This window comes from Numida meleagris, chromosome 5 (assembly GCF_002078875.1).
Source record: "Numida meleagris isolate 19003 breed g44 Domestic line chromosome 5, NumMel1.0, whole genome shotgun sequence".
In the NCBI taxonomy this organism is placed as follows: domain Eukaryota; kingdom Metazoa; phylum Chordata; class Aves; order Galliformes; family Numididae; genus Numida; species Numida meleagris.
This window is the reverse complement of record NC_034413.1, coordinates 57,931,802-58,075,980: the sequence shown is the minus strand read 5'-3', so window position 1 is coordinate 58,075,980 and position 144,179 is coordinate 57,931,802. Positions and strand designations below refer to the sequence as shown.

Here is a 144,179-nt window from a genome sequence, read left to right as displayed (position 1 = left end):
CTTGAAGCAGCCAGAAGGCAGGTGATTTTCAGAGCATTTCACCTCTACAAATCTGGTCTTCTAGTATCTCCACCAGGACACCAGGAGTCTGATATTGAAGCTGTGCCCCCTTAAACACCACACCAGGTGGGGGCTGATGTGAAGAATAGATGTTAATTTTCCATAATATAATGGGTTGATTTTTATTTTGACAAATTACTTCCTTGATGAAAGAGGAGAACTGTTTTTTTTTGTTTTGTTTTGTTTCAGCTTTCTTTTCCTTTTTTTTTTTTTAGTGGAAAGATGAGAATTTTAGCTTTCTATTGACATTTCAAAAATGCCAGGAACATCAGCATTTGTTTAGATCAAAGATGCCACCATTCATCAATCTAATTCAGAAGAGGGATTTTCCAGAGCTAAAGGCATTCAATAAAACCTTTGTTTTCCCCACAGATTAAAATACCCATTTCAAAAAGTTCTGCCAATCCTTCGTTGAAGTGATTGCAGCAGCACAGCCCTTGGGATGGGGCTGTACAGATACGCACCTATAGTACACACAGGTACTACTGAAATGCAATGTCAACGGTTTACGGGCGTTAGGCCCGATTCCGTGACAAAGGGGACGGGGGACCCAAGGGCCCACGTCCCGGGAAAAGGGGAAAGGGGAAAAGGGTAGGGAGATGGCCCTGAGAGCAAAGAACAGCGGCAACAATCTGAGGAGAAACAAACTAATTTACTAAATAAAATATCGGAATGCAAAACAACACACTATAATACAATATAATTACAATTTAAGCTGATAAATTCAATACAGAGAGAGAGAATGTCCCAAAATCAAGGTAGGCCTTACTCTACTACCGACGATAAGGCGGCTGGAGAGCGAGGTGCTGCCAAGACGAGAGACGGCGGAAAAAGGGACGAGGTCTCGTGATCTGCAAGTTTTTATACTGCGAGCTTTTATCTTTTCCCTCCGGCTGGAAAATGGTAACAGAGGAGCAAAGTGCCGTGGGGACTGTAGTAGTCCTTCTCTTCTGAGAACCAGGTACATTCACTACATGATGTTATGATGTGGAATACCAATAACCGAAAATCATAAAACCATGACATGCAAGGATCCAGAATGATTAGGAGATTATGTTCTGGAGGGCTAAGCACTACCAGCCTTGCCTGCTGTCTAACCCCAGCATGCCATCACCTCTGTTCTCTTCTTCTTCACTGAGGTGGGTGCTGCTACTTACTACCCTGTCTCATGAATCAATGAGTTTGACTTCACGATCATTATGGGTCCGTTCAACTCAAGATATTCTATGATTCTATGAAAGAAGGCCACCTTCCTGTCAGTGTTCATCACCCTCCGCAAAAAAACACGTGTGACAGCAGAGTAGCGCCACTACACACCAGTCTGAAGAGCCCTGTGGTGGAGGAGGATGGCGTCTGGCATAGAGCTGTCCAGTACCACTGGGAAACTGAAGGAAGAATAAGAAAACACTTCTCACTGTTAAACTGAGCAAGAAGAGCTGAAAATTCATCTGCTCTTCCCTCTCAGACAGCAGTTTCTTTAGAGTGCGAGTCCTTGCAAACTCATTTGCCTGTCCCATCTCTCCCTTCTCCAGGTGGCGGCACTAAGAACAAGGCGCGCGATTTCCCTGAGGCCCATTCACATTATGAGGCTGAAAGCTCCTCCAGAATTGGCAGCGCAGCTAAAATCTAATCAGGTGCTTGTGCGCAACAGACCCAGAAGCAATTGCAATCAAGCCAATTGCTGCATCTGATTACACATGAAAACCCTCGTGCCACTAAGTGTTTTGCAGTCCTTAATAAAATGTGCCTGTCTTAGCTCAAATTGCATCAGGCAGAGTTTTTATGTGTGTTTTTTTTTTTTTTCCTAATAATATTAAGAACTACCCGAAGGAAAAGATGGAACAGGATGGAATAAGAAAAAAATCAACCAGTGAAAGCAAGGTAAATAAAGGCCTAAAATACACCCATGTAGTCAAATGGGATCTTTAGGATGAACTTCATGGTAATCCCACTTTTACTGAGAAGTAGAAGAGAATATGGCCAGATGTCCGCAGTCCTCCTTCACTTTATATAGAAGAAGATTGCAGAAGTTAATCACAGTCAGTGATAACAGTAGAGTTTCGGTTTAACATGCATTGAGTTTTGTGGCTGATCGTCATTGCACACACAGCAACCACAGTGCATGCACACAGAAATACAGGCACACATCTCCATACAAATACAGAACGCAATCAAAAATAAGCACAAAAAAAAGGAGTATTTGTTTTCCTAAATTAATAGAAATCTGCACAAAGATAAAATGAGAAATCCTAACTCTTACATTTCCATGTTGATCCACCATTGAAAAGGTGTGGATTTTCCTATTGTTACATCAAGACAGCTCATACTAAATACCCTAAAGTTACTTTAAATTTAAGGTGGGACAACTGGGAGAAAGAGACTGCATGCCTGTGATAACACAGGAGAAGCCTCACCCTGTCGAGCATAGCCTAAATCAAAACCTGCTATTTCACAGACCCCACAAGCCACACATCTGTTCTCCAGCCAGTCTCACCTCATCCCCATCTCCCATGTATGCAGTGCAGCATCCACCAGACACACAGTCTCTGAAAACAGTACTTTCCGGAAAGTGCCAGTGCCAGGGAATCTCCAAAAAGCCAGTCTTAGCAAAGAGGAGAAACAAAGAGAGATTGAAAAGAGGGACTAACGTGCATAATGCCAACCACATGCATTTTCTTTTATAACAGTAATGCCCCAATGTAGGATAAAATCTAGCCATGGCAGATGAATTTATACTGCTGTCATAACCAGTGAAAGCCTGGAGCAGCCACGTATCCTGGAGCAAGAGGACACAGCCCTGCAAATTTTCAGCCATGGAACACAAAACTCTGTAACATAGAGATTCTCCCTTCCCTTGGGCAGAAGGATCCCCTGTGTCATGGTACTCCCACTACAAACCAAAACTGCTGAATAAGATGAGCAGCAGTAAGGAAGACTGGCCCAAGAAAGCTGCAGGGCCAGCTGTAACCAAGAGCACATCGCCTTTCTTCCTGGGTCTATCCCCTAAGTCTGGGGGCAGGGCACTGGGTCCCAGCAGGGGCAGAAAGGGAGCAGGGATTTGCAATGAGAGAAGGGAGTTGCTCAACCACTAGTCCTGTGCGTGCCCAACCTCAGACAACCACAGCAGAGGACCTGAATCTATCTCCTGGATTTCGACAAGGGAGGACAACTGTAGCTGATGAGTTAATGACACCTAGAAAGCAAATCTCTTCTTTGTAGCAGCTAGTCACAGCTTGGCAGCACAGCTGCAGAAATCCCGTGTCTTAAAGGGGAAAGTAGCAGCCAGAACCTGTGACTCACAGAGACCAGAGTACAAGATGGACTAGATGAATGACAAGGGTTCCTTCCAACTCAATTCTATGATTCTATGTCTTTCTTCAACTGTGAGAGTCCATTGAGGATAGGCTGAGCTCAGCAATTAAATTCCAGGGCAGCCAGTTGTGCCCCAATACAATTAAAGAAATTAAAGTCATAAAGCATTTCATGATAAAATAAAGAGTACTGAGAATAGGGAATCATTAAATTCATTATTATTTTGACTTCAGGGCGAGACAACTAGTGGCCAACAGTGCTGCTTCCCTCTTGAAATGACTCAGCCTCCTGGAACGTGGGGAAATTTGGATGCTGTCACTTTTCTGTGCAGTTCCTCAGGTCCATAATATCCAAATGGTCACTTTGATTTCCTCACAAAGGCCCCTGGGCCCTCTTCCAAAGTCCGCTGAGATACTTAAGAGCTCTTTAGTGGTTTTGGAGCTAATGCTTAAGTCTTCTCACAACACCAAAGCAAAGGCACTGGATGGGTTAACACATCCTGAGTGCAGGAAAAAGCACCACTTAAAACATTCAGCAGATGGATGAGTCTATGCATGCCTGTTCAGAGACTCACATCAGGAATTAAGCCTGCAGTGCTCATTAATAATAATGGGAGCTAAATGCTGTATTGCATGTGTCACGATGGGAACGGACTCCTTCTGCTACAGCATGGGGCTGTCCTAAACAGCTGATTTAATTAGTACATTACAAGTATTGATTCTGGGAATAAATATGAATTCAGCAAATGTCTCTAATGAGCTTCTTAACCCAGCAGTATGTCCTCCACACAAACCAGAAGCACTTTCTAATTTAATATATGCCACATCCCAATACTGACAGGAAATCTTAAAACCGCTGTTCATGACAGGAGCAAAAATAATGGTTTCCTTCCTTGAATCTCTGCTTAAAGTTAACTTTTAGAACTCATCTTTCCATATACTCATTTTAATAGACAGGTTTCTCTGTTAGAAGATTTTTTTTTTTCATTAACAAGCAGAATGTAGTTGCAAATGATGCGAACAGGCTTCCTGAGAGGGATCCAGGAGGAGGTCTCTGCTAGTCCTTGCCCTAAAATCCAAGATCTACACAACTAACACTCACTCACTGTCTCTGGGCACAGGACTTCCCCCTTCAGCAGAGATGCCTGTGAACATGCAGACACTTCTCTCAGACACCAGGACACACTCATGCCCGGCATTAAAATATTGTGCTTGGATCAGTCCTGTACATATTGTGGTTCATGTGTGCAGCTCCATTACTTGCCGTGTTCTCATTCTGCAGCTCATGTTCTCATTCTCTTCTCATTCTGCACCTCATTTAAACTCATTCAGGGGCTAAACCCTACTCACTAGTCACTCTTGTAAGAACACAAGAGCACAGCAATAAAGATTTCAGCAGGTTTTAGCCATAGATCTTTCTCTGGTCTGATAATGCATCTAAGTGTCCATTGGGTCTCCTGGTTTTTCTGCAGAATATGAGTACTACCAGATCTAACAGTGAATCTTCCTCTGCTTTCCATCAGCAAAACAGACATTTCCCATATAATTTTATAGGTAGGTAGTCCCATGCAGAGCCAGAAGCTGCAATCAGTGATTCATGTGGGTCCCGTCTAACTCCAGATACTCTGTGACGCATCTCTTGATTCAAATTTCTTCTTCCCAATAACCCATTGCACCACTAGACTTTGCCTCCATCTTGCCTCATATGTTTAAATACATCCAAATTGTGAAGGAGGGATATCTTTTTCCTGCAGTAATGAAGTGACAATAGGGAGTTATCGGGGGGTTTTGCAAGGATTCTACCCAATAAATGTGACCTTCACTTAACAGTTGCTCATAAATACATATATGAACAAAACCAAATCAGAGGTGTCTGCTTTTTTGCAAAGGAGAGATCCCCAAGCTTCCGCATGCAGTCATTAGCCAGTGCTTTCCCATTTGCTCTTTGTAGGGAATACAAAAGCTTGTAGATAGTATGAGATGTGGTATTTAAAGGAAACATCTCATATTGTTGTGCATTAATGCAGCTTTTCTCTGCTCTAGCAAATTTGACTTATCATTAAACAACCCAGAAATGCCAGCTTTAAAAATCATTTCTACTTTGATGTTATTTTCCACCTCTGAGAAACTGCCACTCTCTTTTTGAGATTTGATTTTTATTAGAAATTTTTTTAAAGGCCAGAAAATTGGAAATATATATATACACACATATATACATATATTTTTTTTTTTTCAGGAACAGAGCCAACGTGACAAAACTCTCTCACATTTTGGCCTTTTTTTTTTTTTAACATATTATCTTCCAATCTCTTATTCTCCGCTAGATATCTATAAATATATATATTTACATATATATATTTATATCTATAAATAGATTTTCTAGGCAAAGTAAGTTAACTAGCTTCATGTTATATAAGAAACTAGGAATAGTCAGTCTGGTTTTAAGCAAATGTCTAGACCAGTGTTGTTCCTCTCCACATAAGCAATACCCACTGGAGGTCAAGATGGCATATGCGATACTTCAGCCCAAGTCCTCCTTTGATCCACACAGTCATCAGCATTTTCTTTGAGTTTACTTCTACTGAGCACAATAATTAAACACATGTAGTCCATGCAGCTCAAATTTAGTCTTAACTTTGGTTAAGCAGCTGGTGCGAATCCATACAGACAGTGAAAGAGCCAAGTCCTTTCTTTCTTTTTTTCCCCATTTATCTAAATGCCTATCTACATACATCTAGACAAAGATGTCAAGAGGTTGTTTCTTAGTTTCCAGTCTCTCTTAGAAGAGCTTCCACTGCCAGGGTTCTCAATCTTGTGTGCCAATTAGTTTATCCCGTCTGGTCATGTCTCCAGACTGATCAGCTCACTATCAACCTAATGGATCTGCAGCCGAGATTTAGTCATTAATAACTAGGGAGGCAGGGTCAGTTATCAGGACCTATAACATGGCAGACAGAAAAAGATCACTGAGGGAGAAATTAAATTGTTTTATTACACTTAGGTGCCCTTTTGATCTTGCTAGAAAGGAAACTGTGGGAATAGAAAGGAAGAGAGGGCTGAAAAATGTTGGTTTGATTTTTTGTTTAACCAGGAAATATATATACACATTGCTAAGTTCCTATTCCCTCTGGGAAATCCTGTGTGGCCTTTAAACTCTGCTAACACAGTAAAAATCCAGCAGCACCAATTCCCAGAGGGGCAGTTAGAGCAAGAATCTCCTCCCAGCCTGGGTTTGTTAATGGCCAGGAACACCACTGAGCCTATGTTTGGGTCCCAGAGCAGCAGCCAATTTGCCTCCTAATAGCCAGTTCATTACAGGATTGCTTCTGCTCTTCTTTCCAGAGCACTGACTTAAGTCATTGCACTCTGCTGGATGCTGGTCAGAGCAACCCGCTGAGAAAAGGCAAAAGATGTAGAATCTGGCCTTGCATGTGTATTATGCCTACCCACAGGCCAGAACAAACTTTTCTATTGATTCACGTTTTTTAATGCAAGGACTTCAGGGCCTGATTGTTCTTTGCAAACCTTTCCTATAGACTTAAATAAAGAACTGAACTACATAAAAATCATATCATGGAGGCTCTGCGGAGACCAATCTTGGATCATTTCTACAAAAACTTAATGATCCTTGAATTCACAAGAAGGAGAGAGGGCATCGCTTCTCCCATGAGTACATTTCCACGGTGTAGAATCAGGCCCAAATAAAAAGATGGTAATTTTCTTTCAGGGAAATTCCTGCAGATTTGATTCTACAAAGAAAACATTGAGATGAAAGGTAATTGAAATTAGCTGTTTGGTTGGTTTTGGTTTTGGCTGGATTTTCTGATGTCTAATAGTGTGTGAATTCTGAAGCTTTTTCCTACACATCAACTGTAAAAATGGCACACTCTTGTGTAGATTTTCTGCTCCCTACTACAAGCTCTTTATCGTGTACTGAGAATGCAGATAAAGCCTACTTGACCTCTTTCATACTGCTTTGTGAAAAACTCCCTTGAATTATTTACTTGGAAAATCCTTCCTATTCCAGCAGAGTACTGAGATGCATGAGTGATGGCATGACAGACACAATCTCATGGAAACTGAGCCTGCTAAAAGCTAAGCCTCTTTGACTCTTCTTACAGTGTCAGAATCTGCAGTCAGAACTGTGGTAGGCAAACATTACTTGAACACTGGGAGTCAAGGAAGGCATAATCAAGTAATTCCTAAGAGTAGCCTTCCCACATCAGCCTGGTGGCCTAAGAATAACATGTATACAAGAAGATTACGAGATCCAAGATCTTTCCTCCAGTGCACATTGATGCCACCTGCTTTAGGAAGCATATCAGAACAAGACAAGCATTCAGTGATATCTCTCCATGTATTTCTCCAGCCTCCAGGAAATACTGTTTAAACTCATTCCAAACCAAAGGGGATGCCATTGTACTTTGTTCCCAACATTTTTTCTGTGAATTTGTCCGCTAATATTTTGCATCCACATAAAATTCTAGCATCTATAGTGTCTTGCAGCAAAGAAGTCTACAGGTTAATGGCATGTTTTGTGAAGATGATTTCTTTTTTATTTGCTCTAAGGCTTCACTTTGATATCTTCATGCCCCCAGGTTTAAAAAAAGTATGGGGCACTATCAGGTTAAAACAAACAAACAAAAAAAACACCACTTTGAAGTAATCTGCAGCATCACTGTCCATAGAAGAAAGCATCTGACCTCTAAAATACTCCAGAGACCAGTGCTGAAGCCTTAGTAGGGCACGTCAGATGTTCAAATACCCACAAATCTGAGAAGCACTTGACATTGGTTTACCCATCCACCATGTCAAGAGCTCTCAAAAGCCTCTGAGACCCAAAAGAGTAAGAGAATAAAAGTTCTCAATCTGAATACTCATTCTTTCTATCATCTATGCAGCACATTCTGAAACATCAGATATTTCATTCTGGCTTTGGAAACTTTTATAAACTATATGAGTAGCAGGGCCATGTTCTCTGTGTCTGCTATATTAAATATCATCCATTGCCTACTGGAAGTAATGAAAGCCCTCCAGTTCAGCTTGAAATAGTTAATCAGCACCCTAAAGCAGATCTTTATTAATCTGCTTTGAAAACCTAAAAATCCAGATTTTTTTTCTTTCAAGGGTTCTCAATGTCTTGAAGAACTACTCATTCTGGCCCTCAGAGGAGATTATTTATTAATCCGCTCTGAAAGCCTAAAATAGAGAAAAAAATTAAGATTATCAACGTCTTGAAGATTGATGAAGGTGATTTTCACTGACTCTCTGTGGAGAGAAACTTTGAGCAGCTAATAATGAATCTAGATCAATAAATCATTCTAGTAAGAGTGACCTAATTAACACTCAAGCCCTGATTTGAATGCATGAAGCTCATTATTTGGACACAAGGCTCAGTCTCATCGGAAAAAAAAAAAAAGACAAAAAACTGGCTGAAAAGTTTTTGGAAGCCAAGTTTCTGTACATGATGGGGAGTAGTTCTCTTCTGAGGTACAGAAGAGTCATCATTAAAACACGCATAATTATACTGCAGTACCAGAGACCTGCTAGTACTATTCTGGACAGTATGTAACCTTCATTGGTTTGGCACTCACTGGTGATGTCTCCTTTGTAAATGCAACCACTGTCCGCTTGAAAGGATCTCCAGAGCACAAGCAACATCAGAACACAGAGAGTACCCAGATAACATCTCTGCAGCAACCTATGACCATGGAATGCACAAGTGCAGAACCGACAGGCAGCCCTACAGACATTAGGAAGTTTTTTCTGGGGGAAAATCAAATCCATTGCTCTGCCCACTCAGTGAGACTGAGGGCCAAAGTTGATTGTAAGATTACCAAGGTAACTAAAGGCAAAAATTGTTCCCAAAAATACTGTAATGGCCTCAGACTAAACCTGCATAGTTTCCTCTTTCCCATCTCCAGTCATCTGAAATAAGAAGAAAAAAATTTCTCCCTGCTTTTATTCCATAAGATGAACAATGCACAAGGGAATATACTGTGACAGATAAGAGTGTTGTATTTTTCTGAGTATCATATATAAATTGGAAAATATTCAGTCTATAAATGACAAGAGCCTGCTCTTTGCTAGACATGATACCAATACCTACCATTGCCTCCTCAGTTATCGCACATGAGGAAGATACCCCAACAACAGGTACTGAGCAAGACAGTTTAGATATACTTAATCTGGAGACTAAGAAATGATTTCCAGTAAATGAAGAAGAGGATTCATAGAACAAGAAAAGTAGAGAACATGGTTTTGAAATGGAAGTTCGATTATACAGCAGAGATTGTATACAACATAAAGGCAGAAATGTCTGTGGTGGACGCAGAGCTCCTTTAAAACCTCTAAGTCTTACCTTCAAAAAACACATAGGTTGCTCTGAAAGTAATATCTCCTATTATTATTATTTCTGTGGAAACTACAACAGATACAAAGAGCACAATAACACTATTTGATAGAGCAAATTCTCAGCTACAAAAAGCTATTCTTCCAACAGAGTCACTGTCATCAGCTATGCACTTTCACCAGCAATGAACAAGAGCCTGCATGCCGCACATGGCCATCTGGAACATAGCTTGTTTTTCACATCAGCATCACCACTGCTGAAACACCACCATCACCTCACTGTGCTCACATCCACTGTTTGGTCTCCATAAACATTCAGCAAGCACTGATGAATGTCAGTGGGGGCCATTTATTCCACGTGGAGGAATTCAATTACACAACTTTTCTTCACGCACACTTCCATGTCAGGTGCTATTTTGTCAGAGACTGCTCATCTGCTTCCATCTGTCACACAGCAACAACATGTAACAGGATATAGGTGGGACGGTTCAACCTCTACTGCCATACCACAAACATCTGCCACTGACATTGTGAGCCAACATAATAGAATAAGAGGTATTATTTTCAGAGCAGCCCATGTAAATCTGTGAGGCTACAAACAAATATAAACCCACGTACGCTCTTCTTTTACAGCCTTTTAGGCAGGAGTATGAAATTGGGAAATTGAATCCATTTATCTCATTAAATAACAAAAACAAAAAAGTGGAATATTGTTCCATACAGCTCACTTAATTAACTCATTTCTGAATCAGCACTTGATTGGAAAGTCTGCTACTCTAGACCAGCAGCCATAGCCAGCAATTGTGCTTTTTCTATTAGAGTAATTGAGGAGAGCACCATGTGATTAGCCCGTGGCTTTACTGATTAATTTCTCATTTCTTTGTTTGCATTTGATTTTGATTGATTTTCTGTGCTCTTTGTAAATGAGGAGGTTGCCATGAATACAAAGGCATTCCACACATAACAACAATCAGAGCTCATCTGCCTTTTGTTTTCCTGATATCTTCTTCACTACTACTGCATCCCTTTACTGACCACCAGTTTTCACTCACAACAGCTTCTGGCTGAACTAATGAGTATGCAAAGATCCCAGTTTGTGCAGAATAACATCCCTGGTTGTCAACCATGGTTCTGTGTCAGAGTGGAGGCTGGTCACCACTGGTCAGTCCTGGGACCAGTGCTCTTCAACACCTTCATCAATGACATAGATGATGGCATCGAGGGCACCCTCAGCCAGTCTGCAGATGACACCAAGCTGAGCGGTGCAGTCGATACATTGGAGGGAAGGGAAGCCATCCAGAGGGACCTGGACAGGCAGGAGAAGCGGGCCCACGAGAACCTAATGAGGTTCAACAAGGCCAAATGCAAGGTGCTGCACTTAGGGTGGGGCAATCCCAGATATTTATACAGACTAGGGGAAGATCTCCTTGAGAGTAGCCCTGCGGAGAAGAACTTGGGGGTCCTGGTGGATGAGAAGCTGGACATGAGCCAGCAGTGTGCACTGGCAGCTCAAAAGGCCAACTATGTTCTGGGCTGCATTAAAAGAGGAGTGGCTGGCAAGGAGAGGGAGGTGATTGTCCCCCTCCATTCAGCTCTTGTGAGGCCCCATCTGGAGTACTGTGTCCAGGCCTGGGGCCCCCAGTACAAGAAAGATGCAGAGCTCTTGGAACAAGTTCAGAGGAGGGCCACCAAGATGATCAGAGGTCTGGAGCACCTCTCCTATGAAGAAAGGTTGAGGGAATTGGGCTTGTTTAGCTTGGAGAAGAGAAGGCTCCGGAGAGACCTCATTGCAGCCTTCCAGTACTTGAAGGGAGTGCATAAACAGGAGGGGTGTGACTGTTTACATGGGTGGATAGTGATAGGACAAGGGGGAATGGTTTTAAACTAAGATAGAGGAGGTTTAGATTAGATGTTAGGAGGAAGTTTTTCACTCAGAGGGTGGTGACGCGCTGGAACAGGTTGCCCAACGAGGTTGTGGATGCCCCATCCCCGGAGGCATTCAAGGCCAGGCTGGATGTAGCTCTGGGCAGCCTGGTCTAGTTGTTGGCAGCCCTGCACACAGCAAGGGGGGCTGAAACCAGATGATCATTATGGTCCTTTTCAACCCAGGCCATTCTATGATTCTTACCAGAGACGGAGCAGGACAGAACAACACAGAGTTGTTCTGTCAGACAACAGAACAACACAGAGTCTTCATTGGTGTGAAATTGAATTCTATCCAGACACAACTCACAATGCAGCATGACACCAGATTTCAGACATACGACATTTCTAGATGTGTACTGAAGGTCTAATACACATGAGGTTTATAATAATATATATGAAAATGCACATTAAAACACATTAAAAATTAATCTATGTTAACAACATTTTTATACTTTTAAGTATCGGTAAGTTCATTACACTTTTTAAAAGCTTTTCCCAAACCTTTTATGTCTATATGGTTTCTTCACATCTTGTCAAAACACTGCCTGACTGATCATGCATCCTCACAATCTTGTTATGAAGATTTTCCCACCTGATACAGAAGCAACCTTTGCTATTCTTCAAACACATTCCATTTGAACAAATTTTTAAAAAATACAGCAACGTAACTCCTTTGACGTGAAAGAAATTGTCTTCATTTGTTAAAGAAAAGTAATTGCCTAAAAGTAACTGATTCCTAATTCCATAACACCAAACACAAGGATTTCCGAACTAAGGGAGAATCTGTAGAAGGTGAGGTTTCTTCCTGCTTACTGTTACCAAATGATATTATCCCAAAATTGTAGACAGCAATACAAGATGGATACACTAACAGAAAGATGAACGATCTGTTGAATCCATATATAACATCTATGATTACTGATAGGAATTTGGACTTATGATTAAATTCACTTGTTAAGAAACCTAGGTTTGATGCGTGAGTCTTCATTACGTGTCATTAGGAAGTCAGTTAATAGTTCTGTGTATCAGTTCATCATCAGCAAAAAAATAGATATTATTATTCTCACCACCTGAGGAAAGTTGTCTTGGAGATAAATACCTTAAAGCTATTAAGTGTTCAGATACTGCACGGACCAATTGTCTAGCAGTTTATGCAAATATCAGTACTTTGTGCTCAGTTTCCTGAACCAGCAAGTGGTGTTTAATTACCATTCTGTCCACAGCATTGCAAGAAATTAAATCCCAAGTGAGAATAGTTATTCTTTTATTATCTCATGCTGCACTGTTGGAAAGATTGGAGGGGCTGTGCTAGTGGAAATGAAACCGACTGTTAAAAAGAAATGAACTTGAACTGTGAAGACCAATTAGGAAACAAGAAAAAAAAAGTATTCAAGGATACGGGAGAAAAAAATGCAGAAACAACCACTGCGCTTTCAACTACATGGCACAAGTATGGCTTCCACTGTGCTTTCAATTACATGGCCACCTTTATAGTAGCACCATTAGGAATAGAGACTGGGTATTAATATTTTGTGTTTATTTGCCTTTGTGTATGTACTTATATATTTGCATTTATTCACACTTGAACACTAGTACCTCTTCAGCTGACAGTAGGGAGTTCTCCATCCATCTCTCAGGCAGTGGAACTGAATGTGCCATAGTCTCTTACCACTAATAGTTTAAAAAATATGGAGCAGCCAGCTTGGAGCGGTCACCATTGTTGGAAAGCAAAACAAAGACAAGATTCAGGGTAGAGAGAAAGAAGGCATAAATGTGGAAATACTCAGTCTTAATCTTTACATTTAGTCCAACAGAAGTTGCATTTGACATGGATTGAATCTTAAAGGATTACAACAAATTTTTTTCAGCGTGCCATAACACTATGCTAATGTCACTTGATACAAACCTAAGAGTAATCAAGATAGAGATAGAAAGAGGTGCACCCTACATCCTCAGGGCATTAGAATCTCACCCATTAAGTTCATGAGATAACAATTAAAAGCCTTTGGAGTATGAAAAAAAGCACAAAAGCTATTGAGACTTTCCGTATCTAGATACAGTCTTCAAACATTTGTTGCTTGATAGGATGCTGATATACCAAAGATTATTCTTAGAAGCCAGGTAAGTAAACCTATATATTTTTTTCTTTTTTTCTCCCCAAAAAGAGCCTATATAGCACTGAAAGAAGCCAAACTAATTTTCATTAAATCTACAGTTGCTGGGGAAATAGTGGAAGTGGAATACTCTCCTATTCACCTCATGAAAGGAACTATAATGATTACAGTCCTGCGACATCCATCCCTGCTTCTTGGTGTTAGAGGAGCTTCACGAAGTAAAGAACTAAATACCATGCTTTCTACATTAGGACATCTTTTTAAAAGGTTTTAGAGTCTTTGTCAGGCTAATTCTGTGATCTTAGGAAAGTAAAGCACTGAACAATACTCCTGAACACAAAAAGGCACAGGTGGGGCCTAATCAACCATTTCTGCCCGAGGACAAAAATAGCCTGTTGCTTCCAATTTTAGGTCTGATACACCACAGAAAATGTCCAAAGGTCAACAAACCTAATTATCTCCAAACCACAGACAAGCAGATCTTCACTTCAGCCCTCATCTCCAAATAGCAGCCAGTTGGCAGAGAGGAGCTCAGCAGGTTAGCCACGTCCTCTCTGCCCACTTGGTAGAACAAATGGTGCTATTTCAGTCTGCTGTGGCTGCAGGCAAGAGATTAACTCTCAGGCTGATGAATTGAGAGCAGAACTAAATGCAGCAACCCAATTTTTCCATTGGGCTCTCTAATTGCAATTCACCACCTAGTAGGGAGAACACAATCTTAGATTTTTCCAGCATTTCTGCTGGGTAACATAATTATGCTGCAAAGCCTATATAAGGTTATTATAATAGTGCATACCTTTATGGAACCTCTGACAGTTTAGTGGCACTGGAAGAGTAAGCTTAGCACACATTACACCTAGAATATCTTCAACCCCTGAGTTAAGAAGATAGCCAGTTAACACAGTCTGCAAAACCTCTCTGCACTGAAGCAGTATGGGAGAGGTAAACTCAGGGTGTGATTAAAACAAAATTAGTGCATGAGAGAAATCCTCAAATTGGAAAGAAGTAAAGAGAAGTCATTATCTGAGAGGATGAGAAAGCAATATAAGATATGAGGGGGATCAGGACATGGGGAAACTGAGGGATAATTTCAAACAGGCTGAAAACTGAAGCTAGAGAAGAACAGAAATTTAGAGATAGGAGGGGAGCCGGCAGGCATTCAATTCTCGAAATGACAAGAATGGTTGCAATGGAGTGAGAGTCTCAGCGGAGGAGGCCTGAGAAATCAAATAGGGGGAAAAAAGAGAAGCATGGTTGAGAAATTTGAGTTGAAATGAGACAGAGAAAGGAAATCTCAGGAGAAAGGCAGAGAAAGGCTGAAAGAAACGAAGTGTGTGCAAAGAAAAAGAAATGAATTAAGATTGAGAAGGTGTGATCCATTGGGAAAGCCATGAGATTGACACCTGCTGAGGTACTTAAAACCCAGTTCAGTGTAAGTTCTGGTTTCTGACAGAAGGTTCCTCTTTTACCTCACCATGATCCTCAATATAAAACAGTTGTTAAAGCTGCAACGTATTTTCCCCAGTTACTTTATCTGGGACAGAACAGCAGGAACTTTGTTCCCTGGGAGAAGCTGGTGGCAACCTCTGACTTGGATAGGTACTTTCTCCATCCAAAAAGGACAAACTCCACAGCTCTGACAGCTCTACAAGGGATGTATACAGCTGGCAACTAAAACCACTACTCAGATGTTCTCAATTTGCCTTCTCTGTGATTATGTCACTTCACTTGGCTCAGAGCAACCGGCAGGAACAAACCTGATGGATGTGTTCAGATCACTTGTCTTTCACCTCCACACCAATGGCAACCTCTCACACTCATCCATTAGCACTTCCTGGCCTGGAGAGAGGGCAGAGAGACTGCCTCTGGCTTGCTGCTTTGCTACTAATAATAGGCAGTGGATGGGAAGCCTGCAGACTCCCTGGTGCTAAAAGGAAAGTTAGTTCCCTCCAGCTTGTCTGACCTCCTTTCTGCAGGCTGGTTTTCAATCGACTTTTCTTCCACCCTGGACCCCGGCGTTAAGGAGGTGGACAAGCCTGTTCTTGCATGTTAGCCTTTCATCTGTTATCTAGGCAAGGCGGAAATAAAAGACTGGGCCACAGCATACAACTGAAGTTTCTGATGGGATTGGCTTCCCATTCCCCACGGGTAGCCTGCGATCAGACCAGGGAAGAATAATTGCCACAAGTTTGTTATGATCAAGTAAAGGCATTTCCTTTGCTGATTCACATTCTGCAGGCTCTGCAGTATGTGGAGACTGAGACTAGAGCCAAACTTTCAGAACTACCAACTAACATTTTAAAGTACCTGAAACTTAAGGCTTCTGGATTACACAGCAGGAAACCTCTGGATTTTTGACATCACCATTTAAATTTCCTACAGGAGCTGTTACAGAAAGAGGCCTGGTTTAATCCCTCCCAGGAAGACAGTAGTCCCCAAGCATCCACACATCAGTGATTCCTTGGAGGGCACCTCTCTCTTTCTCCCCTAAGGGAGTCCAAACAGGCAGTTCTGATGTAGGTGTCTGCTTTGCATTGCAGATGGCAAAACAGGAAAAAAAAAATGGTAACGAGGACTTCATTACCATTATAGTTCTGACTCCACTGGTCTTCATAGCAAGGCTTTATAACAAAGAAATTTGAAGAGGGGAGGGAGTAAAATGGATAATTTTTCTTGTTGCTTTAATTGCCTTACCCAGGTGATGAAAAAGGACAAACTATTTAAGTTTCCCTATTTGAGATGAAACAACGCGATATCAAAGAGAAGGAGTGTCTAGATGCAGAGGGATCTCCTGTTTTGAGTTAAAAAACTCTTTCCATTTTTTTTTTTTAGTCTCTCCAGATATCTTATCTACAGCAATGAACTGGAAATCAGATCTTCAGAGTGACTTGGTATACAATCTTTTCATTGGCCCTAATAAAAGATATAATCTTGTAACAGTTTGCAAAATACTCAATGTAAAATCTCTGAGCACTTGTAGAAGTTGTTTTGCAAACCTGGATCGTTTCAGCTGCTTATGGAACCAACTGAACCATCAGTGAACTGGAGCAGTCTGGCAAAAAAAAAAAAAAATCCAACAAACAAATTCACAAGTGCTGCTGAGGCTGTTTATCACAGTTTTCTTCTGAATGTTTTAAGCTCAGTGCACCATTAGTATGAAAATTGGACTTGCTCACATCTGCTCCAAAGCAAGCTGGGGCCAACTTAGGCATTCTGTGCCTAACACCTCTGCTTGGAAACCACAGAGTATCTCTATTGGAAAATATTTTGTGGAAATCCCATTTGCAAAAGACAGGAACTATAAAAACAAAAATTCCCTGTGGTGTTTAGTGCAGAGTCCCTGCACAGCTCCTGCCAGTTACACACACAGGAAACCATTCAAATACTGAAGAACATGTTTATACCTTCTCCGACGAAACGTCTGAAACATGCAAGAAAATGTTACGCTCAGTTCCTATTTGCTTTCCCTGCCTACACCTTTATTATGTTGCTACCATTTTAAAATGAGGAGAAAGTGGAAATGCAACCAAGCATTTCTTCTCTGTCAGAGCAGAGATCTGAGACCACTGTCAAACTCTGCTTACATATTCAATAAATCCCTTAATCTTCGGTAGGATTATTTAGGTGCTGCATGTAGAAATAAATCAGCACACTTGAGACACTGGGGCCTGTTCTTGAGTATAACCGGTCTAACACAGTTTGCCATATGACCAGGCAGCAGTCTTCCTGTACACAGTCTTGGTATGGCTACTTAGATAACCTTTCCTCTGTACTTATTCTTCCTCATGTCCTATTAAGAAGACAATACAACACACAAATGTTAATCTGATACCCAGTACATGGGTGTCTCCAACGCCTCTGAGATGGCCACGGCCCCTGGGAAAGATGGGAAAAGGACCTGAGGGACAGAAAGCAGAGATGCATTCTTCCATTTTAAAGGTGCAGCCCCAAGTCCTTGCACACAGCATGCTCAGATCCTCTGGGGTGGGCTGTAATGCTGTCAGGGTTGAGATGAAGGCTGCATATTTGCGGGAAGGTTTTGAAGTATATGAGAGCAAAGCCTTGCTGCATTACCAGCGTCCAGCAGAGCTTTTTCCCCAGTGCACAAGTAACAATATCACACCACACTGAAAGTCAATTAACACTTCGAAGCTCTAAATTCATGAGGACAAACAAATTCTTGCAGTTTTTGCCTTTTTTGAGCTAGCATTTGTGGCAGGCACCTGAAAAGAAATGCTAACTAGACAGAGAGTAAATACAAACAATTACTGTGTTTTACCCATGTGTTATCCCAGCGGTACTTGTCATTTTAAGAGTTTAAAGTTTAATTACATTTTTGCTTTTGGTACATTGGATAGCCATTCACCTATGAAGAAAAGCATCTGAGAGGGTTTCGAGTTCATTTAAAACGCTCAGAAGCAAAGACTGCTGAAGCGTGCAAGGCTGGCTTTGTGTTCTGATGTGCTATAGAATAATGTATGGAATTATTTATATATTCACTAAGTAGTGCATTTTCATCGTGCTTTCAGCTGACTTGCAGATTCCATTGGCCCCATCTCAGGAAACCTTTCTTTACACACACTCACTAATTCTTCCAGTAACATGCTGAATTTTTCCTTGCCCCATCACACCTTTGTGTCAAATGAGATATTTCAAAGTCTGCCCAGACTGTGAGTGTTACAAGAAATGGGGGAAGAGGTGATGAAGAACATTTCAGTCACGCCATCGCTCACAGAATTGCTTATTTATTCAGATTTTCCACTCCCATCTTGCATTGATCACTTTCTTTCTGATGTCTTTGCTGCCACTCCTTTGTGAGACAGGAGCTGGGGACCCTTCAGATCAAATATCTCTGAATTACTTTATTTGTGAGGGACTGTCCTTAAAACATTAGGATCCAGAGGTCAAGTCTGCAAGGTCATAACAAGCTTCCACAAGGCAGGGTATGTTAGCGGGGGCTGAAATGGCCATGTAGGAGGCAGATCTCGATCCTCACCAGGGGCTGAGGAGGGTAAGCAAGGGCACAGAGCCAGGAGTCCTACCAGCAACAGCTGGAAAAACTGAGCAAGAAGTATGGCAATGGACTTGAGCTGGAATCCCTAACACAGCTGGCTGAGCAGAACATTTACAACTGTCCTGTTGCCTGAGAGGAAGTCAGGACTAAAACACCATCAGGTGTGAAGACCTCCCTTCATCAGGGAACCCACTCCACTCAGGGCTTGGAAACTCCCTGCATGCTGCTGGCATGGACCTGATGGTTTCAGGTCCAGCGGAAGGGCTGTTATGGTGAATCACTGCAATGGTTCCAGTGCACCTGGTTACATCCTGAGCCCTGCTGACCACAGGCAGTTTGGTTTCTCCAGCCTTCGCTGGCTGTCCTGATGTTTGTTCGCTGCTGCAGGCATGGAATCCCTGCTGGCTCAGCCTCCACCAGCCTGTGCTTCGAGGTGGGTGAATTGATTTCACTAACACACATCTACAAACGCTAGTTTTCTGCAGTGGTAAATCAACACAGCTCCACAGGATCAGACCAATAAAACACGAAGCAAGCTGGGGGTCTATTTCCTCTGCCTGAAGGGTGCTCCATCACTCCAAGCTATGATTACCGCAGACCCACACTAGCAATCTCTTCCATTTCTCAGGCCCAGTCTCAGTAGCAGGATGTGGGAGCACATAGTTGCTTGTTTTAATCTAACCACCATTTATTTTCAATTATCCAGGGAAAAGAGAAAAATCTATCTCATACACAAAGCCCTGTATTTCTTTTCCTCTGGCTACAAGTGGGCTGGCTGCAGAAATATAGGTCCTGGCCACACAGATTTTGATTTGGGAAAAAGATGGAAATTGTGTCAGTGGGCAAGAAAAATATGAAAGAGCATAAAGAAGGTGAAGGAAAGATAAGTTCAAAGAGAAACTGCTAAAATCATACCAATTTATTTTTAATACATGCGTACACCTATATGTATGCAAAGTCACTGTGTACCTATACACAAAGTGATATATGTCTATGTATAAAACATTCCCATTACCACCTGTAGGATTCATTAGGAATGTCATTATTTTCACTCTAATCTGAGAAGAAAATACTCAAACGGGCGTGATTTCTCAAAGAGAGCATTTGAAGATGTTAACCCCTGTATTGCTTTCTCCTGCTTTCAGAGAGGCTTTGTTCCTCACTCAAAATTGCTCAGAGGATTCCCACATACAGACCTACATGTATACTCATGCTTATCTCTTCTCTCAGATGCCTAAAAGGCTGTCCTGGCCAGCAGCTGCTCCCTAAGACACAGGGAAAACTTGCTATTTAGAAGCATACTTTGTGAGAGCCCACCGTACTTCCTCACTGGTCTTTTGGGTTTTATTACTTAGTTTTATAAATTTTTAGCAACCTCCACCAGCCTCAAAGCCTCTCACTGCTGCATGGGAAAGGCTGCAAGAGCTGAAGACATTTCCTCTGTTTCTCTCTGCAATAGCTCAGCCCCAAATCCCAGCCTACTGTTAGAAACATCAATACAAGCAATTGGTATGAACAAGGAAGTAGTTTCCCTTTTTGGCAGTCCTGTTCCACAATATCCTCACTAAAATCTGTCCAGCTGGTTAGGGGACACAACAGCACCAGACTCACTGTCCTTGTAGGGATGTTCCTTACTGGTTTGCAGCAGAAATGAGGTTGTTTGCAAGGCCAAACCCTGTGCAGGACACTGGACCTTGGGCAGGAGTGGATTTGACTGTAGCACTGGAGCAGGCTGCAGAACCCAAAAACGTGCACAGAACCAGGTATGTGTTTACATGGGGCCACCAGATTGATGAGCAATCTGTCCTGCTGATATCTGGCTTTATTTTTTTGAGGGCACACTTCTTATCGCTACCGGGACTCGGCTTGCACCAAGAAGCTGAAGTTTTCACTAGTTCTGGATTTGTCAATTAAAATCTTTGTGTTCCAGTTCTAATAGGGATGCTGTTGACATCAAGAAAAGGGATAAGGGGTGTTACTGGATCAACCCTTTCTAAGTCAAGGGACGGATGGGTGGAATTTTAAGGCAGCGGAAAGTTATACCAAAAACGGTTTATAATGGTAACTGTTACAGAGCAGCTCCAATTTAAAAAAAATAAAATAAAATAAAAAAAAAGAGGTCTGCCGTGACAGAAATAAACATAACTACAAAATAACCTTTCTGAGGCACTAGCATTCCCATGTAACAGCCTGAAACCAAATCTAGACTGCAAAGAAACAGCTTTCTGAAAAACCATGCCACAGTCCATTGGCTGGGTCGCACGCACGAACTGAGCTGTGACTCTGGATCTAATGGCATCAGTCACTCCTGTCAGAGCAGCATTAGTTGTTGTGAAGCTGGAAGCAGAGTCAGATCCCTGCAAGGGGATTCAGACAAGTTTGGTCAATATATTATTTGCTGTGTGCACACTGACAGCTGGATTGGCCTCAAAGCCCCTGTCCAACCTCTGCATTCACTAGAGGCTTTTAGAAACTGCATCTCTGCTTTAGCACAGTGGTCCACCAGAAGTGCCGAGCCCTGCTGAGATCCCAAAATAAAGGTCGGAATAGGTCAGGGCAGCAGTAGCCATGGGGAGAAGATAGCAGGTTTCTGTCAATGTCCAGTTAGGGAGATTAGCGTTGTTCTGGAGGATTCTTTTCCTGAAATAGGAAGAGCGATGGTGTCATGCCTCCGAGGCTGACTGAGCTTCTATCTAAGGATACTGCCAATTACAATTGTAAGTAAACAAAGGAGAAGGGTTTTAGCTAAGATTGTTTCCTCTAGGCTGGCAGTGGATATTCACCTTATCCTCTCAAAGAAACACATACGCCACATTTCCAAAAGACCAACCTTGTGTTCTACCGCAGTGTTCCTACAGAGACTATCTAGGTTCATTATATTGAGCTCAGGCTCAACATCAGATTGGAGCAGAACATCAAGATGCTGATTAGTGCATTACTACAGAACAGCTGTGCTATGGTAACTGTCCACATGCTCCTCTTTAGCCCGCAGTAGAATCCCAGAGAATAAAACATGGATTATCCCCAGGGAGAAATAAAGCTACATCATACTGCACCATTCACAGACAAAAAACACGTGAGCACAGGGGCAGTCCCTAGTGCCCAGCTGCCTCCCAGCAACAGACTGAGCTGCTTTAATTTGGAAAATTGTCTAAGCTCCATTTTTCACAGTATCTTTTTTAATATGCATGCTGGAGGCTGTTTCTCATTTTAGGCTGTGTAGCTTAGGGCTTTTTTGTGGTCTCTTGTGGAGTGCAGTTTATGAAGTTTCCTGAGAGCACCCTTTGCAGGTACAGGGGAGGACTGCACACATTACCCTCTGGGCCAGGAGGGCACGAACCACTCCTTTCAGGCCAAATTCCCAGCCCCTCCAATTGCACAGAAGCTATTCCTGTGCAGTTTTATCCATTTCAAAGTCCCATTAAGAATGACACTTACGCAGATGATACATCTTATCTTTATTAAAAGGAACATTTAAGATCCTAAAAGAAAAATATGTACGTGCTATAAGCACCCGGGAACCTGTCACACACCTTCTGCATGCTGAGATAAATGGGTCATTTTCACCAAATGCTTGCCTTCATGAGAGTATGGGCAGCCTGTGACACTGACTGACTTGTTCTGTACCTGCACCCAGTAAGGACACACAGACACCTTGTCTTTAATCTTCATTAGTACGGAGCCCTGCATCCAAAGGGAAAGCTAAACACTAGGAAAGGACAGGGGAAGCCTGACAAAATGAGCACAGAGCCATCTTCCCACTCCTTTCTTAACATAGGAGGAAACTGATAAAAACTGTAAAAGGAGCCTACCTGTTGCAAGAAGAGAGGCGGAGATGAGCCATTCTTTCCTATGTTCCATCTCCCACCAATGCCAATAAACGATAGTAATAGAGCTAAGCTACCATCCTTTTTCTGGAGTGACTTCCAACTACTTTGGCTACATGGACAGTTGTGGTCACTTCCTGTTTTGTTATGTGATCTCAAAACCTCTTACAAAGGTGAATCATAGCACTGACCTTGTCGCAGAGAGGAGAAACTGATGCACATCATGGTGAAGAACCTTCTTATAATCTCAGGAATAGGTGGAGCTGGTTTTACAACCACAGAACATTCAGGCCGTATCATCCATGTTGGTGCTGGGTTACTGTTGGCTTTTGTTTCTGCAAGGAAAGAATTCATAAATCAAGGGCTTTCTCATGCACATGTGTCTTGCATGCACACATGGAATTAATTATAACTGCTTCCAATCTAAGCCATATGAAATCATTAAAATTCCTTCCAATTAAAGGCAATGAGCTGAAAACAAGCCCAACACCTGCAAGCCACAGAAGAATCAGTGGTTACAATAGTTTATATATGCCACCATACCTTGGAAAGTCTGTGGGAGCTTTAATGTGCAGGTTGTGCACTGAAAACATGGATTTCTCTGCCCAGAGAGATCTTCCCACCTAAGAGGCAGCAAGATTAGAGAATGCAATGCCCTGCAGGCCTCACTGCAGCACACGCATGGGATGGTCCTGAAGCACCTGACTGGAAAGCCATCTCTCATCCTACTGCTGGAGTAATTGAAGCACAGAAGGAAAGGCTTATCTGCACAAAAATTGGTTGTTTCTGAGTCCCCCCTTGAGAGAGGGTGTGAACATGGTTATTTCCCAGATCAGAGTTGGAGCAAGCAGACAGTCTGCCGTTCTGCTACCCTACATTGCTTCAGCAGAAAGCTAGGAGTTGAGCGAAACCAGGCTGCTGACAGCAGACATGAGAATGGGTGGTAAGAACAGCCCAACAAGATGCTGAGGTCCAGTTGCAGCTGCCAAGCTCTACTTGAGGCCTCTATTTATCAACTATAGTCTCCTTGGTAGGGAAGAGACAGCACGAGAGTACACAGGTTATTTGCAACAACCCATAACAGCAGCCTCTCCCAGTGCTGCACCAGCCTTCAAACTAAGGGGGATAGAGCTGAATACCCTCCATGCAACCATTTCCCTTCCCAGGGTGCTCCCCAGCCAGATCTGGCAATGTTGACTCCTGGGGACTTCATATCAGTCTCACCCACCACGAATACACAAACTGCAATAAAATCACCACTGCTTTGTGTCACTCCATCATCCATAATTTGAACTGATGGAGCTTTTGGGGAAGGAGGCAGGAAATAAAGAAGAGAGAAAAACTTCTGAAATTCATGTGAACTACTTTCTGTGCTTTTGTAACACAGCAGCACTTCAGAGACAGAGTGCACATTGTGTTTGCTCCCTCTCCTATCTGCAGCACTGATATTTGCTTTAATGATCTTTTTTCATTTCTTCTCTGGGCGTTCAGTGGGAATCATCTGCATCTCTGTTTCCCTACCAGGAATGAATGAACCACAAGTGCATTTTGCATTCAACTTAACAGGCTGATTGACTTTAGACTAAGTTTCACTATTTCCCATCTGACTTTCATTACCTAGAATAAGATGGTAAGTCAACCTGAACTGAAAGTAATTAAGGGAGCTTTGGAGGAGGAAAAAAAAAGTAAGAAAAGAAAAGAAGAAAAAAGCATTTTCTCTTCAAACACATAATTGTACAAAAAATAACACTAAATGCAAATGACTTATAGATGTGCCAATCTGGTTCTTTTATTGTCACACTGAAGGCAAGAACTACAAAGGGCTAATATTTGTAATTTGCAGACACAGTAGTACTGCTAAAGTATGTTATTTAACACCTTCCAAAACATCTCCGGGGTTTGTCTAACAGTATCTGAAGGAAGGTAAAAACCTCTTCCCATTTAAACCCCAAAACAATGGATCAAGCAAAGTGTGGAACAGCCTATACAGATTAAAACCCCACTTTGTATTTCACACAAAGTAACATAGAAGCTCCTTGCCAGCATGACTGGCTGCAAGGTCAAAGGCTTTAAGGTCACATGGCTTTAAGGGTTGTGTCCAAAACCAAAATATTTTAATGTACTTTCTTCAAACTTATGGAGTTTTTATGGGCCGGTATATATCAGCAAGATGTTAACAAGTGCTGCAGTAATGGGTGGGTGGATGGATGTCTTCTGTTTTACCTATTGTTTCATTTTTTTACTCTTAATGATGGGTATGCTCTGCCTCCAGCCCAATATAAATGGAGCTCCTTCAAAAAAATCACCTAATGGTGATTTTAACCTAGACACTATGTTGCTTAAACCACAAGGTCTTTAGGAAGAGATAACAGGCTTTGTATATAGCCCATCATTTACGTTAACAGGTGAGAGATTAGGCAGAAAAGACAAGGAGTAATGACAGCAAATCCCTGGGAACCAGGCAAGGACTCGCAGTACAGAAGGAGATGTACACAGTACCAGCTTGTTTGAATCTTAGCTCAAACACCTGATAAATTCCCACCATTGAGTCAGATTTGGATCACTCATCTGAATAACACTTTCCATAAAGGAGGGTTCTGTAGACAGGAAGAACTGGCATTAAGGCCTTCCTCTACTTCAGCAGCAGAACAGACTTAAGATAAAACTTGTGTCAGAGCTTTACATCAGGGTAGGACAAAAACACAAAGCACAGAGGTTGTCTTCCACCTCAAAACGTGCAGAGCGAACAACAGGCCTGCTGCAAGCCATTGTAACTTGTCCACAAAATCAATTGATTTCTGGCCACAGCATTTTGCTTATGATGCATCAGCTGGAACCATATATTGAATGTGCATCCATAGCCTTTAGGGGTTTGTTTTTGGATAGCTTAACATAGAACAACATTTTCTGTCTTGTTTCCAGGCAAGTCTGTGCTGCTGGAGATTTATCCTCTAAGCAAGCTCCTCTATCACATTAAAAGTAGTCAAACCTTTTATATCTTATTACAAAGAAGAATGCATCATTAGATTGTGTGTTTAAGCATCCAAAGAAAGAGGGTAATTTATACATCAAGTAATAAGCTGCCACTTCACTCTGTGATGTTGAATGGTGTGAAATTCATCTTTTGTGATACCTCCCAGCAGGAACTGTAGGGAATATGGATGTAAGAAGAGTGCTCTGGGTAGCAGAAGTCTGCAAAGCAGCATCATCCAGCAGCTTTCTGTCAGGTTGTGAGGCTCCAGCACCTCCTTTAGAGATATACAAGCAAGAATTCCCATATATGTTACAGGCAGAGGATGCATGTGTAGGTTTGTCTTCACATCTTGTTTGTTTTCAGGTTCTCAGTCTGCTTGTTGCTGGTACATAAGTGCCTTCCTGCCAGGTAGAAGTAATATGATGAACCTCTCTCATACTGAGTCTTTCAGCTGTGCTTAAGAAGGGAACACATTCAATGTCTTACTTGGTCAGGAATGTGTTTGCTTCTGTTTTATCAGGAGACCAAGATCTGGTTTACCAAAGCTGCTGCCAGACACCATAACCATAAGAATACATTCTCCTTGTAGGACATTTGGCCTCCAGAGATATCAGAGACTCTTCTGGAAATCAAGTGTCTCTCCATGATGTGGAGGATCTTGTTAGCCTAATTTTGTGGAAGAATCAGATGCACAGAACTTAAAGTGATTTTCTGCAGTACAGAAAATCTCTGGCAGCATTGAGAACAGGAATGGGATCTGTTAACTCTTCATTGTCATCCTAAAACCACCACTCTTCAAGTTGAATGCACAAATGTAACAAAGCAAATAGTAACAACGCATCCTAAACCCTATTCGTTGATATGTTTGTGTTCCTCTACTGTCCACCATGAAATGTCCTCCTGTCCTCGACATTTTTCTGTGTCACATCTTTAGCTCCACATTATGTGGACCGAAACAATCTCTGGACAGCACACCTTTGATATAACACTGCTTTGCTTGTCCTACATGGCATGACAATGCCCAAGCAGCCCTTTCCCATTCTTTGCTAATTTCTAGTGATGCCAGGTCCAGCTGAGCAAAAAATGATATCACCTATTCAGAGTTCTGGGAGCAGCAGAGGGCATTGATTGCCCTCTCCTCCTACCCTTACTGTAGTCCTGTGACCCAAAGGAAAAGCTTAAAAGATAATTTTTTTTCCACAGTTTGTTTTTGAACTCACTCAGTTTCCTGACCCTTCCGACAGTACATTTGCACAAGCAGGGGTGGCTGTGCAGCAAAGATAAGACCAGGAAAAAACAGCAAAGGGAAGGGAGGGGATTGAATACCTGATGCAGTATCATCATGAAAACTTGTCTTGGGAAATCAAACCTGAATGTTCCCACCTGCTTCTGAGATTCTAACAATGCTTTCCTCTCTAATTGTTTAACTGATTCATGTAATTAAATCAAAGTAGGACAATTGTCCCTTATGTTTATTTGCCTCAAAGTTTGGTGCTTCTGTTTCAGACCTAAAGAAAGGCTGTTACGCCCACAAGCTCCTTTGACTTTTTTTTATTTTTGGCTAGGTATAGCTCTTGATTTATTAATTAAAAAAAAATATTATCCTTGTCTGCCAATTTTTTCCTGGAGTATTTATGATGATTATGCTACTAGGTGCTATAGAGTTATTTATGTATCAATATCTGCTCGCTAATTTATTTGTTCATAATATTTTTTTTTTAATATACCTGTAAGGCTGTTTTTTCCCTCCCTTCATTATTTCTGCTAAGCAATAGATCTTCCTTTATGACAATGATCCCAAGCACCAGAACGAAAGAAGACTCACCCTATGAGAGCCCTAGGTTTTGAGAGCCTTTATGAGGTGAGACTAGAAGAGGAGGGGCAATACTTCTTTTGCCTGTACAAGTACAGTAGTTCTAGTGCCTTTGTGCCCTGCTTTCCTTTATGTCCTGTGGTGTTCGTTCGCTGTTGCACTCATCCATGTCTCTTGTTGAGCATGGGGAAATTTGCGTTCCACCAGGTAGGTATAGCTCATATGGCATGACAGACTGAGGACGGTTTTGGTGACTCTGCCCATGAGGGGCAGAACCTCCCAGAAGTGTCTGGGAGCCACTTCTGATGCACAAGGTTCAGTACAAGGAATCAGTGAAAAATTCACTGGAGGCATTGCAAACAAAATGGTACAGATACCACTGGATTCCATTCCAGCTGGCTGTGATTTCAACTTACCACCCTTAGCTGATTACACAACTGAAAGTCGAGCCAGGTTTGGTGTAGAAGCAAAGATTCCTCTTGGCTCATGTTCTCCCTGAATTGTGTAAGTACAACCACATAACAGCTACAGAACCACATTTATACAGCTGGTCTGATATCCTAGTTGATATCTTCAGGCACCTAAATACCTTCAGAAAGCTGTTCCAAGTCCAGCAGCTGGGAGAATCCTATTGCAGGTCACGCACAGAGCAGTACAGACAGCCAGCAAAGACAGCAGTTCCCCCCCAGAGAAGGTCTCTTCATAAAGAACAACTGCAAAGCAATTCCAGACTAAATAATGGGAGAAAAATGCCTTCAGTGCCTTGAAGGGAAAGGCAATATGAGAATCCATTGGGATGACATTGGAGAATGTGCTAGATCTCTTCTGAGATCTGCCAGGAATCTCCCCCTTTGACATCAGGCAAATCACATACAGTGAGATATTGAAAAATGAGGTTTATGATATCAAAAGGCCTTCCTCCACTCCAGCTGGGCTGCTGGCTCTCCCCACACATCCTTTTTCTGCTCCTGTTTTTTCAGCCCAATGTGACCACGTTGGCCATTCAATGATTTTTCAGCACCCTTCCAGGCCCTTCAAGCTTAGACAAGAAAGAGAGACTTTTAGACAAATCCAGCTCAGTGAAAATACTGTCCTCTATTTTTTCAGGCACAAAACCAGAAGCCCCAAAACTTACAATTTGGGTTTGCTTTCAGAGGACATTTACAAGTGTGTAAAATGCAATCTGAATGCCAGGGCGGGGAAGAGTGAATCCACATGTTGGGCAATTACCCAGCTGTTAATTTCTATGAACATATCAGCATGTGATTTGAAATCCACTGAAAGCACAAGAGCTGCCAGCCACGTTCAGCATGTACCGGAGCGGTCGTTCCTTTAACTTTACAGGAGCCGTTTTATCTCGGCACCCCAGCAGCAAGCAAGTGGAGGAGCCATGTCAAATGTGAAATAAAAATGAGCAATGCCTATAAAAGAGAGATATCATGAGAATCTGCCACTTGGGAATAATGAAAGGCTCAAGCAGGTTGCGCTGATTGTGCAACCTACTAGAGGCCTGTCAGCTTTGATAACAATGGCAGCCATCAATTCCTGTAAAAATGGCAACAGCGTGAATTGGAAATTGTGAAGCACCGGTTAGGGTCGAAATGAGATTTTCTTCAAAATGCATTTGTCTGCGTGTTCCCACTCACTTGAAAAGCCCTGGACAGATCAGAAGGAATGTGAAGTAGACAGGGTTGCGAGCTTTTTTTTTTTTTTTATTACTCCTCCTCCTTCATACAAAGTATTTTTAAATGCCAAAAGCTTTCACAAAACAACAGCAGTTTCAGATCTGCCAAAGGGCAATTTGAAAGTGAAAGGTATTCTCTTTAAATTACTTTGGAAAATGATATACGCTATGAAAGGCGTTTACTTTTAAGAGTGTTAAAGAGATACCAAAAATCCCATTTTATTGTCAGATTACTGAGGCAGGCAGTGGAGGGGAAAGAGCTGTGTAAAACTGCCTGAGCTCTTCTTTCCTGGAGACCAACAGTGATGTAGCAGACTGGACTGAATTAAAGCAGTGACTTGTTTAGAATATTTTTTTTTTTAAAGAATATTCAAAAAAGTCAAAACTTCCACAATGATACGTATTAATAGTGGGAAGAGCACACAGCTCACTACAATGCTGATTGAACTTCCTACTTAGGCAGCAGTTGAGATCAATTTTTGTATCGTCTAAAGGAAGGCTGAGCCAGAAGAAGAAAATCAGTGAGTTTTTTTACTTGGCTTTAGATTACAATATTTAGAACGTGGATTTTTGCATGTTTTACATCCCCTCCAACCCTTCGTTGTAAGGAAAGATTTTTTCATTTTCATTTTTCTAAACAGCATCACACCTATTATTCCCCATGGGAAAGACCAAATCAAGTCAGCCTTTAATATGTGCCTCTACTAAATGTAAGATGGGCTGGATGGAAAACAACAGAATAGGCCTTAAAAAAAAAAAAAAAAAAGGCAGAAAGTGTGAGCCTCGAATCTGACTAGGATGAACGTAATTGTTGTGTTCAATGCAAAGAAGGCAAACCTCAGGACTAAATTTTCTCACAAGATGAATGATTAAATGTAAGCCAAGGAATGGGTTCAGAGCTAACGTGCAATAGTTTCTTTGTTTATAAGTGCCAGTTATGTTTTCTTTCTCTTATGTGTTTTTAAATCTCTTCTGATTTAACAGAGAAAGAACATTGGTAAAAAGAGGGCACATTCTGAAAATCCTAGCATGCTTCCTGCCCACCAGTAGACTTTTCAACCTGAATGTGACCTCAATGAATGACACCCTCAACCAGTTTCCAAGGGAAGAATTCTAACTCAAGTAAAATAGAGCAGTCAAATCTGGCTCCCCTTGGGTCTGGGTGCTCCACTCACTGATGCTAGTCCTGCAACAAGTACCACGTGATCAGACAAGGAGGTAGGACTGGAGAGAAGAAGAAAGACTTTACCATCTCTCCATTCAAGCTTCTTGAAAACAGAAAGCAACAAGACACCACTTCCTCTCAGAAAGTGGTTCAGGTTGAACAAAATCTCATTACCCTTTCCAAAGGACTGCCCCCTGCATTCCCCGGCTCTGGCCTTTTGCCTGTGCAAAGTCACAATGCCAACTAGGAAGTTTTAAAAGCTGAAGGACCGAAGTGGCTTTGTGATTTCTTTCAGCTCTGAGACTTTCCTTCAAGGAACAGAGACTGCAGTACAACTCTGTGTGAAATACCCTGTGTTCTTACAATCCAAGATATTGCGGATAACCATTATGAATGAAATGAGCTTCAGACAGCAACACACAGCATGGTATTGTACTTGTGTTTGACAGCTTGGGTTTATACAAATACACTAGGATTGACAGGAGGATTTCTTCCTGAATCAGAAAGACCAAAAGAAAGATTAAAAATATATATATATAAACAATAAGGGAAAAAAAATGGTTTACAGTTCCCATTGTTTCTTGCTTCCTTCACTATTTGAACTCCAAAGTTCTTTCATCAAGTAGGCTGCAAATCTGAGTTTTCTGAGTGTAAAGTGCACATAGGCATGCATACACATACAGAGTTTCACTTCATTGCATCTGTCAGCTGCAGTGGGCTCTTTTCTCCTGTGCTTCTTGGAGGAGGCTGGGGACTGTTAGTCTCCAGCCTGCAGAGAAGTAAATAGTGATTTAACTGAAATTACAGATTCAGAATAAGGGAGTTTGAAGAATTATTTGTGAATTTGTCATGTCAAAAAGTTGCGTTAAGAGAATGGAAAGTTTGGAAAGACCGACACACCAAAATCAAGCATTACATCCTTCTATAAAACAAATCCTGGTTTTCACACAGGGAATCTGGACACATTTTCTAATTCCAGGATGATGTAAAGGTCTATTCACAGCACCCAAGTCTCAATTGATACCTAAAATGGACAGCGCTCCTGCAGAGCTCAGTAACAGGAACACCTGTGCACAGATGTACGTATATGAATATCTTCCCACCACCAACTCTGATTGTATCTGCTTTTTGAAAGCCAAAGTTTGCCTCATCATAACTGCAAGATAAGTTTCCAAGGAGAAACACAGCTCATTGCTGGAAAATGACATTCACAATTCATATCAGTGGCAAAATTGTTTCAGCTTGAGGGGGTGGGGGCACAGAGGGGCCATTTCTTCAGGTGGAATATTAAAAAGCAATACATTTGACCATTTGTGAAAAGCATGGCTTGCCAGGGATTTTACCCACAAGGGCCCAAGGGCTCCCAGGCTCCCTAATTATTTGCTATTCCCAGCCTGCAACTGAAGCAATTTTTCCCCTTCATATTTTATCCTCAGATGCTGGCTTTTCAGTCATACCATATGTAGGTAACAGATGTTTCTCTTTGTGGTGAAGAATATGTTTGGCCAGGTAGAAAGGGCAGCCCAGGGGGAAAGATCAGCTCCTTGTCCAACAACCAGAGCTCTTGGGAAGCATTTGGGGCCAGCTGGAGCCTCAGGCACCCACCTTACAGGAAAGCCCAGAGAGACTCAAGTGGCAGAGATGGATCTAGGTGTTATATACAAGTGAATGCTTTGGGCTGTAAAGGGGGGGGTTGTCAGTGCAGCAGGCATGGAAGGGCATTTGCATGCTACTCTGATTGTAGCTGCATAAAGCAGACCTCTATCAGTACATCCCAATAAACCCTGGGTGTTCTGTGGCATGCTTCAGTTGTCCCTTTCACTCCCATCATGGAATGATGCAGATTCAGAATAAGCTGTATATTGGTGATTCATTCCCACTAGAATCAGAGGGTTTAAGTGCCCCTCCTGCCCTTGTTTCCTTATCATCTGTCAGCCAGCAGTGGCACTGTGACAATGAATGCATTAGGGAGGGACTGGGTGATGTTCACACACTCAATGGATGCAGGAGAAGGCTGGCAAAAGCTAATTTTGGTGAGCTGGGAAAGAAAAGCCTTGAGAACAGCTTCAGGCTCAGCGTGTGCTTCCAGAACACCAAGGGCACGTGCTACGCTACTTGCCCATCTTTGATATTCCACTTCCATCATCATCACAAAGAAGTAATAGATTAAAAATTAATACCCCAGCTCCAAGGTAGCAGTATTATTTCCTAATGAGTTTTTTCCCAGCCACTGCAGGGTAGTAAATCTGACATGACACAGCCATAAGAAGAAAAATATTGAATTTCAACTTTTTTTCTTAAGGTCTGTTCAAAATTCAACCCCATGCTTGTGGAAGTTTGAAGGCATGGAGAATCTTGCCCGTCTCTTTTAAGCAATGCAAGGAGCACTAGTGAAAAACAGCTAATTGTGATATTTGGACCAATGAAGCCTTCTCAGTGTTTAACAACATTCACATAAGCAGAGACCTCATTTTTCTCTAGGGCACTTAAGCCTGTTCATCACATCACCATCTACCCACTGCCTGACAGTTACCTTTGTCCTAACCCATGACAGCTTTAGAAGGCTAAATCTTAAGTGGAGAAAGGTCTCATAACTGGGGTTACCAGTAGGATCCCCATTCAACCTCTCTTCTTTAAAATTTTCTTGCCAAGAGCACTCAATCCATAACATAGCTTCACCCATCTATTTCTCTTCTCTAAGGTCTCATCCTTCTCACAGCAAAATGATCATAGGTGATTATATGTTCTTGCCCAAAAGCATGATGTTGACAGCTACAGCAGAATGCTTATCTCTCACTAACCCTGCACTGCCCCCAAATCCAGCCTCCATAGAGCTCGGATGGATGGACTTACCTGCTGTGCTCCCCGTGACCCAATGCTAGGCATCTTATGGCCATTCGCCAAGTGCGAGCACTCTGTCCAGTGAAGGACAGTTTCTATCTGGAGAGGGAATTTAACAACTGAAGGAGGAAACAGCCACAGTCAAAAGGAGAAAATATTGAATTGCCCGTTGTGAGCTGCAAAGTCTGATAATAACCAGCAAATTCTCTCTTCTCCCCAGACTAAAAATCTCAGCTTTCAGGACTAACTCATAGCTAGTCAGCCCCCCTGCCTTCATCCCTCTAATGTTTAACACAGAGTACTAAAGCAGAAAACAATGCCCTCAGCTCTTTTTCAAGAAACTTTATGAGGTCAAATATATCATAATGCGTCTCTTTATCTTTTATCTTTTCTCTGAGGGAAGCTTTCCTCTTTCTTTCATAAAACTTCCTGGTAAACTGGTACTGTTGATGACCTCCTGCTCTCCACTGAACCAACTTGATCATTTGCTTCCATTACTTTTTTTTTTTTTTTTTTTTTTTGCCATGGCCTTTGGGCTCTGAAGTTCAGTCCCCAAAACGCTCAAACAACAACAAATAACTATGCGTTCAGTTTCTTCATGAAGAGAAGTACTGGAGATCTTTGTTCAGCCCCAACCTCCAGACAGAGAATAAGATAGGAAAGGAGGCATCATCCATGGCTATGGGGAGAGCCCTGACCCTTGAAAGGGGTTGTGCCTACATACATGCTGACATCATCCATCCAACAACAGCACGGGCTCCTCCCCAGCTTCTGATCCACACTGGAAAGTGGCAAAGCTGAAAGCAAAGACAACCAAGGGCAGCACAAGTACCCAGCCTCCCACGCGACAGCTGGGCTGTGGAGCAGCAGCACATCAAGCCCAGACCCCCTGTCACTCAGCCCTCTGCCTAAACCACAGGGCCATTAAGCTAATATGCATTAGTGTATGATTTTTCCCACAGGAGCATTTATTTCCTTGTGTGGTTAACAGCTCCGTCTTGTATTTCTTACTGCCATTGCTGTGTTGGCATTCTGCAAACCTCCTTAATTGTTGTTCCTTGCCCTTTCCTCTTGGGTTTCTGTCTGCCTTGGGACTGAGGTAGACTGAGACGTATTTCATCTTGCCTGCTGCAGTAATGATGTTTGCCATCAGAGAAAGGGTTTGATCAGGGAAAAGGAGGGGGAGGATCGAGAAGGAGAAAAGCAGCAAAGGAAACATGAATGAAAAGCAGCTCAGACAGAGAGGAGAGATTGAAAACGTTGATTTGACATCTGATGCTTCAGAGAAATTCTTGGCCATGTTTCCTTAACTGGAGCCTTTGCGCTCCCTCTCTAGCAGCAGCAGGAGCAGCACAGCACCAGAACTGTGCTGCAGAAAGTCTATAGAATCCCTTATCCTCAAAAAAGCAAACGCTATCTCTGCACCAGAAGATAAAATGCCCTGCGTGGATTTTGCAGGGTTGCAAATCTTAGAAAACTGTTTGGCTCCATTTTATACATCGCTACTTCTCCTTATTCTTTAGGCTTTGCCTTTTTAATTTCTAGCCAAAGAGACCTCAGTGCCTTGACTAAATATCGCTTCTGATTTTTATTAAGAAGAAGTGAATAGAGGAACAGAAATCAAATCCTCTCTCTGATGGAGACTTTTCCCCTTGGACAACACCAGGTGTGATTGCACATAGCCATAGGGTCGTATAAAATCAGGCTGGAAGAACGTGAAGATGGTCATCCAACACCATGACCATTCTGCCTTGGCACTGCTGACACTCTGCCTTTATAAGCACACTGTTTCTCACCCTCACGTCTCAGGGTTATTAACCCACTGCTCACAGAGTACATACAGTGCACAACAAGAGGAAAGGAGGTGACTGTGGAAGGTCTCTGGCTGGATGAGGAGCAGAAGCCATGATTCAGAAGCCAACTAGCTGCCTTGAGTATTGCCAAAGCCCAGGGAAAGCCCCACGCTGCCTAGAACAAGTGGAGATGCTTTTCTTCCCAAATCAGCAAAGCTTCCAGGATATTTCAGGCCTTAAATCTGCCATCATACCAGGATAGGATATTGCCTCTAAGGCTGGAATAATCCTGAGTGTTGCATTACAGAGAAGCAGCACACAGCTCTATATACATACATACATCGTGCCAGGCAGTAGGATGCCTGTAACACAACACATTCCTACCAGGGCTGCTGAATTTTCCTACTGCAAAATTGACAGCCGCTGTAAATGAGGATGTGTTTGGATTTATGGTTCATATATAGATACACAAATATATTTCTGTATATATCTTTATGCATCCTGAGGGCTGCCTTATCTCCATCTAGGAGCCCCTTGACAAATAGATGTATTAAGCATACAGGCCGCACGTTCCACATTACCTGCACAGAGCATCTACACAGCTAATCTGGTGTTCAGGGGAAAGGTGCAGCATAGGTACCTAAGGACAGATTGCACTGAAAATCCAGGAAGAGAAATTCTGAAAAATCAACCTAGATGATGATTTGGGGACAAATAAAGTGGACTTGCCTTGGAAAAAAATACGATGCCCCATGGCCTTCATCTCTATTTATACAGCTGCACATAATTAGGTAGGAAAGTGGATTATATTACATAGATAAACAGATCTCATAGATAATAAATTGCACAGGAAAATAAATAAAACATATTAAGCAGGCAGATTCTGCATCTGTACATCAGCTGTTTGAAGCACGAGCAGTCATTCCTGGGGGTGAAACAGCTACCAGCATGCCAAAAGGCTGCATTCATACCAGACACGTGTGCCACTGCCACCTCCCAGCCAGACGATGAGGAGCTGAAGTGTCCTTAAAAGGCTGCACTTTCCTTCAGGACTGGGCAGCGCTTACGATCGATGGCATGGCATTTTACACAGCTCCTTTCTGGATGCTTCCTGCAGCAGGAACCCAATTTTTCTTTCTATCAATTGTAGCAGAAACGTGTGTTTGGCACACGCAGTCATTCTGAACACAGAAAATAGGAACAGCCATGTCTTCCTACAGAGCAGTGATTTAATATTTCCAGATGTGAGCCCAAGCTCAGCCTTGCTGTAAAGCCACTTGAATTCCAACACACTGTGACTGCAGAGAGGTGCTACTGAACAGGAACTTTTTCAGTGTGCCCTTAATTAAACCCAGCATGGCAGGGCACAGCTTTCTGCAGTTTGCATCTGTACCTTATTCGCCTGAAACCCCTGACGCTCACTCTGGGGACACAACTCCCTGTGCGTCAGCAAGAAACAGAAATCATCTCTGGGAATGGCTCAAACCACAAGGCAGCACTGCCACCCTCAGCTTCTCCTGCAGATCTGCAGACAGGAAAGGCAGAGCTGCTGGGCTGATAACAAGAAATTCATCAGCATAAGACAACGGGATCTTTGTTTCCAGGCTTAGGCAGCAGCTCCTTCTGGATTCAGAAGGGAGTTCCTCTGCATGTCACTACAGAAGCCACAGACGTGTGGGACCCCAGAAACGATGCTTCAGTCCCCAAATACTCACAGCAGCATGGGTGCATTCAATTGTACTGGTCTGGCTATTCACAGTTTGCATGCTCTTTGGTGTCTGTCTGTGGACTAGGTTGTTTCAGAATCCTGAGCAGGAAGCGTGTGCCCCTCTACGTATATCCCACTCATTCAAAGTCATCCCAATGCCATGCTTCTTGTACCCACGTGGCTGATCTCCTTCCCTCTGAGGGTACATGAGAATATTATATCGTATCTCATCTGAATAGATCACACAGCCAAAAAGGAATGTAACTGCGCTATTAGAAGTCATTTTCCTCCAGTGATACTCAAGAGAGCTGAAGGGGAAGAGGTCTAAATCTATTTAGAATTGGATAGACCTGACAAATTTAAGTTCTGCTTTGGTCTTGTGCCCACAAAGGTAGCATGACTGCACTCATGTTCTTTGTGAATGTACATATTTAAGGGAGCGTGGAGGTGTCATCTGAATGTGGGAGACTTCAATTCTCCTTTAAGCTCATGAGACAACTCAATTTTTGTCCAGATAAGGTGCAACTTGGCACCTCCCCCCAACCTAACCCAGCTCACTTTGCTGTATCTGAGATAACTGGCTCAATTCCTTTCCAGGCAAAAGGTATTTTAACATACAGATCCTTTTCATCTCTTCTCTATTGCCCTGGACTGCTAGACTTAGCTATAGATTCCTTCTATAATCAGTTTCTAAGGTGAATTAGATGCACCTCGTTACTAAATCCCAGCTTGTAGGTCATTGCACCCATATCTTCACTGTCTAGCTATAGCTGTCAGATGTAAGCTTGTAACGTGATGGAAAGCACAGCAATTACAGCAGACCAGCAAGTGAGAATTTGCTCAAATACTGTGGACACAGAAATAAAGAAAAGAAGCTGCTCACCTTCAGAAGGCCTCAGACATACAGAGATCTCCAGCCAGATACCCTTACCTCCACTGCCAACCCTTAAATGAGGTCTGGGAAGGGGTGGATCCTGGCTTCACCCCCTCTGGTCACTCGGGTGCATTGCATGCACCTGAGTTCCCCTGGGTTGGCCCTGCCTTCCCACCAGGTGCTCAATCACTGCTTCAAGCCATGACTTAGCATTTCTGCTACACAGCTGTAACTCTGATCCATCAATCCACACTCTCTAGTTGTTCTACGCAGGCAGAAAGTGAAGAGGAATTGGAAATTTGGCAGAGGTAATATTGCCTTAATTCCACCAGTGAGGAAGGAGAACTACCCCAGGGACAGAGGGAACATTGCTGTCTGATAGTTTTTTTAAAAAGTATGGACAGATCTGCTCAAGCAATACTCATTATTATTTCTATTGTGACAGTTCCCAGAGACCAATCATTATCAGGAACGAGTATAGGTGATTTTATGAAGGCAAAGCTACAGCAGGGTTCTGCTGAGAAGAGCTTCTCACACAATAAAGAAGCAGCAGAATAAAGTCCTTGAGGGATACACCACAACCTGCCTCTGCAACTTCCCCCATGCCAAGTAGCCTTGCTATAGCCACTCTATTTGCTTCCCAAGGATGTTTTTTCACACTCACAGGGGCTGAGACATTCAGAAGGAAGAAACAGACCCTTGCACAAGTGTGTCAGCAATACGTGCAGGCTCCCTGAAGGGTGGTCCACGGAGCCACCAAGATGCCATGTCCTGCCCTGCCTGCAGTACCCAGCATTAGGCTGAATTCAGGAGCAAGAAGAATGATATCCTTTAATACACACAGGCCACTGCCATAAATTTGTCTCTTTATAGATGGTTGCTTTGATCAGCGCTTTTGCTATCTTTCATAGCATGGCTATAACCAGTCTCATGGCTTTCTCTCACCACGGGGTTTTGCAAATGGACTGCACTGGACCAGCAGCCCAGGCACTTTTACACCACTGAAATTTGTTTTGTCACAGAGTCCATTAAGCGGAAACGGTTCTGCGCTGCAAAGCAACTCTTTTGTACCCCTGTAAAATCATATAAATCTACCAGTCCCGCTGCCAAGAGCAACTGCAAACAGGCTAAGGGACTTCTGCAGGAAGCCAAGGCTATTAAGTGCTACCGACTGGACTTTAAAACACAGGCTGCTGCTGGTTCTTTTAAACTCCGTGTTAATGACTGTTACACACTCTCCCCAGCTCCTCGTTTCTCTCCTTTTTATTGGAAAATATGTCCTCATCTTCTATTTTTTGCTGTAAAATGAGCACAGCTATCATTATCCTATACCCTTCATCAACCGATGGCCTGGCCACACTCCTGGGGCTGACCCAGCTTCACATAACAAAACTCTTATCCTCTAAGGAACAGACAACACAACTTACTTCCTTATAAGCATGAAAAACAGAAGAGAGATCACAAAGCTGGCAGCTGTAGGGTTTTATCCTAATTACAGAGCTCATTTCCCCAGCTGAGCTGAGGCCTGTTAGCTCTCCTCCATCCTATCCCATAGACCAGTGACACCTGCAAGACAATTTCCAGCCACAGCATGAGGCTGAATGTAGGGAGCTGCCTTTTGCAGGGGCTTCACAGCCTCCCTCCTGCTCTGCTGGATTATTTTTTTCCCCAAAAATCCCAGAGATGGGTTGAGGTACTGCAGATCTGAAAGCTCTGCAGGCTATTTGTGCTGAAGGAAGGCAACCATGACATAGCAGCAGTACCAAGATCACAGCAAAAGCCCTGAATGTAGTAGTAGTGAATCATACACAAGCTGCAAAGGAACTACCTGTAAGCAGAGACTCATATCCATCAAAGCCTGGCTCCCTATCCAGCCCTGTCTATGGTTGTAGAAATAAGAGAGCAAGATCTGAATGTTGGAAGCAAGAATCAAGCCTGAAGGACATCAGAAGAGGAGGACACAACTTGTCAGATAATGCTGTCTCTGAAACTGCTCAAAGACATCCTTTCTGCAATGGCATTATAAGAGATGCGTGCTTGTTCCAACCTGCCCTGAAAGATGAACACCAAGGAGACTTCCATTAGCCTCATATGACTTGTGACATAGTCTTGTGACAGGTTGCCTGCTGAGAAAATGATGACAGTATCACTTCTGGAAATTAAAAATTTAAAAAAAAAAAAAGCCCATCCCATCTCACTGGAAGCCCTTGGCTACTTCCCAGTGCCAGCTGGCAGAGAGTGAGGTAACCAGCACCTGCAACAGGCATCCAGTGTGGTGCCTGTTATTAACACCAGGTCCACTTGAATGCAAAACCCCCAAAAGCACAAGTGAGAAAAGCCACACAGGGCCATTCTGCAGGTACATAGCTATCAAGTGCTGGTTTTGTATATGCCCAGTGGAGCTGAGCCCTAGCATGGGTCTGGGCAAACCTGGGGAATGAGTACATAACAGGCCAGGCTGTATGGGGCCATGGGCAACCTGACCTAGTGCTTGATCTAGTAGTTGGCAACCCTGTCCACAGCAGGGTATTGGAACCATATGATCTTTGAGGTCCCTTCTAATCCAAGCCATTCTGTGATCAAAACCTGTTTAGGGAACTAAATAAGAGTGAAAGACCTCTAAACCAGCCTCAGCACCTACACTGTGAATCTCCTGTGATCACACAGCCACTCTGAGGGAGGGTGGAGGCCCAAATTATCTCCCCTGAAGCCTGTTCCAGCTGAACTTTATTTCCTGACCCATCTACACAGTTGCAGATGATCTCTAAGACTTCATAGGCATCTGATCCAAATCCTTTTTCAATAACAAGGCATGCAGATTATACACTTATTTTGTTTACTTTATCTTAGCACCAAGTATTTTTGTACTTGGCAGCTCTCCACGACACATATACGTACCAACACTTCTTGGTACAAATGGGACTTATCCAGAAGAGATCCAGAAGCACCTGAGCAGCTCAGACACCAAAACGCCCACTGATTTCAGTAAGATTTAGGTATGGAGGCTTCTCAGACACTGCCAATCTCCTTAGGTGCTTTTATGAATCTTCCAGTACCTAGGCACCTTTGAAAACCAAATCCAAATGCCACACTGCAGCCTCCCACTAGAATGTCTGAATCGTTTCATAATAGGTACGAAAACCCAGCAGCCTCCATGCAATTATCCAGCTGACAGCTGCTTCCACTACAGCAGTGCTAACATTTGTATGACTGAGTACCAAAGTGGGACAGCTTTTGTATATCAGCACAGAAATATTTGGCCAGAAGACGACTAAGCAGCCTATGAAAGCCGATGCAAGTAACAACAGAGATAACAGAAGATAGTTTCCAAGTGTGACACAATGGAATAACTCCCCTCATCTTTCCCCTATTTTCTTTGTTGTTTTTTTTCTTTTTCTCCCTCGTGCAAGCAACCATCTAGAAACCATCTTACACCTGAAAGGAGGCAAAGCAGACGTGCTTTAGGACTGCTGTGAGACCCTGCACGAGTGTAAGAAGCAATGCTGTCTCAGAGACTTGTCCTCACTGTCTGTCCTGCAGATAAGGACTGCTGAAACATTGGTCTCCTTGCCTCTTATAGGACAGGAGGTAATTGCCTTAAGTTGCACCAAGGGAAGCTCAGGTTGGATGTTAGGAAAAACTGGATATTAGGAAAAATTTATTCTCAAAAGGAGTGGTGATGTATTGGAATGGGCTGCCCAGGGAGGTGGTGAAGTCACCATCTATGGAGGTATTCAAGAACCTTGTAGATGTTGCACTGAGTGACATGGTCCAGCGCAGTCACAAGCATGGGTTGGTGGTTGTCTGGATGATCTTAGTGGTCTTTCCAACCGTAATGATCCTATGATTATTGTGTCAAGGTGCCCATTCACATTTAGCCATGGAGAGCATAACTTTGACATCTACAGCTCAAGATCTTTCTGCTGAGCAAATGGTTTGCACCAGCCCTGACCACAGCAACATCTGAGTTTTAAAAATTTGACTGAGTTCACATTCCTTAAAGTCTGCAATGCTTCCCTGACACGAAACATCCATGTCCCTGGTCACATAGACTAACATGTCAAAGTTGCTTAGATATAAAACAAACAGCACTATTCACAGACGTAAGGGAGGCAGAAGCAGAAATGTCTTCAGTGCCACCTGTGCATGGTGTATCGCATGTACACTGAAAGTGTTTCAGTTGCTACAGCATCCATACAGAATAATGCAGCCATTATAGCTAATACTTTAAGACACTGTATCCTAAAATATACCTCTGTCCCTTCAGTGACAGCATTATTTACATATTCACATTTAACAAAAGAGAGATCTGGGAAGAACCATTCTTCTCCATATTCAAGGGCTTCCTCTGGTCCTAAATAAGGTCTGTCAGGAGTTAAAGAGCACCAAAAAGGCAGAAAATTCAAGTGGGAATGAAGAAAAGTTATTACAGATTTAACTGGCTGTGTAAAACCCCCAAAGCTTAGAATTAAAAGCTTTTGAAAAGCTTTGGCTAGATTCACTGAGTCATCAAAATTTAAAGGCAAAAATATTCCTAAGAAGATGTTACCCAGACCTTTAACTTAGTAATGGAGAAAGAAGTGGGGCAGGAGAGGATTTAAAAAAAATAAAGAGAAAAAAATCCCTTCAAAGCCACTGATAGACTTGGTCTGGTCTAGTTATTGCTAACAGTACTTATAAATGGCTGTAAATCCCACACTTAATCTGCAGAGTGGAGTACAAGGAGAATATATATGTGTGATGGGCCACTGTGCAGTTGCCTATCCATCAGCTTGTCCCACACCTGGTGCTTTGGTTCTGCAAGGTCTCTCAAGGTTTAGGTACGTGTTTGAGTGGGAAAGAACATCATATGCTTTTCTGAGACAGTAGATGCCTTTTTAAAGCTTAAAGAGGAGCTGAGTGAACAAGGCTTCACCAGTCATCTATGGATGGAAGCTGACGCATCAGTTAACTAGCAAAAACAGCTAGCAAAAGCAAACTTACTGCCAGAAGGGTGCAGAAATCTATCAGGCTTTACCCCAGCGCAGGAACATTTTGAGAAGTCCAGCTACTAGGGTCCTTTAAGTTGAAGCTCGAAAAGGCTAAAAGCCACTGGGTGACCCCATGAAGTAGAAACTGACTCTTTGCAGGAGGTAGGTCCCAACGATGTGGACTTTTTTTCTGACCATCCCCCTGTTAACTGGAGATTTCCATTTTCTTGCTAATTCTTGCGTATCAGAATAATGGAGTATTAAAAATAAAACATTTTCTTCTCACGCTCCAGCTGTTAGCAAGAAAATCATTACCGAATTAGTGCAGCACTTGAAACCACCTGTGTGGTTAACCCCAAACCAGCTGGAATCAAACAGATCCTATTATCCTTCTGATCTGGATCACATCTTTAATCCAAGCACCAAAGACTGCTGTGGACGCTGAAAGCTGAGAATAGAAACACAGCATCACAGAATCGCAGAATCATAGAATCATTAAGGTTGGAAAGACCACTAAGATCACCCAGCCCAACCAGCAACCCATGCCTGTGATCACTCTAAACCATGTCCCTCATTGCCACATACACCCTTATCTTGAATGCCTCCAACAACGGTGACTCCAGCACCTCTCTGAGCAGTCTGTTCCAATGCATCACCATTCTTTCTGGGAATAAATTTTTCCTAATATCCAACCTGAACCTCCCCTGGCGCAACTTAAGGCCATTCCATCTTTTCTCATCTTGTACCTAGAAGATCTGCCCAGGATTCATGCTTCCTACTGTAGAAATGGCTGTATCTAGGGCGCACAGAGCCTGACGACCAGTGCAGGCTGTGGCCCTGAACACTGGCTTTCATCAGTCTCAGAACAATAGAATATTCAACAGAACAATGAAGTTCGCTATAACTTTACTAATTTTGATGAGAATTATTGTAGTAAAATGTGACATCCATAGCATTTGAAGGGTTTGACAGTACACACTTCACTTCCATATTAGTTTTGTGTAATTAAAATCAGAAAACATATGTTCGTAATAAAATGGAAGAGCTGAAACAGGGAAATAAAGAAATCAGGAGTTTTGTGTTGGCAGAGCAGTGTTTTGTGTCAGTTCTTTGAAACTGAATTTAAAGATTTTATCTCAGTCTCCGTTTAAGGCAAGTGTGGAAGCACCAGGCAAGCCAACAAGTAGAAAACTAAACTTCTCTGTTCTCTCCAATCCACATTCATCCCTGCACCGCCTTCATCATCCAGAATTCATTTGATCCCAACAACAGTGGCAAGGGAGGACCTCCATTTTGAATTTTGCCTGAACTTCCAGCATTAACAGACAATTCCTGCGGGCTGAGAAAGTCGTAATTCCTGAAAAGGGACTTGGAAAACACACGTACAGCTTTCTGAGCCCGCTCCTTTGGCTTGCAGCGAACCCTTGAGCAGATCCCATGAAAAGCCCATGCTAAATGATGCTTCAGCATCAACATGAATATGATCAAGTGTCAGAGTACAGGAATCACACTGAAGGGAGGAAGCCAACAGACAGAGAAGACCTTCCTGGCTGTCCGTGTGGAACTGTGTGGGATGGCTGAGTGACCCATTAGGATGCCATTTTCTTATACATTATTATTATTTATGACAAATGCGTGCTGTAAATCCAAGGCCAGAAAAGGCTGGGCAGATGGAATGTGATCCTCAGATGGCTTTTCTGGGGAGACTGAAATGTTTTTGCAGAACTAATTGCCTCATATACTGGTTTTATTCTCCTGGCTGAGGTTAATGTCTTCTTTTAAAGTTAATAAAAAGAACTCAATTTGCTGATTGTTCTGGACTCAGTACTGGCAATAGGAGCACTTAGGGACTCTGGAGAGGCCCAGACAATCCCTCAAAGCAGCTTGAATGCTAAGTAGTGACAAGCAAGGTGTTCCCTGCCTGCATTTTAATCTCCTTTCCAGTAGATCCTGTCACACTGCGTGTCTTGGGTATCCCCATAAATGTCTGCAGGGGAGAGATTACAATTGGCAGCCTCCTGCAACAGACCCTGAGGCTTGGGAACTGAGAGAGCAGAGCACATGCATACGCCAAATCAGCTATCAGTAGGAACAAGACAAGCTACGGTGTCACAGCAGAGCTAAAAACCCAGCCTAGCTTCACACAGCCTGGTGTGCAGTGTGCGGCCTCCTCACACCTTCCATTTCACGGGTCAGTCCAAAGGCCAAGAGCAAGAGAAAACACCAGTATCTTTTCCATACCCCTGGTTATGCAAGCCACTCCCACTGCTGGTCCATAGCCTGGTGTTCAGAGGGTGAGCCCCTCACAACACAAACCGCCTTTCTAGCCAGAAAGAAAATAAATCCCTTGCCCAACACATACGTGAAAGAAATCCCCAGTGAGATGACACAAACCAGATCAGGGTGGGTCTTCTGGAGGGACACCAGGTCAATTGCCAGCACTGGCTTTAGATGCTAAGATTTCACTCCAAAATAAGCATAGATAGTAGGGAATAGTGGTCAGTTAAGTTAATTTTAAATGACTGTAATAGTGGATTAAGAGCAGGATCAGTGATGACTCAGTGATGTAACAGGAGAGTTTTCAGCAGGCACCTGTGACACTGCCAGCACCCCAGCCCTCGGTGCCTTTCCCCTGGAGTGCCACACAGAGCCATTTGGATGTCACTCAATTTGCAGTGACCTGTTTGCAGCATAAGCACGAGGCCAGAAAGACTTGGAGGCAAAGGCTAAAGCGGCAAACCCAGCATGACTGGAGCATCGCCAGGATATGCTCCATGCCACCACAGCAGCATCCTTACACAAGCTTCAGCCACCGCACATAGAGGACCTCTGATAATCAAAGTGATGTAAAGCCTACAGCTTCATACACAAATATCAGTGGCTTACTCATGGGAGGAAACCTTAGCAGGAGGCCAAGGAGACTGCTTGCAATTTGGGCTGCTTGCACCCGCACTCCAAACAGTGGAAGGGTCAATTCCTCTCCTAGTGCTGAATACAAGGAATTCAGCTCTGATGCTGAGCTTCATTAAATAGAAATATGAAGTAAGAAACAAAAGCCAATTAGATAAAAATGCAGAGTTACAGGATGTGAATGCTGATTAACCTAATAATAGACAATAATGCTAGTAAAGGAAGTTAAATGGTTTGTTTAATGGATGGGATGATATATAATACATAATATATAAAGTACTTAACAGTAAACATTTAATTGCCAACTTCAGATGCATTTTTCTTTACTGTGCAGAAGAAAATCATTTTGTATAAGCATTACTGGATAGGAGCAAATTACAGCCTTGCAAAAAAACAATGTCTATTATGTGGAAAAGAGCAACAGCATCTGCTTTGCAGATGCAACAGAAAGTCTGAGACACAGCTAGCAATACTGAGAGCTGCCAGATGGGGCGGGGGGGCGTTGGAACAAAACAAAATACCTGTCCTCCTGTCTTGGCACATCACTATAGGGGTGGATAGGCAGCCTTCCTTGTGCCCGCCCATGGAGGTCTCAGGAGGCAGAACAGGAGCATCAGACTTCACAAGATGGCTCCAGAATCAAATTGCTGAGGTTTTAGGAAGGTGACCACTTGTCAGATGAGTGAAGCCAGTCTCTGGTGTGGGTTGTGGGAAAATCTCTTTGAGGGCTAAAGGTGTCTCCGGTAAGTATGATCCTTCCTGATCAGTGAAAAAGCAGCCATGGCCCAGTCAGTGGCTAAAACGCCCTGCCTGCTCCCAGCATGGATGCCCTGAGTATGAGCTTTTCTCAGACTTCTTCAAATTTTGCACTCTTAGAATGTTCATCAGACGTTTGGGATGCTTTGTATTGAGGGATAACACTCAGTTTTCAGGAGTATCGTTGTATGGCTGGATTGCTGTATACTTAACCACAGCATCTCCCTCAGCAGCAAACAGCACATTCTGCAAAATCAATAGTCAGGGCCCTAATGGCAATCTCTAATAGAAATGTACAGTGGCAACCCTGAGTGTAAGAAAGGGAAGTCACACCGGGAGGCCTGCAAATAGACAGCTCTGCTTGATCTCAGCATCTCTGAACTGGAGAAATGAGAAATTATTCCAGCCCAGAATGCAACACAAGAGCATTGTACTGCTTCTCTTGCTGGTGCAGAAGCAGCACCGGTCCCATCACATTCATTTCACACTTCAGACTGCATCAGATTGAGCAAACGGTGTGAATGTGGGCAATTTAACACCTTGCACTCTTGCTAGAGCTCTTCTTTCTGCCACTACATTGTACACAGCTGGGAGGAGATCCCCTACAAGCGGTGGAGCTTAGCCCCTGCCTTGCGGGGCTGCCTGTGGACAGATTGATTCAGACCACTTAAATTTCCCAAACCAGCCTTGTTTACATGGCATCTTTATGGCACCGCTCTGCCATCCCAAGGTGCCGGGCACCACAGTCCTCTAAGTCAAGGAACACAGATGGGAACTTCCAAAAACAACCAATAGAGAGAATTGGGTGGCTGTGGTCCCTCTAGATTTGGAGAGAACCTTCACCAAATGCTTACCACCAACACATCAGAACAGTTTGCAGATCCTGCCCACCACTCCTGGCAGCCGACTGCCTCCCAGCCCAGCAATGAGCGATGCCAACTCCATTACCTGCACCACAAGGCCGAGGGGAGGCAGCAGCCATTAGCTGCCCATGATGAGCTAATTAATCACAGGCACTTGCTGAATTCCTGCTCCTGTGCTGTTATTAATGGTTGTGCGGATTGGGGCGGGCAGGCAGGGCTCCCACACCTGCTGAAGCAGCAGTGCTGCTCTATGAAGGGCACTGCTGCACCCAGCCAGCAAACGGGATGCTGCAGAGAGCCGCCCCTAACACCAGTCTTCATCCCCCCAGGGATCACGGAGGGGCTCCTAGCTCCATTAAGGGGCATCTGGGCTTGAATCAGGTGTCACAGGGCTGAAGAACAGCCCTAGTGGCATCTTCTCCTGCCTTCATGAGTGGGCACCACAGAGCAGCTGCACACAGCAAATTTGGCTACTGGCACCCCAACCTTTCTCCATGCATTGCCATGGCAACACCTCCCTAGCCCCCACCTTACCCGCTCCCAGGCACTAGGCCTTACCTTTCTCCCAGGCACTAGGCCTTGACTTTCTCTATCTGTAGAGGCTTCCCTCTCCAGCTATGCTCCCAGGGCAAAGCCCAGCTCTCCTGAAGCATGGTGAGAGCTCCTCAGGGCTGTCCTGAGGGCTCATGAGCCTGACCGTGCCCCATTGTGTTGAAAGGGTTTGCGCAGCTGCGGCCTGCACATGGCTGCCAACCACAGCAGCAGACTCAGCTTCTCTCCCTCTGCCTGCTGCAGGATTTGGTTCAGGTCCAACCAAGCGCCACCAAGGTGAAAGGCTAAAGGCATTAAACCCTTTGGGCTGTCTGGAAATGTAGGAACCATGCAAGTGCAGTCTGGCCTGCTCCTCACACTGGCTCTGAGGTTTGAGCACCTGCATACTAACGCAGAGCCTGGCAGTCCATTCATCAAAGTGCTAATTGGCACCATTTTGCATCAGGTCACATTCCAACCCTTGGCCAGTACTCACTATTTATGCTGTGCCCTGCATGCTGCTGCACCGAGCCTGGCTGCAGCAGGCAGAATGGCCCCAAAACAGCCGGCTGTGAACAGTCCTAATCCTATCAAAAAACTTGCCTTCAAGGATTAAAAATCACGTCATCCTGGTGTTACTAGCTATAAAAAAGCAACAATCTCTCATCTTTCCATATATTCTCAGAAAGAGAGTGGTCAGGCATTGGAAAAGGCTGTGCAGGGAAGTGGTGGAGTCACCAATCCTGGAGGTGTTTAAGGAAAGGGTATATGTAGTACTGAGGAATGTGGTTTAGCAGGCAATATTGGTGGTAGGTGGACCGCTGGACTACATCATCTTAGAGGTCTTTTCCAACCTTAACGATTCTATTCTATGATTGCACTCGTTTGGTGTCAGGTCCTTAGAACACACCAGAACAGGCTGCTGCTGGAATAGATTCTTCTCCTGCTGTACTTCTTCAGGGAAGGGCCGGCATCATCTTTTCTATCCCCAAAATTTGCACAAAATCCCAGCATTAATGGGATCTGGGCAGACCAAGCTCTGAGGTTACTCACCTCTCTGAGGAGAAAGAAGTACTAAATTGTTCTGAATTGTTTCAGGGAGGGAAAATAAGAGACAGAGAGAGAAAGAAAAACTGACACAGGACTTAGGAGGACACAAATTATATTTCTCAACATCGCCAAGAAACAAAATGGGACAAATCCATCTAGTACTTGTCACTGGAACTGGGTGTCACAGCTCTGAATACAATGGGAATTGTTCAACTTTGTTTAAACAAGAAATAATTAAAAAAAAAAAAAACCACCCAAAAACCAAACATTTCTCAGGTCACTGTGGTTAAACCCAGAGACTGAATTAACAGAAGGAAAAGAGATTGCCAGTACATTGCCAAAGACATTGCAATTTGATTCAGTTAAAGAGAAGCAATAAGCCCAGAAGTGCATCTGGCAAGATTCACGTAGGGACTGTCTACATGAAATGCAGACCAGGGACAGGAATAGCAGAATACACTGTAAAAACACATGAAGGAATTATAGCCATAAGACACATCAAAATACAAGCTCATACAGACCAGTCTTAACAGCTGTAGTTTCTCCATTTATTTCCATAAATATAACTTCTGAAATGGTCTTCTAATTCTCAGCTTCCGTGTGCTAGCACCTGTGCCAGCTGTGGCAAGAAATAGCTTCCTTTGGCAGCCCGGAGAAGAAAAGCTTTTGCCAGTTTTCCTGCTGTCAACATTATCAATCTGCGCTGCACAGGATTTGCTGATGGACACAATTTTGTGCATCTTCTAGTTCTGTGCTTCAGGCTGGTGGAAAATGCCCTATGCTAACATCATCCTCATAGAGCAGAGGAAGAGGTTAGGAAGCATTCTGACACGGAGACTAACTGAAGTGAAGAGGACCTCAGGCACCCCAGTATTTGTGGGAGTTTTGCTCTCATCTATTTTGTAGTGTTTCTGCCAACTGCACCTCAAGGTCAGACTATGAGTAGGGTCAACAGCCACACTAAGGGAGCAGAAGGTGCCTTGGGCCTTTTCCCTTCAAAACGCTGTTGCAAAACTAAACTGAGCTAACACCTGATTCCAGGCAGAAAATGGAGCCCTTACAATGCTCCAGGCTATAAAAGAAAGACCCCTTTGACCTGGGGCTGTTTACCTTGGCTGCAGTCTTTGGACAGTTCAACAGGAAAGTGTACTGCACCTGTGAACAGGAAACGTGGAGCCAGTGATTTCAGGGACTGTGGCAAACAGATCACTCTGAGTACCCAAAATGAAGCCTGTACAATCCCGTTTACTGCTTGACCTCCACGGTCAAGAAATGCAAAGGTGGTAAAAGCAGAAAGCTGAGGAATGCCCATGGAAAACAACACAGAGCATGCAGGAGTCCCACATGGAACAATATATTCATTGTTACCCCAGGACCTCTTTCCCTAACTCTATCTAGTAAATATATATTACTGTTGTTGCCAAGAGAGAGGAAAAGGAGAAAGAGTAATGCCTTATTTCTCTTATCACTTGGGCAAATGAGAATTCCTGCTGCACAATGGGATTAGGCTCAAATTGGAGAAATGTTATAAATCTATAGTCATAAGTCTATGTCCAAACTGAGACTGATAGAGCAAGGATGTCTAAATCAAGTTACAATACCAGTCAATGGCAAGGGCTGAAAGATGCTTTTATTGTTCACACAGTAAAACAATCCAGTGGAAGATTATTAGGTGGGGAAATAGCAGCTTTGTTAGGATGAATACCAGGTAATCCTTGAAATGTGTCCAGTGTACCTGTCATTGGAGCAGAACTGGGCAATAGGCTTCTTTGGGATCTCTTCAGTGGACAATGTATTCATCAAAAACAGAAATAAGGGTTAACTGAAACTATTTGTCAGACTAAGAAAAAAAGGCAAAGGCAAAAAGACTATTAACAATAAAACATTTTTTCTTTCAGCATTTTCAGAACAAGTTTCACATTTGCGCTTCAAATCAACTCTTTATAGCCCAAGTCATAACGTTTTTAAAAAAAGTGAAAAAGCAACCCTAAAAATGAAGTGCTTCATTTTGGTTTGAAAGGATTTTTTTTTTTTAATGTTTTGATTTTTCCCTTTTTCATTTCACTGAGAAAATGGAAAAAAAAAAATTGTCTCAGGTCACCCTTACAACTTCAGGCCACCCTTACAATGTTTTTCCCCAGATTTTTCAGTTCAGCCTGCAAACTGAAAAACCACAGTGGGCACAGCCTACTTGGGAGTTTACTGTCCTTCCTTCTATTTATATCAGTCCTAAGCCAAAGAAAATGGGAATTTTATTTCACCAGGTAATACTAACCAAAATCAAAGTATTTAGCAGATCAAAAAAACCAACCTGAAAATCGGAGGAGATGTGCCTGTTTACGGGCTGAACATAGCCCAGGAGATAGAGAGATGTCCTGGCTCCAAATAATACTGCCATCTACAAGCTTCCTGCTATGCCACCCTACTCTCATATAAGGCAATTTACAACCTGTGGGCCCAATCCTGCATTTTTAGAACCTGTGATGTGATACTGCAAGCATGGCAAAACCTAGGTAACCCACACTATCTGCTCTAAGCAAGGCTGGGGAGTGGTGGGGGTTCTGTGGTTGCAAGGAAGCAAATGGAGAAAGATGCAACGTCCTCTCCACTAGCAGTATTTGAACATCAACCATGTGACCTGAAAACAACATCCCTTCTTTGCAGAGTGTTAACCACCTCTGCAGGGATAATACAGTACTGGATAGTTGCTTTGCAAGCTCAATTAAAAGAAAAGGCCTTACAAGGATTTCTGCTGGGACAGTCATCTGGTTCAAACACAGCAGAAGACAACATCAACAACAGCAAAAAACCCACAATAAATTAGGTATCAGCACAGCTTTCTAAATGTTCTAGAACAATTACTTGCAAGACAAAAAAAAAATCACAGCTCTGGTACTTAGAATCTTGTCTTTTTTAAAAAAGAATCCACAGGTTTTGCATAAAAATAAACATTTTAAGCTGACGGCATTATGTTAATTGGATCAACCCGCTTTTTAATATATATATATTTCTATGTATATTTAAATGTATATTTTTTCTATGAATATTCTTTAAAGGTATAACGGGAGTCACAAATGCATAAAAATAGATATTTTGGAAAGAAAAGATAATAATAACGACAACCCTGGTGAAAAAAAATAGTAATTCTACGAGCGCAGTATTCTGAAGCAATGGCTCGCCATACCACCGCTTGTGGAGTCCAGTCCTTCTGTATTGCGTGCAATTACTCTTAAATACTACTGGGGATTGTAACAGTGATGAGAAATAAGAATTCCTGCAAGTTTATTTAAAAAAAAAAAAGTTGTTGAGATGGAGTTGGATATACAGGACAGATTTTGATGCTTGTTATATTGCTGTAAAAGAACTAACACAACCCATCTTCCGAGGTGAAAGCAGAAAGAACTCCAGCAATTCTTGCATTTACAAAAATATAGTTTTGATCAAAATCTGACCCTTCGCTCTGGATTAAAATTTTAAAAAGAATAAACAAAAATAAAACAAAAGCATGTTTGCCCTACAGTGTTTTTTTTTCTGTTGTCCTACAAGTAATTAAAGCAGATGAGGAAAGGTGGGATTTTCAGTAGTGTGTGTCAGCACTCTGCACATCTCTGACAAAAGCCAGCTCCTAATAAGATGATTATTTCCAAGAGTGATCCTGTCCCTTTACAGCAGGAGTTAACCTTACTGTTAAAAATCCCTTCAAGGCAAAAAGATCGAGGAGGAAGAAGGGTGGGAAGCCTTTAAAAAAAAAAAATAAAGATAATAGCCTGACCTGCTTGCCAGCTGCATCAGTATTCAAGTAAAGTTTAAAGTACCTTTGCGGGACTTTAGAGACTTGGAGGGTCAGACTGGCTTACTTTAACAAGTGTAATATGCACTTTGAAACAGCTTTGTCATCTGCCTGTTTAAACTAAAAAACAAAACTCAAAAACAAACAGGAGCATAGGAAAGGTCTAGGAAAGGTCTCAGCATCAGTATTAGACTGCGGAGTGTCCTCTTGACACTGACACTTTGATATTCTTGCCTTCCTCTTCTAATGCATTAAAATATCAAGAAGTCATGCAGTCATTTTAAATGAGTATTTCGAGAGTCCAGTTTTCTTAGAGGTTAACTTCATCACCAGCACAGCACTGGAGAAAGCTGATTTAAAGATAGTTCACTGACAGAAGTCTTCAAAGGAAAGTCAAAAATACCATTCCACAGATAACAATGCCAATTAAAAACACAGAAAGCAAATGGTTTTTCCTCAGTGTTTTTTCTTAGACATCCTTTCAGAAGAAAATTTTTCTTTCTTAAGAAACACATTTTCCTTTCAAACTGGAGAGCTATCTTCCACCTACATGAATTTAAACTCTTCTGAAAGTGCCTGCAGGGCTTGCGGGGGCAGGACATTCCCTCTCCTAAATTTCACAGCCATCTAAATGGCATCTGCTCATTTTGTCTTGTTTGTCCTCTGCAATTCCTCCATTCCCTTTAGCTTTCACAGGCCAATACACTACTGCGAAAATTTAGGTGCTTGCGTTTGAAAGAACTTTGGACTAAGCACAGCTTGACATATTTCATTTCCATGTCATTACCACGTAGTTTCTCCTTTCTTTACATGTATAAAATTAGTTTATATAACACTGTTTTAAAGGAAGAAAATAAAATACGCACACATACATACATTGTATTGGTGAACACTATACACTAAATATTTTTTTTCAACAGCATCACAGGAAGTTTGGCTACTGTAGGTTGAACTTGTGGGGAAGGCTGAATTTTTCTAGGTGCCATGCAAGCCACCTTCCAGACAAAACAGGTGAACCCACCCAAGAGCAAATGCAGCTTTTGCTCTCAAGCCAATAGACAAAGGCTGCCTTTCCAGGGGGCCAGACTGACATCGTGCCAATTCAGTCAACGCAGCATTTAAAGAACCACACTGATTTACTTCTGTGTCAGTCCTCTGAATTCAAACACTGTTAAACCAAAGGGGGAAGAACGTAATTGGTCTGCCTTAGTAGTAGTAGTATTTATATATTTTGATAACGCTTTGAATTGCAATTTACTTCTGAAACCTTGCCCTTTGAAAAGCACACACCCTTTAAGTTGACAATTTTTTCAGGCTTCTGTTCCTTTAAAATTCTCTTCTTTTCGTTTTTACTGCTCTTTTTTAATTATCTACCAGAAAACTTGCTTTCTTCCAGCAGAAACGTGGCTGGCGGGCTCAGGCTTTCACTGCACCCGCTCTGTGAAATTCTCTGGGAAAACCCCTCGGCATTGGTCAAGTTCCTTATGCTGGATCCAGTCAGATTCCTTCACACCCATCAGCCATCCTTCATCCTAGAGGAGAAGACAGAGATGAGATGCTGAGGGAGAGATAAGAGTGAGAATGTTTCTTAGAGTGCAGGCCAAGGAGATGTCAAGGCACATCAAAGCCATGCTCATGGTTGACTTGGAGATGATCCACGTAGAGGATAGGGGAGAAGGAGATAAGTGTTTTCATTTCCTTTTAAACAGAGAAGGCCACATCCCAGAGTCAGCATTAAAATTCATCTGACCCAGTGTGTCTGGAAGCAGTGAAATGTACACAATCCACAAGTGCAATAGAAACATGTCATTGTTTACATCCAGGGCAGCAGGAGAAATTCTCTGGAGCACTGGAATCCAGTCATCTGCCCTACCTTTCAATACCTAAACACAATGGGTTTGCTGTTCTCCATCATCAGAAAAGAGATGGGCACCTCCACAGAGCATGGGTCTTTAGAAAGAATGACTTGTGCCCTGGAAGTACTCATCCCCTGCTCCAGTGAAGGCACCTGGTTGATTAGTATTTTATGCAGCTTACACAGGCAACATGAGTCTTGCTATACTGCAAACTTGATCTAAGAGAACTAAGAGCAGAGGACCTCAACCTCCAATCCCAAAACCCAGCAAGCTGTTGGGCCTGATGCAAACTGCGATTGGGAAAATGCCCCACATACAAGCATTCTGCCTAGCCATTATTAAACCCACAGAGCTATAAACAAGGATGAATTTTCACCGAGGCAGAGAGTCCTGCCTGGCAGAATCTGCTCAGGAGAAGAATCAGACTTTCCCCCCCATCTCCATGCTCTCTGCAGCATGTCAAACACTGAGATTTCTGCTCAATCTGAAGTACATGAGGGAAGTGAGACAACGTGGGAAGGCTGCACTGTTTGTGGCTCAGGTGTGCAGCTACCCAGTTGTATGCATGCCCTGAGCTACTCCCACCTCTGCAGGCCACCCAACCCCTGCAGCCTGCAAGTGCTCACGCATGTCATTTGCAGTGGGGCAGCCTATGGGTTAAGATGGCAGCATGAGACAATGGAGCCACATGGGGGACCACTGCCTCCAAACTTAACAGCTTGCTCTGCATCTGCTCCTCTAGGCAAAGCATACACCAGGCTCACTTAGAGCTATGTCAACACATTCAGCTACATAACTTGCCAGGGCAGAAATGCTCAAGCAACCAGATGCTCTAAGCTGTGGAGAAATGGGGCGTGCTTGTATACAGTTCACACAGTTGTTCTGATACATTTCTGGAACCAGCAGCAGTTACCTGTGAATCTTCCCAAGGACACGCACTGCCTCCCTTCAAACATATTCTTTAAAAACATACCTGCACAGTGCAGGAGTGATGCAGCCTTCATCAGGGACGATCCATGGGACATGTATGGCTTTCTACTGCCATGCTATAGCTTCTGCTCTCATGATTGCGTGTTTCAAGTGGCAACAGCTCAGACCAGCCACTGTATCTGAATTCCCTGCTCCATGCAGGCTGCATTGGGTGCCTGCAGGCTCAGACAGCCCTTACTGCTACCTTAGAGTTGAGCATTCAGGGGATGTCATGGGAACGACGTGAGTCAGAAGCCCATCTGCAGCAGCCAGCTGCAGGGGCTGCAGACAGACTGACATGCCATAAATCAGGAAGACAAACAACTAGGTGGAAGGCGCTGGGCGCAAGTGCCTGGAAGGCAGCTTCCAAGCTCACAGCACAGCAAGCACAAAAGCTCATCCATTTGCATGTAGTGTCTGAGCCATACAGCATGCATCACTCCCACAGCATCCGGCTTCAAAAGGGTCTCCTAAGATATAAGGATCAGACACCAGGACCAGACTGACTCCTGACTACTTTGAACATCACGTGAAGTGCCAGATTAGAAGCACTGCTGCCCTCAATGCCTTCTATCATGGGAGATGAATCCAGGCCTGCCTGATGAACACGGACACCTAAGCTGCAAGATGAGGACAGGGATCACAGTCTATTATCCTAGGCTTTCTCCACCCACGTGCACAATTCATGCACATGTTAACAGCCAACATTTTCTGGCTGGGTATGGTAAGGGTTAGGGAAATGAGCTGTAGCACACTATACACTGTAGAGGGTTAGAGGGCTTCAGTGCAGCTACAGCATTTGTTAGCGACACTCAGAGCTCACCCTCTGAAGCTTGGAGAGTCTCGAGTTCATGGCTGTTGCACCCACATCCAGCTAGAGTGCAAACATAGGGCATTGAAAAACTGTTCCATAAATGCCATCTCCTACCACTGAAAGTAGAGGTGCTGCCCTTCATTTCCCATCTAGAAAGCTTTCTGAGATGGAAACACTCACAAATGCTTGTGCAGGGCAGTCCCACCCACTGAAGAGTCTTGTCTCTGGAAAGAGTCACTGCTTCTTCCCCATATAACCCTTTCTCACAGAGCATTCTGCACTGTGGGAACTACCAGCATATTACAGATCCCATTTCACAAGCAGCAGCAAGATCTGCCTCAATAATTCACAAAGTCAACAGCTGAGCCACGAAGAACCACATCTTCTTTGAACTACACTGTTCCTTTACCCCTAGTGGAATTCTGATCTTGTCAGACCCAAAGATGCAGTGACTTCTGAATCAACTGGGAGAATTCCCCTCCTTTTCCAAATGAAAATCTGAGGTTTGAGCTTGATTTTTTTTTTTTTTAAAAAACAAAATCACCACTTCTCTCAGCCAAGATAGTAAAACTGCTGCAGTCTCTATCATCTGGAAGCCCTCAAACATAGCAAATGAGGAGGTTTTACTCAAGGCTTTTAGAAATAGCTGAGATTAAAGAAAAACACTGCCAATTAAATCCAGGCTGGAGATAGACAGGGGGAATGTTCTCTGGAGATGGGCATCCTGCTCCAGCCTGTGGTTCTGCTGCCATCTCCTGGTCACACATTATCTTTTGGAAAACTGTGGACAGTTCTTGCCCATGCCATGGTCTGCACTGCAGTGGTCACATATACTGTGCATGAAGCTCAGGAGCTAAGAATGGGCTCTGTTGGGCTCCCCTGTCAAGAAATCCATTGCCTTAGCTCAAATGCCCTGATAAAGGCAGGAAACCATGGCTGCTTTGCATGCTTTATGTCTCCACTTTCCAGTCACAAGCAGGGACTTCCTCTGTTGCAGGAAGACAAGGACAAAAACAACTGGCTTTGCAGCCAGCTCCCAGCCACAAACTGATGACTCTGCACCCAGCCAGACTGTTAGTGGAGGAAGAAGCAGCTCCAGAAATCCCTTTGGCTCATCCCAGCCCAGGCACACACCCAGTCTTCCCTGCTCACCTGCTCCTCAGGGTTCTCAAATGGAATCACAAGCACCACATCTCCAGCCTTCAGCTGCAACTCATCACTGTCGGTAGCTGTGTAATCATGCATAGCCTGGACCTACAAAGGAGAGACGCGTGCCTGTTAATACAGACCAACACAGCCACAGGAGCATCCTGGCGACTCTCACTCAACTAGTTATGTATCAGCACCTGCACATCCTTCCTTTAGCTGCCAGCATTTCCATGCGTTCCCATGCTGTGGACCTAAAGTTTGCATTTGCTCAAGCGGTGCCCTGTATTGTTTTAGCAACCGGACTTAAAGAGTATTAGTGGTCACAGCCTCCCAGCTCTGCCACCTATGTTTACTCTTCCTGCTTGCTATAAGAGCATCAGTTTGGAACTTCAAGTGATTTTCTCCTGTTGCGCTTCTTTATGTTTCATCCTATCTCCTATCAATGTCTATGTTACAGCCCTTCTTCTTCAAGTCAAAGCTCTCCACTTCAACTACTACAATAATACACAACTACTATTATAACAGTCTATAATTCTGCTCGTAATCAGTCACAGTGTGATGACACTCCTATTGTTCTCCAAAGTTTAGACATCTTTCTGCTTTTGGTGGGTTTCCATGAATAAGCAGTATGTGGACATAACTGAAATAGAAAAAAAAGAATTCCTACAGCAGATCAGACAAATAAAAAAGGAGACTGTCATTTCTCACTTTGAGAGCATGATGCATCTGTGTTGTCTTACTACCAAGGCCCTTCAATGTGACATAGCCCATGGTCACGCTAAGTAAATGTAGTTAAACTGTACAGGAAAAAAATCATCAGGAACTTGGTGTCCCACCAGCATGCATTCACCTTGAACAGAAATCCCGGGGGCATGTCAGCTCTTTCAGAGGAAGCGCCTCCTTCCACGGTGCCATTGACAGTAGCAGGGAAAGTTTCCACAACGACAGCGGGCAGAGAGCTCTGGTAGGCATCAGCCAGGGAAAGAAAAAGACCACTGAGAAAGGACAATCCAAGCTGCGCATCTCATTGATCCGTACTGAAGGATCCACACCAAAACCAGCCATAACCTATTTGGGAATCCCAACTCTATCCACAGTTTCAGTGGGTTTTCTCAGCAGTGACAAGAACACCCTAAAGGACAGCAAAGACAGAGGAGGTGAATGCTGCCCGCCTTTGCTTATGGTTGCAAAGGTCAAGGAGGATTTAGAGTATCTTTCTGGGACCACACTCCCAGCATTTTCCATTTAATGCAGTCACAAAGCAGTTCTTGTAAAGTCCATGAAGAACTGACAACTTGCAAGTGCCAATCTATAAGAACCACAGCAGCCATAAGATGGGACCTACTCCAGTCCCCAAAAACATGATAGTGTCAAAAGAGAAAACTTGGGTATTCAGGAGACATAGGCAGAGCTCAGGGTTGGTATAAAGTAAATGGTGGGCAAGGAGGGGCCCATCAGATGATGCAAAATTAATGTAGAAGGGGCTGTGGGCTGGCTTCATGACATGAACAAACAGGTGGTTCTTTTTAAAGATCTTCCAGCTGAGCCTATCCCTAAGTATCACACAGGGAAAACAAAACAGCTAAGTCTGGCCTTTGAATAACACCACTGTAACTGCTGAAGCGCCAGGGATGCTTTCCAAGCTGTTGCACACCTCTTTTCTCAGCCTAGCTTCCCATACGTCAGCTGTATGACAAAGAGAAGTGGTGGAGAGAAGCAAATACTTTCTCTTGAGGTACTCACCGATCCTGAATCACCTTCAGTTTTAGATGCTTCAGCTCCAGCTGCTGCTTCAGATCCAGCTGCTTCAGCTCCTGCATGGGCTGCTTCTGTAGGCTGCAATACAGAAGCCATTCAGGTGGAGAGTTACTCTCATTATTGTCATGTCTGTGTGCAGAAAGTACAGCTCAGTCTGTACAAGTGCTCTCTACAAGGTTGACTGCTGCCATCTGCTGACAAACAGGTGAGGAACTTCAGCTCTCACTACATTTGCATCCCTAGTTCCCTGCAGCTTAGAGAAACCACAGTAAAGCTTGAATTCCCTTTCTCAGCCACACAACAGGCAATACTCCAGAAGAAACAATGCAATTCCCAGAACCTGCATGCCTTTCTTTTCAGGATGTAACTTACTGACTTATATACAGTATCTATTATTACATCTAGATTTCCGCTTGTATGTGAATACACAAGACTGCTTACATGCCAACACACGAGGATCTCTCAATAGATTCTTTCCAAGCACCAACAATAAAGGAACATTTATGCCTTCAAATAATCCCAGAAAGAGAAGAGCATGGTAATAACATGTCCAGATGTGGAACTTCGTGTGGATCTAACAACATTACGATGTTAGCTTTCAATCAAACTCAACTGAAAACTATGCTGATATTAATCCAATTTGATTTTGGACAGGCCCAAAGAGTCATGAATTTGGATTCTGCTTGTAAGAATTTGCTATTACTATTCTGCATGGTGTCTTACATGCTGGGGAGAGAAGAATCTAATGCACAAAAGCTACCTCCACCAGGAAGGATTATTCAGCATCACCTATAAACCACTGCCCAGCAGAGATTGTTCCTGGGAGAATGGACACTGAAGTTTCCAGGCACAGCAAAGAACGAGCTGTGGTACTCGTCCAGAACTTCAAGCTTTTGGTCTCCCACACCTCAAGCTGGGCTAGCTCTGTTTTAATGCAAAAATACATTCATTTGCCACTCCCAGAAACGGCAGCAGCATAGCAATTAAGTTGGATCTGGCAGCATTAATGCTTCCAGCCAGACAGCATTAGAAAGACTCCTGACAAGAATCTCAGGGGTCTAGTAAGGTCTGTTTTCTAATTTAATGCCTGAAAGTCTTCACCACCAATCTACATTTATTCAACCATATCATACACACCTCTTTGTATAATTTACCTAGATTCCTGCTTTAAACTTGCACAATAGAGACTGCTAATACAGACACTGCCCATTTTTAACATGGGAATAAACAAATTTTCACATACATGCATGTTTCATATATTTGGTAAACACACGTACCTCCAAATGCAACCATATTCAAAGCAAAGCATCGTCCAGATATCCCACTGTTGCAATTCTCCTAGTCCCAGCCCTAAAGAAGCACTCTGGCCCAGGTTCAACTGATCAGTGAACCCCCCCAGTGTTCACTAGTTTCCCTGGGAACCCAGATAACTTTGTTGAATCTGGGCTCTGCAGACATTCCAAGCCAACCCACAGTGACTGAAGCCCAGAAACACAGTCTGTGGGGTGATCCCAAACTTATCCTTCAGACAGGCAGGTCTCCTCATCCTCTTAAGAACACTGTCCAGCAAGACAACACACAGATCTTTCTTCCATCTTCCTTCATCATACCTGGGCTGACACCAAGCCAAGCTGCCTCTGCCTGCACTGGAGCAGATGCACAGCACCAGTCAGGCCAGTGAACCCCAACACTTTCTGAATTAACCTGGCCAGGCCAAAGGATGCACATACTGTATAAAGCAACAGCCATGGTAACCCCAACTCCATACCCGAGTACTAGATACACGCTAGCACAGCTCTCCAAGTGGTTTCCTAATAACAGCAGACATAATCAAGAAAAAAATACCTTGATTTAACCAAAAGCCATCACTTAAAATTCAACTGCTCCAATGGTGCCATTTAACACATGCTTTCCTCTGCTGGCACATCCTTCCTCCTGTCCCCCCATCAGCATGCCCACAGGCCTATGCTGCCAGACCATATTATAAATAGCAGACCTGATCCCATCCAGCAGACGATTCCCAGAGCAGCTTTGGCAGTGCTAAGGTAAATGTATGCATATTAAATGCTACAAAGGCTTCTCCTGTTTAATTAGATTTGCTCCCAGGTTGCTTTTTATCTGGACTCAGTGAAACCAGAACTGGGACAGGTGCCAGCACAACTCTATCTGGCCAAGCATGATTTTTATGCAGACAGGTGAAAAGCAGCTCACATTGAGCCACACATTTCTTTAAAGCAGCTGATTTGCAAAAACAGTATTTAATAACCAGAGAAATTGGATTTGAATTAATTCCCTGGATTTCAACAAAAGGCATTTTCATGTCAGCTACTTATTTTTCTATTTTATGTACCTGTAGGCATGCCAAAGTCTATAAAAACATTTGCAGTCATGGGAAGACGAGGGAGAACTGCTCACTGCTGCTGCCAGGTTTGAAAGCTTTGTTTATTCCAACAGCAGCATCACACACACAAAACACAAGTTTACTTGTCTGCAGAATTAAGCAAGTTCTCCTGCATCCAAATTTCTACAGTTATTAACCCCACAGCATACGGGACTATGTAAACATCCAACAAATCTCTCATCAACACCTAAGAACAACATTAGAGCAAAAACACTTCAGAAGGCTTGAGGAGCAAGAGAATTCCCCAGATATAGGGAGCTCTGTCCTTTAACAGTGTATGGTATGTTCAGGTGAGAGCATCTTGCCATAACAGCACTCCCCAGTTGATTAAACTGTCCTTTGGATGAAACCAGTTTCCAAAATGGGAGAAATGGCCTCAAATACCTTTTGCACCCTAGACTACACCACATACAACCATACCTCACCCACTGCCCATCCACTTGAATGGCAACTAAAGTGCCAATACACAGACTCCTTTCTTTCTAAGGCAGACTAACAACGCACATAAAAGGGAATGACAGGTTAAACACTGATGGCTGATAAAACACTCAAGGGAAACATCTTTCAACAGACTCACATGAAAGAGGGCACTGGCCACTGTGAGCCCTTGGGCCAAACTCTCAGCAAGGGTAAAGCTGCTTTCTTCCATGTACTTAGTCTAGGTGGGAATGTGGATTTTGAGAATGGAAAGATGTCCAGGACTTGACCCCCTGGCACAAACCAAGGACATGAGGCTTATATCAACTCTATGGGCTACAGCCAGCTCAAGCTGCAGGCATCAATGTCCGGATCAAACATTTTCTGTCTGCTTCTTCTAGTTGTTTGTTCAGAGGGGTTCAAAAGCAGCAGTGCTTGATGCATCTCCCAGTGGGCTGATTTGCAGTGCTCTGAGACCTTCCCAGGCTTGATACATCTACAGGGCATAAATGAGAGCCCTGTTTAGGTTCAGATGCAGGCAGAGCATGTAGGCTCTTCCCTTGTCAGGAAGCTCCAAAGCTGGGGCTGTGACAGATGACAAGCAAGCCTTGGCCCTACACTTAAGTTTTTGAATTGACACAGGCTGGATTATTTCACATCAGCCTTTCTAATAGTGATGGTCAACAAACAGCAAATAATGCAGATAATCTCAAATGTGTACATATACCCAATGGTACAGGCAGCAAGGACCAAGGGCACCTGAGACATTTATGCATCACACACAAGACCAACAGAATATATACACGGAGGGATGGAGGGTGAGGATGATGCCACAGTGGGATTAAGCCTGGGGAGAAGGTCACAGTGTCATGCCAAGGGAACGATAAGTGAGTTAGCAGGGAAAGGCAGTGGGGTGGTTCGCTGGTAAAGGCATTAAGCTACAGTGCCAGATGTGGCAAACGTGGCTGCCCCAGGGCTTCACGGGGAAGGTGTATAAGTGGGTTCGGCAGTATATAGAGAAACTTTGGTTCAAGGTGTGCAAAGAGGAAAAGCAGAGAGGGAAGTGAGACAGATGCAAGCAGGGATGGCACTGGCACATGGACAGTACACAATGAGATGAAAGTCATAGGAAGTTCTTACCTCCCATAAATCCCAAGGTAAAGACTATGCATGTCAAAGAGCAACAGAAACAAAACATGTTTATATGCAATTATTTCACCAAGTGCAAAATTACAGACACTGATCAGTCTGAAGCAGACATACGCATTCAACAGCACTTACCTCTGCATGTTTTATTTTTTTTAGTGCGCAAATTTATACACTCCTCCCCATAGCATTTCCAAATTAAGCACCAAGATATCTGAGTGAGGGTTATTCCTAGCTCTGGTATGAAGGGAGACAGCTAAGCCACATTCAGTTATTTGTGGCAGTACTGACAGAAAAAATAAATCATGGGTTTGTGCTCTATCAGAGTTAAATATGCTCTTGTCTCCTCAACCAAGGCGTCATTTCAGAGCAAGACTTCAACTTGTGTCTTTGGATCAGCAGTGAAATATTTTAACCTCTCTGCTATATTGCCTGCCCTGCGGAAAGCAAATCTGACTCCTTTGAAAATGGGTTGGTTTGTGCTACGTTTAGTACTGTGGTTACCACTACAAAGTATAAATTTCAGACTCTTAAATGACTTCTGAGACTAACAATAAATGTGTAACACCACCAAATATGTTACTGTTGAGCAGTTTTTATAATCCCACTCAGCATAACATTTATTGCTTGCAAAAAATATTTCCCTTTTAAAGTAAATTTATATTCATATCCAATGTCAACATACGCAATTATTCAAGTTTTAACAGGTGATTCAGAACAACAGGAAACAAGCTTACTCAGCTTACTCTGGGGTATGTAGCAGTCACGAAATGCCAATCTGTCCATTTAAAGTTCCCAGAACTTGCAGTTTGGCACCTTGGTGTGTATCAAACGATGACAATAACTAGCATTTTGCAGATACATTATTTTAATTTAGAAGAATCAAACAATCTCAATTAACTGGAGAAACACTATAAACATCCAAATTATATTATCACAAATTTTAATGGAAACCACAGGCCAAAAATACCTATTTCAAACATAAGAAATGGAATATCTGGCTGAAAGCTAATAGTCAAATTCAGAAGCACTTCAAAGTTTCCAGCACTTAGAAAGAAAACAAAGTGCAGTCCACCTGTCTCTGGTGGGACAGGGGCAGGTACAGACCAGACCAGAATTATGAATCTTCCTTTTTGATACTTCACTGTGGGGCAATATGTTCAGGGAGGAAGATACCTCTTTACTGTGAACAGAGGCTATATTATACTCAGAAAAAAGAAGGGCCTCATGTCACTTGAGTATCTGTCTGCAGCTTTATTCATCTTAAGTAACTGCAGATTATCAGAGAGTCTGTTTATTAAAAATCCCTTTGAGAGCAATTTATAGCAGAAGCATAGAGCAGAGGCTGAATGCCTACCCATGGTTTAAATCCGTATAGCATACAGAGGATGTTAATCTATGGATGGACGTACATTACGCTGAACGAGTTGTCAATCAGTAGATCATCTGAGCAAAGCACAAGTACCCCGCAGACAACTGGTGCCAGACTGTGGCCTGGCTAACAACCACATGATTCTCACTGGACTTACATATCCAGCAGAGAAGACCAAGTTGCCCATCCACTGGGCATCAGAAGTTGGTGGCATCCAGCCCAGCCACCCAGAGCCCAGGTCCAAGCTGTCACTGATGTGGCTGCAGGTCACACCACCCCTGGCAACAACTCACTTTCGAAGAGAGAGGGAATGGTGATATAAACCAACCTGGGAAGCAGGTGTAGGGGTCTTCCCCATAGTGGCATCTGGTTTAATGGGATCAAAATCCAGATCCAACAGGCTGGCTCCCTCCTGGAATGGCCCAGGGGCATCAAACTTGGCAGCAGTAAGGAAGAAAAGCAGTACGAGTGTTAGACACGCACACACACACAGTAGAGACAGGGTATGCAATATCCAGGTGCTATGGCTGCAAGCACAGAAGACAGTGTGGGAATGCAAACACTTGACGTGACTCCTGACTGTGGAATGCCTATAATCATGGGCAGTAAGCAGGGCTCCACCGTAAACCAAACCTGAGCCTTCTCCATGAGGCTCACTCACCTTCTCATCTGACCAAATGAGCTCACATGGTGCAAGCACCAGACCTGTTACAATCAAAAGGATCACTGCCACTAACCACTTCTGGTGGTTGTCTCTTCTATTTATCTCTACACCTTATAGCTCCTCCAGCTGCCTTTGTGTTGAAGGCTCAGGTCAGACTTATTTAACCACATATCTCAGCAACATAGATCCAGCTAGAAAAATGAGGAAGGCTCAGAACTAACTCCCCAAGCTCCTAGTTCCCTCCAGACACAAAAACACGCAATACAGCAGCTCACCCTAGCTAAGGGACTCAAATTACTTTCCAGTTCAAAATGCAATTTCCAATGCTTTCCATTTCAGGCATCCCAGAAACACGCATACACAAGTCTTCCAAAGCAGCATACATGTGCTGCTCCCTTCAAAGTCAACAAAATAGCTTTCTGATTAATGCAGTAGCTGAAGACAATGATAGCACATTCACTAATTACCTTTAATAAAATAGTCACAACAAAGGAGCCCTTAGTATTCAAAACAACCGTCATCACATCTGCTTTTTAGATTTAGCCTAACCACTACAAGATTCTCCTTTGATCTTCCTCTGAAGCTAAATATAAGTCCAGGAGGAGATGACTCCATTTCCATTGATCTCTGAAGTTCACCTGCCCTACCAATTCAGCTACCTTTCCAACAACACACCAAGTCTGGAAAGCTGATCTTCACAATTACATCATAGCGACACCATGGAAGAACTTGGGGAATATAGCAACACAATTTGAGTGAAAGTCCTCTGCATGCAGCCCATACCACCATCATATTTACCTCCTCTAATTTTCTCTTACTGCAGTTCTCTTTCAGACTCTTCCCTCCCTTAAGAACATCCTCTCCTCTTTTTGATATCTGCAATTCCATGAGTACAACAAAGCACGTTCTCCCTTCTCAAAACAATAAACCCCAACCAGTATGTTTAAACATGGCATTGCAGCACACTCCTCCAGCACACTCAGGCCATCAGGAACGTTCAGATCCCAACCTTCAGCTTTGTTTGGTGGTGGGACACCAAAGGGTTTGGTCATGGAAGTATCTTACCTGTCACTCAAGACTTACATGCAAGGCCTAGCGCCCTTTGCCTTTACCCAGATCTCCCACAAAAAAAGCTCACTGGTGCAAAGACATCTGACAGGAGCAGCCCTGGGCAATGCACTGAACACTAGCGCCTGTTGAGTGCTTCGGTGAAGATTGTTCTGGCAACCAGAGTCTTCCCTCAGAAATTTCATTTGATTCAATGTCACAGCAGATCCCATCCTGGGTCAGGCCACTGATCAGGTGCAGAATACATCTGGCTAAGGGCAGGCATTCACATGGAAATATAAGATGCAAACCATGGGGCAGACAGAGCTGTCCATTATGATACAGGAGAAAGAAGTATAGAGAATGAGAGTTGCTCAGCTGCCTGTGGTCCCCACCCTTCCAACACTGCGGTCAAATCATCTCTGCTCTGCAAGCTTTATCTATTGCAATGCAAAATCTGACACTGTCATCCTTCCCTCTGCACTCTACCTCGGCTCCTCAGCAGCAAGGTGGAAGGTGGTAAACCAGAGGCAATGGAGCAGAATGACATGAAGAAAAGTTAGCAAATGAGTCACAGGTGAGAACTGCTACAGGCATTACTTGTGCTTTAACAAGCATTTAAGGAAAAAAATGTATAGTATACGTGTATATATATAAAAAAATACAGATGCAGGTATCTCATGATGCAGCCAGAAATCTGGTCAGGCTCCTATATACATAAGAACATCCATTTTCATAGATCCAACACAGAATGAATTTTCCAAGTGGGCATCCTCTCTTCCAGTGATGTTAATAATAATGTAAGTAAAGATGAAAGCACACTGCTTGAAAATGCTGTTCCCATTTTTAGGGCTTCAAAAGGTGTCATACCACAGGAAAAAAAGTATTCTTATGGGAACTGCTGGCTGGTGAAGACAGACAGTCTGTGTCAGGAGCCTTCAATTCACAGCAGGCACAGTCCTGCCTGTCTAAGCTGCAGTCACCAATTCCTGTTGGCTTTTCCAGTGCATGTGTGGCTTTAAAAGTTAATATAAATCCTCCATCTAAAGAGCACAAAATTGCCTTCTGAAAAGGCAAAAATGACAGGGTCAATGCTTGGGATTGTGCAAGAGTAAGTAGAAAAGACATGCTTCATCCACACGTAGGATCCCTGGGCCTGGAGAAAGGATATCATGGGATGCAAGGGAAGCCACACTCCACATATTGCCACTATAGAAACACACTGATAACATTCTGGCATCTTCCACCAGCTAAATTTCTCCCTTTTCTTCTATGAGCCAAAACTCTCAAAGGACTGCATGCTTGCCAAAGCTGCCTTCTAGCCGCCTTGTCTTCTAAAACACCCCCCATCTCCCCCTTTGCCTTCTGAGGTCCAGTGCTGAGCTTGCATTCCTCCTTTACCTGACCAGGTTTCATGGCTTGACACCTCCAGAGAGAAGAAAGATCAAAAGAATAAGTTCAGAGGCAGACAAATACAATGCAGAGCATAGCAGCTAACCTGCGAGGGGGTTGTCACACTTATCTCAGGGACAAAATTGTCATCAAACAGACTGATGATGTTCTCCTGCTTGATCTCCTTGGAAGGGGTGACTTTTGGAGGCGGAGGCACCGGAGGCCCTTTCCTCAACTGCATGCAAGTGAGCACACGGCCACAGCACAGACGGCGACACCCAAAAAAACCAGAGACAGGAACCAGGTTAGCCACAAAAATTGAAGGTGAGGGAAATCACAACCACAGGCACAGAGAAGGGTCCAATCAACTCCATCTGGAGAGAGAGGAAGGGAGAAGGGCAGAATGAAACAAAATTAGAAAAAAACAACCACACGCCTCCAGAGAAGGTTTGGCAACATTAGTTACACTTCAGTTATGGGCAAGTTTTCCTCTGCAGAGGAGAAGCGTAACACAATTAATATGCATTGACAGGACATGCATACATAATTAGAGCATGTGCAACCTTCAAAAAAAAAAACAAAAAACAACACTAGGAAGTAACAGACCAGTTACTGAGAACACAATTCAATAGACCAGGCCAGTTCTGCCTCCATTTGCAATACTTACCATACCTACAGGAATAAGAGCCCAGACTCAGTTTGTCTTACCATGGGATGCCCATGAGGCCAGATTCTGATCTGCCCAGCAATGAGTTAATAATTACACCATAAGGTCAGAAGGAATTCTTCATGGCATCTTACCACATATCTCACTTTGGGGGAAGAACATTTGAATTTCCTGAGAAGTCGTGACTGCTGCGGATTCAACTCTGCTCTCAGTTTCACCAGTGAACATCAACACTAATGAAGTCACAAGTGCAGCCCAAACGGAGATCCCAGAGAAAGCAAAATGAAGACTGATCCTGTGACTGACACACCCTAATACTCTCTTATCATGGTAAAAGACTCAGCCTTACACCACATCCAGCCCCAGTGGGAAGTTGTGGTAGACCCTCCCTAGATCAGCTGATCCACACCCTCTTCACATTTTCTTGTGCCCAAGGCTCAATGCTCTCTTGTAGCTCCAATCAAACTCTGAAGAGCTGTTTCTGTATTGGAATAAAGCAGCCATACAAGTTCCCTGCAGACTGGGAGGCTCCAATTACAAACTCAAAGCTAAAAGGATTCTGAAATTTCTGTCATTTACTTCTCTAAAATAGTCCCCTACCCCTCTCCTATGCACTAGTGTCTTTAGAGACTTCCACAACGCGTAGCATCACTTCCAGCTGCAGTTTAACACCATCTCAAAGACAACAGAACTGCATATTGATGTTAGGTTGTATCTGAAACTGCACCAAGCATGAAGAACTTTGCTGACTAGAAAAAATCCCCTAAATCTTTTTGCTGATTTGGATCCCACAGAGCTTTATCTGTCTAAAAATTCAATACAGCTCTACTGATTTCAGAAGTGCCTTTACAGTGTTTCAGAGGTGTAACTGAGAGCAAAAGTTGAACCTTTGAAATTTCCTAGACCCCTCAAGTCCTGTGTCACCATCAAGCTACTCAGTCCGGAGAGCTGCAGTCACGTTCCAAAATACAGAAATTCCAAAACAGCTGTTTCTCCTCCCTGTGGAGTCAGCTCCATCTCTTAGCACCTAGGAAGCACGGAGCGGAGCTCTTGTTCTTCACTGAAGTGAGGTCTAGGAAAATGAATTAAACATACAGTAGGAAAGAGCTGCCAGGCGGTGGCAGCACACGCTGCAAAACACCATTTCAGTCTTGCCTTGACCCTCCAGAAGCTCTGCTGGAATATTCTGCTTGCTCAACATGGGGTGGCCTCCAGCCCCATTCCTGTGGGCAGGAAGGCAGCAAGTGAATGAGCAAGCACTCACAGCCTGGCAAAAACAAGGTTTATGCGTACTATTTAAAGGAAAGGGAAAACAAATCCACATGAAGGGGGAGTGAAGTCTGCAGTGAAAAGCTCATAAGATTTGTATCATTTCTTGTTCCAAATTTCCACCAAGTCATGGTGATCTGAAAAAAACAGTAAGGCAGTTCTAGAAAGACATACACTATCCTCTCTCTTCAAATACACAGACTCCACTCTAAGGTCCTAGGCTGGGTGGTGGCAGTGAAGGCGCTCTAGGCTGTACAATGCTGGGTATGCAGAGACCCTGGAGAAGTCCTGCAGAGATACAGCCAGGCATTCTCACATCAGACAGGCTGGAAAAGACCCTCTTGCCAATGCATAAATATCTTTTCTTGTCTCTAGATTATCTGAAAATAAAAAACACGATGCAGAGTAAAACACTGTGAGACTCTATTCCGGAAACTGGAGACAGCCCTAAAACCACAGGCCTGGATTTGGAATCATACCGCTACATATGACAACAGCAAGGAAGTCCTGCGTTACTTTCATCATTTTTAGCTGCAATAGCTATTTCTTACCAGTTTGGCCAGAACCTTTCTCATATTTAATTCTTTCAGGAGGACTCCTCCTTGTTGTCTGACTTACTGAAATGCAAGGACTGGTACCAGACATGAATCTAGTCTATTTATTCTTTCTCCCCACCACACTTTTTCCCCATTTACCAATAAGGGGATGAGGAAAGGAAGTAAATGTTTTATTTTCCTTAAATCCCAACATATGACATGCTAAGAAGCAGCTGCTACACTTTAAACATGCTGCTGGGCGTCTCCCATGTAAGGACAGGACAAGCAAAGGCCTAAGAAACGCCACATGAAAGGTATCAAAAGCCACTTCATAGTCTTCTCCCTGCTACCCAGCTAATTTCTTCATAGAATAATATAAACACCTTTATTTTTAATCCCAATATTAAAATAATGGATTAAAAGCTAGTATTTTTACTATATTAAAGTAAGGCATCAGGCAAAATACTTCTGCTTATCCAAATAAACATGTTTTCTTCTTCCGACCCTCCTCAGTTAGGGAAGCTCTTGGGAAGAGGCAGGACAATTGAATTCCACAGGTAAATTCAAATGTAAAGAGCAAACTTCCTTGCCTAGCTACATTCTCCCTGGATTTTCTTGACCATCCTACCTGACAGCAAAATACATTACTGGCCTCACCCCTGTATGGGCAGTTCAGAGACAGCTTGCTTCTTTCCTGCACAATACAGAGATAATCAATTAACAACTTGCATTCTTAGAAACCTCATGCTCGCCCCCACTGACAGAGAACAACCGTCATGTCATATTCTGTGCTCAGCAGCAGTAAGAGGTCCAAAAAAAAGCAAGTGATGAATGTCTTCGACTCACAGAGCACTGGTCATATGGTAGAGACACGGTCAACATCATGGGGATGCTACCTGAGATGGTGACTTTGGGATGCTTGCCCCAGGCGCTTCCAAAGTGGACGGCTCCAGCTCATGGTTGACAGTCTTGGTCTCAGGGCTGGTGATGGGAGATCCATCTGGTGGAGGCGAGGGGCTTTTATTTGCTTTCGCTGGGGTGCTGTCACTGAAGGAAGGGGAGAGAGAAAGAGGTAGAAAAAAAAAGAGAGAGAGAGAGAGAGAAAAAGAAAAGAAGTCTGAGCCAAGCCTAGGAGAAGTTGAGCTGACCAGCACAGACCATTGGTCTCCACTGCCTGCTTGCTTCACTGCTCAGAGATATGCTGAGGATATGTGAAGCCTCTACAAGCTTCTGACAAGTGTCTTTGCTGAATCACTTGCCACCCAACATACTGAAGCAGGATGACTGGGCAGCAGGCTACCCAATAAATTCCCACTGCATTAATATATTTTGCATCAGATATGGGTGAAAAAAGGGGAAAAAAAAAAGCACAGCCATCCTTAATTCTCACTGATACTATATAAGCGCCTATCTTTAAGTAATATACCTCTAGGGAAGCATATAGGGAAAGGAATCCTGTGCAGGAAACTTTAAAACTTTTCCAGGTAAATATTTTCTGAGTTGTGTCATGCTGACAGCTGTATGGGTTGTGACCAACAGATCCACATGCAGATCTACAACACCTGAACTAAGGCAGCAATAAAAGGTAGGTGGTACAAACTGTCTAAGCTGCAACAGGGAAAAAGCAGACTGAGGTTTCACGGATCATTCCAGACAGCAAAGAAACAGTGAGATTTTAGCTAATAAGTCTATCATGGAAAGTTTCCTCAGCCTGTTTTCAATGACGAACTCCTTATGCCGTTGCCTTCCCAGCTGGTCCTTCTTCCAGGGCCATTTCTGACACAGTCAGGGAGGCTTCTTCAGAGAATTAAGATGCAAGAAACATATGCCAATGGTATTTTTTGGTTCATGACTTGGCCAGATTTGGATTTTTGAAAGGAATGGCAATAGGCAAATGCCTCTCCCTAAAGGCATGTCCTGGCTGAGTGTCAAGTCTGCACTTCAATCTGTGGGATCGTGAGATATTTAGCTAAAAAGTTGGTTATCTGAGAATTTAAATGGGGATAAAGGTAAACTCACTTTTCCAGCCTCATTCTCAGGAAAAGCTGAAACGCTTTGGCTCCCCAAAAAGTAACTTATCTCAAGTCATGCAGAAGCACTCACACTAGTAGGGGATATTTTAGCAGAAGTTTGGCAAAACTGTGCACAGCTGAAAAGAGAATATTACAGAATATTTCAAAAGGGCTGTGCAACCTCACCTACCGGCAGCAATATTTGTCTCCATTTACAAACACAAAGTTGCAGCTCTTAGAAGGTTAAAGGGCATGTTTTCCTACAACCTGAGACAACAAATCCTGGCACAGACTAAAAACTGCCGTGAAGTAGACCTGAGGGACACATTATTTCTTTGCTCTTTCCCAAGAGCATCCAGAGCCCTGTAGATGTACAGCCACTCACATTTGGATGCACGAGGTGTGGTGGTCATTTGCTAACATGCATGATGGCCTCATTCCTAAATACTCACAAATAGGAGGGCAGCAAGAGGAGGGACAGCAAGGCATTTCAGAAAACCTCCCTTCCCAAGCAAGCATATCCCCCTGCTCAGCATTCCAGCTTTCAAGCTTCCCACCCCATTCACTTTGCCCTCAACCATTCCTCCCTCCCACTTTCTCCCCATATACATACAGCCCACACACATTTTCCCACAAAGCACTTGCTCTCAGGTCCACATGCAGGTCAGATGTTTCTGATAACAGTGACACCAGCAGCACACAAACATGATGCAACAAAATCAGTGATGTTCTATGCCAGTAGCTCTCAACCAGAGGCACACACACCAAGGAAAGAAAAGGGGAAAGGAATAGGGAAAAGGGAAGAGGAGGGACTGAAAAACACACACACCAACCCTTGAAGCTCTCCAGTTTGATTGGATATGCCTAGTATCCTTCCTAAGAGATCCCCAGAAATCACTTTGACACAGTAGGTTGCATGAAAGATTCTGTGGCATTGCCATGATTGTGCTACAGATCAAGAAGTAACGGTCATAGAGCAAAGGTAAGGAAGTCCTGCTCTAAACGAGAGTTACCAGGGAACTGCAGGATTCACACAACTCATTCACAGCATGGAAATCCTGAAATGATTTCAGGAGAAGCTTATCTTGTTACTATTTCCATGGCAACACCATTACAGCATCATCTGATGTGGACACAATGACCATGCTGAGCTCAGCCTCACTAAAGACACAGGTCTTGAACTTTAACACAGCACTTCAGAATGGGTCCGACAACACCTTATCACAATGAGAGCTGCAGAAGGATGGAAATAATAAGAGGACACAGTGACCTGCAGCTGGATTTCTAGGACTTCTCAAATGCCCAGACAGTGCTGGGAGTCCTGGCTACCAGCTGGCCTAACAACACAAAGGTAGGTTTCTCTAACTAAGCAACTGAAGAGGCCATTTCTCCACATAAGAAAGGAGCTCATGATCATTTTCTAGAGGCCATGAAATGACGTTTTGGTGGCTTACTTGTGGTGTTTGGCAGTGACCTAATTTGGGGATCTATTGGTGAAAGACTCTCACATGAGAGGCAGCCCAGTTTCTTCCCTTCGTCCTACAAGGGCTGAGAGGGCCCCACACCAAAGCCCTCATTAAGTCACTGCTATTTACAGCTTGTTTGATGCGTTGGCTGATCCCCCTAGGAAAATGCCAGTGCTAATTTTGACTGAGCCTTTTACAGCCCCCTGAGCAGCACCTTTATTCCTGCACTTGTTGCTTTGCATGCATTTAGCTAATGTGACCAGCACCAAATCAACCTGTCACCAGGATCCCGTGGCTTTCACAGGGAACCACACACTGTGCATTACACAGGGCAGGGTAGGGCCTTGTCTCTGAAGGGACTGCCTGCTCCAAAAAATACAGGGAAAAGCATGAGTGTGGGGACTGACCAAATGTGAGTACCATAGAAGAAGAAAGTCAAAACAAGAAGGTCAGTGCAGTCTGTTGTTGCTTTTTTTTTTTTTTTTTAGTTCCCCATGAGCAACTGGGAAGTGATGCCAAATCCAGGAATATCATGCAGGGAAGGGACGGGGGTGTCACCTTTCTTCTGAGAGTTGAGAGCCAGGAACAAGGTCTAATGCAGTTACCACAGCTGAAGGAAAAACCCAAATCCCACCAGTCTCTTTTAGTGTTGCTGAGCTTCCAGACTCTTCATACAGGTCATTATTCTTGAAGAGCAGAGTAACATCTGCAGATGGGGCTCCTATGTGCTTCTAACAGTCCTGCACTGAAAGATCGAACCAAATCTCCAATATGGTAAAAACAGACAAGCCACCTCCTGCCAAGTTCTCAAGTTAAAAAAAAAAAAAAATGTTTGGCATCTCAACTTAGGCTCAGATAGGGTCTTTTAGCTAAAAGTAATTGGCTTCTGATTATTTATTTAAGCATCAAAGCTGGCTGAAGACTCAAGAATTATTCCCACATCAAAAAAGAGGCAGCAGGGGAGACAGAAAAAGAAAAAAGCACCTATGTACTCAGGTGTCCCAGGGCACAAATGTACATTCTTGCTGCAGATCAAAGAGCAACTGAGTCCTTGACCTTCCTTCCCCACACAAGGGGTTGTGCATTTCTCTGTACCCCTGCAGCTGCTCTGACAGCAGAACCCCCCAGCACAGCCTGGGTCAAGCACCTTAACTGCTGCACCAGGCAGACTCTGTGGGCGCAGGAGGAGGATGTTGTGGTTAGAGCTCATCCAGATGAGATTTACTAGCTCCCTCTCTGCTGTAGCATCTGCAGGGGCTGACAAACAATGACTGGAAGTGCTACACCTCCTGGTGCAGTCACAGCAACACTGGCTCATGGTCAGAGACAGACATACAGAGAAGCACTGTGAATCCTACTCCTTCAGGAGACAATCATTCAATATTTTTCATTTAAGGAAAAAAATAATATTTGCCCAGATTCCCCGTGAAATTACTATTCTCTTCCCTGCAGACAGGATGTACAGTGGAGACAAAGAGATACATCAGTGGGAAGATGGGATCAGAAAGCAAGGATCCCAACTCACCAGCACTTGCTTTTATTGCTTGCGAAATATCATCTTGAGAACTATAAGGATTTTTTTTTCTTCATACAAGCACACCATGGAAGGAATATCAACACAAAGAGTAGGAAAAAACACAAATTAGGGGAAGTTTCTATGCCATTATGCAGCAATCCCTGCTTTGCCCCAGAGCACATTCTTGTCAGAGTCCTTGACCTTGGCTACAATAACTGGGCATTGTAGCAAACCCGTTATTCAATGCCACTGCTGCCTTGAAAGGCAAGCTGCTGATACTAGCCTTTATACAGGACAACATAGGCTTCCCTTTCCTGCAGCTCTGCACAAATCTTAAATGGATGGAATAAGACAGCGAGGATCCTCAGGAACAGAGCAAGTGAAGAGCAAAGCTGGAATTGTCCGTCTCCCACGTTACTGTCCTCCCACCACAGGACGGGACAGACAGCAGGTACACAGGACAGGACTGTGTGTGAGAGCTGCCTACTGGTCCTCCTGGGCCAAACAGGGAATGAGAGTACAGCATTTCAGAGCTGTTCAAAAGGGCAAGCCCTGCTAGGTAAAACTAGATCTTGTTAATCACCAAATTAGGCCTTATTTCCCCCATACAACCCAGTATCGCACTTTTAGTTGCACAAAAATAACCAAGCAGACAATGCCTGAGCTTTCACACCGCCTTCTTATGTAGGAAAGGAAGCAAGGATTCAAACCAGGCACACAAGCAGTTAATGGAATTATCCAGACACAGACCTCTGCAGGTCCCAGCAGGCCATGAACACACCATATCATGCAAAGGAGCCCTCTCCCATCACAGGGTTAATACGTGCCCAGGCTGTTAAGAATCCAGCAACAGCCTCTCCAGTTTTAGGAACTAAATCAAACACGTATTGAAATGCTGCTCTCCGTACCGGTACCTGCTCATCTTTTTCCTCAGCCTGGCGAACAGTTTAGTTTTCTTTCTGTTGAGGATGGCACGCAAATCATTTCCGTTACAGGATAGCACGGTCAAACCGGGGAGGAAAAGTTAAGCTTCCAAGCACCCATTCAGCACCCTCCTTCCACCCATTTGTCAGTGAAATGCCACAGTGATGTAGGAGGATAACTGCACCTCTTCTCATACCTTGTCATTAACTTCCTGCCATTGTATCCATCTCCAACCCCTTTCCCAGCAGAGAAGGGCTAGGGAAGCACCTGCTCCTAACACAGGCCACAAGAGGCAATCAGAGTGGTGAGGGCTATTTCCTCCTGCACACTCTTGCCCTGAGCCGCAAGGACAGGACAGATGTAGAGACAAGTGCCTCACAGTATTTCCTGATCCCTGCAAGGCATTATCGTCTTGGCAAATCTTTGATATACATCCTCCTATAATTCCCCTGAGCAAAGGGTAACATAATAATTTTGGGGCAAGATTCATCTCAGCTGAGACACTCATTCCACCTCCAGATGAAACCAGGAGTTTCTGGGCAGGAATCGTGACAAGAGGTAATAAATTCATTGAAAACTCTTTCATGCTAAAACCTTCAGGCTGCAACAACAATGACATGTCTGGGCGCAGCTGTCACTTGCTGGAGTAAGAAACAAAGGAAGAGGAAGGAGCTGGGAAAGCAATGGATCCAGCCTCCACCTGTCCTGCTACCTTATCCTCTTCCAAGTGGATGCTGGTATCATATTAACACAGTGCATGGCAGCAAGAGGATGGGCACCACTGCCCTGCATAAGGCTTCAGTCTTGCTGTTGATTAAAAAACAGACACCTTGTGCTAACTTAAAGAGAAGGTACTATCTTCACAAGACGCATCTTGAGAATTTGGTGCTAGCAATCCAAAATTCAGGGGCCAAATTTAACTAAAATTTCATCTTTCTTTAAAGTTGGCAAACACCACACGTTGCCAGTAAGAGACAAGCAACTCTTTATGCATGACTGCAATTGGAGATAAAGCTGGGAGGAGAGTCAAAGGAGCACAGAGGTCTTAACAGCTGATGTAGCCCTTCCAAATCACTGTGCCCTGACTGCAGCTTGCCCTTACTTCTTGCTGATTTCACCTCCTCCCTCCATTAATACACCAATTGAGGACACAGGCTGTGCTCCTGCTCACCCGGCATGTGGGATTAGCAGTAGCTGGAAGCCAGAGTCCTACATTGTTTCATCACTCACGCATTTGGATGGGATCCAGATGCAGCCTCATCCAGAGCCTGACCTCTCCCTCCCCTTTTGGTGCTACAGAATGTGCAGATTTGCAGTTAACCTATATGGACTCAGCTGCAGAAAGAAAACTCAAGGACTGGAGGACCCACACTCCTTGCATCCATGCAGATGGGAAGCGCTCTGAGATCAGAAAGCCTCATATTAGTGAGGCTACAACTATATCCACAGCACACACAGAGGCAACGCATCCCCATTTGGTGCACAGAAGGGACAGAGGGCTTTGGTGAACAGGATGTTCCAAGTCTGGAGGGCCAAAGGGAAGGCTGGATAAACAAAGGGGCTCTTTGTCCTCAAGCTCAGTAGCTGCAGGTACATGGGTGAAGCTTCTGAAGGAAAAAATGGGAGGAGTGCAGAGCAACCAGACCCAGGAGGAATAGCAACCCAGTGTTATGACTGGTGCACAGAATTAGACTTTTAGAACAGCAGAGATGCCAGTCAGTTGCCTAAATATTGGTACATAGTGAAAGTTGAGGCCTGCAGCTGCTATCCTACAAAGCTAGGAGGTACTGCATCATGCCTCCCAGCCCAAGTGCAATCTCAGACATACTCTAGCGATTTTCAAGGAGGGCACTGGCTGGCTATGTGCAGGCAATCAAATCACTCCTCAGCTGACAACATGGAGGTTTCAAGACCCTAGTAGAAACACGCCCTGTTCCATAGCCCATCCCTCCTCCTCTGCTGAGGGAAAGACACTGTTTCCAGTTATTACTTACTGACCTGGGCTGTGCTTTAATGGGAAAGGCATTGCCTGAGTACTGCTTGTCTAGACCCAGCAGGACGTCATGGAGGTTTTGGTTCAACTGCAAAATACAAAAGCAAAAGAGAGAAAAATAATGAAAAAAGTGCCTGAAGAGAGTCTGCGCTGGCCTGCTTAGGCTGACAAAGCACAGTCTTGTGCCCATACGTGCTTATACTCAGCTATCCCACAAAGGAACAGTTCTACATGTGTTTCTACTCCTTCATGGGATAAAAACCCTACACTGAAACTGTTGAAAAACTGCTGGCACCTCATGGGAATTCTGTCTCCTGAAGACACCATCGTCTTTGCTTCTTTCTCATCTGCTCCCACCCATGTCCTGCCAGGCACCACTGTAGAAACACGCAGAGTGTTTAACTGAGAGTCTTCCATGCGCTGAAAGTGAAGATCCACTCTAGATTTGTAGCCAAGTTGCTCCTTATACCTCCTTATGAACCTGGGATATGGCAGCAGGACTTCAAGCCACCAGCAAGCCTTGACCCTGCAGGCTGCCCGGGCCATGCAGGTTTGGGCAGAACCTGGATCTCTTGGCAGAAAAGCAATGTTAGGGGTTAAACTCTTCCTGACACCGAGGCTGAAATATTCACTCTGGACACTCCTATTCTGAAACAGCCAATTCACAAACAAGACTGGATGCCAGATTCATCATCAGTAGGAGGAGGGATCCAATGCAATCTATGTCAGAGGCATCGTGTCGGCAGCACCAGCACTTAATTGGATGCTATTGCAGTAACAAGAAACAGATGGTTCTTACAGAACAGAGCAAAAGGCCTGTTCTCATACAAAAGTCCTAAGGAAAGAAAAATCCACAACATGATATAAGAGAATTCCTGTCTAGCAGGCATATTACCCACTTTCTGCAGAATGTAACTTAATAGCAACAAACTGATAATTGTAATAACCTTCCCTACTCTTAACAATAAGTTCATCTCCCAGTGGAGAAGAGCAGGCTGTTAACTGGAAAGGTCCCCATGAAATGTCAGCAGAGCTCAGAATTGATGCATTACACCGAGGCAGTAGGCCCCTGACTGCTGGGAATTCAATGACCATTACAAAGTTGCTTGTTGCTTAGTGGCTGTCTTGTTGTTAGGAAGACAATGAAGAGGCAAGAATACCAAAGTTTTCCAGCTGGATTCTCCATTGCTCATCAAACTTAGCACAACATTTAGAGAGAGTGTATCAGTCTTTGGAGCAACATAAAGGCCTAAGGAACTTGAGCCCTCTCCAGCTTTTAAGAGAAGTAACAGTAAGAACACATCTGTAAATGAAAGAGGCACTGAAAGGATTTCTCACAGACTATTTCTGAGGTCTCTGTTGGGTGCTGGCACACAATACAAATGCAGTCTGCCACTAGGTTATGAAGCTGCTTACTGCTGTTGAGTCCCAGTCTGTGACACACAGGTAGCTCATGCAAGGGCCACACTAAACATTCAGATACCTTCTTTTGGGTCACAGGGCAGGAAAGAAGACAAAGCAGTGAACTACTGCTGGGAAGTGCCTTCCTAATGTCTGAGCTGGAGTCCAGTCTCAGTGTTGCACTGAATGCAGACTGACAGATTCCCTGATGTTTCTATCACCCCAGCTAGCTGAGGGTTCAGAGCAACTTGCTGCCAGGCAGTGGACTGAGTGGACAGATGCCAGGCTGAGTTAAAGGTTAAAGATCCAGATTTTGGAGGAAACAGAGAAAGCAAGGTAGGGCCAAAATTTGCCTCCCTCCGCTCTGTAGATATTTGAATGACATACTCTCACTGCAGCATGGTCCTTGTGGTCTCTTCCCCATGTTCTATCCCTTCGCATTACTATCTCAGACAGATCTTCTCACGTGTTATTTGGAAAAAAAAAAACGAGGGTTAACATTTTTCTCTCACATGGGGCAGCTGCTCTTTCTTGTCCAGCCACACTGTTCAGCTTTTTAAATAACAGAGAGGACAGAGTGTGTTAATAGAACAAACTGTCAGTTGCCTTACCTTGCTCATTTCTTTGTGGAAGTTTTCTTCTAGGCCTGCTATACTCTGGAATGTGTTGACGTAGAAACCAACACGACTGCCAAATGAAAATGAAAGAGAGAAGTGCTTAGTGGACACAAGGCTCTCCCAGAAGCTTTCAGTTATGTCTCTCCTCATACCTCCCGCTCACCATTCCCACGTGAATTCAACTCTGCCAGGTCTTAAACATAATGGAATAGAAGGGCCGCAAAGAAGTGTGGATGAGGTGATGGAACAAAAGCCAGGCATGCAGCAAACATGCTCAAGGTGAAGAGGAGGCCAGGTAGGGTAGGATCTGAATTTGTGCTGGCAATTGGGAGAGGGAGGGGCAGAAAGGGATGGGGAAAGTGTGGAACAGAAAATAAATAAGCTGCTGCAAGCTCTCCCCATCTCCCCTAGATCAGCATTGCTGACCCAGACAATGTCATTGTATTTGAAAATAAGAAACTGGGGCACTCCTAGGTGGATTTTGCCTGCCTTCCCTGTATGTCATCTCCTACAGTTCAATCCTCCAAGCTACCTGTTGCTTTGTCTGCTTCTTCTCTCACCTTTGTATCAGCACAATCACAAGTATAGCAAAACTCCAGTCTCCCACGTCTTCGTCCTCTCTCAGCCCAGGCTGTATTTTGTTACATAGATCACAATAGGAGTACAGTTGCAACCACCAGTTCTTCACTGGGTCTCATACCATACAGCCAGGAGCACATTTTAGTGCAGCCAACATCAGGATCCCTCCATCAAGTTTTGTTCACCCAACTGTCTAAACCCAAAAAGGAGCATCCATTCTTCTCATCCTCCCTGTTGTTTTAAACCTGCTGCTTCAGTTGGTGCTCCCCAGATCTCCCCAGCTGGAGATAATCCTAGAACAGACTCTCTGAGATGGTCCAACACTCACCTATTCCATAGTGAAGGCAGCTCCTCCTGCAGATCAATGTTCATTTCTTCAAACACCTTCTGAGCCTTTACTAACTCTTCTTCAGCCTTAATAACAGAGAAGGGAGAGAGTAAGCTCCAGCTCAGACAGGTACCCTGGAAGGCTGGGATAACAGTGACTCTTAACTTTTCTTGGAGAACAAGCAAAGTTCTGGCACAGGGTAATCCACGTTCCAAATGAGTCTCCCAGGTACCAGGGCTGCACCACCAGCAGAGCAGATGCCCCTTCAGGTTGCCTGGGTTACCCCCAGGCTTTCTCTCAATGGAGATCCCTGTCCAGGTACTCAAAAGAGAATTCAAACATCCACTAACGTGCTTTAAGTTCTATAAATTTCCCTGGCTCCAAAAACTGAATGGAGCTGGTCAGGCAGTTCAGCCACTAGTTTGAATAGAGGTGAAGATAGAGCGGACTCTGCCCCTCGCTGGGTCTCTGAAAGAGCTGAAACCCATCCCAAAGGGTGCTGAAGAAGAGTCCTCTCTTGTGAGGACTCTGCTTAAGTAAGGTCATGCCAAGGTCTGCATCCTTGACTGAGACACCTCGGTCACAGATTAGAGCAGAGAAGCAAGGAGGAGTATGTAAAGCATGAGCTGTGCTGGCAGGGATTGCTTGAGTAGCAGGTGTGGATTTCAGCAGCCTTACATACTCATACTGGCAAAGATCTAATACAAGAGCAGCCCCTAGTTGGCTGTTGACTACCAACACCAAAGGAAACTGGCCTTGCACAGGACCTCTTAACTCCCATTCAAAAGTTTAAATTTGATCTGATCTATTTGACACAGGTATCAACAGACACCAATGATGATGCATGAACTCCTTTGCATTCCAGAGACAAAAATGATGATCCTACTTCCTGTTGATGACAAGAGGCATCAGCAACAAACACGTTCCCCTTCCCATATTTGTCTTGGATGGCCTCTTTGTCTTTTCAGTGTCCTGGCCTAAAACCCCAAGCTTGCTAAATAAAATGCTTGTATTATCTCATTTGCAACAGCAAAAGGCATTAAGAAAGCTGCGATGACTGCCTACTTCTGTGTGCGACTGCAGCAGGAATGTCACACCACACTCCAAACAGCATGGGAACTGGATTTCTGTGCTTCCAGTTAGATTCTCACCCCTTCTAGGAAATTATATTCTATCGTCTTTGTGTCAGCTTAACTAAAGAAACCCACAGCTTACTGCTCTTTAGTGACAGGTCTACACAAAGATAGGACTGATGGGAGAAAGGACTTAAAAATATTGTGCGGCTCAAAGTCCTGTTTCTCACAGCGCTGTGTGGAATCCTTCAGCTCACCACCTCTTGGCTGACTTAGGAGCCCACCACAGAAGCTCCTACTTTCCAGCCAGCTCCACCTTTCAGAGCGTCACTCACTGCTGCCAAAGGCTCTTTGTACTCAAGATCAGAAGAGATTGTTTTCCCCAGAAAATAACACCACAATGGGTGGTGTAAAGTTAACTGTAAAGTTAAGCAAACCCTGTAAGGAACAGGCAGAGGGAGAAGGTATCAGGATGTTTCCATCCAGAATCCCTTGTAATATGCTACTATACTTGCTGAAAAACTCAGCGCTTTGAGAAAGTTTGCAAAAAACAACAACAAAAAAAGCCCATTTAAATGGAGACACAGTTTATGCTGTATAAGAGAAGATGATCACAAATTCTCACTCTTCTTTAAAATCCCTCCATGACTGAATGTTTCTAATGCAGTCATTTCAAAGAGTGAGGAAAAAAAAATATCCCAGTCCATCCTTTGGCTTATCTTAACTCTAGACTGGAATCAGAATCAACACACGAGATGGGCTAGCTGGGAGATGAGGCACCTTTGTATTCTGTCAGTTTTTCAGATATGTTGAACATTAATCAGTCTTTTCCTCTCTCGTTTACCTGTTCAGAAGGTCAAAGAACCTAGAAAGCAATGTGTCAATAGTGACATCCCAAGGCAAAGGCAAAATCAGCAACAGGCAACGTTCACTCCAGAACAGCTGTAGGAATCAGCAATCCTGTGGCTTAGCCAGTGCTCTTGTTCCCAAATACAGCACTCCCTAGCCAGCCCTGGTTGATTTTTCTTGGATGCAAGGGTCCTGACACTGGATAAAGGCAGGCTGCTTCTAGCTCATTCAGTAATCATAGATTTGCCAGCTCTGCTCTGTTTCCTGGTCCTTTAGGACAGTTTCCCAGGGAGTTTTGTTGACTAACTCCTTGAAGAGCTGGAATTTGGCTTTCCTAAAATTTAGCATCCTGTTTTTACTTGTGGTCTGTCTGATATCCCTCACTAGTATGAACTCCACCGCTGCATGGTCACTACAGCCCAGGCAGTCTCCAATTCTGATGTCACCAATCAGTTCCCTTGCATTGGTGAGGAAAGGTCCAGTATTGCATCCTCCCCCTAGTGGGGCTGTCTATTACCTGACAATAAGTTTTCCTCAGTATATTCCAGGAGCTTCCTGGATTGCCTACAGCTCACTGTGCTACTTTTCCAGCAGATAAATGAAGCTGACTTGGGGAAAGGGAGGAAAGACATAGGCTTCAGAAGCAGAGCTCATCACTACACTATCTATGGTCTTCCGTTGTTTCAGCTGTCATTGGTCATGCTGAGGCAGAAGGACTTAAGGCCCAGGCCCACAAAACATGATCTTAAAAATTCTTCCTCTTCTCTCACTGTCTGAAATGAAAACGTTTGAGCAGGAGCTACACAACACAGCTGCTTTCCTGACATTACCTCTAGCTACGGCTTTGAGAGCTAAGCACAGCCAGCTCAGCTGTGATAGTGGAATGGCTGTGTTGCATTTCCTATCGCTGTGCATCTCATGAGCATCCTGCAATTTCCAGCCTAGTGCTTTCAGCAATCTGGCAACCACTTCTCCCAAAACACCATGCTACAGAATGTGGAAATTATGCACTGCTCAGTACCTAGTTCAGACTTCCAAGAGAAAGGAGGCAGGAAGACCACTGGGCATCTACCTCAGCCCCATCAGTCTCAGCCAGACTTTCTTCTCCCCAGCAGGGAGCAAGGACCAGGACCCAGCTTGTTGGCTCTCCCCTATGGACAGAAACACTGCTCTGTCATCACTACAGCAGCACCCAGAATATTGCTTTCCTGGTCTGAAGTCATTTGAGAGTGCTTAGTAAAAAAAGCAAGAATTTGCTGTTCTAAGCCATTTTCCCCTTTGTTTCAAAAGGTACCACCACCAAAATTTGAAAGTGAGAGCTTTCAGTAGTAAACCTCCCAGCAGATTTTACAGAAAACTCTCACTGACTTTCTGCCAAAAGCCTAAAAAGCCAGCAGTCTGAATGCTGGAAGGGGCTTTTTTTTTTTTTTAATTTATATTAGAAATAATAAGTCTTGTTGCCCCCATTTTTGTTTAAAGGTTGTAAAGTAAGAGGAATTATCAGAGAAGAGAAAGCAACACAGCTGCTGGTAAACGGCATCTTTGAAGAGCCTCAGAGTATTAAGCCCTGCAATAAATGCAGTGTCATCTGCCCCCTTGGTTTTATCATGAGCTTAATGAGATTTAGGCTTCCCGTTAACACCTTCAGTCTTAAGAGTCACATGAATACAAAAACTGAAGCTTTTCTTTTTCTTAAGCCCTCTGCCTGCTGAGCCCAGAAACCTACAGCTTCAGGATACAAACAAATCATCCTTCTTGAATTTTCAGGCTAGACATAATCAAAAGAAAAAAATAAATAAATGAAGCCTCCCATAACTGGAAAGACAAAAATTTAGGGTGAGCAATAATATTACGTAAGGAACAAAAAAGAAAAAAAGTAGAGGACTTAAATTAATTTGAAAATACACAGGGTGACTGAAAATATTAATGCTACTTAGCAGATTAAAGCCACTACAATAGAGCTTGCAAAAAACGATGACATACATCCCTTCTTACCAGCTTCAGGGCAACGTCACCCAGCAGATTAAAATTATCAATGAACTCACAGTACTCTGAGATCACCGTGCAATGAACGAGGGAGCCCCTGTATGTGCTGTTTTGGCTGGGAGGTGGTACTGTTCCCAGTCACTCCAGCCAGCTTAAGAAGAGGAAGAATGCCCTACAACCAATTTATGTGGGGCTTGTGAAATATCCTGTACCTGCTTTCTAATCCTCCAGAAGTACCACCAGCTAAACAGATCAGCCAAGAACCAGAACCAAACAGATCGTTCCAGCGTGCACAAGGTACAGGGAAAGCCTTGGGAATCCTGCCGAATGTCCTTCCCCCTTCCAGCGAGAATGAATACTTATTTCCTCACTTTGCTATGCATCTTCAGCAGGACTGCTCACAGCTGTTCTATCCCCAGGCATTACTTATGTGGCAACCTAGTATTTTCCTAGATCTTCCATCATAAACTGACTGAAAATCCCAGGTGCTTTATAAGGTGCATTTCCTTACTTCCTGTATTTCCAAACTGCAATTCATTTGCCATGATGAAGAACTTGGAAAAAAGCATCTGAATGAGACCAGTGACTTGTCAGCAGGTAACTGGTGCTCTCCCAGCTTGAGTAATGATTTACCATTCCTTTGCCCAGTGAAAACATTTTCTTCTCACTGTTTTCATTCTCGTACCGAGCTCCAAGATAGATACCAAAGGAAATTTCATCAGAAGGCTGTGCCTCTCCTATACAGCTAGGATTTAAATTCTTAGTCCCCTGGACTACTGTCATTTCCCTACTCTCATTTCCCTCAGGATGCTATAACCTAAATGTTTTCGCAGTTTCTGCCACATGATGCAACCGTGACATCAACCTGGAGTATCTCAGATATATTGTGAGAGGTACAAATTCCCTGGGCTGAGTCCACCTCTTCTCCTATGCAGGCTGATCCTCTGCATGTCTGGAAATGGCTCTTTCAGACCAGCAAAGGCAAGCCAGTGATGATTTTGGATTTTACCATAGGAGAGTGTTGCAACCTAACTCAGCAGCCACAGAAATTGTTTTTGAAGCAATGTTTTATTTCCGGCTTTACTTAACTGCAAAAGTTAAAAAGCCAATTTTTCAATGTTTCCCTCTTCTTTCTTTCTTAAACAGCAACAGTAAAAATTGATTGCCTCATTTAGAAGAAATGAATAACTGAAGGAACTACACAACCCCCCCCCTCCACCCTGGCATTATTCCACAGCGTTTCTTCATCCTCATTTCATTTTATGGGGAGAAAACAATAGTCTTGTATTAACGCCCTTGGTCAGAAATCAACAGGGCAGGCACAGATTCAGTCACTGGTCAGTAACTTCCACGTGCCCACTGCAGCTCAGGAGCACCACGAACACGTTTAGCAGAGGGACCAGAGTGAACGTTGCCTAGACGTTAGTTGCACAGTACAATCTAGAGCCCAAAACAGCGCATGCAGGGTTAGAGCCAGGTAGATCAGCAGTCACCTGATTTCGGAGCAGATTAGTTTGCGCAACGAGGTGAGCTTGTAGCTTCCCTTGACACCACTGAGGCGCGGCTTTCTCAAGCAGCGAAACAGGCTTGGGGGTGGGAGCATGTTTGAGTGAAAAGAGAAAAAAATAAACAGAGTACAAGAGAGAGAGACAAACATATATATATATATATATATTTTTTTTAGGATTAAAAAAAATTAAAATCACAGAGACTGTATTTAGAGGCTGGGTCAAACCAGTATCACCAAGGCGACAGGAATAAAACAAACATCCTGGGATTGATCAGTTATGAATCCTTTGAAGCATGCCAAGTTTAGCAGTAATTAATGCTCCAGTGTGGGCTGGGATACAGTAGACTAGCCGGGCAGCTGCAAAGAGCAACAGATAATAGTTGTTAGTGGCCTAGCACACAGACACCCCTACTCCAAGCCACGGCTGTGAAGTGGGAGCTCCTTGAAGAGAGGTCAGGATTAATTAATTAATCATGGTATTCATTTACTTGCAACAGCTGAAAGTCCATAGCACTTTATTTTAATGGCATGTTGTGAGTTTAGCAATAAGTGGCAGGAGTCCTAGCTGGGAAAAGAATATCGTATATTAAAGGACAAGGACAAAAAGAGACTGCATATCTCCAAAAACAATTCCCAAGGCTGTTTGTGTTACTATAACACCATGAAACATCATACATCTAAGTTCTCATTTGTATGTTGTGTCATAAACAAGATTTATCTTCCCTCTGGGCCCGTCATCAAATCTCAAAGTAGCTTACACTGAAACATCCCTACTTCACAGGTCACACAAGCAAAACTGCAACGACAGGAGTGGAGAGGTGAATTCCCCACAGTCATAGTGCAGAATGAGCCCTGGCAGGCTCAGCAGGGCTGCACAATGGCAACTGTGAGATCAAGAGGTTGGGCTGCCTGTTTGGGAAGAGTGCATGCACATAGCTTTGGGGTACTTTCAGCACTCCTATCTTTACAGGATCAGGCTACAGTGATGCATCATAGATGATACTGTGCCTGGACTTGAGGCCTACAGCACAGAGGGGAGAAAGATGTGATCCAGCACCCATTTTTGCTAACAAAAAGTCTGGTAAAGTATTAAGAGGCACTTGCACAGGCTGAATCAGGAACAGAGAACCATCTCCTAAACTGCAACACCTCGCTCTTCAACCTGTACTACTTTTTCCTTATGTTAACTAAAGAGCAACAAACCATCCCTTGATAAAAACACATCTTTTGTGAGCACTTGGGGCATCATGAGAGAGTGCAGCAATGACAAAGATCAGTGCAGATCACCAGCTACCAACCAGGGTGAAAGAATTCCTACCACAATGCCACTGCAACAAAGATCCCAGAGGCACATACCAAAAATAATACCACACCCCATGGAAATTCCTCTCTTACCCCTGAACACACTGGAGCATGGTTTTCAACAGACAACACACGACCGGCTGGGCCTCATGCCTTGCATACACAACCATGAATCACTTTGCTACACAAATGATGCAATGACACCTGAGCCATCAATCATTCTCCTTTTTGTTTGCCAGGATTAATCACAGTGCATGTGCTAGGAAAGCAGGTGACTGATGACTGGCAGCATAAAAATAAAATACTGCCAGTCAGACATTAAACACAGATCTTTTGCCTGGGGGAGAGAAGCATCTTTATTCTTTCCATGTTGTAGATAGACTACTGTCTCTCACATAGCCCAAATCTTTCCTACCTGAACTGAAAAGCAAAAGGTGACAACACTTCTCAGCCTGTCTAAAAATACAGACTAGAATATCAGAAGACTTCACAAATGTCACCAACCTCAAGAAACACTCAAACTCATACAATTACTCTTGCTTTGAGATGGAGAGACAGAGAGCCTCAAGAAGCAGACAAACTGGCAAGTTTTGCTGTGTTACTGCAAGGCTTTGTTTCCCCCAGAGGGGTACGTGATTTTCCAACAGAGGATACTGGTTCTGTGACATCTGAGGAAACACATGCCAAGGCCTTGGTGTGATGCTGACAGATGCCCAACTGATGGCAGATGTGATCCGAGACACCAGAACGCATCCAGCCTTCTAGGAGAATTGAACAGATGGGAAGGAAACACCTAGCCAAACCTCACCACAACACCCCTCTGGACAAAGCACACCCAGTGAAGTGGTACAGGTTTGCTTTACACCTGCTCAGCAAAAAGCAGACCTCCCAAATGAAAGGACACTTGCACATCCTTCCGCTTGCTTTACCTTTGCAATTTTGGTTTCATCCTTCTTCTTTGCAGTTTGCAGGGCTTCAAAGTGGTGTCTGGCACTGTCATAATCCACAAGCTTCCTTCCTCGCTTCGCTATGCGAGACTACAAAAGATGGAGAAAAAGAGTTGTGACAATATTCCCCCAGCAGCCAAAGCCACATTATTAGGAAGCCCCGCTCATCCCCTCAGCTTCACCCTGCTTGTACCTGCTCACCCAGCTTCATGCTCTGCCTGCACAAGGACTTCCACTGGAAACCCCCCCAAAAAAGCTGCCCAGGAGCCACCTGTGGCAAAAACCGTCTTGGAGGGAGCTGCTCAGGAATATCCAGCCAGGGAAGACAAACAGATCTAGACAACAACAGCCCCACCTCTGCATGAGATTAATGTTTCAGTACTGTAGTTCAAGTGTGGACTAAGCCATACCAGATGCCTGAATCCTACAGGTACCTGTTTCTTCATTTTCAGAGCCAAGAGGGCTGCTGCCACTCTCTAGCTAACCAGTCCATACCCCCAGCTCACATGGAAGCTCAAAAGATGAAATGCAACACAAGAAGGCATCTCTGTTGCCAGCACAGCAAAAGCATTCCTCCACATGCTCAGGAGATGCCGAGGACAGCATTTCAGACCCTGCAACTGGAGGTCCAGACAGAAGCGTGGATCTGCTGATGTGACCACAGTCGTGACCAGCAGTCCACTGTACCTAGCTATTAAGCAAGTGCAAAGAGACTCAGGTCTATTAGGCTGCCCTGCTTTAAACCATCCATTGCCCTTTCCCCCTGTGCTCCCCTACAAACAACCCAGATGACATGAGTCGGAGCACAGGGCTTCCCAGCCTAACCACAGCACAGAGAGCTAGGCCCCCTGCCAGTGATCAGCAAGCTAGAGACTGACTGGAGAACTTGAATGAAGAGGACACATAAAGGAGCCAGGAAGGTTTCAAATTAACCACACAACTCAGGGAAATTGAAACTGCAAGATGAAGAATCAGCATCGGGATTTACTTGCAATGCAAAATCTCCCCCACTGCACTTGGCAGGGAGATGTGGTCTCCTCTCCCCAGGCTCCAGCAGATAAACTGCAAAACCACGCTCGGGGATGATCTCTCTCCCAGACCAGCTGGGACCAGTTTGCACGTCTCCCACACATGCTCCTCTGAGCTTTCAATGAACACTGGTGCAGCACTGCGTGAGTCACAGAAATCTGCAGGATCTCAGCCACACGCAAACCCAGACTATTTCAAAGCGCTCAGCTTGCTCCAAGAGTGGAATCACAAAGAAGCTGATCCACTCCTCAGTCAAAGCCAGCAGAAGACACCTCCCCAGCACCACCACGGTGGCAGCCTGCCCTCCTCCTGGGGAATACTGCCAGCTGGGCAGTGAGATGGGCTATTGGAGGGGGCTTCCAGCAGCACTGATGACTCTGAGATGCAAGTTAATGCATCTTCCACATACTCTAGATTAAACACATGGCCGAATGGGAGATCTATGGGAAGGAATATTTTCCTTCGGTCAAAATGGCAGAGCTATTTGGAATATATGGAAGTGCTGGTATAGTGTATCCTGCAAGTCCTTCTGGAGTAGCTACTGATCATGCAACTGCCTGTGATGGCAGTAATGGGACCTGGCCCAGTCCTGGATGCCTGCAAGGTAGTTTTCTGCATGAGTATAGGACAGCTGTAGCTACTTACCACAAATGGCAGAAGCTGATCTCCAACAGACGTGTTTATTCCTTACAATATATCCATCTTACTTTGAACCTCAATTTAAAAAATGTTATTTTTCTTATTGATATTTGGTTTCAAACCTAGTAGAAACAGCACACTGGTTTTGGTGTAAGACAGAAGTTTTCCAACCCCACAGCTGGTCAGGACTCAGGTCATGGTTCATCTTCTTTGGGCTCACTGCAGAGACCTGCACTCTCATTGTGTGCTCCACAATCAAAAACACTCAGAAACACTAAATAATAGATTATGCAAGAGTCCTACTCCAGGAAGCTAGAGATATTGACCTGCACAGAAAGGATCCAGTACTTTTTGTGCTCCCATTCTTCAAGTTACGAAAGACAGAGAGGCTTTGTTCATTCCCCCCACCAAACATCAAAAATGCTTTCCTCTAACTTATAAAAGTTCCCTGTTAAAGGAATACTATGTTTTCACATTCCTGGTGTGGATCCTGTAGGAAATCCAAAAAATTCAAGGGAATTTTTCCAGCCCCTTCAAGCAGAAGAAAATTCAGAACACATTAGAATCTAACTAACAAGTAACACATGCGTGATCTAACTTATCACACATTTGAATTACTGGGCCATTAACAAAAAACAGGCCATCACATAACTAAATTGAAATCATCTTCTCTCCATATATCATCTTTCTTCATCCTACTAACATCAGAATTCCAGGAAGAGCAAAAAAAAAAGTTTGCTTTTTGTGAAAAACAAAACAGAAAATTATTACCACAGCAACTAAAGCAACTGAAGTATTCTATTAATTATAGACTGCTTTTTCTTTCTTGCATGCCACCCTTAAGAATTTTAAATCCTTACCTGAAGACGAATTTTACCTTTGCTCAACTGTACGAACTTGCTGAAGTTTGGCTTCAACTTTCAACAACAGTTCTTACAGTTGTTTCTACCAGTCAAAAAAACCAAATTTGATCTGAGCACTTTTCAAATGCTTTTAGGTAAGGACAATGACTGAACTGCCAAAAAAAAAAAAAAATACTGACTTTTTGAAATTCATGCCACTAAAGAAACCATTTTAAACAAATGGCCAAATCAGCTACATGTATCCATAAATTACTGCAGAAATCAACAGCCACATTCTCCATCATTTTAGGAAGAAAGGCATAGGTGAGCAGTGCTCTCTTTAAAGCGTTACTTAAATTGTGCATAGAGTGCTTTAACTTCTGATATTCTAGAGGATCACCTGAAGATTGTGATAGTAGTAACAGCTAACTCTTGACCCATTTCCAAGTCAGAAAGGATCAGTGAGTGTTTGTTTGTCGCCTCATCCCTTGAGTTTCGGTGGAATTTGGGTGGTCCAAGTTTCACAATCCTTTTAAAATCACACTGTAAACCTTCAGAATTATGAAATTCCAAAGATGCTAAGCATGGAAGATACATGACACTGACGTTACTACCCACTGCACAGCCACTAAGGCTGATAAAATGCAATTTAGTCAGAAGCAGTGCAAAAGTCTGAGTCTACAGAGAGCCTGCTAAAGAAGCAGCCCACAGGCCTCTGCACTGCTGAGGCACATGGGAATCACACTGCAGGGTGTGATCAGCACTACAGCCTTTAGTGGCTAGAAAGCAACAGTCCTTCCCCACCTCAGATTTCCAGGAACAGAAGAGGCTGGAAAAGTGAAGCAAAAACAAGGAGCCCCCGGAGGCAAGAACATTGCTGTTTAGGGCTCATTTACAAGCCTATGTCCTGTCCCCCTTTGATACAGCACGATCCTCCTGAAGCAACAAATACTGACGAACTCTTTAAGAGCCATGTGGTGGGGAAAGGGCTGTTTTCACTGGGAAGAAGCCAAGCTGATACTTCCATATGGTGATATCATTACTAGCGTTTCCACATGGTGAAGACATTTCCTGCATAACCCTCCCAAAACAAATGGAGAGATGACAGCAGGGGAAGGGGAATTTACAGGACACCATTCAAACCCAGGTCGATCTCCCACCAAAAGACCCATATTCAGCATTCCCCCTTCCCTGCAAAAAAATGGATTATATGCACAGCAGGACTTCAGGGAACACACAAAAATCTCTCCTTCACACCAGCCTTGATCCATAAAGGATATTTGCCACTAACCGTTTCCTCAATGTTTTGTACTTACAGGGAAGTTAAAAAATAACAAAAGATTGAAAAGACTGAGAGCTCGTGAGCTGCTCCTGACACTGCCCTCCTGCACTGTGATATAATCCAAATTTTTTACAGGTTCTTTTGTTTCACATTTAAGGGTTTTTTTTCTTCAGTATCTCTCCCCTGGATTCTTCATTCAAGCCCAAAGGAGAAAATAGCACTTTCACACAACCCAGAGCCGCAAAAATCTTGGCTGCTCTAATGGGAACATTTGCCACAGCACACACACCTTTTTAAGGCACATGGAGATGCAAGGAATTGATACTTACGAGTTTCTACCTGCTGTGACTCTAGATCAAAATACTTAAAGAGAATCTTACTTTGATATCTGGGAATTGGCCAAGGTACGTATCCATGGTCAGAAGTGCCTGATCCACCAGCTTCTGATGGAAATCTGTCCAGAGGAGGTCATTGTTCTGAGAAGCAGAAGTAATGAGTTAACTACTAAGATCACAGAGCTTTGCATTCCGCGAGTGCTGTAATTAACAATTTCAGACCCCAGAGCTCTTAAGAAATAGTCATTTCTTTGGAAAAACAGAGAAGCAGAGAAATAAGATGAAAAGTGAGGTCATAGCAGGAATACAGGAACAGAAAAGGCAGCTTGATGCTGCTAATTCAGGCAACCACTAAGTGGATACAGCACCCTTCAGAAACCCTCCTTTTAGGGCCTGCTTTTTCCCTAACGGTGCTAGCCCAAGTTCCTGTAGCAGAAGGGAAGATGAAGGTCAGGGCTCCCCCTCACATCCTCCTCCCAAGTCGCTTTCCTCCAGCAGCAACAAAAATGGACACCTGACACCACTAGGCATTGTTTTCTCCTTCCCTGTAACACAGCTCTCTGGAAGATAATGAAGAGCAGAAAGCTATCACAGCACTCCTCAGCCTTCACTACCTGCCTCTACAGCCTCCTGGAGGTTCTATTCAAAGCTAGCACTCTATCCCACACACACATTATCCTTTATTTTTCTTAGCCAAGCTAATTTCCCACCAAGAACCCGGATTAGGTGGAAATTACTCACTCCTACTTCCTGTTTTTCCATTTGGCCAAATGGTTTTGGCAAAACTATTCAGGAAAAATGCCCGCTTTATGGGGGAATTCTGGGGTGTTATTTTTTGGGGCGGGAATAGTACTTTTCTTCCAGTTCTCTTTTCCTGAAGGAGAGAAGCCAAGACAGACATTAAATGAGGAGGTGGAAGCTGGAAATATTCCTGCAGACTCTCAGTGGAGTTGCAGTTAAGCCACAGGACTCGTGCTCCCTTTGGCCTCTCTGGCTCAAATTCTCTGAAGGGACAGTCCACCAGGAAGCACCATGGTGGGTCAAGAAGAATCATAGAACAGAATCATGGAATTAGCTAGGTTGGAAAAGGCCTACAAGATCATCCAGTCCAACCATCCACCTACCACCAATAACCCCACTAAACCATGTTGCTCAACGCTATATCTAAACGTTTCTTCAACACCTCCAGGGACGGTGACTCAACCACCTCCCTGGGCAGCCCATTCCAGCGCCTGACCACTCTTTCAGAAAAGCAGTACTTCCTGATGTCCAGCCTAAATCTTCCCTGGTGCAACTTGAGGCCATTCCCCCTCGTCCTGTCACTAGTTACAAGAGAGAAGAGGCTGACCCCCAGCTCACTACAACCTCCCTTCAGGTAGTTATAGAGAGCGAGTCAAGGCCAACAGAGAATGTGAAGCCAAACCAGCTGAATTACAACTCCAATATTTACTGCAACAGCGCCTCATAATAGCAAGTTTCCATGTTAATGAAAGAATTGACCTGGAAACATTGACATTTTGCTTCTTTTATCTGCTTTGAAGTGAGTATTTCCTGGGTAAGATGGAAACATTATTTCAAGTGAGAATTCTGCAGGGAAAACCCAGGGAAAGGAACAATCTTTCTCCTGCTTTCCTCATCTATGTCTTCCTTGCTGCCACAAACAGCTGCAGCTAAGGCCTGTCCTTCAGCCTCATGGATGCCACAGCTGCTGCTCAGTTGAACAGCTGAACAAGACGCAGAGGATGTCTGTCTCCAGCTGGACCTACTGTACAAACACGTACAGTAGAAGATCCAAGCCATCAAACAATTGGTTGTGCCCCACACTCCACAGAAAATACCTGGGCAACTTGGACAGGCATCACCTCACCAAATGATGAGGAGAATAGCAGGCTAGGGTGACACATGGCCCAGTCAAACAACGTGGCAAATAAAATATGGTAGCTGGTGGTACTGCTATGAGTGGGAGGTTGATTGCAGCTCCACAACAGCTGCTCTGATCACGCTTTGGGAATCAATTTATATTCCCATTCCTCTTGCAGAGAGCATGAAAAACATACCCAGTTGATTTAATTACAGACTATCTTTTGGCTTCTTCTGTCCCCTTTTAAGCCACAGTTGAGAGAACAAAGTTGTTTGTGGGCATAGGTATGGGGCTCTTCATAGTGTTCAAGAATCCAGGAAACAAATTCAGGCCACATCCCCTCAGCTACCCCTTCTTCCCAACACCTTGTCTCTTTGATTCCTACTGCAAGCTGCATGTCCAAAGGAATTTAGTTCGCTGACACAGTTTCCAAAGCCCATCTCCTCTGATAGACCAAATCTGGCGAGCCCACACCCTCCACTGAGTCTTACCTCTGCTATTTTATTTGTGTCATCTCTCCCAGGCCAGTCCGGCTCATAAACTTCCTGCAAACATTCCGTCAGCTTCTTGGAGGCCTCATGCATAGCTAGGAAAGAAGAGTTAACTGCCTCAGAAACAGGGAAACAGTTTATCCCTTATCCCGAGGAATGGGAAAAGAAGTGTTGAATGAGCTACAACACATGCTAAGATCGGACTTGCTGAATATCTGCCCCTTAATAACACAGAAATGGAAGGTAATCACAGGAAAAAAGGAATTAAGAATGCAGGCACATCAAATATTCTGTGTTCATTCTCCCCACGCAGAAGATATGAGAGTCTATCTGCTAAGAGAGCACCACCAACTCAGCATTAAAGCACAACCCCATCCCATGTCAGCAAGTCTTGAAGGATTACGAGTGACCCCCAGCCAGATAAGAGTGAGCTTTTCTGCATTTGTCTGTACAGTTCAGTCCTCATCCAGGACCAGGAAAACACTATTACACGTTTCAGTAATTACATGTGCTGCGAGCACCCACAAAGCACTGCCTCCACAGCATCCCCTCGGAGCTGGGTAGACCTGACTGGCATTTGCAAGCCATCGGTTTTGGGAACTAGCGAGAGTATACACTAAGTTCAGACCAGGCATTAGGAAAAATGTCTTTACTGTGAGGGTAGTCAAACACTGAAACAGGTTTCCTTGGAGAGAGAAAGTTGATGCCTCATGCCTGTCAGTGTTCAAGAGGCAATACTGTCCTTAACACGCTTTAGCTTTTGGTTAGCTCTGAAGAGGTCAGGACTGGTTGGTCTTTGAAGGTCCCTTCCAAATGAATATTCTTTCTGTTCTTAAACCCCTGCCTATGGATAGGAAACACCTCTGCATAAGCTGATCTTACCTTTTACGGAAGCCAAGTAAGTTCGGAGATCCTTCTGCAGCCTTGTGCCTTCAGACTGTGAATATAAGGAGAAGACCATCAGTTATTCTCCCATTTACAGAATAAGAGGGAGGAATCAAGCATTTCTAAGGAAAGAAAAATCACCTTGCATATGGGCCAAACATCAGCCCTCTAACCAGCCTGAACAAACAGTAACAAGAAGACCACACAACCCTCTGATCTTCTTGGTAGGTCCACAACTGGTAACCTGCATGCGTGTTTGGCCAAGAGTGCCATCAGACTATTGAGCAACTGCATAAGTAAAGCTGTGAATTGCTCTTGCAGCAAAGTTAGCTTTAATGTTTTAATCTTGAATAAAAAATTAGACATGGTCCAGAGGAAAACAGTTTGTAGGAAAAGAGGTAGTAGTTCTGTGCAACAAATGTAACTGAAAGGAGTTTGCAGGTTATAGGAGACAGATTTAATTGTCCTGTACTGCTTTGGGAGAGGTTTAGCTCACCACTTTCCTGCAACACTGCAATTCAAAACCCCAGACCTGCCCAAACATCCTACTTAAACTGCAGGAGTTGCAAATACAGGAATAATCTTTTTCTTCAGCTTTACTGCAGAGGTGGCCTGCCAACAGCAGACCTTGCACACTAGGAAACGAAAGATTAAAACCAGACACTAGAGTCTGAAAGCTCAAACAAGCAAAACTCAGACAACACAGATGAGTGCTGCACAAGAACCCAAATTAGGAAAAACTTCTTATAGCAAAGTTGGGTCAGACATGCATACATGCACATCTTCCTCAGTACAATCACCTCTTCCACTTGAGCACAGTCAGATCCATGCCCTCCACTAACATCCCTCATTTTCCTTCCCAGTTTGTCCCATGTGGGGGCCCCCAGCACGATGAATATTAACAGCTGAAGACAACTCCAGAGATGAGGAGCTCACAGAACTTCTCTGACAGCTGCCTTGGAGCTAATAGCTTTACAAGCAGATGTTTCCCATCAGCTATCCCTACAACACAGCCACCTCCCCTTCACTCAACTGAGTTCATGCCCAGATCCTTTGTGCTTTTGGTGCAGCTGTGCTTTCTAAGCAGAGGCTAAATCTGCCCAGCTGTTGAAGTGGCACTGCTAGCATAGCATTGTGCAGAAATCCATCTGCTTCCAAATACTGTGTCTGATTTGATTTCCTTGCCTGAAAAGTTCTGGATGAATTCATGTTTATTATTTTCCTACATTGCCATCAGCAAAGGAAATGAGGGATAGCAAAAAGCTGGCCACCTTTATAAAAGAAAGTCGGACCCCTAGTTGGAAGGAAAAGCATTGGGAAGTGACCCAAAAAGTATACAAAAATAAAGGAACAGAGGCCATAGCAGCTGCTAAAGTCCTAGGAGGTCTTAAAATACAGAGCAAGAAAACATAGAGCTCTTTGCTGACATAAGGTAAATGTGGAAACCTGGGCAGATGAAACTTCCTAGTGGTGCAATCAGAAAGCATCAGAAGCGAGATACCACAGTAATCAAAGACGACACACAGAGGACCACCAGAAGCTCAAGCAATTATGCCCAAAGCAGCAAGCAAGAAAGGCTTCAGGGAAAGCAGCGCTAGAAATCACAGACAGGAATTAGCAAGGTCAACTGTCAGCTCGGAAGAGGAAATGACTCAAAAAAAAAAAAAAAGAACAGGTAAAGCCCCTCAGTTTATATATTTTCATCCTGCAGCTGTATCATTTTAAAGAATCACTAAATTTGAACACACAGTTTTGAGGTTACAAAAAATTTAAAGGCAGGGAAAGTCCTCTGTGGAGTTACTGAAGAACAGGAGGTTTAAGTGCACGCAGAGAGAAATTATGGAGATATGGTTGAACTCAAAGATGTTCAGGAAAGAAATATCATTGCAATGACATTCTAAAATGTAGAATGTAAAGAAAGGAGAAATAAATAGTATTTATATCTCACAATAAAAAAAATCCACAAAAGGAAAGAAAAACTAAGACAAAAATGGAAGGTCAGTGGCAACTGCAACTAACATATTCATTTCTCATCCTTTCACTGATGCCTTAAAACTTCAGCACCAGAACAACAGCACTGACTTTTGATGTAGAAATGACCACAGTGAGTTATTCTATTCAAACTCAAGTCACTGTAAAAGAAATTTGCACTGTGGAAAGTTTGATGCATTGCAACGCACAAGTGTAGCTGTGTTTGAGCAGATACTGCCACACTTGCAACCACAGTGTAATTCAACACAGTGAGCCTGTAACACAACCAGATGAAAAACAAAGGGCAGTACGTGCAGGAAGATGCATACTTGAAAATAGAAGAGCTATGCTGGGAAGGCTGGAAGAGTTTTCTCTTCAAAGACCTAATGAGTCATCTATTACTTTTAACTGTGAAATAAAAACACTAGAGTATTTTTGGGATTTCTTCACAATTTCTTGTTTTATTGGGGGAGTATGTGTGTGTGCTTTCATTCATAATACCTTTCACTCATCACTATTTAAATCTGTAATTTTCAGTAGAGCTGTTTCTTGGTAGTAGTCAGCTTTCCTAAAACATTTTCCCCCCAGCTTCAAAAGCAAAGATGTCATAATTCTCTTCCCAGGATCAAGTTGGGGACCTTTTCGTATGTTTTCCAATGTGTCTTATATACATATACTGTTTACAACAGTAGTCAACTGTTCAAGACAGTACTTCTCATCTCTCACTTCCCTTAGCCAGGAGGCAAGCATAGAGGCCCCAGTAGATTGCCATGGCCCTTATCACAGGGCAGAATAGGAGAGCATCCCAGGTTTCCCAGCTGAGTCTAATCTTGACAACTCCGCATACAAATTAGCAATTCTGAGCATTATGCCAGACATCTTGTAACCCTGCAATACAGTACTGCCCTTCTCTGCAACAAGCCACGTGCTCTGCACCGTACTTGCAAGTTCTCAGAACAGAGGCATCAATTCTGATCTGTACAAACTTTTCTTGACCAGCCCATAGCTCTGTTTCGCTTGGCTTGGCAGTGACAGCAGCTTCTCTAATTGACTGGGTAGCTAGGGCTGCTTTGCATTACTTCTAGTTACCTTTGTTGGTACAGCATCTTTGGGTTTTGTTTGGTTTTTGATCATGTTTTGTAAACATAGCAATAACAAACAGTTATTTTATGTGGAATGGGTTGTGAGTCTCATAATGAGACTCATGAGAGGAATATAGGTCTCACAGCAAGAATAGCAAAGGACTAGAGAAATAGAGACATGGAATGTAGCTTAAAAGCACACTGGAAAACATACAAAAATGTTCCCAATTGGATCCTAGAAAAAGAATGACATCATCATCAAGATGAGCATCATACTATTGGCAGTGCTGGACTTCAGATGTTGGCAACTCACCCTAACACCCCACTACTGCCAGAACAAATACTGACCTTAGGACACAGGGGAGCAGTGAGAAGGCAAGCACAATGCCAGGAAGCTGTGTGTATGGAACAGTTTTAACTGCATTCTTATTCTTTCTTTTTCTGTAACAGTTAGGTCTGGACTAAATAACAATTTCAATTTTACAAACAGTACATTCTTGGATTTACTTATGTGTATGGCATGCTTCCTCTCTGCCCATAAAGAAGCTTTTAGGTGTGACACAGCCAAACCTACAGTGCAAGAGCAAAGATTAAACCTGAAACCCCGCAGGGACACTCGGAGCTGCACGGCCTGCCCTGCTGCAGCCGAGCCAGGCAGAGATGGAAGCAGAGCGTAGCAGCAGCAGCTTGTCTCTCAGGTGCTTGGTGTGAAATGCTGCATTTCCACAGGAGTGGCAGCTCCTGAAGGGTATCAAAACTCAGCAGCTCTGCCAGGCAGAAACGCGAGGCAGTGCCAGGTATGAGTGCTGCCACCAGCCTCCTGCTCGCTCACTCCTGAGAGTATTTCAAATGTAGGCAAAGAGAAACCAATGCCTGGCACGTCTCAGTCATCGCGCTTTTGTGGCAGGCCTCTTGCTCCCCAGTCTCCACGGACCATTTCTGTGTGTGCTGCTGTCTGGGCACAAGTGACGCTGGGATAGAGAAGGAGAGGGGAGCTTTACAACGAACCAGCTGGGAGGCTAATCGCCAAAGAGAATTTGTTGCAAGGGCCAATTGTAGGTCCTGAAGCCCAGAAGCATGACTATGTTCAGCTCAATTGTCACGTAGAAAATCCATCTGTCTGGGCTAAAAAGCTCCTGCTATTCAGAGAGCTCAGAGTGATAGCCTTTACAAACCTGAATGGAGAATGATCTGGAAAATCCAATGCCTTCCTTTCTCTCCACTCATCCACAATGTGGGAGAACGACAAGATGCCTTATAAAATGAGTAAACTATTTTTAGATCTGCTCACCATTCACTGACAGCCCCCACCAGAGAATATGTGTCAGCATGACCCAATGCAGTCTTTAGAGTCAGAGGAGGCTCTAACCAACTGAGCAAATAAGGCTATTGCTATGGGGCTTTTTTTCAAAGTCCCTTCCTGTTTCAAAAACCCTCTGGTTGCAACCCAGCAAGTTCCACAGGAGAGCTATTCTGTTACAAGTCTGCAGTGAAAGATCATCTTTCCTCCAGACTCAAGGCTTCTAACTAGAGCACACTTTGTATGGAAAGGACACCGAGATCTCACGCACAGCCATACCACACATATGTATTACATACATTAAAAATGAAAGTAAGTTTGTATATACACACACATACAGTTAAAGGTTTTTTCCTGTTTCTCTTTATCAGCATAACAACTCCTCAACCTCAGATAACAATCCAGATAACTCATGTTTATGATCTGCGCTGTGAAATAGGTATTGCTTGCATTTATTTTACTGACAGGGAAACCATGGGTCAAAACAAAACCAACAGACAACGTGCAGGAAATGCCCTGCAGACTCTGGATCCTATGATAAATTGTTTGGAGAGTTTAGCTCACAGCCTGTCCTTGCAAGATGGGAAAAGAAACTGAGATGTAAGGACTACAGAGGCAGTGGTTCTTTAATATGCTTCTCAATGCACCACTGGATTGATGGCTTTGGAAACTGAAAATCCATCCCAGACAGACAGGTCAAGATTTGAATCTAAGTTTTTCAATTTTTCTTAAAAAGTAGATTTCCTAATTGCTGATAGTCTCAATAATGACAGGGAAAAGTCACATCTGGTAGTGTCATGTCCCCAGAAAGTAGCCAAACTGTATTCCTCTGTGTACTAGCGAATTCCACGGGTAGACATGCTACAGAGATGTTGCATGTACTTCTGAAGTAACAGCAACTATCACTGCCAAGAGAATGATCATCAGTCTCCAGGAATCTGTAGTCAGCCCTGGTTAGCTAGTAGTCCAAGTCAGACTGAAAGATTTGCATTATATTCAGCTGTGGATAATCCCATCTCAGACAATTCTGGGACACAGATCCACATCTGCTGAGTCTTAACAGATACAATGCAGCTGCTACTAACAGCTCCAGAAAAAAGCCCTAAGTATGCCAGGGCAGAAAGGGTCTAAAGGCCTTCTCTAGCACCACCTGCACTCTGGGGTGGCATGCTGCTGCGAGCCAAGAGCAGCGCTTTCCCTAGCACCAAGCACCACCAACCTACAGACTGACTTGTAAATTCCCTGGGGCAACTGATGTAACTTTCCCTCACCTGGGTGCCTGAAAGTTACAGATACAAAGCACACCCAGGTCAAGGAGTAATCCTACTCCTGTCCACGGGAGGGGGGATTGCTAAACTATTAAAAATATTTGTGTGCTAGAATATAAGTAGGAAGCAGAAACATGAAAGAATGAGGATTCAAGCTTGACCCAGTGATTGGGCAGACATGGAGAGAAAGTTAGATCTAGATCTTAGCCACGGAAGGACATTCCTTTTTCTCCATTTGCTCTGTTCATCTCTCTTCTGCCTTTCATTACACTTCATGAATTGAATTTACTCTTGTTCCTTTTTTCTTTTTTTGTTTCTAATCTGTTTCCCCTCCTATCCATCTCTCAGAAACGGTCATGTTGCTCCCATACCTGTGTCCAGCCCAGCAGAACCAATTACTCTGTAAAGCAGCTGTTAACTGAAGGAATTGATCTGGTTGAAGTATTTTTTCCCCCTAAACTTTGGTCCAAAAACATGTACTACTTTTTTAGCATATACTCACTCCACAATAGGGGATTTGGAAGAGAGAGTTGTGGATCACTTCAATATGACTACAGCATCATTTAATGTAATGTGCTCTAACTTCCTATTGCAGCAGATGATTAAAAACACTGAAACCGAGGGTGAAATTACTTCTCTCTTCTAATCATCTTACCAGCTGCTTGTTAAAGTTCTGCACGCACTGTTCAAACTGCTCATCTTTTGTTTCGTCTGCTTTCCCAAGCTTCTGAAGGACCTGCAGAAAGAGAGGGAAAAGATTAGGGACTTAAACACAGATAGAACAAAGCAGACAAACAGAAGCTGTTACAAGTTCTTGTGCATGAAGCTGTAAAGAAGGAAGATTTAAAAAAAAAAAAAATCTTACTTACTCTTGTACTTAGAATTTCTGGAGTATTTCTCCAAATAGAAATAGTTTGAAAAAGGATTTATAGATGACTCAGGATGAACTCAGACCTCTAATATTTTGCTATACGGAAGAGCATGACTGAGGCTCACTCTTCAGTGGTCTAATGCATCTTCTGGACCAGCATGGGATAAACCACATCCCTAATGTTCCTTCATTTCTGTGGTTAGACTCTTCCTGGTTTAACACCAGACTGGTCTAGACAGAGTGGGTTTTTGCTCTTAAAACAGCTGGACTGTGCTGCCCTAAAACACGGAAAGCCGTGCAGAGATGTCCTAGGAAAAAGAAGATGGATGGAGTGGTAACAACCTCATACTCTCCCCTTTTCTCACAGTGGTTATGCTTGGCAGGAGCTGGCTGTTAAGGATATTTGGGACCCTTACACCATGAGCCTATGTAACACTATCACATCTGAGAGTGTCAGCAGCCAGTCCTTTTCCTCTCAGCACAGCACAGCTCCACGCAGCCTGCAAAAAACTCCTTATCAGAGCACTTCCCTTATCACACTTCCCTTTTAATTAACTCTGTGCAGCTAAGTGGGTCGCTTTGGTGCCATGAACAAAGCACTTCACTTTCTGGGCAGGAAGGCAGGTCCCAGGCAAACTGCAGCTGCAGAGGAGGGCAGCAGTTATTTGCCAGGCCTTAAATAACTCCAGCAGCAAGGAGACAAGGATACAAACTACAGCTGGTTAAGCTTGATTACAACATCTTTGTTAATCAAAAATAAAGCCTTGTCTTATAGGGCCAATAAAAAAAAAAACACAGAAAAGCCTACCCAGTCCTCAGTCACATGAGATTCTGGAAAGCCAGAGCTGGGCAATAAAGGATCTTGAGGGAATGCTTGGACAAGAAAGGGAGTGCTGGCTGCTGAGAGCATGACTGCCAGAGAGGCAAAAAGCACTGCAAAGCATAAGTCTCCTCTGCTGAACACAGCAGACCTTTATCCATAGATCTCAACCATCACGTTCAGAGGACCAAGGCAAGAACCTGCTTTGGCTTTTTTGTCACCAGTCCCTTCAGGAAGGCCACCTAATTCAGCTTCCTCCATCTCCTTTTACTGCACGTGGATCTTTTCAGTGAATGTAAAGAGGATTATCCTCCAGCAGGGCAGGGATTAGGCTTCTATTTTCAGTTCCCAAAACAGCACTGCGAAGGTCCATGCAACAGGATGCAACATTCACCTACTGGCCCACTCTCATCTTATTGCACAGGCGGGGAGGAGGGTGTTTGTGTTAAGTCTATGAGGCTAATCTCAATTCCCCACTCCTATATAAACACACACATTCCCCAGCTTAGCCCTGACCGCAGTAACTGACTCTAAAGCAAGGCATGAGAAATCAGTGCAGTCATTCAGCTCATAAATCCCCTTAGTCTGGGATTTAATGTCTAGGAGGCAATCACTAAGACCACCCTGCATGTGACTAAGGACTGAACTGAAAACCTTCAGGGTTAGCTCAAGGGATAGCAGCAAGCACTGCAGCTATAAACGCCTAATGTGCTTGTAAGCTGTCTACACAGCAGGATGCAGACAGCACGAATATTCCCACCTTCCTCTCAAACCCTTGGCACACACGAGCTTGCTGGAGACCAGAAGAAAAGCAGTACTGGTTGGACAGGCAGAGTCCTGTACATTAGCTACTGGTGCCTCCTTTGCTCATCTGCATCAGTGAAGGTGGATACATGCCACGGGAATGCTGCTGCTGCTCAGGCAGCATGCTTCTCTGCCATTCTAACAATGAAGTTCCTAATGTGAAGATCAAGAGAATTGCAGTGCATATAAAGGAGCTTTGTATGAGGCAATGCATCTGTCTGGCTAACCAGGAGACATGATGCTTTCAGGCCCGGAGGGAAAGAGACCGTTTAACTTGGAAGAATCTGGAATATGTCACCAGGGGTCAAAGGTTTAGAAAAGCTTCAGTGCATCCGTAGCTACAGATCATCCTTTGAGATGGCCTGCCCTTCCACTTCCCACATGTATAAGCAGTCCATCTGCTGCCAGGGGGACAAGCACACCAATCTGGGGTCATCCAATCAGCTGGGAAGATTGGGCTCTGCACAGGTCCCACGAAACAGTCAGGATTGGAATTGGCCCTAACTCACAGCCTGGCTTCCGCTCCCTTTTCCCCCATTACTACAGAAAGGCTTGTGCCCCACACCTGCAGGCCCTATACACAAGTCGCAGCCACGCAGCCTGCCAGCCCTTTTGTTACACACTATGGCACAACCAGCCCAGATGTCAAATAAAAATGCCATTTGAGCAGTAGAAAATGATGGCTCTGCAAGGCCGGCCCTCAAACCTGCTCCCAGCTCTTCCAAGAGAGTATAGCAGGCAAGCTATAATAACAGATCCCCCTGGAGCCCCTATACCAGACAGGGATGGAGCAGATGGCCCTGGGTGTGCTGCTGACTGCAGGCATGCCTTTTCTCTCTGCTAATAACCTGTGAGCTCACAGGACAACTCCCGTCCCCAGGCTGGTACATGCTGTCATAGGTCAGGCTATTCCGAGTGAGCCACGGCTGCTCCCTCCCTTCCCCTGTGACGGTCTCTAATCCTCCAGTTTGTTGCAAAGCCAGATGAAGTTCAGATGGAAACTTCAGGCTCTTTGATAGCTATTAATGGAGCAGATTTACCAGGGTAGGAGTCAGAACCCCACCGTGGCTCCCAAATCTCAGGGCAGATCAGAGATGGTGTGATCTGACAGCTGCTGTCTGGAGGCAAACCACACCAGGCAGCAGCACGGACGTGGCATTTAAAAGATTAAGCAGCAACCATGGTTAGGCTCCTTGGTCTGCCCTTGACCTGAGAAGTCCCAACCCTGCGTAAGTAAAGTGACCATTTCAGGAAGGTGGAAGGTGCAAAGTTGGCTGAAAGAGAGACTACTTACTACGAATTAGGTAGTTTAAGAAAGCACATTGCAGGATGGATTTCAGAGGAAGTCCCCAGCCTCACTGTGGGCTCTAACCTTGGCTCTCCCAAAAATTCACAATGACAAGATGGGGATGTCATCCCAGCCAACATTTTTGGCCTCGGGAACCCAATATATATTTATATTTGAACATTTAACTTCCGGTGTTGCTCAGAAAACACATCTCTTCTGACCATTCACTTGATCTGCACGTGCTTGGCATTTCTCATACACTAGGACTACAGGTACCTGACCCCAACTACCACAGCCTCTTCAAACAGAGCCAAAATTCCACTCTTAAGAGTCTCCATTTTCTCCGTATTTGAATAAAGGCAACAAGGACAGAAGGATTCAGATAGCGATTAAAGCTTTAATTTAAAAGCACCCGATGATCCAAGGAGGTAAGATTAAACAAAAACAAAGAACACATTCATCTCCTATCAGGAACATATCTGTAATCCTGCTGTTACAGCAAAGCTAACGGCAGTAGGTTTTGAATTGATTCAGTCCGGGAAGAGAGATATCACAGAACTGACAAAGAAGCCTGAACTCTTCTATATAAGAGATCTGACATTCTGCTAGCAAAGATCAGTGAAGTAAAGGTATGGAATAGCCTTGAAAAACAGAACATTTTCTCAGCAAGATGTACAGTTTGCTTAAGGAAATCTGAGCTGCAGGCTATTCCCAGAAGGAAGATTCTAAGATTCATGACATGTCTGAGCATTACTTAAGAAACCCAGCTTTGACAGATTCAAAAGGAAGAATCTCATCTGGCTGCAATTCAACCACTTTTTTCCAGGTGTATAGGAGGAAGCACTCCCAAGAGACAAATGACCACACTCCCTACTTCACACACGGGTTCCTGGGCTCTTTTGAGCACTGGGCACACAGGGAATAGAGATCAGTCCCATGAACAAACTCTTCTATGCAGAACAGCAATCACAAATAAATCCCATCTGTGGATCCTAAATTGAGCTAAGTTTCCACCGGAAACACCTGAATTTAGGGTAGTCCAGCCCTGACAAAGGTCAAGTGTGTTGCTAAGCCCGCAGTCAGGGGAGCTGAACACTGCAGGACAACATCTTACTCCACGCTGCATCAAAGAAGCTGCTGTCACATCTTATGGATACAGGCCCTCTGCTCCCAACCTCTTTCACCTCCTGACCTCTCCTCCCCGACAAATGCCTCTGACTTCTGCTGCATCTGTTAACTCCAGGGCAGTATCTCCAACTACCTACTGGGCAAAGAGCCAGAAAACAGTGACTAATTTTGATTTGCAACAAAATCACCTGCACGAATGGGAGTGGGTCAACTAGCAACAGAACAAATCATTCATTCTCAGCCTTCTCTTCCATGGAAGACACTAGTAGGGGTTTGAAATAAAATGGTCAAAATTGAAAGCACAAAGCCATGTAACTTCATAAGGTACAAAGGAAATTTCACATGCTCTTTAAGCCTCGTTTCCCCTCTGCCACAATGAAATGTGACTTGCTCAGCCAAGCAGGTTTGTGCATAGGGAAGGACCTGGGTTTTGTGCTCAGGGACAGAACCAGCAGGTAGGCCCACCAGGGCAAGGCCTGGCCTCCTGTCCCAGCCCAGCACAATCAAGTCTTTCTTTGGAACAGCTGTACAAAGGAGGCCAGGATGGACAGGAAGACACTCCAAATGCCTTAGTGCTGCATTTTCAATTGAGAAAGTTATTCCTGGGACTAGTCAATCAACAAGACCCTGGGATCACTGTAAGATGGGAAAGGGCAGTTTCACGCTTAGCACAAACAGAAGAGCTCTTGTGTGCTTCTATTTGCTGGCAAAGTTCAACAGATCCTGCAAAGGCTGGACGTGGGGAAATCAGGGTTCAATACAGCGTTTTGTTAGAGACTTCCTGTGTGACCTGGGAAATCCACATCCAATGTCACATCCATCCAGCTGGAAAGGGGAATGTTTGTTCAGCATGTCAGAGTGACCAAATTTATCCCTGTCATCCTCAGCTGGCAAACGGGAAACAGAAGCACAGAGGTGAGACGACCAGGGTTTTGAGTGCTCAGCTCAAGTTATCCTGTTGATGATTTTTACAGGTGCCAACCTCACTGAAGTCTGTGAGAGTTCACACTTATTTGCCATACTCTAAAACTGAGTCTAACTAGGAAAAAAAAAAGTCTTAGAAATTCTGGTCATGCTAGATGTTCTGAGCCTCAACACTACCAATATTAAAAAATAAGGTAACAGTGAAGAATTTAAAGTATTACCATAGACTGAATGGAAATCCTTCACTAATGACAGACCCCTCCAAAAAAATTAGTAAGTTAGACGATCATCTGAGGTGTGATTTGATCCCACTCTGCACAGAGGAAGGATTTTCTAAGGCCCTACCAGAGCTAGAGTTTCTGAGTCTTGAAGATGACACCAAAAGGTTAATCACTTGGTCTCTGAACAAATATCCTCTCCAAAAACACCTCACTCCTTCTTCCACATCACTGTAACATACAGCTAAGCATGACTAGATAATAACAGCAAATGTAGCTAATCAAAGAAACACATGGCTTTGCCACCTTCTCTAAATGGCACTATATTGCAAAATACCCACAGTAGCAAGAGTCACACTGCATTGCCTTCAAGGCTCACCTCAAATATCCACCTCCGACAGCTGCTAAGGAGCAGTCTCACCATTATCTGCACCTCTAGGAAACATCTCTCAGGTTTAACGTGACTTATTGGGTTAACGTGGTCACATTGGGTTGCCTTACAATATTCATTCTCTTTGCTCTCTCTACAGCCAATAAGAAAAAAAACAAAAACACAAACAGATCCACTTTCTCATTCTCAATTACTGGAGCTACTCCAGGACGGACTCAGAAGCAGTTCAAGGCAATCAGTTTCACCAGGCTGAAGTTAGCACCTGAAGGATATACCCATGTTTCTGATCTCTGCATGCCAGGTATAAAATAAGATGTAGAAATATGCACAACAGGTGCAGGACTGCTTTCAGTCTTGTAGCTGGAAATCATGGTCATCTTATCCTTAAGGCTGAGTCATAAGTGAGTAATATCTCTAAGAAAAGGGTACACAAAAGACCTGTTCTAGTTTTGTAGCTCCATGTTGCACCACCCTGGCCTAAGAATGCCTGCTTTATTCCTGTATTTTCCTTTCTGTACTCTGCTGGAGGCTTTTTTTTTTTTTTTGTGAAGCATAAGAAGGGGATTGTTTGGCTGAAACAGATTCTTTTTCTGTAGCAGCTGCAATCCCCTATCCAAACTCAGAGGTTTTAACTGAAGAAACTGTAGGACACAGGCCTTTAGCGATAACCCTCTGAGGATGAGCAATTCCTAACTGCACCATGCACTTCACCCAAGATCTCAAATCACAATTACTGTGCTCAGTTTCTCCCTGTGGGCCAAGGCAGCTAACATCTACTGTAAACAGACGCAAAGCCTCAGCTAGCTGCTGCACTGGAACACCTCGCAATGTTGAAAAACAAAAGCAGAAAGATGTAGAAACACATTCATCAACACCAGTACAGAGTGGATATGCTATTTTCTTACAGTAACACCACCACAAGAGACGTTTTGTATTTGCATTCTGTGTTCTGTAAAGGTACTTAGATTAGTTCACAATATTTGTTATGAAAACTAATTGGAGCAAGCTCATGACCTCTCCCCTCTTAAAACTCTTCCTCCAACGCTTGGCTCCCTTTGGGGTTGGGGATGCTTTTCTCATGTTACAGGCTATCCACATCACTCATAGTGCTCGTTGTTCATATCATTATCAAGTGACCTACGACTGTAGGTAAACACAATGAAAAGAGTTGGGCCCAACTCTCAGACGTGTTCAGCCCAAGCACAGGACAGCTGGTCAACCTAGAAGATGTCAGGCTGCTCCCGCACACAGGAGAATTGCTGTCTTGCCAGGCCAATGGGCAGAGCTCTGCGCACAAGGTAAAAAGCCCTCTCGGACATGGGGCAAGAACTCCTTGCTCATCCTCTGCACTTGGAAAACTGCCAGGATGATTTTCATTACCCAGGTTACCTGCTCCTCTGTTCCTATTACTCTGTCAGCATCTAAAATGACACTTGCTGACCCACTCTCCCTCCCTCCCAGCAAGGCCGGCATTTCTGAGAACCAGCAGACAGCCTCTCTGTAGCCTGCAGCATGTTCCAACTGAGTCCCACTGCTACCTCACTTACAGTAACCAACTCTTTCTGAGGGAGGTACTTTGTTTTCAATTTCCAACCTGTGATCAAATCACTCTTCTAAATTGGGCTTTGACATTTTCCTGCCTTAATGCCACTCACTCCAAAAAAGACTTGGTTACCAAGATCTGCTAATGTCTCCAACTATAGTATGCCATCAACATATTAACCAAAGGAAGAAAGGAAGATGGAAGGATCACTGTCTCCCGAGGACAGCAGAAGCTGAAATTTCCATTTTCAGAGAGATCGAGTACAGTAAATGCAGAAGACAGAGGGTAATTTTCATCAGCTTCAGTCTGCTTCCTTGCTCCCTGAGTCAGGAGAGCAATTTCAGAAACTCTGATCTTGGGTACTTACTCAAGTTGGAAGGCCCTCTGTCATCTCTAAAAATAATGACATTCTGCCTCAGTAGCCTTTGTACATTATCTATAGGACAGGCAAGAATTTAATAAGTCCACAGGCTATGCTTTCTGCATTGATGTTTTGTCAACATTTATTAGCACTGTGATGAACACAAGAAAAGTTGTGTACAGTCGTGGAAGGCAAAGCCATAATATTGTTTGCTGTACAGAATAATGTCAACTCAACATTCAAAGTGTTTCAACATAGTTATTTTATCCACCCAGGCTACAGGTTTCAGAAGGACAAATCCTCCAAAACATTGCAGAACCTGGAAAATCTTCACAATCAAGAAATAAGCAGTTATACATTGAAGACATTATGTTAAAAAGCCATTAAGAAGCCTGAAATTTCCTGCCTCCAAATATCTAACAAGTTTACTCTCTCCCTTTCTTTACATGCAACGATGGGCTACTATTTATGGGAGGCATAACAGCTCATCTGCCTGCAGGTCTAAGCACCAGAAATCAATCGTCCACGGTTTGTGCACTTAAAAACATAAACAAGTCATGGCTGCAACTTGCGTTTTTAGCTACTACCCACTAGAGAGCTGTTTGGGTTGGGTTTTTTTGGAAAGAAGTAGGGCGTTTCCAAAGTAGCTGCCTGCTGACTGATCTCTATGATCTTCTTCCCTAGGTGGAGGCTGGAGTATTCCTTTGTTGCTTTAACACCCTGCCAGAGTGCTCCAGGAGCATGAAGCCAGCAGCTTCTACCTCATCTTTCTCTGAAAACATCACGCTTACAGCTGCAGTATCTCTCAGGCTACTACAACACAGCCCATTTTATCTTCCCATCTTTGACCATACAAGTACAGCACATCAGTGCTATCTGGCAAGCATTACACAAGTAGGGAAGAAGCCACGGTTAAACCCATCAGCTACACGTCCTGCCTCTTGTGGCCAAGCACTCCCTGCAACACCACTACAGTTTCTTACAGCCACTTTGTGAACATGCTTGCATTACACACTAAAAGCACATGACTGGTGAAAACATGCGCACAGACTGCTGAAATCTGCCTCTGTTACAATATACATATCCATTAAAGGAACAGCAGAGCATGCAGCAGGTATTCGGGGGATATACTTTGAAGCACAAGGTCATTACTGATCATGACCTCTTTTTGGTACTCCTGGGACATATTCAGGAACCTGAACAACAGTTTCTCCTACACCTCTTATAAAGGTTCGCATATGCTGGCATGCAGACAGTTTAACAAGTGCAGTACAGATATGCACCTAACATGCTATTAATTGCCACACCACTGAGGTACATGTCTAACTCTTAGCAAGTTTGATGAGTTGATTCTCAGCTTTCCACAGATGAGCAGTGGGACTCTTTCTCCAAGGCATGCAATCAGAGTTCTGAAACCAAAGGGCATAGGAAATACCAGGTAGTTAATCTGTGCTAATTCCAGCCTCATACAGACTCATTAAGGAGATAAAGATGTTATAAAACTGTAAGCAATCCATCAGTTTTTGTGGCATCTGCTTTGGCAAAAGGCCTGTAAAAAAACAAAGTGTTTTGAGGAAACAGGCAAGTTCTACAGGCACTCTGTTGCTTTCATTAGGGAACAATGTCAGTCATAGTACTTTAACAGCTGCATTTTAAAAAAAAGAAGAACAAGTACAACAACAACAAAGTCAGAACTCTCCTCAAAATGACAAGCTCAGATCTTTCCAATGCTACTGGGAAACTATATCATTCTTCACCTGAAACAGTAATTTTAAAGAATCATGAAATGATTGCTTCTCTAACAGTAGGATGTCCAATATTTTTTTTTTTTTTTTATCAGCTGTCCTAGGAAAAGTCCAAAACATTATTGTAAGGAATGTTAAAACTGGTAGCATGGAAGCCTTCTTTTATGAGAGCCTACAGTAACACTCTCTCAGTGGTTAACAGTGAAATGACACTGCCCACAACTCTGCATTTTCTTTTTGCGTGACCAGCCCCCAGATTTTCTTCAGTTTAAGAGCAGGTTATGAAGTCTGCTCTTTCCAACAGCGATTACTGTTAACGTGACATGAGGCAGGGTTGCTCTATTAGCTAACAGCAACGTGGACACTACATTTGATGATCTCTGGAGGGAAGGTACCGCAGAAACTCTACGCCAGGACCACCTGGCCAGCCTGGGAGCAAAAGCTTCCACCACTCCAAAGGCCAGATCCAGAGCGCTTCACTGTCTTTTGCCAAAAGCACAATCCAAAAGCGAGGGGCACAAGGACAACTGGCATACTCATATCTGGTATGCTACAAGTTACACACAGCTTGAGATTGCAGCTGTGGGGAACGGGGCTCTCCCATACCTCACTGTCCTGCCTACATCAGGCACGCATTTACGGGCAGCGTGAAAGGGGAAGCTGGCTCCATGTTACCAGTCACGTCTGTGTGCCCAGAGCAGGTGTTGACAACTGAGTTCAGCTGCTCCCTCTCACCAGCACAGTACCGGGCAGACTTCTCAGGTGTCATTTTCACTTGTGGCAGAAGATCGAAAGGCCAAACTGGAGAATCCAGCTCAGTTCCTTCTTCTTTGATGTTAGGGGATGCTCTGACAACATTACCAAGGACAGAAAGAGTGCTGTGAAGAAGCTCTGTCATGCTTGCACCAGACAACAGGGTTTGCTGTACCTCTATCTGTGAATCTGGCATATTAAAAAGGCAACTCAAGGTGCCTTATTTTCCCTAAAAAAAAAAAAAAAGAGGAGCAAAAAAGAGAGGGCTCCTTCACGTGCTAGCACAGCATCAAGTCTGGAAAATCCGTAAGTAGGGTACAGAATGCAGCAATTCAATGAAAGCCATTTGTCTTACTTGTCCTCCCCTCTCAAACCTTCACATCAGCATCTCCCAACCAAGGCAAAACATGAAGTGCTCCTACTTATCAGCCCAGTCGCTTCTGTCCTTCATGCAGTTTCCAGTTCTCAGATAACCAGATCTGATTTGTGCTCAGCAGCTTTTATTTTTGACAGTGGTCTCAGAGCTCAGTTACCAGCTTTGGCCAAGAAGGCTCTCTGCCCAAATCTGGGTGCCGACAGATGATGAATATATGACCGACAAGTGGATGTGGACACTGAATATATTACGGACAAGTGGGCATGAGCTGTCACTCCCAAAGGAGAAGGGCAAGGCACACTGAGGTAACTTTCCACTGTGCCGATAGACTGACTCCTTCCTCTCCCCACACCTGCATACCATGACCCAGAAAATCAAAGATGGCTGATGATATTATCAGTGCCGCTGCAAGCTTGGTCTGCTTGCACCATTGTTCATTGTATGCAACCTCATGGTAAGAGGCTTCCTCGTTCCAGATGTTTTATTACAGAAGGATTCTGAGTCTGGGGCTTTGCCTTCAAACCTGCTGCAGCACTAATGCACAGCCATGCTAAAAGGAATGAATCTGGACTATGTGCCTGGCTTAGCAAAGGGCAGGAGGGACATGGCACATGGGACTGAAAATCTTCAAGTCTCCTGTAGACAAAAGATGCAGCTCACTTGACATATCAAGCAACAGCATAAAACGCTGCTAGTATTGCTTATGTAAGTGCAGCTTTGCAACTTGAATGGAAGGAGGGAAGGAAGTGGAAAGAGAGAGCAAGAAGAATAGTAAAAGAAAAACCTTTCCAACAAATCTTTCCCCACTCAACACAGGTTGTCAGTTGTTTCTGATGAGGAACTCAGAAGTTTTCCATCCCTATGATGGATGGCTGAAAGGGAATAGGAGAAAGAACATTTTATTTCACCCCAAATCTGAGGGGAGGTTCACCAAGGAGAGGTTTTGAAAGAGCAATACGGATGCATGGAAAGACACGAAGTCTCAGCAGTCAGTTCAGATCACATTCTATTTCCAGATGACTTATGGCCATACACCCACACTACGTGTCTTTAGCTGTGCACAGCTGGGGCTAAGGCTACCAGGCAGCTCCAAGCACAGCTTGCCCCAAAAAAGAAGACACTAAACAGTCCTATAGCTAGAAATATTTATCACATATTTCATGAGAGTAAAACAAAAGCATCAAAATAGGTAATAATCCCTCAACACCTGAATACCTTCAACAACAATGCACAGCAACCAGACCATAAAATGTATGCAAGCTGAATGCCTCCCTCTTCCATAATCTAGCCATAGCTTGAAATTCCTATTCCACTTTTATTTACAGAGGTCCTCTCCTGCTTTTTTATCTTATTAAGCACATCCATGAAGACAAACACAGAAATCCCCATCTAAACTTAGACAGAGAAGTCAGCTTTGCTGTAAATGTCATCAGATTTAAGCCACGGCTGGGAGGAGAGCGAGTTTGTGTCGCTGTCAGTCAAAAGTCAGGCAGAGACATATTGCTTTATCGAACACCATTGTCAGCTGTCTCCTCTAAAGCAAATGCAAAATCTATTCTCAGAGCCCACCAAGTCCTTGCTGTGACCATTAATAGCCAGGGGAGCTGTCAGCAGCCCGCAGCTCTCCCACTCCCCACTCTTACACTTCATGTCACAGCCTCAGAGAGAATTAAAACTCGACGGGGACCTGCACCGACCTGCACCACTTGTGAAAAATGAAAACATCTTGCGTGTGAATTAGTGTACTTGTCTCTGATCTGCAGAACACTACGCAGGAGCAAACCGAGCCGAGCCTGAACTCAGCTCACTGACTCACTCAGACACGTACCACATAGAGCTGACATTTGATTTTTGCCTCCTCCCCACAAACTGCATCCTATTACTGAGTGGGAGAGAAGCTGCCTTGCACCTGCAGCCTTTAATCTCTCAAAAGGACTCAGAGAACATGTGACTCTTTAGGAAACAGATTCTCAGACATTGGGAGCAAGTTCCGTTGCTTTTGGCTAAATAATCCATGTTTATGAGGGTCCATGCAGACAAAACCCAGCCCCCCCAACTTTGTCTGTACCACAGACGTGAAAGGCTGCACAAAAGGCTTAAGCGACGCAACCCATATCCTGCCTCCTGGCCACTCTGACACCGATCTCTCTGTTCACCATCCTCACACACTTCTATCACACATCTGGGGCACTCCAGTATTACCACTTGTTAGAATTACCACAGTTGTGAACAATCCCACCTGCAAAAGAAGTTCAGCGTGCACTTCTCACCCTCCCTACATGGCTAACTCAGTCCTTCGCATGTTTTCTGAAGGGGTTCAAGGGGCTTTTTGGAAATTCAGCAGGATTAGAGCCTGGACATCTTCGTTTCCTCCTGCAGCAGTCAGTTGTCAGAGTCCCTTTTAAACCTCTTGAGCTGCTATGAAGCAGACCCATACACTTACCACAGACAGATAATAAACAAGAGGAGAGAAATTAAAAGTTACAAGGAAGCTAAATTGCCTTGACAGAAATTACTAACTCCAGTTACATTGTCATTAACAAGTCAAGATCTTCACTTTTAAAATACAACTCCCTTCTCCACGCCATTACTGGATGAACTAAAGCCTGCTGGTACTTACACAGGTTACTGTTGCTCCTTAAATTAATTAAAAAAATGGGGATTAGTTTTGTTTCAACATAGGGAAAACTCCTGAACATTATCAAGATGACACAGAAATCGGTATTTGCAAGGTGGCTCTTATTTTATTCCTTTGAATGTGACAGCTGCCTTATTTACAGGAAACTTGAAATAAATAGAAATAAAGGTATTCTTGTCTGAAACCTAGTCTGTGCCTAGAACAGGAAACTGCTGTGCACACCACTCTTGCAGCATCATCACAGATTTGCTTAAGAGAAAGGGGAATGTCTGTGTTGCAACACACAGCCCCTTAACATGGATTTTGTTCATTATGGGGACTCACCTACCCATTAACACCATAAAGCACTAAATTCTCATGTTGGAGTGATCCTGAGCTCAATTAGTAATTGCAATCTATAGGTACATGAGTGAAAACAACCCAAGAGTCAGAAAGAAACTTGCCTTAACAAAGAAAATCTGGTATACTTTGTAGCTTCAGCCATGACATCCATTGTCCTTACACCAGAAGCTCAGACCAACTCTGGGTTCATCACAGAGCTAAGGAGAAAGCATTGCTTTCCCTCTGCTACAGTGCTTTCTGTAAAAGACCTGATTTTGTCAGAGTTTTCAGCCACATTGTCATAATAATGAAAATGCTTTCATATCAACCCAGTTAACACCAGATTAAAGACCACCTGACTTGCTCCGTGACTCATTTGGTGCTAATCTTGTTATACGTGCTAACAATGTAGTCAAAAGTCTGCCCAGAGCCTAGAGGCCTTGCTGACCTTCTGTGGTTAAAAAGCACGCATGTTCTAGAGCCACCAACTCCCATGGGAACAAGGCCACAACTGCATCTTGTTGCTTCAGTCTCCTCTTCCCTCAGAGCTTGTTTGCAATGGGGAATTGGCCGCCACAGTGAAAAAAGCACCAGGTTGTGATTTTGACGTAGATTCACTGCTGAGCATCTAAAATGCCAGAAATCCATTCAGTTGGCTTTACTGTAGCTTTGGGAGGCACACATCATCATCACAAAGCTGTATGTGAAACCCAGACAGTAAGAAAGGAACTACTGAGCTTTTGTGCTGCTATCAAACAGGATGTATCTATATATTTTGTTCAAATTAACAGCACAAGTTACCTATTAAGCGTTAACTGTCTCCAGACAGTCAAGTACAACCTTGGATAACAATCATTGTCCTAAACAGCTTTTTGACAAGCTTCTGATTATGCAGTGGGGAGAAGCATGTTTGAAATTTCATTGTCAAGTCAACAATTTAAGCACTATTATTCCACGTTATTACGTGTAAATCAGTTTGTTCTTTCTTGTCCCACAACTTAAACACAATAGGGGCTTCTTCCACTTGCCCAGCTCCTTGCAGTAGAGTTGCTCCATTGTTAACGTGAAATCTCCTTTCTGCTTTGACATAATCACCTTTAACCCAGAAGTTTTCCCATTCAGTTCCTGTTCTTGCTGCTGCTGCTGAAGTCAGGAAAGAATCCACAAAAGAAGGGAACTAAAATTTCAATGATGAGAGTGATTTAAGGTTTTGTTCAGCTACTCAGAAAACTGAATGCCCAGAGAACAAACCCCACAGAGCAGAGTCCAGATCTGTGTGAGCCCCACTCAGATTTTCGACCATCACCACAGATCTGCTACACCATGCACTGACCAGACCCGGGCCAAGAGGTTTCCAGTCACAGTAGACCATTAAGAACCAAATAAGTGTATGAGCTCACTTTGCAAGTGCATGGTAGGTTTTGGGGTTTGTATCTCTAGAAACATTTTCCTGTGAGACCACAGACCCTCCACAAGTTTCCTGTACACAGATATTTGCTGTGCAGAAAAAAGCACATTCAATTGAGTCACATTTCACAGATCCCTTAACAAAATTATCCATCAAATAGCAGGAACTGCAAACTGCAGCCTCACCATTCCTTGGTTTCTCTGCCAGCAAATTAGCAGGAGGGCTGAACTAAGCTGATGTACAGGGATAATCCCCTCAAACACAAAATGTGTTATCTTGCATTCTTCACATGCCCAGAAGATGGGATTCACGTTCCACTGGCTTTGTATGGGTAGTAAGAGGAAGGAGGAAAATACATTAATATTGAACTAATATTTAAATTACCAGACACATTACAAGAGAAGAACTTACACAAAATCATTGAAGTGGTTTTTATTTTGTTTCGGTTTAGAAAAGCAGAGGCTTCAACACACCACGTGGCACTGTAAAATGAGCTCCCAGGACGGCACACAGCATCACAAGCTTCATACCTGGGCCAAAGGGGCCCAGAGCAGAGCCGTCCCCCACGCACCATTCAGAGTAGAGACACAGCGCCTCCGCATTCTGCTCATTGCTGCTCCTCCCTGACCCCAGACTGACTCAGTACTCATCAGGACAGCATCTCTGCCTCCAGTCCAGAAATGGCTTTGTCCTGGGAGCTGGTCATATCCCAAAATGTTCTGCTGATGGCAGGACACCAAAGCTGATGCTTCCATTGCTCTCTCTTTCTTTTTTTTTTAGCTGATCTAGGACTGATGAATTTATGAGAAAAGAGGGGAAGACATTTTGGAGGGGAAAAAAAAATTGCAAGCAGAAGCAGCAACGGAAGGAAAAGTAGTGTGTCCTTCAGGTCCTCCTGCACAAGGAGCCAGGTACTGTGCACGCTGCAGAAGCCACCAGTGCCATGACACCCAGCCTGACATGCTGTTACTTATTTAGAATCTCAGAGTGCAGAAAACACAGGGAGCTAACCAGGCAGCAAGGCCAAAAGATCAGTCTGGAATCACAGATCTGGCAATAAACGTTGGAGAATATTCCATGATTTTCAGCACGTTGCCTGCAGACTTCAAGACCCATGAAGAATCATGGAAAGCAAGCTCCCTTTCCCAGTTCCCAACCACAGAGCTATTCCACACCAGCTGTCTGAACACAGCACGTCGCCAGGTTATGCTTCCAGCGATGCCCTGCACCAGGCATTAATCCCACGCTCAGCAACACGCGTGTTGTGGCACCAAGCGGGCAGAGAAGTGCCTCCCTGCTCAGCATGTGGTGTCAGCAGGACACGTGCTGGCCTACGCAGATGTCTTTCCAGCACAATCACATCAGCCTCCTGGGCAGCTCCTACATACTAATTTTGGCTTGGCATGATTTTAACAGAAATGAATAATGACAGCAACCAGCAAGTGTTCCACGGCTGCTGTTATCCACACCAGTAGCTCAGAAAAATGAGTGCTGCGTGTGCACACTGCTCTACATCCTCATTCCCCATGAGGCAAGTGCCATCACTGCAATACTTCTATTATCTCCTGCGAGGAAGAGGTGGAAGCACTGAGGCTACTCTCAGTAGCTGCCTGGTTCCCCAATCAGACTGGATGATGCTGCAGTATCTGCTTGGCATGTGAGATGGTCTTTCGTGAACTGAACGTAAGCTTTTGGTATCTTGTTAGCTCTGCCCACTTCCCTTTCCCACCAGCTAGAGAATAAAACTACCCTGCTGCACCCTACCCTGCCACAGCTCTCACTTCCCCCCCACCTCAAACAGCCCCGCAACCGCAGCCAAGCAAGGAGAGGAACCAGAGGGCTCTCACCACCAGGCAGAGCAGAAAACGGAGCAGGATGAACACTTGGTACCTGGGGGTGTTCTTCAGCTTGTGCCCCTGCTCCCAAGCTGCTCCTCAGCCTCTTCACCCCAGCAACCACTGCACTTCAGTATTAGCGCTGCGCAGCCTGCAGAGCTTTAAGTGTTAAATGCTAGAACTGCTTGAACAAAGCCAGGTTTTAGGGAAAAAAAAAGGGAATTAGCTGCACAAAGCACTTTAACAATGAAGACAGAAGAGAATGAGGAACAAAGTCCATTAGCTCGCTATCTGCACCTGGCGATAGGTCACGTTCATACAATATTTAGCCTCCTCCTGTGCAAACCACCCAACACCATTATGCTCACTCCTCATTCCTCTTTCCTCTCCCAGAATCAGAATCCCTCCCAGCTGAGGCAGCAGCCCTGAGCTGAGGGACACGCATCCCAGGAGGCAGCGCTATCCCTGCGTGAGCCCAGGACCAGGCAAGTGCCGAGAAGCACATCCACGATGGGCCGCAGCTCCCAACACAAGGAGCCTTTGTCCACAGGTGGCTTCCATCACAGCCACGCCAGTGTCAACAGGGACCCATTCCAGCAGCACTCAGAAACAGGATTTGGGCAGGAAAGAATAGACTGGGCTGCTCCCAACTCCTGGGCACCACACATCGAGGGATGTGGACTGTGAAGAAGGTCACCATCCTAGAAACCTTCCGGAACTGGCTAGGAAACCGAGTAGAAGCCATCTTCTGTAGAGAGTTCGTACACACAGAGCATTCAAAACTTGCCACCTTACCACTCCTGGGGAGAGGGGTGCTGGTTACAAGTTTCCTATAAGAAACACCAGGACTCTCCTTAGAAGTACGTCCTCCAGCAGAGATGGGTAGTGCTTCTCCTCCACCCTCATTTCCAGAACAGAACTGGGGGATAAAAGGAAGCTTTGCCTGGGCTTGGAGAATAACACAGCATGGAGGAGACCATGGAGGAGCCTTAGCAGAGGCCTCAGTTTCATGAATACTTAGAGCTTACCCAACACAGCCACTGAAACAATCATATTTCCCACTCTTTACTGACCCTGCACACCACTGTCTCCCCTTGTGCCAATGCAAGCATTTAAGCGGCCACGCGGTAAACAGGATTGAGAAACAAACCTTAATTAAAAATAGCAATACAGATCTGGGTTAGAAGAAACCAGTTGTTTCTGATTTCCCAGTCTGACTCACAAGGGCTGGAAGTGATTTCCTCAACAGCAGTGCCTACTTACACTCGGCCCACTCAAGTGGTGGGCCGTTGCTTTCACTAAGTCACACCAACTGCGGGAGTGGATCTTTGGCTAACTGGCTAGATTCAGTGCCTGGGCTGGCTGAACAGAGCACGTCCTGTTTCTATGCATGAAGGCCCTGGACAACACCAAGATTTAGACTTGCCAAACTTATATTTGAACAGAACTAATAATTTACTCTCTTTAGAAATGAGGAAGAATCATAGCCAAATCTTTTCCTGTTCAAACACAAGCTGATGAATTTTGGTCTTGTTTTTAAATAATTTAAATGCGAGCTGAAACACCCCTTTATGCAAAGGAGATGGAAATAAATCAGACAGCCACATTCTCAGGTAAACCTCACTCAATCGTAAAGTGTTTTAGGATCTAGTTTATTTACTGAAAACTCTGGTTTCACACACCAAGAGTTTTCTCCAAACCACGGCTTTTGCACTCTCTCTATAGAATCATAGAATTAGCTAGGTTGGAAAAGACCTACAAGATCATCCAGTCCAACCATCCACCTACCACCAATAACCCCACTAAACCATGTCTCTCAACGCTATATCTAAATGTTTCTTGAACACCCCCAGGGACGGTGACTCAACCACCTCCCTGGGCAGCCCATTCCAGCGCCTGACCACTCTCTCAGAAAAGTAGTATTTCCTAATGTCCTAAATCTCCCCTGGCGCAACTTGAGGCCATTCCCCCTCGTCCTGTCACTAGTTACAAGAGAGAAGAGGCTGACCCCCAGCTCACTACAACCTCCCTTCAGGTAGTTATAGAGAGCGATAAGGTCTCCCCTGAGCCTCCTCTTCTCCAGACTGAACAATCCCAGCTCCCTCAGCCGCTCCTCATAAGGCCTGTGCTCCAGACCCCTCACCAGCTTCGTCGCCCTCCTCTGAACACGCTCCAGGGCCTCAATGTCTTTCTTGCAGTGAGGGGCCCAAAACTGGACACAGTTCTCGAGGTGCAGCCTCACCAGGGCTGAGTACAGGGGGAATATAATGCCTCAATGTTTCACTGAGGTCCAAATGAGGAAAAAAAAAAAAAACCATGGCAATCTCTTGTTTTAAACTATATACACTACGACCCAAAATTATAGAGATAAGTCTGTAATGGCAAAGCTCCAAAGTACTTCTTTGTGCTTAGCTTGCATTTAGTGGCTCCAGTTAAACTAAATAAGTAACAAATCGTGCAACTTCAGGACAAACAAGACTGCTTGGATCATCTACCAGAAAGCCTAAAACTCTGTCAGAAAGAAGGTACTTGAGAGAAGGCAAAACACAGAATCCAGAGGTTTCACAGGCATTATAAATTCATCACTTAAAGGGTGATATCAGCTGAGACACCCGAGTATACAAGGTCCCTAATTCCATACAACCACTCCTGTGCACTGAGACTATTGTATATTGCCCCAGTCTCTAATGAAAGTTCTGGATGAAAGAAGAGGCAATGCAGGTTGATATGTTATTTCCTCACTAACAACCAGAGGCCTGTTATTAAATGCAAGCTAGGATCACAGAGACAGCCTTATTTGGATTCTGGCCTGGTTGCAGAACTGCCACAGGCTAAGCTTAAAAATGCTGGGAAAAGAAAAAAATACAGCAAGAAGCACTCAACTACTAAAAACATTACACTGGAACAACACACGTGCTGAGAAGTAAGTGTTAGCTTGAAAGAAGTAGGGTTGCCTATGTTTTGGTTGGTCTAGAATGAGAGGAAGGAAAATCCAAAGAGGAGCTGTCAGCTCAGCTTTTACAAGAGCAGGAAAACACACTCAAAGCAGAAGCACTTTTTCCTGCAACAAAAGGGAGCTGGGACCACAGCAACATGAGCAGGTTCTTTGGGATCCCCTGGGTCTCACTGGCGAAAGCCGTCCTTGCAATCTGCCTGGAAGGGCATCCAGGCTTGAGGCACTTGGCTTCCTACCGTGTCCTGAAATGGGTGGAGGTTACAGTGTGGAAAAAGAAGGGAGAAGTGGTTGAAAGGAGGAATCTCCATGATGTGCAGCTGATGTTAGCAAGAACTCAGGTGCTTTGCCAAGCAGATGAAGGGAAATAAATATATGGAGCTTCCGAGCTGATCACCAATACCCCGTGACACCAATATCCACGTTCAGCTGCAGCTACTTTTCTGCATACACATGTGCCCATAAATTTAAGTGAAGTACAAAGCTGCCTTCCTCCAAAACAAGCACAACTTCCCTTCGTATCAGAAGAAACAGCACATCACACAAAAGCACTGGTACTGCCCCAGTACAGTGCCAGCACAAAACAAAACACATTTTCTCACTGCAGACTCCAGAGCAAGGACATAAACAAACCAAAGATGCTGGCTGAAGGCAGGCAGTCTGTTTCTGCCAATCTTCACTACCACAAACAACACAGGCATAATGAATTTCTGCTACAGAGAGCAGGACAGCCTTATCCGCATTGTAACAATGCTGCCAGGAGGAGAGCAAGCAACGTGATGGCTTGCTGCAGTAGACAGCATTCATATATTCAAAGATTTTTCCACTCCAACACAGAATCACTTCCTCTTTACCCTTTGGAGATATCAAAATAAGTCCTCCTGAGAACAAATAACTTGACTGTGGCTATACAACAGCAGTAAGCAGCAAACCTAAGTTACAGATAGGGAAATACATTAACCATTATTACAGAAGGAATGGAGAAACTGCCAGTCCCCCTTAAAATCAGGGAAAGCTGCACTGAAAAACTACCTGTGTCACAGACCGTTTGGGTTTGTACGGATCATGATGTCTTTCTGTATCGTTACCTTTCCCTTCTATCATAGCAGAGTTTGTGTTTTCATATAGTCCTTGAGGAGGCACGATGAAAATCAAGTGTATGATTTCATAGCTCCTAACCACTCCTTACCACTGCTGAGACTGTTGTGTTATCAGTACACATTTGCAAGATAAGATTTCTGACACGTAGTCAAGCCCAGCTATTGCTGGAGGAAACAAAGACGTTGATTGTGTTCCGGCTCTCTTTCAGCCTTCCAGGTTCCAAGAGTTGGGTGATGGCAGAACAAAAAACACAGCACACTTTGCTAACCTCAAAGCTTCGCACAGGCCAAATCTCAGCCACGCAGGGTCTCTTCCTTCCAAAAAGCAAGGACACCAACTGCGCAGCAAACGCCAGTCTAAAGGGTTCAAAGGCATTCCCATGTGGTAATTCTCACAGCGAGACTTACTGCTTGACAGACACAGGATTGAAGCTTACAGGATGAGTAGGTATTAGTCCCAAGATACACTAACACAGGTAAATACACAACAACGTCTCTGAACCTCCCATTTTTTATTTTGCCTTTCCCATATGGCTACTAGAGTTAGTGTCAAAGCCCAAAGAACCCTGTTACATCAGTCCAGCAAACTGACAAACCAAAGGACAGGGGAGCTGACTGATCACACCTTCTCCACTTCCCATGCAAGACTCTCCCAGAGTATTACAGCCAAATTCAGTGGAGGATATCCTGACTGGCACATTTTTTTTAAAACAAATGGTAAAAATCAATCCAACCATTCCTGACTGACATCTAGAAGAAACACTAGAGAGAATGACAGCAACAAACAAAAAGCAGATCAAGAGATTTTTAGTAAAGCAGCAGCAGAGCCAGACAGTGAAAGCAACAGAAAGCATTACACATGAATTTCCATCTCTCAGCCTGTCACCATGAAAACAGATTGTTTTCATACATCTTCCTCAAGTTTCCAGCCACTTGTTAACAACCCTGCTTATCCTGGCCACAGCTTTGGAATAACACATCCTAAACCTATCAAGGTTGGTACATGTTCACAGGATTAGGAGAAGAGCTAACATTATCACTGGGGACAATAACCCCTGATTAGAAGTATCATCAGAAGGTTGGTATGGTGTCAGAAAATGAGAGAAGGTGGCAGCAGAAGGAAGAAATGAAGGAAGAGTGTCTTATCACACAAACCCTCTTCCATTTTTTAATCTTCTCATCCACAGACTTTTTACAGGTGAGCACTCAGGTAAAGCACAAGAGTCCATATTACTTCCAGACCTCAAGTTTGCTCTTCCTGTATCTTTCCCAGATGCTTCACTACAGAGAAGACCTTACCTCAGAATGGGGGAAGAAATACAACAGGCTTAGAAACCAGTGCTCTCAGTCTACCTCTGATAAGCAACCCTACAATAACAAAACAAAGGAATTTAACAATATGCTCTTCTTGAACAGGGTTCACCTCACCTTTTTTTTTTTTTCCTAAGTGACATTAGACATTAGATATTTTGTTTTAGAGCATGAAAGGGAGCTGAGGTCTACATGAAGATGACGTGTCAGTGCCAGAGACCCAGTAACAGCCCAAAGGAGAACAGAGAAGGAAGCTGTGGAGGTAGCAGATACCAAGCACAAGTTTGTCTCCAAAAACAAGTACATGTTTCTTCTGATAAGGAGGGAAAAAAAATGCTTAACTTTCTGTTCTTCACTCTGTGAAACAAGGAATTAATAGTTCCTTGATGAAGACAACAGCATGAAACTGAAAATGCAAAAATTGCTGTTTTTTTGGCCCCTTCAACCTCCATCCCTCCTCATTCTGCCTAAAAATATCCATCAACACTTTTGATACCCTTCTGTGCCTACAGCATGACTGAGGGCAGAGCCATGCCACCCTCTGGGCCTGAAGAACGTACTGAGGCTGCCTCTCCTAGCATGGCCACCAGCTGTCCCTGGGCCTCGAGCTGCCCATCAGCAGGGCTGGCAGGCAGCTCCTGCAGGCTGTCGAGCAGCACTTCATTCCCAAGCCTGCCACTCTTCCAGCCCCCCTGCACAGCCCCCCACATCCTTGTTTTCATTCACAGCCCCATTCGTGATGGTGAACTTTAAGTCACCCAGGAAACCTTCCTGTCCTACTTTTACTTCCCTAGACCAGGGAGCACGTGTATTTGTGTCCCAGGGCCACGAGGACAGACACATAGAGCACTGCATGCGCCGGCCCTGCCAACATCGGGGTGATGTTAGGAGCCCGTGCAGGGCGGGTCTCAGGCCCTGTAAACATGTGCTCCAGAAAGGTGATGCAGCCTACCACTCTCCCGGGATTCCTTTGGCAGTCTCTTTCTTTCCTGCTCTTCCAAAGCAACACTCTGAGGTAAGCACTGGCACTAATGACACTTCTACTGCAGAAAGTCTTATTTCCACCTCTCAAGAAGCCCCATCCTAGCCTTTGCTTTCTCTCCTTTACCTTGTTAGCCCTAATACAGCTGGATTTTGTTCAGCTATTTAAAATCCCTTATCAGTTCCTGCTGTACATTCAGTTACTCTCCTGCAACCAGCAGGACATGTTCACCTCGTTCTTCAGCAGATACTTTGCGTAACTCCCAACACATTGCTATGTTCTCATCCAGTAGCTATCAACATTTCTTATGGCAAGGCCATTCCTTCATGTCCCTCTGTCACACTACCTCTTCTGAGGTGCCAGTTCCCATAACAACCCTACCCACAGTTGGCGAGTATAGAGTCTTCTATGCTCCTTCCCAGCCAAGCGAGGTGGAGACAACTGCCCGTCATGTGTGACCCCAGCATCCCATGGTGTAGGACAGCATGGGAGAGGACTGGAGCTAAAAACACATGGCTAGGGTGATTCAGATCTAGCAGTCAAGATATGGAGGGACCTTTTATTTTATCCACATTCTATTCTGAAAATGTTTCCCACAGTACCTCAAACACCACCACAGCTCACTTATGAAAATGTAATGACCAGCTTCCCATATAAGAAACCTGTTACCTGCCTCCTCAAGCAGGTCATTCCTACCGGCCCAGTCTCTTTGGTTATTTTTTTCATGAGAGGCCGCACTGCTCTGTATAACAAGTCTGCCAACCCAAATTCACCTCACAAGCACCTCTCCCTCCCTCCAGCTCTTCATCACCTGCCATTAATCCACCCACCTGGCTAAGCAGTGTAATGCTCCTTAAGCATATGACAGGGCAAAGCCACCCTAGCCGTAAGCTGCGTTAGAGGGCACAGTGACCCTACAGGTAATATAGTTGAGAATGTTATGCTCCAGAGCTTCCAAATACTCTGCTTAATGAACTCGACTCCTCAGAACAGGGCCAGAGTGCAGCAGAAAGGGCACTTTGTCTGGAAGAGTTTCCCCATCAAACCCTAAGATACCTGGCTGGATACACCAACTTTCTGCAGTCCTGCCTTGATGCATTCCCTCCCCTCCTCCAGCTACTCTGTGCATCTTCTTACCAAATTTAAGAGCAATTTGAGGTGGATCACTTAGAGGAAAAAAAAAAAAAATCAGCCTGAGATCTAGCAGCATAATTTTCCTCTCCTTTCCTGGCAAGCTTCTCATATGTCATTGGCACCCATACTGCATTGCAGATATTAAAGCTGATAGTCTAGGCTACTGAAGGAGAAAACACAACTTTTGACCATCACAGTAGACTGCATTTCTGAACAGTAACCAGTGGGTGAATAATGCTCACCTTTGAGCAAGAACCAAAAAAGAGGCTTTGGAGAAAAAGGCTTTGGCATCCATCACAGGAGAAACCACACTGCTGCAACGTGAGCCATTGGAAAAGGAAAGATGCTGTTAAGATAAAGGTGGTGAAGAACTGCAGCATCATTTTGCTTTTTCTTTTAAACCAAAATCTGATAAATTTCATTAATCTGTGCAGCCGTAGGCTCACTCCTCACTCCTCTTTACGTGCGCAAAATCCCAGTCAGTTTACTATGTGTAGGAGTAAGGGGGGAGCATTTTTGCACACATTTGCCAGCTTGAGCTGTGAGGTTCACTGTGAGTGAAGCTAGGAGTCTGACAACGAAAGATAAAGGCAAGATAATTTCATCTGAGAGTAACAACTTCTGCTGCAGCTTACATGAGAAGTGAAAGAAAAGAGAAGGTGATGAGACAGCCTTATCTGTTAAGGTAGCTGACACTACGGATGTGGTATCTTAGCTGCAGATGAAAAACCCTCAAGTGACATACCCAAGTGACCAAGATGAAATAGAAATCCCTGTGAAACTGCTCTCACAATAACATGAGAACAGTGCAAGTGACTGGTGCAAAACCACATCAAAACACATAAAAAAGTCAGATGCGGAAATCCATCAGTACTAGTGGGTCAGTCTAAACTGAAATTTGAGCATCTGTGAAGATGAACTTAAAAATCTGCATTTGTTGTTGCAAGACAAAATTAATCCACCTTCTCTATTTCTACTATCAACCCTTAGAGGGACTATTTCCCACATGAAAAAAAGCCATTCTGGCAGTTGAGGAAAATACACAGTCCATCTCCAGGACACAAGAGCTATTTTCCTCAAGGCAATGCTGCAGTTTGTTTACAGAAGCACAAACAAATAATTGATTCTCCGGATGTTGTGCAAGCTTTACCTCTCACCACTTCCACAGGCAGCAGATCACTTAAGCAGAGGTTCTCTTACGCGTACGTAATCCCAGGCTCCTCTCCCACAGAGGGCATTCAGGAATGAGTTGGGTCTCGAATCGGAGTCCCCAGTGTGCACACAGCACTGACGCAAATCCCCAAAGTAACGAAGTTTTAAGAAAAAAAAATTTGGCACCTTGGCTCTTTTCAACATTTCAAATTGTTTCTCCTTTCTCCTCTACCCACAGTTTTTGCATTTTCACTTCTTGCATCATTTGCATCTAAGTCAAATCACAATATGGCAGGAGTGGTGCCATGACAGTATGGTAAAGAAAAACATTTCTCACTGACACGATGGCACAGCTCGGCCTCTGCAACATCACTGTGCTATGCTCCCGTGACTGCAGCCAGTTCAGCATCAATAGATGCTAAACCACTCAAACACCTTCAAGCCCAGATTCCTTTTAAAGGCCCCACTACATTAGCCGAGAAGTCTTGTCACCTTCTCTGAATCTCTCGTCTGTTTATATGACATCCCACTATGTCAGTTCTGTGCAATAGCTACAACTCCTGTACTAAAGATTTACCCTACCATAAATCAAAGGGTGAAAGATCATTCTTTAATATAACCAGCAGTATACAAGAAAACAGAAACAATAATTGCTTCTTTCTTTCTTAGAGCTATCGATAAGCCCATTCCCATACAGATGGCTGATACATCATTTCCTTCCCATGTCTAACTCAGTTTTATTAAGCACATTTTTCCTCTTTCTAAAAAAAAAAAAATGCACGAACTTGCCTTGCTTTACAAGAAGTTATTGGGAAAAGGTTGCACTTTTATATTTCCCTTTGTTTGATAGATTTTAGCACTTAAAAACAAAGCACAAATATTGCCATCTCCTACCTCCTTATTCATCACTCTCAACTTAATTTTTAAGGAGAAACTGGAGATTCCTATTGTTTTCCATCAGCAAATTTTCCAGTAATAAAAACAAACTGGAAAACATCATTTAGACTTCAGTTTCAATTTTTTCCTGACCTATTTTACATCCTTCAGATGGAGGCTTAAGAGAGTCAGGATGCAAAGAAGAGGAATGTAAAAATTGAAGTGCCATATGCTACCTACGGGTCTAATAGAACTGAGCTGGTAAAGAGGCTACTCCCCGTGCTCCATCACCACCCCACCATGCTATGGTTCTGCCTCATCATTTCTGCTGGTTCACCATTCATACATCAGGTCAAAACACAGCGTACTTCCCCTTTTACCCCTGCCTCAGTGGCAGATCACTGCTGGTCTAATTCCCGTCACCATGCTTGTTGCTGACCTCCAGTCTCCCAGTTCAGAACTTACTATCAAATGCACCTATTTGTGAGGGCAAGCTTGCAAGAAAAGCGAGTAAATGAGCCCAACTTGTCACAGGTAACAGGGCAGCAGTACAAGGGGAAGTAGCAGCTGCAGATGACTCACGTTGGTGGTAGCTGTGTTATAAGAGTGATGTGAAATTGCAGCCCCAGTTGGATTACCTAGGTCAGTTCAAACTGTCAATCTGAGAAAGCCAAGAGCTTATCTAGTGGTGAGCAGATAGAGACACACAGAGATTGTTCCAGCAGCAGGTAAGCAGAGCAGAAAACACAGGACTGAGGGACAACCATTTGGAAGTGGTGACTTCTTCCATCAGAACAAATCCAGAACTGGAAGCAGGCATCTATCTCGAGAAGCGTGGGAGATGAAGGATTTTAAGAGCTCAAGCCACAGCTTTCAGATCATGAACGCTTCAACCTTGAGATCTTCTGGGCTGATTTGAGAGGTGCTGAAGACCCACAGCCTTGCCAGAAGACATGTAACCTCTTCTAGGGTCATCTCAACCACTCAGACTTGGTTCGTTGAGTCTGAGGTATGGGAGCTGCACCTATACACCTCTTGACACGTAACAGAATAAGCAATTGGACACCGCACACAGATGTTAGAGATTTATTTGTACAAGCCACTTTGGTCATATGCATTTGTATGCCAAAATTATAACTTTCTGGGTATCTTTTTTCCCCCGTTTGGCTTGTTCTTTTTCAAACGAGGCAAGCAAAACAATGAATTCCCCAGAGTTCAAGATTTTCAGCAAAGGAGAAGTTAGAGAGAATATATATCTATCATTACCCTGAAATGAAAGAAGCAGGTAACTTCGAACAGACTCCATGAAAGCAGGTAAATTTCCACCCCAGCTTCTGCCTGCCTCAGCCTTACGCAGCTATCAAATCAGAGACCAAAAAAAGCAGCTAACTATGGAGCTGGGCAGTAGCTACGCTGAAGCTGTGTAGCTAATAAGGCCAAATGGCATCTCTTAATTCATCTGGCATCAACGTGACATTCCAGGCAGCAGGACTCGAGCAACATCAATGTCTATTACTCGGGCAGGCATTTAACATCGCTTAATTAAACCCTATCTATAGCTGACAGTAACACTAGTAAGAGGAACACATAACATAAATAGTTCTGTTTGCACAAATCCCCCTTCTCATGTCCTCCGCCTCCTCCCCTGCAACACTCATTTTAAACACTGATACATTTGCAAGAAGTATTTTTATTTTTATGCAGGCACTGATGCAAAATGAAGTAACCAAATCAGGACAACACACAAAAGGCATTTGGGGCCACACTGAGCTGAAGAAAGAGATAAAGGAGCAGGTGTGTGCTGGAGGAGAGCAGAGCCATGAACACAAGGACTCCAGAAGACACAAGCTAGACACAGAGCCCTTAAGAGGCTAGGAAAGCTCCTTTAAGGGTTCTTGACTGCCTTTATGAACAAGGACTGGAATTTCTCAAATGCAGGACAGATCCGGAACACGTAACACACACAGCTGGGCAAAGGGAAAAGACACGGACTTTGGATTGGCAGTTGGGACTCCCTGATTCAAGAGGGAGATAGCAGCAAGGGATCAGACAGGGCAGAAAAGTTTAGGAACACTTTCCTCCATGGACAAGTTGGGTTACAGAGCGTGGCTTGTCTCAGCAAATTTGGAAGACATGGAGCAGCAAAGATCGTGTCGATCCTTCTCAAGCTAGTCAAAGGTCCTCCACTAGTGAAAAAACTTGACTCTCTGATGCAAAATACGTGAAGGAACCAGCTTGTGAGCAGCTCTTTTTTTCCCATTTGAGAGGACTGCCTCTCCTTCAGAGTAGTTGAAGGATGAGTAACAGCAAATGGGAAACTTGGCTTGAGGGGCAATGTTTGCCTCTGTGAATGGGTGTAAGCCCACTGGCTTCTGCGGCAACGTACTTGCCAAGAATCCGGGCCAGGCTGTCTTTGCAGACGAAAATCACCACGAGGCTCTCCTGAAAGAGACTCCTCAAAAATTGAAGTCTGAGCTGGAAATGTGGGACATGCTGCTTAGAAGATGCCCTAGTTAAATCCACCCTGGCTCTAAGAAACCTTTATCCAGCAGAGCAACACAGCTCTTCTCACCTACTAATAGAGCCACATCGTAATGACATCCAGCCCTGATAAATAATTCAGGGAAGAAGTGAGTGTTATGTTCACTGAGGGTCAGGGAATATAGAGCAAAAGCCGCCAGCTTGGCAAAAAGTTCTATTCCAGCAATTGCCTCTAGTGCCCAGACAAGCTCCAAACTGTGAGGAGTCTGGATGCAACACAGCAGTGCAGGATCCACAGTTGACACATCACATCACCCCTGACTTTCTCTGACCTTGCCCTTCCTACCACGGTCGTTCTTCTAGTTCTCCCCTCTCTGACCCTGCACCTTCAGCTGCTCTTCCTCTCCAAAGAAGGCCAGTCTCTTTTCAATTTCTGAAGCTTCAATGTATTTTCATGAGTTTTCCAGTGTTCAAAAATAGCCTCATACCTTGCCTGCAAAACCATCCTTACTGAAGCTCTGCAAAAATTATTTAAGAAGCCTTTTCAGTGCGCTGGACTTGGAATTCTACTGAAATAAAACAAAAGCATCTCAACTGAAGCTCTCTGATACTTATACTGGAATTGTTTCAGGATAGTAAGTGTCCTTTTTAAGTTATACCTAATAGGATCACACTGCTGGTGCTAACAATCTATCACAATGGCTGTATGTCACGATAAGGGAAGCCTTACCAACATGGGTACGCTCTCTCAGTGGCTGAAGTTTATTAAGGCACAGTTAGGCTTGGCCTTCTGCAATGATACTCAGTCTAAGCTGATAAAAGAGAAAAATCAGTCCAGAAGTCAGTTCAATATACGTAAGTACAGTGATTCAGTCCTACACTGGGGAACCTACATGAAGGGGTGTTTCTATGCAGAACCCAAGTATATTTCTATATCTGAACAAATAAACTTTTCCTGAGCATTGTTTCCAACTCAAAGCTTGGCATCCCTCTCCAAGTGTGTTTCCAAAATAATCCCTGAAACACACCGTCCTCTGCCACAACAGCTCACTCCCCTTTTTGGTGTCATGTTGGAATCAGTAGTTGTTCCATCCAAAGATGGAGTGGGACGAAAGGACCTCCTTCAGACACTGCCCTACTGCCTGAAAATTCAAAATTTGTGAGCTGAACATCCAAATTACAGAAAATTAATTCCCTGTGTGTTTTTAAAATATACTGATTTTTCCCCTCAAATTTTTGCCCTTTTTTTTTCCCCATAATAGCTGAGGAAAGAGGAATGGAGATAAGGCTGGTCCTTCTACACTCAGATTCTCAGAGCTGGTACTGTCACAAGACTTACTCTCATTTACAGCAGTGTGTCACATTACTTACAAGCTCTACATCACCATATCTCTTTATACCATATATATTCTGTATGTGTGCACATCCATCACTGGCACCATTCCAAATGAATCCAATGGGATGTAATCACTTACCAGCTCTGCAAATACCTTGACATTCAGCTCTGAGTTGGCTAAGTCAACTGTTACTGTTTCTGGCTTTATCAAAGGTGCAATCAAGCCAAGTAGCGTGAAGTCAAAAACATAACCATCTTTGCTGTGTTTTCAGACACACTAGCTATTTAAGGCCTGAAGCTCCCTTTCCCTTTCTGCTGGCAAACAAGTGTTGTGGTTCTACCTAATCCAGTTTCAAAGCAGTGTTAAGAAGAGCACAGTGAAAAATGTTTGTATTTCAACTCCTGAAAAGACAACTTTGAGAAGAGCTGAGTAACTAGCACGGTTCTCATGCAATTTTAACAAAAAATTCTAAACCTACTTAAAAATAATAAATTTAAAAAAAAAAACCACAAAACCCAAGATCAGTGAAGAACTGGCAAAAAAAATAAAATCATTCCAGAGCAGGTTACCAGCTTTCTGAATCTGCACATCAAACCCCTGCAGAGCCCAGTGCTTCAGGCTGCGGTATCTAAGTATCATCAAGAGATTAAATGCAGCCCATGGCTTTTAGAGCAGGATTAGCTGCTGTTAAGCACTAGTTTCCTCCTTTCCTCCTTATTGGTAAAGTTTGCACTCTCCATCCTGTCTGGCAGCCTATATTAAGAAACTGCCACCCAGACTTCTCTTTTCTTCTGAGCAAAGAGACAGAAAGAAGCACAGCACTGTCTGGCCTTCATGAATCTCCTAAATGTTGTCTCAACTACTGTGCCCGTCTAGAAACGCTTACTTCAACAAAGGCTTTAAACTACCAGCCCCACGTTTGAGCAGGTTTACCCCAGCACATTCCATCTAGAAAAAAAAAAGTGTTATGCACATGTGTACTTCCAGAGGTGTGTGCAAACATGATCTGATCCTCAGCTCATCAAGCTGCATCACAGATGTGCCTGGGTCTCTGCAGTGCCCTGAGCTCCAGCTTCCAAGTCTTCCTCAAGTTATAACCAGTGTCCAAAACCCTCCTGAGTGCTCCCAACAGCCAAGGAGAAACTTAGGGGGAAAAAAAAAAAAAAGAATTAAACAACCGTGAAACTTGTTCACATCGGGCTGCTTCTATTCGCATTTATCACAACTGCTCCTTCAGAGCACAGAAGTACAAATCAAAAGATTTACTTTCTGAGTAGCAGCTAAAAAAACAAAAGCTACATAATCAAGTTGGCACAATAAAACTAACCTAAAATCAAAAAAGACCCGTTGATCCTGCTTTCTGCTAATAACTCTATTTTCTTATTCTAGGAATAAGAGACTGGGCCTATCCCACAGTACTTGCCAGCTTTATGAAGGTCAAGCAGCTGCAGAGGCAGCAAAGCCAGCAGATGTGCCACGTGACACCCGAACTGAGATCCACCAGCCACTTGCACCCACCTGCAGAGACTGATTTATCCCTCGCACCATGGCTGCTAGTGCAAGCACTCCTGCAGAGGTTTCTCACTTCTCTCCTGACAAATCGTTAACTAAAACCATTTTTAAAACAGATTTTAACTACAGTGCCACGTAAATGATGTTCTTCTCTTTTCCGGTCCCTCATCAGAGGATTGGCTCCTTCCAGCAGCAGCTCAGTACAAACACCAGAGCAGCACAGGTTTGCTGGCACTCACATACTCAGTATCGCAGGTGTCAAAGAAAAGCAAACACGCAGACTCTCAAGAGAAATCTAAAGTGGAGGCTGACGTCAAACTGGACCTCGGCGCTTTGCTCTACTCTACCTGCCCACAGCTCTCTTAGGAAGCTTTATTCATACTTCAGTATTTGTTCCCATCTTATTGCCTGGGGGTGGCTGATGCGACCTCCTGGTCAAGCCCACTGCACAGTAATGCAGTCTTATCCCAAAGCAGAAGCTGCTCTGTACACATTGGCTTTGCTAGCCCACGTCGGAAGCCCCACAAGCCAAGTCCTCAAACTGCAGCCAGTTCAAGAAGAACGGGCTGCAGAAGCCTGTTATGCTTGGGCAAGCTGACCGCAACACAGGTAGGAGCCAGGGCTGCAAGATGATCCTTGAGAAGCTGCAGAATTCACACAGTGTGCAGCTCAGGTGTCCTGTCACCACCACAACAGGGAAAAAATAGCCACTTCTCATACCTGTCAACCAAAGGTACCATCTTCTTATGCAAGAAGTTTCTGGAACCAGATCTTTACAACACATTTGGTTCCAAACAACAGGATCTTGTCACTCAGTCCAAAGGCACGGGAACTAAAGAAAGCACGCATTACTTTTTACTACTATCTTCTTCCCAAAGTAGTGATATTGCAAAAAGCATTTGTGTCCGGAAAAATCAGCATGCGTGAGGGATGGAGAAGACAGACATTAGTTTGATGGCACTGGCCCAACCAATGAGTTCCGCAACGCTAATTATACCCTGCCTAGAGCCTCACCAAAACTCTTCATTGAAAAGAGATCCTACAGCCACTTTACGAACGTGATCTCACAACAACTGCACTAAAGAGGATTGGCTGTAAGACTAGAACTCACAGGGATGATAAAGCGTCCAGGAATAGGCCTGGGCCTTTTCTAATCAGAAAATTCATCCATCCATGAGATTCTGATTAAAAGAAATCTGTTGCCAACGCAACAGATTGAGGGGTACCTTCAGCAGGGCAATGTAAACCCCCTGCCCACGGGATGGTTTGATTGGCAAGTAAACATGTGAAGCACGGTGTCCTGTTTCACCTCCTCCCTGCCCCATGCCGATTATCTGATACCCAGCAATACAGTCTGACCTCATACTGGAACCATCCGTATATCAGGGGCATTAATTCAGCTCTCTCTCCTCTATCCATTGCCTGTTTTCCAGCAACACCTCGACACAAAGTACCTCTGAGACTCTATTTGTCACATAAGCCTTATCTTTCTGAGAAAGTAAAATATCCTTTCCTAGGGAGCTCACCAGGAAAAAAAGGAAGTTTCATGCCAGATCAGCAAAAGAACAATTGTAGCTCATCAGGCTTCATCACTTCTTGTGCTTCTCTGGTGCCACAGGGCTGACAGCTGCCAAAACATCCTAACCCTATGCAAAGCCAAGTGAAAAACCATAAAAGCTTTGAACAAACAGAAAGAGCCTAAGGAAAAAAATCAATATGGAATTTCCCTCCTCCTAGACAGGTGATTGCGATACTTCTTTCTCAATAAGAGAGCTTTCTCCATCTACTGTTCTTTGCTTAAAGCCTCCTTCCCCTATATGCAGAGGTTCCACAGAACAGCCAGCCTCTTGACAGCTGAGTCCTGAAGACATCTGCATTTAAATTTGGTTTCAGGTTCTTGGTTGCTGTTCTGGAGAACAGATCCCGACGTGCTTCAATAGGGCTGAGATTTTGCTCCAGGTGTTCTCACCTGCCATGCTCCAGCCACTGGCAGCTTCATAAAGTCTTACCAGAGCAAGCTCAAAATGCAAGCCATGCTTTCTGCAAACGGCGTTCCACCCAATTCACAGCCTTCTCATGTTCAGAGCAAGAATCTGGATGAGGAAAAAAAGCCTACAATTCTAAGGGAAAAAAAAAAAAAGAAAAAGAACAGTAGCACAGGCAGTATCCAGAAAGGATCGTTACATGAGACAAATTAATTGAAAAAAAGAATTGGGAAACCAGGCCACAGCAGCTTGCCAAAAGCACTCCTCTGCCTTCCTTTTCAAGGCCACCGTCCTTGGTTACTTCTCAATGCTGGGCCGCAAATGCTTCAGTGAAACCTCTGTTTACCAGCATAGAAATGCTTTTTTGCACTGCAACACACTCCGCAGAAACCTAGATTCAGATCTTCCATTTGGCCCAAGTGAAAAGAGCAAGAGACCACTGCTCTAACGGGACAGCAGCTCCCAGTCAAAGTCTAGAAAGAGAAACACAAACTCATTCCTTTCTACTCCATACAAAAGACTGCTCCTGAGGAGAATTCCCTTTCCAACACCAAGTTTACAGTTTCTCCCCGAGAAATGCCTGTTAATCTCCCGGCAATTCACATCCCCCAGTCCGTGCCCCACAGCTGATTCCCTCTTTCCACTCTGAATCCCTGGGATGAGGACTCCGCCAGACAAGAAACAAAACCCCACCCAATGAGCTCAGCCCACTCCCGGGATCTCCTAGAGGAGGTTCTTCACACCAGAGCTGCACTGTAGCACCAAGGTGCTGCTTCATGTTGCTTAAAGCAGAAATACTCGCGCTTATGTAGAGTCACACATTGGAAATCAGGACACTCTTCAAACAAACTGCGTAAATATGAGAGATTTTTTAAATTTCCAAAATGTAAGACAATAACGATGACATAGGAACAAATTCTGAGATTCCAGATAAGAAAAAAAAAAAAAACAGCTTTCAAATCTTTACTGTCAAATGCTCATTGGCAGAGTTTAAAGAGCATGCAAACACAAGCCTCTCTCCAAAGACCATGACATTGGAGGTATTACAAATTTTACCCCATTTTAAGATGTTGACAACCTATGAAAGCTTCAGAGCTCGAAGTCCAGGTCTGAAAATGCTTCAACGAAAGACAGGATGACAAAGTGCAACTTACAGCCTAGATCTCCCAACTGTTGAAAAGGATGATATGGTTGCATGGGTCCTTTCTGCTAGATGGGCTCCTCCCAGAGCCATCAGCTTCCTTCATACATTTCATGGGACGACAGGGAAATTATTGTCAAGTATTATACTTGAGGCTACTCGTGAATAGAGGAGAGAGATTAAAAGGGTGCAGAGCCCATTTGCAAACAGCACAGTCAACCATTCTGCCCCATATTTCCTGCTGAATTGAGAAAGTGCCTTCCAAAAATAGCCAATAGTTTTGCTGAAAGGCTCAAAACAAACAGCACTTCTGAAGGAATATCTTACATACTTTACATAATAGCCATCTCAGAAGGGAAAAAAGGATGTGTACAGTGTTTCAGTGTGAATTCTGTGTCGAACAAAAAGACATCATTCTTTGCTTAACACAAGGCTTAAATTCACCATGGAGGAAATTGCTGAAGTCAAAGCCTTTGGGCCCAAGCTGGGAGGGAGATATCGCTCTGAAGGGAACCATTTTTATCCTAAATTCAAATTGTAAAAGGAACGTTGTCAGCTTGTTTAAGCCTCAATTTGTACTTGCCTTGAAAAGGAAAGTTCAACCTCATTCAGCTTCCATCAGAAAAATCCAACACATTTTTAAGCGCTTGGATTGTTGTGCATTCAGGGGTACACCTATGCAGGCTTCTACTTAAGGGTTGGTTTTTTTTGTTTTTAAACCTGGTTCTTATCCCTAGGCACATGGTTTACCCTTCCTGTTAAACAGTGCCCTATACCTACTTTAAAAGGAAATGACATAACAGTAACACCAGCATCATGCCATAACCACTGATGCCTCCTCTCTGATTCAGCGTTAGCTTTCCTCAGGAGCTAGAAATTCACATCCATGCACTTGTTCAGTGACACTCTGCCCCTTCAAGACAAAGGTGAAACAGCAAGCGCTCCACAGGGAGGAACTGTTACAAATGAAGTGACAGCAGTACAAAGGGGACAAAGTAATCAATGGTTTTTATTTTTTCCGAGAGCCAAGAGAGAGAAGTTGCATCGTTTGTGTGAGGATAACAACAGCTAAAGGGCCTAGAAGTTGCGTTAGCTTATTAAGCAGCTGCTTTATGTTTTGTTTTTCTTTCCTCCTCAAAGGGAAATTTGCTGTCTTTTTTTTTGTGTAAAAAAGACCAGAAGCTGATTTCAGATCGTGCAGACTCCCTGCCAGACACAGCTACGCTCTCGATTCTTACTGTCATTCCCATATCCCCCGTCATCATCAGGGAACGAGCAAGGAAGAGAGCTACACGTCCTGTTTGGAGCACTTGGGGAACGCTCTTCCCCTGGGGAAGGATCCTGCGCGCAGGAGCAGGGAAGGGCCCGGCAGCCACGCTTGGCTCGAGCTGCACCAGAAAGCACTCCATCAGCAGGCCAGGAGCTCCGCCTGCATCACCCACCTGAAGATGTGATCAAAATACGGTTGCCACCTGGTGGCTAGCGGGGAAAGAATACGGCATCTGCGAGGAGCTCGGGGCGCAGCAGACCCCAGCGGGCCGGTCTGCCGTCACCGCCGGGAGCTGCCGCAGGGAAAGCCGCAGGCTCGGCCGCCCTCAGCGGAGCGCGGCGGGGGAAGGCGGGAGCTGCAGCAGCCAGCCCCGCGCAGCCATCCGCTCTCGTGCTCCGCAGCGGCCAGGGATGCTGAGCGCGGGCTCCCAGCCCCGGCCAGCGAGCCCGGGGCAGCGGCAGCGCTAGGCCCGATGGGTCTGGGCTCTGCCGTGACCCCGCGGCGTTTTGTAACATCGCCGGGGCCGAGGCCAGCGCGGCACCCACCCCCAAACCTCCCGGATTAAATCTGGTGCTAAAGATATCCGCAGGGAACACGAGCGGAGCTCTGATCCGCTCACCCTCCGCCCTCGGACGCGCACCCGTCCTTATTCAGTCAATGTCACCCCGCGGCGGAGGGCTGACAGCGGCTGACGGAGCAGCCGAGCCGCGGCCCTGCGCGAAGCCGCGCAACCCCGGGCGCAGCCCCGCGCATCGCGTCCGCCGGCACCGGGAGCACGGAGCCGTCCTTCCTTCACCGCAGCGATCCGCCGCTTCGGCTCCAGCCGCCCCGAGCGCTGCGCTCAAGGGCGAGCGGCACCGCACCGCGCCGCGCCTTCGGGAGACGATAAGGAAGCGGCGCCCGTTCCCTTCGCTCGGTTACCGAGGTTACGTTCGCAGCGCTCCAGAACGCGGCAGTGCTCCCTAAACACGCAGCCAGCTCTGCTTGCCCACATCGCCTCCCCTCAGTCCTCGCCCTCAGCCCGGGCTGTGAGCGATGGCAACCCGGCCCCGCGCATCCCCGCCCCCGCTCCCTTACCTTTTCCTGCGCCCGGGTGAGCTTCTTCTGGACGTTGCTGGCGATCTTGCCGGCCGTCACCCCCTTGCTGCCCAGCTCGGCCATCTTGCCTGCTCTTTTAACGGGCGGCTGCGAGCGCCGGGCCGGCGGGAAGGGGGGGAAAACCCGGCGGGAGACAATGGCCACGACCGCCGCCGCCCGCCCCACGGCGCCGCCTTTTAAAGGGACAGAGCGCCGCGCCGCCTTAAAGGGGCCGCGCCGCCCCGGGAGGGGGCAGCAGCGGCGCTGCCCGCAGGAAGCCTCCCTTAAAGTCACCATGGCAGAGGGCTGCGCGGTAACGAATCGATCTTAGGTAGGTGATGGTGTGATTTGGGTGCTGTCTTGCCTTCTGCTTTAAGAGGTTTGTACCAATAATTGATCATACACATACATTCATAACACTGCATCAATACTTTTCAAATTATTCCTGGACCTAAACTGAGAAATTTACATTCTTGAGGATGGAGGTTGTAGTGAATCAAGGCCCTGATTTAAAAGAGAGCTGAAATGTCAGCAGATTTCATCCCATAATTTTAGCTCCTCATGTACCAGCCCACTGTGGCACCCAGGTAAATGTCCTCACCTTGCTCTCATCTCTTTGAAAAGTGGAAAAAAATCAACTGACTGGTGTGTTTGCAGGAACATTGGGATGGCTGATGGGTTTGCACAGAAGTCTGGATTACTGTGCTTGCAACTTATGCCCATTTTCACTGTTTTCACTTGCGCGCAACAATTTGGATGCAGTGTAGCTGCACAGCGCGGTTCACTGTTCCCATCAGGGAGTAACACTGATGTGAAGCACCACTGCAGAAGATGCTGTACGCCTACTAGAAGAAACCAACCAGGGCTGCGTGGAGCACTTTGCACACCTACCTTCCCTGGAATTCTCAGTACTTCAGCCTGCATGGTACTGTAGTGGTGACCAAACAGCGTTTTAGCATTGTCACACTTGGCCCAGCCGTGCACTCTGCCTCCTGTCTGCCCTTGACCCCTGCCTTGCACAGGGCACATCGCAGCCATGCCACAGCCTTCACCAGCCAGGCCTCCATCTTGCTCTCCTATACCCGCCCTCTGTGCAAATACATTTTGTGAAACTGCTCCTTTACAGCACAGGACAAAGATCTGCTTCCTGGAAAACTGGAATCCTAATACTCAGCCCCAAAATTTCCTCCAGTTCCTCACACTGGGGCCTGCTCAGGCTCCTTCCTATCCTGCTTTTGTACGCTGGTCTTAGAGAGCAGATGCCAACTCTCAAGCAACATGAATGCAGCACCCTGCACAGCATCAGCCAAACCAACACTTGAGAGACAATTCAGATACTGAAGGAATTTGCATTTGCCTTTAAGATGGACACTTGCATGTCTTACGCTTAATATAAGTGAAAGATGCTAGTAAAACCGATCTGTGTTTCAAGATGATTTCAGAGTCTTTATTTCGCCAGATGAAAATCGCAGAATCACAGAATTGTAGGGGTTGGAAGGGACCTCTAGAGATCATTGAGTCCAATCCCCTGTACAGCAGGCTCCCTACAGCAGGATGCACAGGTAGGCGTCCAGGCGGGTCTTGAATATCTCCAGAGAAGGAGAATCCACAACCTCCCTGGGCGGCCTGTTCCAGTGCTCCATCACCCTCACTGTGAAGTTCTTTTGCATATTGGTGCAGAACTTCCTACGCTCAAGTTTATGGCCGTTTCCCCATTGAAAACAGCTACGTCCAGAATTTCATGCACACAGGGAATTAGTGTAGTACTCACTATTGCAATCTAAAGCAACAGACATTGACAGCAATTACTTGAGAGAGCCAGGCCAGATTAAACTTATAAACTTATAAAATAAGTTATAGACCTATAAAATAAACTTATATTTTATTTATTGTTTCCCATATCTGCTTCAGTGCAATTTCTGCTCATTCAGAACTTGAAATAAAAACAATTGTTTTGCCAGAGCCCTTAGAAACCGCAAGTAGAGAACCACCATCTTTGTAAGGCTTCATGATACAGTGCCTCTGCATTTCCATATCTCTTATGACAATGGCTTTAAAAAACAAAAACAAACAAAAGCCCCAATTCAGAAACTTGCTTAAATCCATTCTGTACCTCAGTTATGTTAGAAGGCGTGCTATTCATAGAATCGTATCACAGAATGGCTCAGGTTGGAAGGAACCTTAAAGGCCATCCAGCTCCAACTCCCTGTCATCAGCAGGGTTGCCACCCACGAGCTCAGGCTGCCCAGGGTCCCATCCAACCTGGCCATAATCATGTATTTGGTCCAAATGCACCTCATTTTACCTGTAATTCCAGTCTTATTAGTTATCTTCATGTTATCTTTCTTGTTTATTATTACTTATCATTTTGCAGCATCTTGTTACTCGGTATCATCTGGAAACATAATTAATGAGATTTTCTGTGCCTCTTATTCCTCCCAGAACTCTTCCTCTTCAACCAAACTTTTAAGAGAGAAAGATGCACAACATGGTTAAGTATTTGCCACATCAAATATAAAATAGCAGATGCTTCAGGGTCAGAACACATTCCTCTGTGTCCTACCTCATATATTTACTTCTCCTGTCTAGATCCTCTCTTCAGTAAAACTGTTTTTGAAGGATTTTTGTCTGATTACGTCCTTTCAAGTGAAAAGAGAATGAGTCTGCAGCACATAAGCTGAAAAGAGAGTCCATGGAAAACATCAGACAACTGTGAAACAAAGGTAGCCAGACACCCATATTCACCACAATGAAAACTGATGACAAACTGAGTACATTTTTAAAGCTAGGATTAACAGCAAGCATCCATCTCACAGCATGAGTCATTTCCCAGTTGTTCCTGTGCTTGATTGGATCAGCACTACAGCTGCAAAGCATTTGCCAGGCTCCAGGTGTGGCACAAGAGGTATTCCCCTAGTATGATCCAGTTGAACATCACATACTATAACAGGCTAAGCATTTGAATTAAATTTATATAAGCCATTTTTAACCAGCTGATATACGCTGAAATGTTTTGGTTTGTGGACAGGAGAGGTTTTCAGTCTCACATCTATCCACCATTGTCTAATCTCATTTTTATGAGTTAGATTCTGCACAAATGGAATTTAAAGGCATAGAACTTCATACATGCAGCTCCTGCAATGAGATTCATTAGGTTCGATGCATGCATAGTTGTCTAATTTAGAGACCCTAGGATACTTCATTTCTCCCAACTGTAAGCAGCTGAACATGTCCAGACTGATCTAAGCTGAGGTCAAATAGGTATCTATAGTCACCTGAGTAATCAGTACTTCCAAAGCACCAGTCAAACAGATAAAGCATCTTCTAGGAATGTCTCCCATCCCCCTTAGCTACAGAGGGAGATTAGATGAATAGCTTAGATAGCTGAAGTTAAGAAAGCCAGGTGGGTTATGAAACCCGCCTGTAGTCCATCTCCCTGGTGACAGTATGACTCACACAGTTCACAAGCAAGAAGTATGTCAAATACAACAACACAAATGCACATATTTACAGTATATACCTAACACTGTTTTTTTATTGCATTCTAAATTGATTAACACTCTAATCAATAATGCCTGTGTTATGTCTAAGCCCCATAAATGCATTTCACTTCTCACTCAAAGACAGAAGAGCTGCTCACCTGTTTACAATTAAGCATATGTTTAAGTGCTTTGTGGGTTGGAGTCTATCTATCTATCATTTTGTGCACAATTTTTTTTTTTTTTAATTCTTGTTTTTGCCAAATCTATCCATCTGGGTGCAGAATGCTTTTTTGGAATGATTCCTAATATAAATTGGTATAAAATATTATTATCTAAAGATTGATTTCAGCAATACATCTTTCAGCATCTCTGACTTGAACCCTTTAATTGCAGCTTGTGCACTTAGAGCTACAAGCTGTGATAACCAAAATGTACCTGTTTCCCTGCTGCTGTTGGCAACATCTTTAATATAGAATCCAGTTCATTTAAATGAGAGATTTTTGAACTGGCTGTTCAGGGGTCTCTGACATTCATACAACTCAATGTATGTATTCCTTATTTAAGTAATCCCAAGTAAATATAACACATTATAGGTCTGTAAATATCATGATTCTTTCTATTCAAAGCTGAGGCTCGCATTTTAAACTACTCCAAAGACTGGCTGCTTGGAGCCGCAGTCTTGTTTTGGTCTAACTCCGGCCACACTAAAAGTCAGATGGCCTACCTCAGTGCCAGCACCACTCCCTTGCTTTATGATGCCAGTTGAGGGATTTATTTAAAACACTACATCCCGCCCTTGAAAACAAGAAATAACACAAAATACATCATGTAGCAAAATCTCATCAAGTTAAAGCAACCTTCCTTTAAACAACTTCTTCATTACCTTCTTTCCATTTGCAGTCATGAGCTTTTCTGGGAAAACATTCAGAAAGAGTTAGCCAAGGTAACTCCTACCTTTGCATTTAACTTGATAAGCACATTTGCCAAGGGTAATTCAGACCTCAGTTTCACAATTTCTTAGTTTGCCCTAGCATTCCTTTCTGACTGACTGTATTCTTATGCAAACTCTTCCTTTATTCTCTTGTAGGAAGATGTTGGGAAGGATCAGGAAGTTTCTGCCCTAATGCAAGATAAGACCTTGCTGATTATGCTTTCTGCTCCTTAAAACAAAACCAAGATGAAACAATTTTGATTTTAAAATAGTGTCTAGAAGCTGTTCTCTCCCACAGCTTTCAAACTCGTATCTTGTTGAATCTCTTCACTGTTACAAGGATGAGAAACAGAAGATGATGCATAAGCAACTCTTCTTGTATCCAAACCACAAAAAATTATCTACCACTGCAGCACAGGAAGAGCTCCAAACTCAGATCAGCTCTGCCAGTCTACTTCAGACAGTGCCATTCCGCTCAAAGAGGGAGGAAGTAAAAACACACTAAAACTTTGTCTCATGTCTTGCTGAAGAGACTGTTCCTTGATTGTAAACTTGCTAGAATTCTTGAGAATTATGTGTTCATGACATATCCTGCTTGGACTTCAGAACTTGTCAGTGAATTTCAAAATTCAAATGTTTCTTCCATCCACGTATCATTTTGGATGCTTGATGCAGCTGCACGTAACTATTTTCTGTTCAGTGTGGTGGATTTGGCCAGCACAAAGTCAGCTTAGGCCCTGGATTTGTGACAGGTGAGCTAC

At 44.1% G+C, this 144,179-nt stretch overlaps 1 protein-coding gene and 1 long non-coding RNA gene across 8 annotated transcripts in view; one reads left to right on the top strand and one right to left on the bottom strand.

The window, feature by feature from the left end:
• LOC110399224 overlaps positions 1-1,825 on the top strand; it is a 66,352-nt gene extending 64,527 nt beyond the window's left edge. The window contains exon 3 of the long non-coding RNA XR_002439025.1: positions 1,593-1,825. This is a non-coding gene — a long non-coding RNA (uncharacterized LOC110399224). The remainder of the gene's footprint in view (positions 1-1,592) is intronic.
• Positions 50,144-139,324, bottom strand: BIN1 (bridging integrator 1). 7 transcript variants are annotated; one of them, XM_021397523.1, is made up of 18 exons: positions 139,006-139,324; positions 101,926-102,006; positions 95,647-95,701; positions 94,765-94,859; positions 92,458-92,553; positions 88,268-88,375; positions 86,020-86,112; positions 80,619-80,704; positions 79,706-79,781; positions 77,699-77,781; positions 70,679-70,829; positions 67,417-67,545; positions 64,536-64,643; positions 62,830-62,853; positions 58,857-58,949; positions 57,964-58,074; positions 57,117-57,218; positions 50,144-53,857 (listed from the first exon to the last, which is right to left on the bottom strand). In XM_021397523.1, the coding sequence occupies exons 1-18, from the start codon at positions 139,300-139,302 to the stop codon at positions 53,750-53,752; spliced, it is 1,896 nt and encodes a 631-aa protein (XP_021253198.1). In that variant the 5' UTR covers positions 139,303-139,324; the 3' UTR covers positions 50,144-53,749. The 7 variants fall into 7 exon arrangements, with proteins under 7 accessions (XP_021253198.1, XP_021253199.1, XP_021253200.1 ...); XM_021397524.1 differs by lacking the exon at positions 62,830-62,853 and having other exon boundaries at positions 139,006-139,320; XM_021397525.1 differs by lacking the exon at positions 86,020-86,112 and having other exon boundaries at positions 139,006-139,313.

Bases quoted from the DNA above. Each gene is read 5' to 3' on its own strand.
- BIN1 (XM_021397523.1), bottom strand. From the start codon at position 139,302: ATGGTGACTTTAAGGGAGGCTTCCTGCGGGCAGCGCCGCTGCTGCCCC. The intron at 64,644-67,416 runs GTTAGCTGCTAT...ACTGCTGCCAAG, and splicing joins GTGTGACAACCCCCTCGCAG to TTTGATGCCCCTGGGCCATT. The intron at 53,858-57,116 runs GTGAGCAGGGAA...CTTCTCCTCTAG, and splicing joins TTGAGAACCCTGAGGAGCAG to GATGAAGGATGGCTGATGGG.